At 45.8% G+C, this 110,736-nt stretch overlaps 1 protein-coding gene across 2 annotated transcripts; it reads left to right on the top strand.

The window, feature by feature from the left end:
• Window positions 1–38,224: 38,224 nt before the first annotated feature.
• On the top strand, window positions 38,225–87,304 carry LOC138261025 (metalloproteinase inhibitor 1-like). 2 transcript variants are annotated; one of them, XM_069209635.1, is made up of 6 exons: window positions 38,225–38,325; window positions 53,331–53,498; window positions 60,798–60,886; window positions 64,642–64,756; window positions 81,273–81,394; window positions 86,785–87,304. In XM_069209635.1, exons 2-6 carry the CDS (start codon window positions 53,375–53,377, stop codon window positions 86,938–86,940), a joined length of 606 nt encoding a protein of 201 aa, XP_069065736.1. In that variant the 5' UTR covers window positions 38,225–38,325; window positions 53,331–53,374; the 3' UTR covers window positions 86,941–87,304. The 2 variants fall into 2 exon arrangements, with proteins under 2 accessions (XP_069065736.1, XP_069065737.1); XM_069209636.1 differs by having other exon boundaries at window positions 38,273–38,334.
• The last annotated feature ends 23,432 nt before the right edge of the window (window positions 87,305–110,736 follow it).

The raw sequence follows: 110,736 nt of genomic DNA, 5'->3' as shown, positions 1-110,736 counted from the left end.
AATTATTTATTGACAGGTTAGTAAAATCCATTACAATACAGAAAAGAAAATACCACAAAATGATCTACATACACACACACACACATACTAAAACCAAACTGATTACTTAAAAGTTTGATTTCAGTTGATAAGTAAAAATAGTGCATTATATTTTAGCCCATCAATTCTAAAAGTCTGTTTTTTTTCAGAAATTATTTCTTCCAGATAGGCCATTTAAGCCATCGTAATACTTTCAGGGTGGACAATAACAATATAGAACAAGCACTGCTTCCACATCCCTCTTAAAACCTCCCCAGCGCAAGCATTAATTTGTGAGGTTGGAATCAGCAGGCTGTTGGAAAATAGACCAAATAATTTGCAGATCTAGTGCAGCACAGGAACAAGGTTGTGGGTAAACTTGTGCTCAGACAAAACAATTCCTGGCTTGACTAAAGTTTTGAAGGATGTTGTAGAGGTATTCAAAATGAGGCCATCCAACTATAACCTAGACAATTCAGGCAATAGAGATTTTTGGTCGATTTATTCAATTAAGCTATTGCTAAGTCCAGAAACTTTGGAAGTCAGAAGCTGCACATCTGTTCCTTGTAAACATTCATCGAGGGCTGATCTGGTTGATCTAACCCTAAACCATCGAAGCAGGGGTAGAAGAATTTCCTTCTAAGAACTAGAAATGGACATACACCTATTATGTGCAGTAATGATTCAAATGTATTCCCACGCATTCTGCAGCATGAGCAGGCATCTTTGAACTTCCATGGCTGAGTGGTCTTTGAGGGTCATAAAAGGAATCTGCATCTGATGTATTCAATATGTGTTAAGTGTTTCGGATTGATCTGTAAAGAATGGCAATAAACGATGTGGTATTTGTAGATTTCTAAAGGCCTCCAAATTTGGTTAGAAACTTGAGCTCCTGACAGCTATTTTCTCCATTATCTTAGCATGGTTGTAGTTCTGACTGGACTCCCACAAATCCCAAAGCTTATAATTATTGAATATATCTTCAAGTTGTCACAGCCAATTGACTTGGTGGATGTTAGGAATAGTTGCCAGTTCGTTCCTGGTCAAACTTTTTAGGGAATCGTCAGGTGCCATTCTCAGCCTCCGACGGGTAATTCAAAAAGCTGAAGTCAGCTAGTACAGTATTATCCATTAGACCAAACTCAAGCCTTAGCTGACTGGAAAAGCGTGCTTTTTGGCAGTGCAAAGATAGCCCTGATTGCTCCCAAATGAAACATCTCAAGGCTCTTATGCAACAATGACACCCAAATCGGAGGTCCATATAAAAGAGCAGGAATTACTTCAGTTCTAAATGTTTCCAAGATGAATGTGCCTTTCGGGCATTTTAATTGGCTAGAGATGTGCCTCAGTTGACATTGTGAAAAAGAACATCAGGCCGACAGAACTTTTTATTGGTAGTCAAATTTACATTTTTCATTAATCCATACCCCCATATAGAGTTAGGCCTCAGTTGTTGAAATTATTTGAGTTTTAAAACTCAGTGAAGATTTAGAGCCTGATTTAGAGTTTGGCGAATGGATTACTCTGTTATAAATGTAACGGAAATCCCGTCCGCTGTATTATGATTCCGATTCGATATAATGGGATTATAATACGGCGGATGGGATATCCATTACTTTTGTGACAGAGTAACCCCATCTACCAAACTGTAAATCAGGCCCCTAGTCTTCCAGCTGCCAAATTTCACAATTTCTGCTTTGGCCAGATTCATTTTTAATTTATTTCTAAGACTGTATATGCCAAGACCATTTAGAGTCCTTTGAAGACCGATTGGTGTCTGACGGAGCAACACAGTATCATCAGAATATTGTAAAAGTGGCACATATTGACTGCTTAGTTTTGGTGGGTAGGTCCTCAAATTAGCAAGTGATATGTTTATATTAGATGTATAAAAGTTAAAAAGTATAGGGGTTAGTGTGCAGCCTGGCTTTAGATCCCAGTTAGTTGGAATTTTCTTAGAGCGCATGGGCCCTGTGCCCAACTTGATCCAAACCCGTGTCTATATGCAGCAGTCTTAATGCCTTTAATAGAGGTCTGGAATACCCTATGTTTCCAGTTTGGCCCACAAGGTTCATTTTATAAAATGCCACACTTCAATCTAAAAAGTAGGCATATAAGGAGGAAGTTTCTTTTAAGGTTTTATTTGCAAGGAGGCTGATTGCATTGATGCTACCAAGGGTTTTACAGCGTTTGCTAAACCCGGTCTGGGTTTTTGGGAGAATGTTTTGATTAGAAGCCAAATCTTTTAGCTCCTATAGTGATATCCTAATGATGGCTTTTGCCTAGACATCCAGTAGGGCTAAAGTTCTATGATTCTGTGGCTAATTTCTTGGGCCCTTCTTGTGGATGAGTTGGAGAACTGAGCAGTAGCAGCCGGTGACCCTTAACAGTGGACGTTCTTTGAGCCACAGTCCAGTGACAGACAAGATAAAAAGAGCACAATGCCTTTGGGCTCAAATTCCAAAGCTCTTCATCATGGCTCGTTATTATAATGGGCTATGACTGAGAGCCCAGGAATTAAAGCTGAAGGCGACGCAGGTTGCTCACAGTGCCTGTCAGTGGGCCAAAAAAAGAAAAATGTACTTACCCAATCTTCTGCTTCTTGACCTCGTCCAGTCAGTGCAGCAGCAATTCCTGGAGCCTCAGGCAGCTCCACTTTACAAATTGCAGCACTGCTTTCATGCTGCAGATGAGCAGCATGAAAGCAGCGCTAGGATTGGCTGGAACGGGCTGCCTCGGCGCTCCAGAAGGTACAGGGGCCTGTGCATGCTCTCCACCTAGCTGTCTAAGACTGCTAAGTGGAGAGGTTTACACTGTGCATGTCAGGCTGGCCAGCTCGAGACAGCCAGCCAAATTGCCATGCACAGTGTAAACTGGGGAGAGAGCACCACTCCCCTGCTGCCAGTCAGCAGCAATGCCCCACCCCCTTACACTTGGGCTAGGAGCAGTGAGAAATAAAATGGTAATTAATTTTATTACTATTTTATTTTTCTTGTTTGCTGCACTGGCAGCAGGGGGCAACGCTCCTTTGCCGTAGTGTGGGGTTCGCCTCTTCAACTGAGCCTTGCCCATTGTCTGGAATTATATTATTAGATAATATATGTGTCTAAAGAATCAGGAGTGGGATGGCCACGGGGATGTATTTAGCATGAAGATTGCCATGTGGACACTATTTTGACTGGAAACTCTGTTTGTATACCACTCCATGAACACTTTAGTCACTTTATTGATTGTCAAGGCATAGTTCAGGAGTTTGAAGCTTCGACTGCTTGGTAATCATCCAGGTTCTGTCAGAGCTATCCAATCCTTAGCCTGGTTTGGCAGTTGCAGGCAAACGTTCTTCATTGATTAGTGTAAAAGGCCATTTATTAGGACAGTGTTGGAAAATGGGTTATTGGTAGGGCAGGTAGGTACCTACACCTAGCAACAAGCCACTAACCTCCACATAGGTACAGTTAGGTCTCAGTAAATTAATCCCAGCTCAACCCTTGGTAGCTTGGCAACGAGCGTCAAGGCTTAACTTAGGAGACAAAGTGTAAAGCATTCAAATATCACAAAACAGTAATTAAATAAAACACAGGAAACAGTTTAAAAATCCAAAACCAATTTATAAAAATAGTTTATATTTTTATCTTTAAAATGACACAAAAACGATTAAAATCGTTTCAGGGGAACCGGAGATATGAATTTTTAAAGAATTATTACTTTTCTAGCGCTTAGAAACAAAAAGCGCCAATCGGGTCATCTGGTTGCACCTCGACCGGGGCAAAGTCAAACTTTCAGGCCGACCGCGATGGAGCCCTGCTCGGCTACAGGTCGCGGGAGGCCTCGGTTAAAAAGTTACCTTCTGACTTAGTCTTTATTTTGAAGTTTTTCTTCACCGGGACGAACCTGCCAGTTGAATCCGACCTCCTGGAGCCCTTGTCCGGATACGCGATGGGGGTTTCCTCGGTGGAGTCTTTTACCTTCGGACTTAGTCGTTTTTTCGAGATGAAAATCCTTCGACCGGGGTAAACCTGGATCTTGATCCGACGTCCATGGAGCCCTTCTCGGATACGATGGCTGAGAGGTCCCGGTCAACTTTTTACGTTCGGACTTAGTCTCTTTTTTGGATGTTTTTCTTTACCGGGACGAACCACGAAGTCAGGCCGGGTCGCGGTTGAGGCAAGCCGGCTAGAATTTCCGCGGCGGGTCGGTCCCTCTCTGGAGCTTTTTTCCAAAAATTCTCAAATCTTTTCCAAACTTCTGGGGCTTCACCCAGATGTTCTTTTAAGGTTCTTTTGGGGTCCACAGCTCACCCCAAGGGTCCAGAAGTTCTGTGATGGTCCTTGGGGGGTGCGGACTTCAACTCCCAGAATGCACCTGGCGCAAACTCCTTTTTGGCCACTGGACAGTGGTCAGCTGGTCGCTTTCTTCAGGAGTTGGTGCAGGGGACTCTGGTTTAGCAATTTTTCACCTGTAGCAAACAGGGAGTCCCTCCTTGAACCAGTTGAAGCCAGGCAAAGTCCTTCTTGTGGTGAAGCCCAAGTGTGCAGCTGGTGCAGTCCTTCTGAGTGCAGGTTCCAGGTGCAGGCCAGGGGTCCAGCAGGGCAGTCCTTCTTCTTCTTTAGTTCCTTTCTTGTTGAATTCTGGAGGGGATCTGAGGTGTGGGTGCAGGTCTGCCAGTTTTATCCTTGCTCCTGGGTGAAAAGCAGGGGGGCCCTGGTTCTCCAATCAGGGACAGGGTCGTCCCCCTGTGATGACCACTTCCTGGGAAGTGTGGCAAAAATCCATCCCAGAAGGCAACAGTCTCTAAAAATCCAACATGGATGAATCTGATTTTTGGAGGTTACATCTGGCTGAGCCCACCCACTGGTGTGGCTAAAAATCATAAACACACCCCTCTCCTGCCCTCTCCTAATCTAATCAAGGGGGCACCTAATTGTCTGGGGTTGCAGGATGTGGGGGTGTTGCTGGGTGCTGCAAATGTCCTTCTCTGCCTTACCATCTGCTGAGGGGAGATTCTCTCCCCCAAGCACATTCCTTTGTGTGAAGCCTGGCCACTTCACACCTCATCAAGGCAGCCTGGCAGAAGCTGCTGCAGGCTGGCCAATCAGAGCACAGCAGCAAAAACAATGCAGAGCTGAAATTGGCAACTTTTTAGGTAAAGTCTAAACTTTTTACCTGAACAAGTTATATTAAATCCAACAACTGGAAGTTGTGGGATTTATTACAACAATTAATTTGATACCAAATTCTTGGTATGTAACATTTAAGGAGACTTTAAAATTTAAAATAAAGTCTGCCCATTCTAGCCTATGAAGGCCATTTACTTCAATGAGGGAAAAACGAATTTGGCTGTTTTTACCTCACCAGGGCTTATAAATCTATTTTTATAAAGTCCCTGCTTATAGTTACATGGCACCCAGCCCTAGGGGCACATAGGGCATACCTTAGGGGTGACTTATATGTAAAAATAAGGTAGTTTAAGACTTTGGAAGTACCTTTAATTCCAAAGTCGAATTTGCATATAACTTTAATTTAAAAGCAGCCAGCAAGGAAGGCTTGCTTTTAAAATGACACTGGGCACCTCAGCAGTGCACCTAGGTGTGCACCACCTATGCTGTGGTCCCTAAACCTACATGACCTACCATATACTAGGGACTTATAGGTAGGTTAACTTAGCCAATTATAATTAGCCTAATTTGCATATCCATTTTACACAGAGCACAGGCCCTGGGACTGGTTAGCAGTACCCAGGGCACCATCAAAGTCAGGAAAACACCAGCAAAAAGAGGAAAATGGGGGCAAAAAGTTATGGGGCCTCTGCAATCAGCCTTGTTTTCTCACACAACCCCCCCCATCCCACACGCCCAGGAGACTCAGCCCAACCCTGGGAGAGTCTTCCTGGCTTGTTAGGCGAGGAAGACAGTGAAGAAAACTGGCTGTCCCTTTGCAGGGCCTACTCTGCCTTATATCCTCCTGTCAGGGTCACTCCCTATGGGTAGTGAAGCCATCCCAACAGTAAGAGGACCAAACTCAAACTGAAACTTTCCTCTAGGGGGGTCTTCCTCCTTTCTCTCTGCCAACTTGGGTAGTGAGGTGCCCACCTCCCCTACTCCAAACTTTGCTAGGGCAACACCTAGCTTACCCAAAGAGGTCACCCAACACTTGAGCAACCCCACCATGACCAATAGGGTCAGGGGGCCTACTTTGCTATTGGCCCTGGGGTCTGCCTCCCAGGCCAAGTACAGTGCTGCCAGGAAGGCTAGCACCCAGCAGAGGCTACTGACAGCTGTCAGTACCCAGAACCACACCTTAAGCTCTCCACTGACAGGTGGCTGAGCTGCTTTAGGGGCATCTTTGGAGTCCTGGCACCCCTCTTGCTGTCTAGAGTGGGGGGCTACCACCTCCTGTGGCAGACACCCTCCTTCCACTCTCCCTTCTGTCAGTGCAGGGGCAACACCTTGCATCTGGACAGCTGCCTGACTACTCAGGACTTCCTTGGGGTCAGGTGAGGCCTCACCAGTGCCAACTCTGGGCTCCCCCCTTACTGGGGCAGAAGGCCCTTGGCTCCCTGGAACTCTCTTTAAGAGTGGCCTACCCTTCCTTTTCTTCTTTCCTTTTCTTGGGGACCCCTGTCTCCTAACTGTAGGGACTGACTCCCCAGGACTTTGGGTGGGGGGGGCGCCCTGGGCGACCACCCCATCTGTGACCAGACATACCTCTGGGAGGTCATTGCCCAGGATACAATCTAGGGGAAGGTCAGCACTGACTACCACCCTAATCCAGTCAAGGATACCCTCCCTCTCCAGGGGCACTATGGCTACAGGTTTGGAGGTGACCTCCCCTGTGGCTATCCTGACTTTCTTTGTCTTTCCTGGGACATACATGTCTGGCGTCACTAACCGGTCACTCACTATAGTATGACTGGCACAGGTGTCTCTCAGGCCAGTGGTAGGGATCCCATTCACTTGAATGTGGTGGAAGTGTTTACTCCCACCCTCAGGGATCACCAGCTTACCATCTGGTCCTGTCTCCCAGCTCAATGCTAGGAGGACTTCATCATCTGAGGAATCCTCCTCTATGGCTACACTGGACAGCCCAGTGCTAACCACCTTCTTTGGACAGGCTGCATCTCCTCTGAAGTGACCTGTCTGCTGACAGTCAAAGCAAGCCCTACTGTCCAAGAGCTTTTTTAACCCTGGGTCTAACTGTCTCTGCTGGTCAGAGTGGGATTTACTCTCCTCCTTCTTAGGGTTCTGGGGTACAGAGGGAGTCTCTGTGGTGGGCTTACCACCTCCCTCCTTAGGTTTTTGGGGACCTGTCCCCCCCCTTCTTGGAGTCTCCCCCCTGGGACTTGACAACCACCCTGGTTCTCAACCACTCATCAGCTGCCTCCCCTAGCTCTCTAGGGTTGGTCTGCTTAGAGTCCACTAGATGCTGGCGTAACCTTTCTTGGATACAATTGGTCAAGATGTGCTCTCTCATGATCAGATTGTATAACCCCTCATAAGTATCTACTTTGTTACCAATAATCCAGCCCTCTAGTGCCTTTAGTGAAATGTCCACAAAGTCAACCCAAGACTGGGTAGTGACCTTCTGGGTGTCCCTGAACTTCATTCTATATTGCTCTGGGGTCAGACCAAACTTCTTGGCTAAGCACCTCTTCATACTAGGGTATGAATCTGCCTCCTCCCCCCTTAAGGTCAGAAGCCTATCCCTCCCTGAGTTGGGGACCAACTCCCACAAAAGGGAACCCCAGTATTGAGGCCTAACCCTTCTCATTTGGAGTGCCCTCTCAAAGGCCCCCAGCCACTTATCTATGTCATCGCCCTCTACATAAGCAGGAACCACCCCCTTGGGTAATCTGAGGCAAACTCCCCCACCCATGGACACCTCAGCTTCTTTATCGCTGCTTCCATCTCTTTTCTCTTTGTATGCCCACTTTTTCTTTTCTAGGGCCAGCTTCTCTGCTTCCAAAGCTATGTATGCTAGCTGGGCCTCCAGCTCTCTTTCTCTGATGGATGGGTTCTCTCCTCCTGAAAGGACCCCCTTCCCACCACTAGCTTTGGATCTGCCCCTAGTGACTGTGTTTACTGAGGACCGTTCTTCCTCATCCTCACTTAGGCTCAGATGCCTTCCCTCCCCTGAGTGGTTAGAGCTTGCATCCTCCCTTCTTTCTCCCTCCTCTGGAGCTTCTTCCTCCACCTCTTGGGCCTCAGCCCATGCTGTCAGGGATGTGATCAGGATTTGCTTCCTGAGATCAGTGGTTGCAGGCAACCCTCTTTCAATACACAACCCCCTAAGCTGGACTACTGTCAGTGTGGGTAGGCTAGCCAGATCAAGCTCCATGGTTCCCTAGTTTTGTGTCAACAAAAACTTTTTGCAAAAATTGGAAACAAGAATTTAGAAAAATGTAAAAAATTCAATAATTGAAATTAATCCAAATGAAAAATTAAAATCAATTTTTGCACTAGGACAATTTAAAGGATTTTAAATTTGTTTTACCTAAAACTGTAACGTGATATTGAACACAAGTACAGGATCCCGTCGCTGCTTCCAATTATGTTGGAAAATGGATTATTGGTAGGGCAGGTAGGTACCTACACCTAGCAACAAGCCACTAACCTCCACATAGGTACAGTTAGGTCTCAGTAAATTAATCCCAGCTCAACCCTTGGTAGCTTGGCAACGAGCGTCAAGGCTTAACTTAGGAGACAATGGTGGTCATTCTGACCTCGGCGGTAAAAGGCGCCTACCGCCGGTCAGAAATCCTCCATAATCCCGCCGCGGTCGCGGAAACCCGCCACGGTCATTCTGACCCGCAGAAGGCAAACCTCCGAAAATCCGACCGCCACAACAGACCGCCAGACCAGCGGTCGGCGGAAAGGTGGAGGTGACCAAACCTCCACCGCCACGCCAACAGAAATACGCCCATGCCATTACGACCCACGAATCCACGCGGCGGTCATTCAAACGCGGTATTCCATTGGCGGGACACACCGGCGCGGTCAGAATACACACAAACGAACAAAACTCACCCACATTGGACGATTTGAATCCCACACACCTGATACACATACCCACACCACTCCCACACACACAATACAATATAAAACACCCACCCACATCACCCACAAACCCCTACGCTTAAAAATTTGTAAAGAAGGCAAGAGCGAGACACCAGCATCCAAAACATAACAGCCACAGCCACTCAACACCATCACCCACACACTATCCACACACAAAACAACACACACCACCACACTCAACTCACTTAAATACACATACTCCACCCCACACATCATACACACCACCCCATGGCACCCCAAAGACAACCCCGCTTCACAGACGAAGAACTCAGGGTTATGGTGGAGGAAATCGTTCGTGTAGAGCCCCAGCTGTTCGGCACACAGATACAATACACCAGCATTGCCCGGAGGACGGAGCTATGGCAGAGGATTGTCGACAGGGTGAACGCAGTGGGACAGCACCCCAGAAATCGGGAAGACATCAGGAAGCGATGGAACGACCTACGGGGGAAGGTGCGTTCCATGGTATCCAGGCACAACATCGCCGTGCAGAAGACTGGCGGAGGACCCCCACCTCAACCCCCACAATTCACATCATGGGAGGAGGAAGTCTTGAACATCCTGCATCCTGACGGCCTCGCAGGAGTCGGCGGAGGAATGGATACTGGTAAGTTGAAGCTTCAATACTGCTTCCCCCCCACCTGCATGCCAAATCAGACCCCAACCCTCACCCCCATCCTCGAACCCCACCCTCACCCCCACCCCCACCCTCACCCCCACCCTCACCCCCACCACCATCCTCACCCCCACCACCATCCTCACCCCCACCCCCAGCACACCTATTCCCCGCCAATGTCTCACCATCACAACCCACACATCCCAAAACCTAGGCCTGCATGCGTCCACTAAGCATGGACACCCATCACCAAAGCATGCCCAATGCATATACACATCCCCCCCACAAGCCACCCTCACCAAAGCCCCCACACACGAATGCCAGCACTTGGGGACACGGGAACCCACAGATACACCCATATGCCACACATTGAAACTATAACCATACCTCTATACCCCTGCAGGACCCGACCGTCAACACACCGCGGCGGAGGGGCCAGAATTATCCACACCCCCCACCCAAGAGGCCGTCAGCGATGACAGCAGCTCTGTCGATCTGGACACCGATGACCAGCCCGGACCATCGGGGACCTCTGGACAGTCGGTTCCCCTCACACAGGCACAGGCCACTATAGACCCTAACCCCTCTGGGAACACCAGCACAGCTCCCACCCAGCGGGCCCATGCCTCTGTCTCCAGGGCGCGTCAATCTGCGGTGTGTCTACCACTACAGGGCACCCAGGATAACCCACCACCCCAACAACAACAAGGACCTGGGGGCAGTGGTAGTGGGCACACCGGCCAGGGGGCAGAGGCCCAGGGAAACAGGGCAACTCGGCGGGCAGCTGTGCGACAGGGGGGGGAGGAGAGGCCCAGGGAACCCACTCTCCACGAGGTCCTCACCACCATCATGGGAGCATACAACCGCTCCCAGGAGACGATGGCGACGGTACTGGCCCGGTTCCAGGAGATCCAGGTGCTGCAGGAGGAACACTATCGGGGGTACAGGGAGGACATCCGAGCCATCAACACCACCCTGGTTACCATGGTAGGGCTGCTGCAGGACCTCGTAAACAGCAGGGCGGACACTGAACAACACCCAAGGGCCCCTGCCACTAGCCGGGACCAAGAACAGCCATCCACCTCCGCCGGCGCTAGTGGACAGGAGGCCCCCGCACAGCAGCAGCCCACCAGACCCCCACCTCCTGCAGGAGAAGAACCACCCCGCAAGAGGGCCCTGAGATCTCGCAAGAAGACAGAGTAGGATGTCAAGACCCCCGCCAGCAATGGATACCACCTGATGTCATCCCACTGTCCCACATTGTCACCCTGTCCATCCTCGAACTGCCCATGCTCCATCTCTCCACAGGCCTCTGGACAATGCACCTGTGTGACTGTTACTCTGGACTCTGCCATTGACATTCCTTCACCATAGCCCCCACCCACTTGAAACCACCCATCCCATTTTGAGCACTTCAATAAACACCTATTTTGCACCAAAATATCAGGAGTCTGGCTGTGATTTCAATAGATTGTAATTGACATGACAGTGCAAATATGTCCTTGTACATGGTGAAGTCAACAAACAGCTGCCACAAAGCTGTAGTCCATGGGGAAACGAAGCACAGGACTCGTAGTGGGGACCCCAGATCTGAAATAGGGAGGGAAAAGCCAAAACTCAGTCATCATACACTGGGTCAAATAGACAGGCAGCAGAGATGCTGCAGAGTAGTTAACATTTACTAAATTATCTTTGAAATGTTACCTGTGTCCTATTGGAAGTACTGTTCAATGATTCTGTCCCTGTTGTCTGTTTCAGCCCCGTCGTCTTCCTCCTCGTCACTCTCCTCAGGTTCCACCGCTGCCACAACACCACCGTCTCGACCATCCTCCTGCAGGAAAGGCACCTGGCGGCGCAAAGCCAGGTTGTGAAGCATGCAGCAGGCCACGATGATGTGACACACCTTCTTAGGTGAGTACATTAGGGATCCACCGGTCATATGCAGGCAGCGAAACCTGGCCTTTAGGAGGCCAAAGGTGCGTTCGATCACCCTCCTAGTACGCCCATGGGCCTCATTGTACCGTTCCTCTGCCCTGGTCCGGGGATTCCTTACTGGGGTCAGTAGCCACGACAGGTTGGGGTACCCAGAGTCCCCCACTAGCCATACACGGTGTCTCTGTAGCTGTTCCATCACGTAAGGGATGCTGCTATTCCTCAGGATGTAGGCGTCATGCACTGACCCTGGGAATTTGGCATTTACATGCGAGATGTACTGGTCAGCCAAACACACCACCTGGATGTTCATTGAATGGTAACTTTTTCTGTTCCTGTACACCTGCTCCCTGTCTCTTGGGGGAACCAAAGCCACATGGGTCCCATCAATGGCACCAATTACGTTGGGAATATGTCCAAGGGCGTAGAAATCACCCTTCACTGTAGCCACTTCGCCCACCTCAGGGAAAATGATGTAGTTCCTCACGGATTTCATCAGGGCAGACAACACTCTGGATAACACCTTTGAAAACATGGGCTGAGACATCCCGGAAGCAATTCCCACGGTTGTCTGAAATGACCCACTTGCCAAGAAATGGAGTACTGACATGACCTGCACCAGAGGGGGAATCCCTGTGGGTTGGCGGATGGGGGACATCAGGTCGGGCTCCAGCCGGGCACACAGTTCATGGATAGTGGCACGGTTAAGACGGTAGGTCAGGATAATGTGGCGTTCTTCCATTGTCGACAGGTCCACCAGCGGTCGGTACACGGGAGGATTCATCCGTCTCCTCGCCCAACCCAGCGGACGGTGCCTAGGAAGGACAACATGGAGCACACAGTCAGGCAACCCACAGGTACGTACTCACAGCTAGCACAGTATACGATTCTCTATGCAGTGAATGGCGTGTCTGAGTGGCTATGCAAGGCCTAGGCCTGTGTGACGCAGTTGAAATTGAGCCATGTGGGCCCTGGAAATGGCGGCTGCCTGACCTGTGAAGTGTGACAATGGGATGTGAGGTCAATGCGCTGGCGTGGCACACCGCGGCGGGCGGCGGGCGAAGACCGCGGCGCGAAGCCTCATTGGTTAACATTGAAGCCTATGGGTTTCAGGAGCCAATGGCGAAGGGCGCCGGCGGTGGCGGGACGCACCGCCGCGGTATGCACCGCCGCGGACGTGACCGCCATTTTCTATCTACTTATCCACTTGCGACTTGAACTTTCACAGGAGAGGACCTATACTGCAAGTGTTGCTGTGACCTCGGTCTGGAAGGGACAATGGCTGCTGCGACTGGGGAAAGGGCCCCTGCCTTCACTGGAGAGGAGTTGGAGAAACTTGTGGATGGGGTCCTCCCCCAGTATGCGCTACTCTACGGTCCTCCAGACCAACAAGTGAGTTTAATTCTATCTGGATTTGGGGCCACTGGCTGGCTTGGGCGCCTGGCGGGGATGGGGGGCATGTTGGGCATGGCGGGGGGCCTGGCGGGGATGAGGGGCATGTTGGGCCTGGCGGGGGGCCTGGCGGGGATGGGGGGCATGTTGGGCCTGGCGGGGGGCCTGGCGGGGATGGGGGGCATGTTGGGCATGGCGGGGGGCCTGGCGGGGGGCCTGGCGGGGATGGGGGGCATGTTGGGCCTGGCGGGGATGGGGGGCGTTGGGCCACTGGAAAGGAAAATGCTGAGTAACTTGAACGTGGTATTTCTCCCTCCCTGTACGTGTCACTTAGGTCCGCGCCCATGAGAAGATCGGGATTTGGCGTGCCATCGCCAAGGAAGTCTGGGCCCTGGGGGTCCACCATCGACGGGGCACCCACTGCCGCAAGAGGTGGGAGGACATCCGCCGCGGGACCAAGAAGACCGCCGAGTCTCTGCTGGGGATGGCCTCCCAACGTAGGCGGGGTGCCTGCCGTCAACTGAGCCCCCTGATGTTCCGGATCCTGGCGGTGGCCTACCCTGATTTGGATGGGCGCGTGAGGGCAGCACAGCAGACACAAGGGGGTGAGTCCAAGCATTATCTACTCTGTTGTTGCGCAGTGGAGGTGTCTGGGTGGGGGAGGAGGGCTGTGGGTCCCCCTAGGCCAGGGCGATATCTGTAGGCTGGGCACCCCCGTAAGCCCCTGTGTCCCCAGCCACCACCCTCAGTAGTGTGTCAGTACAGCCATCCCTGGGCCGTGTCATCCATGGGTGCAGTTGTCAACTCTAGGCGTGTAGGGCATGTTCCACGGAATGCGTAGCGGACCCCAAGTGCGCAACTTAGTGCAGGGGGCATCTGTGTCTGTCATGTCCGCTAACTGTACCGGAGATCCATGTAATCAATATCCCTTTATTTCTCTCTCCCCTCCCTTTTTGTTTGTCTTTCTGTGCTTGTGTGCATCAGCATCATCAGGCGGAGGAGAAGTGGCATCGGGGCAGGAGGGAGCTGCATCTCACATGGCCCAGGAGGGCCATGCCACAGAGTCAGACTGGACCAGTGAGACGGAGGGCGAGGGGAGCTCCACGACGGGGACGACTGGAGCCTGCAGCGACACGGACACGTCCTCGGAAGGGGGCTCCCTTGCGGGGGTGGCACCATCCGTGCCCCCCGCCATTACAGGTACAGCCGCCACCCAGCGCACCATCTCCGCCCTCCCAGCAGCCCCTCCGCGTTCGCCCCGTGCCCGCTTTGCCAGGAAGCCGGGCATCTCCTTCGCCCCAGGCACCTCAGGCCCTGCCCCTGTTACCCCCGCTGCCCTCAGTGAGGAGGTCATTGACCTCCTCCGAACGCTCATTGTTGGGCAGACTACCCTTTTGAATGCCATCCAGGGGGTGGAGAGGGAGGTTCATCGCAGCAATGCGTACCTGGAGGGCATTCATTCGGGTCAGGCTGCCCATCAGCGATCGTTCCAGGCTCTGGCCTCAGCACTGACGGCAGCCATTGTCCCTGTCTCCTGCCTGCCTCTACTAACTCCCTCCTCCCAGTCTCCTGTTCCTCTGCCTGTCCCACCCACACCATCAGACCAGCCTGCACACACCTCAACACCCAAGAGAAGCTCATCCAAACATAAGCACCACAGATCACGCAGACATTCACACACGCAACATTCCGATGCAGACATGCCAACAGTCACTACCACCTCTGTGACCCCCACCTCCTCGTCTCCCTCCTCCCTCCCTGTGACGTCTACACTCACACCTCCATTCACCTCACCATCAGCCAGTGTTTCCATCACCAGCACACCCTCCACTCCAGTCCGCACACGTGCAGTCACCACCCCCACTGCCATTTACACGTCCCCTGTGTCCTCTCCCACTGTGTCTGTCACCCCCTCTTCCACACCACACAAACGCAGCCACCCACCCACCCAACAGCCATCCACCTCACGACAGCCTATCCCTCCTGCACCTGCACCCAAAGACAGCAAACGTGACTCACCTACAACCACATCCTCTCCCTCCACTCCCATTCCCACTGTACCTACCACTCTCCATTGTCCCAAGAAGCTCTTCCTCGCCACTACTAACTTCTTTCCTGACCCTGAGCCCCCCCCTCCTTCTCGTCGGGGTAAGAAGAGCACCTCAGCCACCACCAGCCCTGCAGCCCCCTTGACAAGGGTGCAGGGGTATTGGAGCCCGCCAGCCCGCATGTCTGGATCTTCGCCCAGCAGCAAGGGGACAGCCAGCCCACCCCCTGGGAAGAGGAGCAGAAGGCGGAAGGGTCGCCGCAGGAGCCCGCCTTCTACATCCCCCCCGGACACCACCCAGAGACAGTCACCAGCCACAGCTCCAAAGGGAGGGAAGGGCCACAGGCCGACGACTAAGGAGGGCAAGGGCAGCAAGTTGGAGAGGTCAGGCAGCAGGCCTGCTGCCCAGGAGGAGCCCACAACCCCCATAGCCGCTGCCCCGGGAGGAACCGGCACAGCTGCCCCGGGAGAGCCCACCAGCCCCATAGCCGCTGCCCAGGGAGGACCCAGCCCAGCTGGCCAGGAGGGCCCCACCACCCACAGCCCAGGTGGGCAGTGAAGGAGCACCATCCCCGCTGCCCAGGAGGGCACCACCAGGCATTTAGCAGTTGGCCATAGACCGTCCGCCGTCTCAAGAACCGCTGAACTGGGCCCTTCAAGGCAAGAACCGCTGAACTGGGCCCCGCCGTCTCAAGAACCGCTGAACTGGGCCCCGCCGTCTCAAGAACCGCTGAACTGGGCCCTTCAAGGCAAGAACCGCTGAACTGGGCCCTTCAAGGCAAGAACCGCTGAACTGGGCCCCGCCGTCTCAAGAACCGCTGAACTGGGCCCTTCAAGGCAAGAACCGCTGAACTGGGCCCTTCAAGGCAAGAACCGCTGAACTGGGCCCCGCCGTCTCAAGAACCGCTGAACTGGGCCCCGCCGTCTCAAGAACCGCTGAACTGGGCCCTTCAAGGCAAGAACCGCTGAACTGGGCCCTTCAAGGCAAGAACCGCTGAACTGGGCCCCGCCGTCTCAAGAACCGCTGAACTGGGCCCTTCAAGGCAAGAACCGCTGAACTGGGCCCTTCAAGGCAAGAACCGCTGAACTGGGCCCCGCCGTCTCAAGAACCGCTGAACTGGGCCCCGCCGTCTCAAGAACCGCTGAACTGGGCCCTTCAAGGCAAGAACCGCTGAACTGGGCCCCGCCGTCTCAAGAACCGCTGAACTGGGCCCTTCAAGGCAAGAACCGCTGAACTGGGCCCTTCAAGGCAAGAACCGCTGAACTGGGCCCCGCCGTCTCAAGAACCGCTGAACTGGGCCCCGCCGTCTCAAGAACCGCTGAACTGGGCCCTTCAAGGCAAGAACCGCTGAACTGGGCCCTTCAAGGCAAGAACCGCTGAACTGGGCCCCGCCGTCTCAAGAACCGCTGAACTGGGCCCTTCAAGGCAAGAACCGCTGAACTGGGCCCCGCCGTCTCAAGAACCGCTGAACTGGGCCCTTCAAGGCAAGAACCGCTGAACTTGGCCCCGCCGTCTCAAGAACCGCTGAACTGGGCCCCGCCGTCTCAAGAACCGCTGAACTGGGCCCTTCAGGGCAAGAACCGCTGGCCCTTTGGCAGACGTGGCAGGGCAGGATCTATCTCGGGCAGGGCTGCAGGATGTCCTCTGGCCAACTTGCCTCCTCCAGTGGCAGTGGGGTCTGTTATGGACTGTATGGACTGTGGCTTTGCTCTCCCCAGGATGGCCCAGTGGGCAGGCCACCCACTGTATGGACTGTATGGACTGTGGCTTTGCTCTCCCCAGGATGGCCCAGTGGGCAGGCCACCCACTGTATGGACTGTTTGGACTGTGGCTTTGCTCTCCCCAGGATGGCCCAGTGGGCAGGCCACCCACTGTATGGACTGTTTGGACTGTGGCTTTGCTCTCCCCAGGATGGCCCAGTGGGCAGGCCACCCACTGTATGGACTGTATGGACTGTGGCTTTGCTCTCCCCAGGATGGGCCAGTGGGCAGGCCACCCACTGTATGGACTGTTTGGACTGTGGCTTTGCTCTCCCCAGGATGGCCCAGTGGGCAGGCCACCCACTGTATGGACTGTTTGGACTGTGGCTTTGCTCTCCCCAGGATGGCCCAGTGGGCAGGCCACCCACTGTATGGACTGTATGGACTGTGGCTTTGCTCTCCCCAGGATGGCCCAGTGGGCAGGCCACCCACTGTATGGACTGTATGGACTGTATGGACTGTGGCTTTGCTCTCCCCAGGATGGCCCAGTGGGCAGGCCACCCACTGTATGGACTGTTTGGACTGTGGCTTTGCTCTCCCCAGGATGGCCCAGTGGGCAGGCCACCCACTGTATGGACTGTATGGACTGTGGCTTTGCTCTCCCCAGGATGGCCCAGTGGGCAGGCCACCCACTGTATGGACTGTATGGACTGTGGCTTTGCTCTCCCCAGGATGGCCCAGTGGTCATGGAGTCCCCTCGTGGATCTGGCGTCGTGTACTCAAGTGGCTGAGGTGCCCCCCCTTCCCTTCCCCCTGAGGTGCCTGTCCTATTTTCTTTCTGATGCCCCTGCAGTGTTCTCTCCGTGGAGTTCTTGTCGTGGGACTGGGCCTTGCCCCTTTGCACAGGACCCCTGTGATCCACGGACAGTGGTTGGACTACATTTAGTAGCTGTATATATTTTGTACATAGTTTATTTATTTTTTGGGATTAATGGCGTACATATTTCAATATATCTGCCCGTTTATGATCTCTTCTTTTGGTCTTTGCATTATTTCGGAGGGGGGTGGTTTGTGGGTTGTGACAGTGATCTGTGGAAATGCATTGATGTGTGTGTTGTAGTGGGTGTGGGTGGGTGGGTGTGTGCCGGTAATCTTTTCCCTCCCCTGTGTCGTAGGTGCAGTACTCACCGATGTCTTCCGCGCCGCCGGGCGTGCTCCTGGTATATGAGGAGGAATAGGAGTGCGGGGATGACCTGTAACTCTGGCTCCATACTGCCGGAATCTCGCGTGGAGTGCGTAGAGGTGAGCGTTTTCCCGTTCGTAGTCTGTTTCCGCCGTGTTCTTATCGGCGGTGCTCCCGCCCCGGAAAAGGTGGCAGATTGGTGGGTCGTAATAGGGTGGGCGGTACTTTGTCTGCCGCCGGGCTGTTGGCGGGAACCGCCGCGCTGTTTGTTTGTACCGCTGTGGCGGTCGGAGTGTTAAGTTGGCGGGCTGTGTTGGCGGTTCCCGCCAGGGTCAGAATTGCATATTTTAGACCGCCGGCCTGTTGGCGGCTTGGCCGCCGCTTTATCACCGACCGCCAGGGTCAGAATGAGGGCCAATGTGTAAAGCATTCAAATATCACAAAACAGTAATTAAATAAAACACAGGAAACAGTTTAAAAATCCAAAACCAATTTATAAAAATAGTTTATATTTTTATCTTTAAAATGACACAAAAACGATTAAAATCGGTTCAGGGGAACCGGAGATATGAATTTTTAAAGAATTATTACTTTTCTAGCGCTTAGAAACAAAAAGCGCCAATCGGGTCATCTGGTTGCACCTCGACCGGGGCAAAGTCAAACTTTCAGGCCGACCGCGATGGAGCCCTGCTCTGCTACAGGTCGCGGGAGGCCTCGGTTAAAAAGTTACCTTCTGACTTAGGGCCTGATTCTAACTTTGGAGGACGGTGTTAAACCGTCCCAAAAGTGGCGGATATACCACCTACCGTATTACGAGTCCATTATATCCTATGGAACTCGTAATACGGTAGGTGGTATATCCGCCACTTTTGGGACGGTTTAACACCGTCCTCCAAAGTTAGAATCAGGCCCTTAGTCTTTATTTTGAAGTTTTTCTTCACCGAGACGAACCTGCCAGTTGAATCCGACCTCCTGGAGCCCTTGTCCGGATACGCGATGTGGGTTTCCTCGGTGGAGTCTTTTACCTTCGGACTTAGTCGTTTTTTCGAGATGAAAATCCTTCGACCGGGGTAAACCTGGATCTTGATCCGACGTCCATGGAGCCCTTCTCGGATACGATGGCTGGGAGGTCCCGGTCAACTTTTTACGTTCGGACTTAGTCTCTTTTTTGGATGTTTTTCTTTACCGGGACGAACCACGAAGTCAGGCCGGGTCGCGGTTGAGGCAAGCCGGCTAGAATTTCCGCGGTGGGTCTGTCCCTCTCTGGAGCTTTTTTCCAAAAATTCTCAAATCTTTTCCAAACTTCTAGGGCTTCACCCAGATGTTTTAAGGTTCGTTTGGGGTCCACAGCTCACCCCAAGGGTCCAGAAGTTCTGTGATGGTCCTTGGGGGGTGCGGACTTCAACTCCCAGAATGCACCTGGCGCAAACTCCTTTTTGGCCACTGGACAGTGGTCAGCTGGTCGCTTTCTTCAGGAGTTGGTGCAGGGGACTCTGGTTTAGCAATTTTTCACCTGTAGCAAACAGAGAGTCCCTCCTTGAACCAGTTGAAGCCAGGCAAAGTCCTTCTTGTGGTGAAGCCCAAGTGTGCAGCTGGTGCAGTCCTTCTGAGTGCAGGTTCCAGGTGCAGGCCAGGGGTCCAGCAGGGCAGTCCTTCTTCTTCTTTAGTTCCTTTCTTGTTGAATTCTGGAGGGGATCTGAGGTGTGGGTGCAGGTCTGCCAGTTTTATCCTTGCTCCTGGGTGAAAAGCAGGGGGGCCCTGGTTCTCCAATCAGGGACAGGGTTGTCCCCCTGTGATGACCACTTCCTGGGAAGTGTGGCAAAAATCCATCCCAGAAGGCAACAGTCTCTAAAAATCCAACATGGATGAATCTGATTTTTGGAGGTTACATCTGGCTGAGCCCACCCACTGGTGTGGCTAAAAATCATAAACACACCCCTCTCCTGCCCTCTCCTAATCTAATCAAGGGGGCACCTAATTGTCTGGGGTTGCAGGATGTGGGGGTGTTGCTGGGTGCTGCAAATGTCCTTCTCTGCCTTACCATCTGCTGAGGGGAGATTCTCTCCCCCAAGCACATTCCTTTGTGTGAAGCCTGGCCACTTCACAACTCATCAAGGCAGCCTGGCAGAAGCTGCTGCAGGCTGGCCAATCAGAGCACAGCAGCAAAAACAATGCAGAGCTGAAATTGGCAACTTTTTAGGTAAAGTCTAAACTTTTTACCTGAACAAGTTATATTAAATCCAACAACTGGAAGTTGTGGGATTTATTACAACAATTAATTTGATACCAAATTCTTGGTATGTAACATTTAAGGAGACTTTAAAATTTTAAATAAAGTCTGCCCATTCTAGCCTATGAAGGCCATTTACTTCAATGAGGGAAAAACGAATTTGGCTGTTTTTACCTCACCAGGGCTTATAAATCTATTTTTATAAAGTCCCTGCTTATAGTTACATGGCACCCAGCCCTAGGGGCACATAGGGCACACCTTAGGGGTGACTTATATGTAAAAATAAGGTAGTTTAAGACTTTGGAAGTACCTTTAATTCCAAAGTCGAATTTGCATATAACTTTAATTTAAAAGCAGCCAGCAAGGCAGGCTTGCTTTTAAAATGACACTGGGCACCTCAGCAGTGCACCTAGGTGTGCACCACCTATGCTGTGGTCCCTAAACGTACATGCCCTACCATATACTAGGGACTTATAGGTAGGTTAACTTAGCCAATTATAATTAGCCTAATTTGCATATCCATTTTACACAGAGCACAGGCCCTGGGACTGGTTAGCAGTACCCAGGGCACCATCAAAGTCAGGAAAACACCAGCAAAAAGAGGAAAATGGGGGCAAAAAGTTATGGGGCCTCTGCAATCAGCCTTGTTTTCTCACAGACAGGATTGCTCATCAGAATATAACATCAAACATAACTGGAACAGATAAATCCTCAACTTTTCAACCTCACCTTTCGAAAACTCCCCCATATTTCCTTCTCACTTCATTCCCCCACTTTTGCCTTCGTTCACCCAGCCTCTACTTTCATTCCCCATACATCCCTCTTTTCCTTTCGTCTCATGCCTGAATCAGTCATCCCCCAGTCTGTCATCCTTCACCTGCTTCTTTTTCTCCCCTGGAAGGGGGGCCAGGCACGCATCAGACGCTCCACCCTCCCCCATCTACAGTCACCCAGCACAAACCCTTGGCATTTTGCTGCCCCACCAGCGAACCCACTAGAACACTGCATGCCTTTAAGCAGGCTTACTCCACCCCAGCTGTTCACCCCACAAATTTGTCAGCAAAAAAAAGCAGCTCCAACATATAGGGGGTCATTCTGACCTTGGCGGTCTTTTTTGTAGACCGCCGAGGGACCGCCGTACGGAAGACCGCCAGTTCTGGCGGTCTTCCGCACGGGTCATTACGACTGTTGGCAGCGCTCCGCCCGTTTCCGTACGAAGAGCCGCCAACAGCCATACTGGCGGCAGGCGGGGAAGTGGAGGTAGCTCCACCTCCACCGCCACGCCAACAGAACACCGCCCAGCGAATCACGACTTGTGATTCGCTGTGGCGGTGTTCTGTTGGCGTGGCGGTGTCGGCGGAGCTGCCCCCATGGGTCCCGTTCCCTCCCGGAGGATCACCGGAACAGGTAAGGTGATCGTCCGTTAGGGAAAGGGGGTGGGGGGTGTTGTGAGTTGTGTGCGTGCATGGGGGTGTGCGTGTTTGTATGTTGAGAGTGCGTGCATGAATGCGGGGGGGTGTTTGTATGTGCATGAATGCGTGCATGAATGCGGGGGGTGTGTGTATGTGCATGAATGCGTGCATGAATGCAGGGGGTGTGTGTATGTGCATGAATGCGGGGGGTGTGTGTATGTGCATGAATGCGTGCATGAATGCGGGGGTGTGTGTATGTGCATGAATGCATGCATGTATGCGGGGGGTGTGTATGTGTGTGTACATGTTGGGGATCGGGGTGGGGAGGGGGCCCTGCAACCTTTTGGGGGTGGTAGGGGTGGTGGAAGGGGTAGGGGAGGGAGGTGGGGTGGGGGAGAGCCCTATCAGTGCCAGGGAAAGGATTCCCTGGCACTGATAGTGATTACCGCCATGGATTTCATGGCGGTCCCAAACCGCATGAAATCCATGGCGGTAAGCCGGGGTCAGGCGGGTCGGAATACCGCCGGCGGTATGTGACGACCGCCGGGCTGGAGACCCAGGTCTCCAGCCCGGCAGTCGTTACCGTCGTGGCGGGCGGAACGGTGAAGCGGCGGCTGGCCATGGCGGTAACCGCCATGGTCAGAATGTCAGTAAAAAGATCGCCAGCCTGTTGGTGGTCTTACCGGCGCTTCACCACCGACCGCCACGGTCGGAATGACCACCATAATGTGCATTCCCCAATACCGACAGATGTACTCCGTCGTCCCTGAAGAGCACCACTTCTTCCTCCTTGATCCCTCCGTACATCGGCACTTTAATGTCATTTGCCCAACAGAAAACCCTCATAGCCCGATTGAGCTTCCTCTGAGCTCTCTCAATAGCAAACTGCCCCAGCTCATGCCGCTCTTCCCCACCACAACACCTTGTGACGGCTACTCGGAAGTCCCAATTAACGTCCATATACTTGTTTTTCTGTGTATTTTGCTGCCCAGTTGATGAATGTATGCCTAACCAGCCAAGTGACCGCTTTCTCTTTCTCTGGGTCACTCGCCCAACCTGTAAAAAAGAACAATTTTCAGTATGTAAACACAAGCTCCCCCCCGCCACAGTCCCTGTCCTTAGTCCCCCATCCTTCTGCCCTTCACTACTGGGAACTTCCCCCCATCTCAGGCCCTCACATATCGCTCACAGCATTTTGAGTGCCACCTCCCAATATGCTGGATATGAGCCCAGTCCCATTCCAATCGAGCTGCTGCTGTTGCCGCCCCAATCCTGAAAGAATGGGTACCAAAATTACCCGCCTGTCACCCAATATGCCACAAGGTCATTCGCAAAACCGACAACAACTTGAATGCCATAAGTTTCTCGCCATTCCTGTGACAAAAAACACCTCTCTCCATTATCACCCCATGCTTCCTGAAACTTTCCCATTCCAACACTGGACACGCTTCTGCTTCGCCCCACCTTTCCAAACACACCCTCTTCCCTTCGACCCAATTGATCCGTTTTGGACATTCTCAGCCAAATGCCCAAATGCTCCCCTTGCTGGCACGCCTCACCCTCTTTCCCCCCAAAAGACTTCCCCAACCCCAACAACTCAGACACCCAGAAAGCCCCAAAAAACATCCATACCATGCACAAACGAAAGAGAGCCACCTCATGTGCGTCCGCACAACATATCAGCAGTACATGCAACAGCTGAAGAAACAAATCATATGTATCGGCTTCCCTCACCACACTACCAGACCCCAGTCTCTCCTTTCCCCAACCTTTCAACATTTTCCCCAAAATATCATCCTTCTCGGGATCCCAGACAAAAATCTATTTCCATAAAAGAACACCACCTCTGCCAACTTACTCCCAATTGTGGCTTGCGACAAACCTTTTTGAATCAAGAACAATACAAAACGCAACACGCGTGACTCAAGCATTCCCCGCTTCTGTAACCAAAATTGTCCTACAAATTCTTCAAAATCCTGAAATTCCAACCATGCCAGGCAATAACTCCTCCGAGTGGATTCTGCTAGTGACATTTCCACAAGTCTCATGACCATCACGCCCCCCCCTCCCAAATGTCTGCTGGGACCGCGGTCTTGTGCTCCTCCGCGCCTGGTGCAGGGTTGTGAAAACGCTGCCACTGCGAACGAGACAAGGAATCTGCAATAAAACTGTCGAACCCTGGATTATGCACAGCCTTAAATATTATATTCAATGTTAAACATCGAAGCATAAAAATCTGCAGCAGCCACAGCACCCTGAGATCCTTTGCCTTCTGTCTATTCACCAATTCTACCACTGTCATATTGTCCACGTGAAACATTACTGTTCTGATTGCCAGTTCGCCCTCACACACAGACAAGGCCACTAGCAGCAGGAAGAATTCCAAAAAAGCAATGCTCCTGCCCTGCGTCAGCCATTGTTCAGGCCACATCTCTGTGCACCACGGCCCATCCCAGAAAAGGCCAAAACCAGAGGCTTCTGCCGCGTCAGAGAATATCTGCACCTGCCAGACCTTATCTTCCTCCCGAAAGGCCATGAATACCTCATTGAATTGTGTCAAGAACAGTTCCCACACCTTGATGTCTTCTCTCAGACCTACTGTCAACCGAGCTCTGTGATTAGGGAGGGATGCACCTGACATCGCCAGCTCCATGCATCTGCACAATGTCCGCCCCCCTGAACCACCCTGTATGCAAAATTGAGAAACCCCAGCAGTTGTGCCATGCACAGTTCGATCTTTTATCACCACCTGATCTGTCGCAGAAACCCCTTAATGTCCTCAGCTTTCTCGACCAGCAGTCACGCAGTAAGGGCCACTGTGTCAAGCTCGATACCCAAAAAGGTCAGCACACAGCTTGGACCTTCCATCTTCTCTGGAGCTAGAGGCACCCCTGACTCCTATGCCAGCCGTTCAAAACACTACAAGGCGCTGCCACACACCCCAGAACCTGGAGGTCCCACAAAAAGGAAATCGTCCAAGTAGTGGGACACCGTCAGATGCCCACTCACCTAAACGAAGATCCACTGTAAGAATGTACTGAGTGCCTTGAACAATGCACAGGAGACCGCACACCCCATGGGCAGCACTCTGTCCACCTATATAGCCCCATCGAGTTGCATACCCAGCAATAAGAAATCATCAGGGTGGATGGGTAAAAGCTGGAAAGCCGCCTTGATGTCACACATAGCCACCTCTGATCCCCTGCCGCACCTCTGGATGAGCCGAATGGCATCATCCACCGAGGCGTACACTACCCACGTATCCTCAGGGGCGATGAAGTCATTCACCGACGCTCTCTCTGGCTATGACAAATGATGTATGAGTCGAAACTCCCCCTTGCTCATTTTAGGCACCACACCCAATGGTGAAATCATCAGGTCCTCCATAGGCCACACGTAAAGGGGGCACACTATTCTGCCCTCCGCCACTTCCTTGCTCAATTTTGTAGATAACACTTCTGGCATATACCTTGCTGACTGCAAATTATCAGCCCATCTTCGCGTCCACGGCCCCTGGTATCCTACACGAAACCCTTCTTTGAAACCCCATTCCAATTTCCACACAATATCCGTATCTGGGTACTTGCACAGCCAGGGCAGCAACCTGTCCAACCTAATTGGAGTGGGCGCCCTTCAGTCCAGGACTGCCCTGCGCCCGCTGCCCCTGGTAGATCTCCACTGATTTGTAATATAACGGTCAACTTGCCCATTTACTGTTTTGGTCCATGACTGATATGTATTTGCAGGTGTTCTTGATGGACCCTGTGCACATCTCAGAATGCTTAGAGGTTTGCATATTGTCACCTGAGAGGGGCTAACTTTTTCAAGGCTTAATCGCCTGAGGGGTAATGGGTATTTTGCATCAGCCTCTTGCTGAGTATCAATACCACACTCAAGGAATATTGATCGATAAGCCTTGATAAGGGAGGCAATATCTTCCTAATGGCAAGTAATTTTTGTTAAGCATAAGTTCAGGTTTCAAACATTCTTTGGCTCCTCCAAAAAGGCAATCGAACGATGTTGTATGATTTAATCTGCATAAGCATTGGAATGGGAGGAAATAGATGCAGGACCATTCCCTGATTTAGTATATCGTGAGGGCCCTCAATGTTATGTAGAAGCTGGACAAGTTAAGTGTAACTAAGTTCAGTTGCTGTTGGTTATTGCATTTATATAAAAATATTAAAAAATTGAGACCGTGGGCCAAGGTCTGATTGCTGTAGCTGATCTGAGATTTCAGTGCTGAACCTCCTTGTGGCAAGGTCAGAGTCATAATCTAAATTAATTCTGGTAACCAGTGTAATCTTGTTGTTTGGATCTTCATTAGTCATAGCTAGAAGAGGCGCTGCAATACCTGACACAGCTTGCCTGGGAGTGGTGGCAGGTAATACCTTCTCAGTCTTATCGGGAGTTCTGCCAGATAGCTTTAAGCCCTCCCCATTTACTTGTTCTAGGTCACATTGTATTTCTGCATTCATGATTAGCTTTCTCATTGCTTGGGCATGGTTGTTGGGTCTCCCGTCTAGAGGGAGGTCGGCACTGCCTGAGAGATTAAAGCCTATGAGAGGGGCAACATTGCTATTTGAGTTTTCCATTTGTTGGTGATCTATACTCTTGAGGTTTGTTTCTAGATTTTCAGCAGCCGGGTAAGGATTCGCCAGTGAAGGTGCCTGATTAGTAACCAAAAGAGCAGCTGGTGGAAACCCCTCTAGGGTGGTATTAGACTTGATTGTGTGGCTTGGGATTTGGTATGTGGTTTTACTTTCCATTCTAGGTCCCTCATTGTCCTCAGGCAATGTATATCTCCTGGTTATTTTAGCTGCTGAATTGTGGTGTAGAAAAAAGTTGCTATATTACTGTGAGATTTGATCTTGTATTTTTGTAAGTTTGTTAGTATTTTTTTATTATTCTTTGATAAAGTGGCAAAGCTTTTTGTGTGGTAGATCCCATTTCTGAGAGGCAGGTTTATCATCTGAATCTTCTGTTGATTGTAAACTGCTTCTATTTATTAGAGCCAGACTTCTGGTGTGTTTACAGCTATGCCAGCTACAGTGTTGGTTGCTAATTTAGGTTTCAAATTTGTAGAGGGCGTCTATTCCTGTGATTTGGTTGGTGTGCTTAGACACATACCATTAAGTGTGCTAAATAGATTGGCAGAAGATTTATCAGTAAGATTATGATCGGACCCTTGAGAATTTAGGTCATATTTATCAGCCCGATGGTTTAATGGAAGATGAGCCATAGCTTGTAGTCCGATGTCCTTCTTGATTTGCCTGCAGCCTGTGATCATTCCAAGATGATGGGTATTCAACCCAGTTTCTTGATTATATCACCTGCTGCAGGAATTAAGAGAGCCACCCAGCTTGATAAATTATCATCCTCTAGGGAGGATAGCAATTTGAACCTCCATCTTGAGTGACTGCCATTTTAATGCTTCTACAATTGTGGTAAAAAGTGTGGTCATTAAGTTCAAGGATCCTGCTGGGGAGCTTGCGGCTGTCATCCCTGTGAGAGGAGGCTTCTTTTTTTTGCATGGTTAGCCCCCACTTTTTGCCTGATGTTGATGTGTTCTAAAAGTTGGTAGTGCCCAGAGCCCCTGCTAATCAGGTTCCCTGGACCAGAGCTCTTTCCCTAAATCTGTTGTGATGCTTGGCATAATTGGATACACTCTTTAATATCACTGTAAGTCCCTAGTAAATGGGTATACCTGTACCCAGGGCATGGGATATTAGGAGTAGGACTATGAGGGAAGCAGCACTGATTGTGCCACCCTCTAGGGCCCTGCACCCAGATACCCTCAGCACTGCCAGTGCAGGCTGAATGTCCTGTGCAAACCTACAGTACAACCTTGACATGGCTCACCCCCTGTGTGCCCTATCCACCCCACACTGCATATGTTATGCCTCTAGAAGGCCTTACAGCCCTAAGGCAGGGTGCACCATACTATATGTGAGGGAATAATTGCATGAGCAATATGCCTCACTGTGCCCTTGCCAGACCTGGGACATAGTGAGTGAACAGAGCAGACATTTTAAGTACATGTGCTGGACACTGGTCAAACACGGGTTCCTCCGCTACATGATGGCCACTCTGTACCCTGGGTTGTTTGGTATCAAACAACTCAGAATAATACATCCAAACCAGTGTTGGATTTTACCCTAACTGTACCCACGGACCACCTTAGAGGTGTCCCCTGCAAACGCTAACCCTCACTGGCATAGTTGCTGACTGGTTCCATCCAGCCTGCCAATCCAGACGTCCAATATACAAACTTGGGGGAGAGCCATGGCTCTCTGGTTTGTAAGACAATGCCCTTCCTGGGTGGAGGAGCTAACACCCCCTACCTCAGGATCGTGCAACATTCTGGTAGTGAGCTCCAAAAGGCTTCTGCCCCCGGAAACTCGAGCCTCCAGGCCCACTGCTAGCAGCAGATGGCTTCTCCCTTTCGAAACCCCACCACTTTTGATGGGAGCAAAGGTGGGAAACCAAAAGGTTGGAGGAGTGACCTCACTGAGCATGCACCATCCCTAGGGGCTTGTAGGCAATGTGGACCCTCCATCTCATTTTCCTCCATGTTGGATGGTAGGAAAATATCCAATAGAGTTTAGAAAAGTGCCCCTTTCCACTGGAAGTGGTCACTGTAGTGGGTGTAGCCACACAAGGGTAAGTGTCCCATTGGACACTACCAGGTTCCCCCTAAAGCACCCACTAAATTCAGTATTTAGTAAGCTCCACTAGACCAAGAAATTAGATTCATCTAGAAGAAAAGAAGACAGCACCAAAGAACCCGACAGGACAAGAACAGAGGACCTGCTGCACCAGAAAAGGCTCCAAGACCTCTGCTTGCTGCACCAGTGTTCCGACAATCGCTACAGCGGAGGAGCTGACCACTGGACCAACCTCACAAGTCTGAGGGACCCCCAGGCTTCGCAAATAGCCCAAGAAGTCCCTCCCGAGTGGAGGCATCACTCAAGAAATCACAGGAACCTGCAAGGAACCTGCAAACCGGTGAGGGACACTTCACAAAACGGATGATATCTCCACAGCCAGAAGTTGCAGCCGGACCTGATGACACACCAATGACAGTCCAGGTGAGACCTGCAAGCTTGCCAAGTTTTGGTGGCACGGCACCCTCCTGTGGCCGAGTTGTGGCAATACTCCAGGTACTGACCAGTGCATCACCAACAACAGCTCCCCCAGAGGTGCAACTGAACCAGGAGGAAGCCCAGTTAAGAGACTTCAGTGACACCCCAGACCTCTTACCAGAGCGCCCGCGATGCCCTGTGAGACCCCAAGCAGAAGAATCACCTTCGGCTCCAAAGGGTCCCTTTGTGCACAGCATCCAAGACCTCTATAACGCCCTGCACCTGGTCGCCCTGAGCCTTGCATCATGGGATTTGCTGTGTGCCACGGGTTCCCAACGCCTTGCGACCTCAACAGCCCAAGCATCCACCTTAAACTTGAAACCGGCTCCCTTTCCCAAGTGGCCCCTCCAGGTGGCCCTGTGCCAAGAGATCTTCCAACACTGCTCCCACTGGAACCGGGATCCACCCGAGGCTCTCCAGCTGGCACAGTGTGCCTACCAACCACTCCGGCCACCCTACAAGAGAAGAGACTAGTAACTCAACTGTATGATTTTTAATGCATTTTTAATGGTTACTGTGCATTGATTCGAATGGTGTTTAATTATGCACAGAAAGACTAACTTTGCCAAAATTTTGAAAAGCTATAACTTGAAAAGTACTTAACGTATTCTAAAGATCTTGGTCTTAAAATGTATATAAAAGTCAGGAGTATTTTTATAAAATCTGGTCCTGAGTTATTCATTGAGTGTGTGTGGTGCATGATTGGATTTGTGAATTCAGAAAATACTTAACACATCTCCTGGATTAGCCTAACTGCTCACCAGCTACCTTAAACATTGGAGCATTAGGTGGTCTAATTTTTACCTCTGGAAACCAATGTGTGGTTGCCTGAACCCTCTGCATGGTGTGCTTGGTTTTGCACACCACATAGAGGGCCAGCCTCCTACAATCCCAGACATGATTAATGCCTCCACAGTGGGCACACAGTTTTTTTCTGACTAGGTGTTGCTGTTAATAGAGTTGTTTGACTTGATTTCAAATTTTGGTTCAGATAATTCTGGGCTCCCCACCTTTGAGATGACTGACCAATCTTTCTGAGTGTGATTGTTTTGCTCGTAGGTGGATGTTCCCTTTTGGGTGGGTGATGCTTCAGCGTTGACAGTACCGGCCTGGGGCATGCACTATCCTTGTTACAGATGATTAGTTGTTCACCAATTTTCTTAGTTTTTTCCTGGTTGAGAGGCTTGATGGGCGTGGCCCTTTGTTTCAGTTCCTCTTGTCATCTTTTTGGTGATATCGTATCATCAGTTCCCAGAATAGTGCTTGATTGATCTGCGTTGTGCCTACTGTTTTCAGAAACTATTGGGTCCATGTCAGATGACGTTCGAATGAGAAAGCTAAGATTAGGAATTGATTGTGAACTTCATCTGTGTTTCCCAGCTTTGAATATTTTGTAGTTTCCGAACCTAGTTGGAGTTGGCCGATTCTTTACAGGCTCCAGTTGCAAATTGTCAGATGCCTCAGGCTTTGTTTATAATGACGGAACAGTGAGTTATACGTCAACTACATCACCATCACTGTAAAATGCCTTTCTTTATTTTAGGTGGGACTTTAATCCCCTAATTGTGCTGGCTGTACTGTTATATGTTACAGAAGTGCTCTTCCAATAACTTTTTAGTGGTGTTGGGTCTTGAGGACAAGGTCCCTGCTCTTTGAAACTTAGGCCCTTATAACGACTTTGGCAGTATTTTGACAAGACCACCATGCTGGCTGCTTCCAAAATATTGCCAGTGATGGTGGTCTTCTGACCACCATATTCTGAGGCACACACAGGAGACTGCAGAAATTCGGCCACACTATAGCCACTGCCAGGCCGAGGATGGCAAGAGAGAGACGGTCCCACCACCTGCACCACCACGACGTGAAGACTTTGCCCGCCATATTACGAGCCACATTTCAGTATGGCGGTCACTGCACAGTGGTGAACCCTTGGAGGTGTGCACCACCGTGCACCATCCAATGGGAATGCGTTGCTGTCAATATGGGACTGGGGCCCATGACGATCATCGCCAGCAGTGAGGGTCAGGTATGCAGTGGCCATCACCACCGATATCTCCCCCCACCCAGACGACTTCCTCGACGTGGACTGCGTGTGGCCCTGTCAGGTATGTGGGTTGACTATAATGGGGGGGTAGGTGTGTGGCTCACATGCATGTGTGTGGGGCATGCGTGCGTGTGTATCTGTGTGGGAGTGTGCAGGGACATGTAGGTGGGTCAGGAATGATTATTCCTGTCACCGGGTGCGTTACCGCCTGGGTTTTCACAGCGGTCCAACCCTCGTAATATGGCCGGCGATGTGAGGCATGCTGCCGGACTGGAGGAGGCCCCTGCCGGCCTCAGCGGTCCACACCCTGGCGGTGATGTGGCTGTTTGCCATTAGCCACATCGCCTTTTTCCTGATATGGTGGTCTGCACCGCCAGGCCTGCAGCGGTGAGACCACCACCTCCACTGTGGCGGTCCTTGGACTGCAGCGGTCTTAATGAAGGCCTTAGTCTGTAATCTGATTTGTCTCATTCTGATGTATGAGGTAATGTATGTGGAAAGGGGAGCTTAAGTGGACTTGATTTTTTTCCAGTGAGAGGAGTTGAAAAGTAGAGCTGTTGCTTGCCAGCGATTGTGGGTGCTGTTGGCACTGTGAGCACTGTTGGACTGCTTGATTGCTTATTTTCTTATGGGCTTTCTGGTACTATTTCTGATGCTGTCTCTGACTCTATTCTACCCATGATCAGTAGGGTTGTAGAGCCATAAAGAGGACTCTTGAGGGTCTTGAAAGTCTTAAAGTACATGAGGATCCAAAATCAGGGCCTGTCAAATCCATGTTTGTCAAAGTTTAGTTGTGTGAGGTTTCAATTCCTTTAGGGCTCTTGAAGGGGGCTTCGGGTAGGGGGTGGTATGAGGCTGGGACCCACCTGGTTGAGGGATGCAAGCCACACCGGTCCCTAAGTCAGCCACTATTGTGATCACCAGCCTGGGGTACCCAATAAACCCCGGCCTAATGCCTATGGTAAAGGTGCCTCCCACCCCCTTTCAAGCCTTTGATTGCTTGCTCTGTGGCCTCTAAGGACCTTCACCCTTCCTGCCCTGCTGCTCCTCGCCTTCTCACCTCTGGACACTCTGGACGCTCTCAGCTCCTGACCACCTTGTCTGCCCAGTGACTCTCCAAGCCTTGCCAGCTTGCCATATCCCTAACTCTCGAGTAGTAAAAGATTTAGAGACCCAGTTTATGATCACAAAAGCTATAAACATCACTTAATTATAGTCCCTAAATAATGAACAAATCAAACACAAACACAGATATAACTAATGACTTGCTCCGAACACTATTACTTATTACATACACTTAACACCAAAAAGCTTTGCTCACAAAACCTTAAAATGAACTTATAATATCACAAAGATAGTTCAGGTGTCCATTACTAATCTCTGCGCTGTGGATCAGACAGTGTGCATGAAATATCTCTTGGCCTGGAGTAACTGCTTCTTTGAAAAGGAACTCATTTTTTGAGGGAACGCCTTACAACTATTTAAACCTTATCACGGAAAAATGAACTACTCCGGAGTACTACTAACTAACTCTACAAACATTTTGTTATTGCTTTAAAACCTAACTTGTTTGCATTGTTGCTACACATTATGCATTATGAAAACAATAGAAACCATGTTGATGGAATGTGATATAGTCCTGGGGCCTGACTCACAAAAGTAAACTTGCACCTTTGTGTAAATTCACTATTTTTTTTATATTCATATACTCGGATTTAAGTATACAACTGCAGAGACTCCGCAGTCGGGCAGAGATCTCCACACATAAAAAGATAGTAATTTCCTATTTTTTATTAAATGTCCTATGCCTTGTGTTGAGCCTTGAACATTGCTGACAGATTCACTTTTTCTATGAGTGTACAATATATTAAAACTATTTAAATTTCGGTGGGCATCTTGCTCTTACGCCCGCAATATAAAACTACTAGTTATGGGATAAACAGTGGCAAATGTACGGAAATTAGGCAATGCCCTAAACAGAAAGTAAAATCTAGGAAATATAATTTTGATTACATCACCCTGTTGATCTATGTGGCATTCCAGGTCAACTGTAGTCCTGTAATACTAAACTCAACTTGTATAAATTCTGTAGAGGAAGCTTCAGTTTTGTGGACTGAAATTCCTTATAAAGATACATGAAATTGTGTAGCCTATTCCTTGCAAAATACATTAATGTTAGTTATTTTCATCTGTGTGATTTGCCTGGTTGATTATGTCACTACCAGATGTGAGCCAAAAATTTAGTAAGAGAAACCTGTTTACATTTGTGGATTCAACTGTGGTCATAAACACAGAAACACATTTCTTATGTTAGTCTCTCACATTTGCCATTCATCATGAAAAAAGTTCACAAATATCCTGGGATCTATTTTATTGCAGCAATCAATTAAGCAATATTCACCCTTAAGTTATGAGTCTACTATGACTTTTAGGGCCAGATGTAGCATTTTCCGATTTTGCGAATCGGAAATTGCGAGTCTGTGCGACTCTGAATTTCCGATTCACAAAATCGGATGAAGTACGGTGTCTCAGACACCGTCTGTGAGTCGCTATGGGGTCGCAAAGACCCACCTCATCAATATTAATGAGTTGGGTCGCATTTTGCGACCCCATAGCGAGTCCCTACACTCACAGGGATGGTGGCCTGCTGGAGACAGCAGACCTCCATGTCTGTGACTGCTTTTTAAATAAAGCAGTTTTTTTTATTTTTATTTTGCAGCCCGTTTTCCTTAAAGGAAAACGAGTTGCAAAATAAAAAAAAATAACAAAACCATTTGTTTCAGTTTTTCAGAGTAGGCAGTGGTCCATTGGACCACTGCCTGCTCTGAAAAAAACCTTTTTGACAACATTCACAAAGGGGAAGGGGTCCCATGGGGACCCCTTCCCTTTTGCAAATGGGTTACCACCAGTGTGACACTAGTGGTAACTGCGAATTGCTTTGCGACCGCATTTGCGGTCACAAAGCAATTTAGCATAGCGATGTGAGTCGCAAATAGGAAGGGGATACCCCTTCCTATTTGCGAGTCGCATTCACAATTTGCGAGTCAGCACCGACTCGCAAATTGTGAATGAGCATCGCAAACGGCATTTTGCATGGCGCAGACTGCGATTTTCGCAGTTTGCACCATGCAAAATGCTTGCTACATCTGGCCCTTAGTTTTTTAATTGTTCATCAATTTTCCAAGGAAATGATTAGCTGCAAGAGGATCAAAGCTTGCAGTGCATAGTGTGTGGGATAACCAAAACGCACTGTACTATGGCATTCCAATTATTGTTATGCATACACATTGACAATTCAGAAATCACAATTCGAATGATTGTTTAGTCAATTAACAACAACATAGGTGAACTTGAAATAGAGTTTGCTTATGTTTCTGTTAATATAAGAGTCAGGGCCGTATTGTGGAAAATTAATGGACTTTTTAACAGTCCTGTATAGTTCACATGCCTGTAGGTTGATTCTCCATATTTTTTGCCATATATTGTTCGACTGGCGAATCTTTGACAGGTTTCAACTCTGTAGCAGAGCAAAAAGATTTTCCTCAGGAGGATGAAATTGAAAGCCTGCCTTGGAAAATTATCTTAATTGAAAAAAATCTTTAATGACCCTTCGTACGGACAGAATTGCCTGATATTGGCTTTCTGGTTAAGACTTTATATGATCTTATATCATGCAAAAAAGATTACTTGCACTTTTGGATTCTCTTAGAAATATAATGTGTTTGATTACTGTCAAAAAGGAAAGATCCCTTTAGTCTCAAGAGTATTTTTTAAATACTTCAAATATTGGAACTCTAGCCCCCCCCCAAGTCGAACGCGACTTACATTGGATGCACTGGAGTAGGAATCTCCCCTTAATTTTTTAATCTGCTTCTCTACTCTCTCAAGGAGTTTACTGGATCGCCTCACTATTCTTAATACTGACTTCTAGTTTCTTCAGTGTTCTTCTTGCTGAATTGCATGTCAGTTTCTATTTTCACCACAGTCACTGCTATATTTTGTTTTCCAGGCTTATTAGTTTTCTCTTTCACACTGTTTTATTGCTGTAGCCTTGGCTGTGGGACACAAAAATAGGAGGAGTGTCCCACAATATCAGATGTCTTCTTGTTTATCTTTGTTTCTAACATAGGATGTGGACAGTAGGATTTTTTTCCCTTTTTTATAGGAAACTGTTTTTTTTAATTTTTTTTATGTAAGTTGGGATTTTCATTAAACAATGTGTATGTTTTCTGCTCACAAAATCATGGCTACAAGGTTGTAATTTATTTTAAAATTACAATTTTATCACAACTCCTTTTTCAGTTTTGATTAATTTTTCCATGCCTCTGGTTGCTTTTCAGCACTCCCTAGATTTGGACTCCTCTTTGGTGTCCCCCATGACTGAGAGATGTGTTTTTCAGAGTTCAAATATTTTGATTTTCTTATACATCATGATTTTCAAGATGGTGGATAAAAACTAAGACATTTCTGTCATTAAATCACATTTGATTAAAGATTATGTGATTGTTTAGATTTCTGTTTTTCTGAATTACTGTTGTAAATGACAGAGATAGATAAAAGTGTGAATCCCTTCAACCCCTTTAAGCTCACCACGCACTACTTATTGTAATGCCTATCAGACAGGCATTACTAAAACTTATAGGACTCGCCTTTGGGACCTACTGGTTGTCCAATGTCATTTGGTGATGCTGTACAGTATCACAATGTTGTGCAGCATGGCTAAAAAAAAGGAAAGAAGAAATAGACATAGTGACATGGCTGCCTCATTTGCTGCGGTGAGCACGTGCACATTCATATGCCCTCTAAAAGATACAAGAGCCTCAAAGTTGTGGCAAAGCGTATTTTAGAAAATTATCCAATAGAAGTGCGGGGAGGGGGAACGAACATGGCAGCAGGAGAACACAACACAGAGGGAGAACAATATGGCAGCAAAGGGAGAAGCACAAGGGCTAGACTGAGCAACACAAGTGTGGTGAAGGGGAGAAGCACACAGGTGAGGGCAACACAAGCACAAAATTAAATGAAATGTGTAGATTTATATAGCGCGGCTTATCGCCCGTGAGGGTATCCAGGTGCTGTCCATGGGCACAGAGAGATTAAGTGATTTGCCTAGAATCACAAGATGTTGCGCTAACACCGAGCCTCCAACCCGGATCCCCCGCTCCTGGGGCAGTCGCTCTGAGCGCTTCGCTAGCCTCTCCCCTCCGCACGAGTGGGGTTAGATGCACATGTACAAGCAGGGAGCAGAGAAGGACACTGGTGAGAGACAGCAACGTGGTGCATGGGAGGAGAGAATCACATGAGGCGGACAACTGGAGAGAGAGTGGGAGAGAGAGTATGTCCGTGAGAGAGAGAAGTGTAATATGATATCTATTACATTTTTGTGTGTTTCACTCCCTTTTCCCTCCCAAAATGATGGTGTTAAACAGAAAATTACACTATGCACCTCCGCATTTATGGTTTATTTCATGACACTTTATCATTCGTACATGTTTGAAAACATATTTAATCCAAATCAAATGCAAGGGTTAAGATTTGTGCAATAAGGTAAAATCACACTGAAGAGGCCACTTGAGTATAAGGAGGGTTGTTTCCCTGGGTAAAATAATTGTAACCACCATTATGTGTTTTCATATGTCAATTTTACTGCACTGAAATAATAAATGTGAATTTACCCTTTGAACTCTAGTAATACATTGGTGCAAGTATGTGTTTTAGTAGAGTTGCTGTAAATAACGCGTTCTTGGATCACACTTCCACTCCCTGATATGGCATGAATATGTTTATGGCAGCAATCACTTTCGAAGTAGAATTGGAACTCTTCTGTGACATAATTCCGCAGATTTTTTTTTTTTTTTTTATGTAAACGGCCAATAAAAAATGGGATCCTTTTTTGGGTTGAATTCTGCATTGTTAACGAATGTGTTTATATATACCATTTCATGCGCACATTCTAAGACCTTTAAATATTGAGGTTTTATCTCCAAGGCCCTAAGAAAATGGAAGGCTGAATCAGGCTTGTGACCAGCAGATTAAAGGAGATGTCAGCATCCAGCATTTAACTCTGAGACATCTTGACAGCTACACCGATATTTTCACTGTCTGTTAAAGATTATGAGGCTTCGAGGACTCTGATCCCAAAGGTGACAGAAACACTAATCTGGGACCCTGCCACAGATAATAATTCAGGGTAAGACCTTAGCCTTTTTGCTGAGGGGTCTGTATGACAGAATATCACGGGCAAACAATATTCAGCACAAATATCACAACCAAAACATCCACTGCCACAATATTGTGAAGGTCAGTATAGATAGCTTATCTCCAGATCCACCTATCCTGGGTGTCTCATTAAAACTCTTACAAAATTATTTTTTAAATTATATTTATCTGAAGCGCTTTCTAAACCGGGAATATGTTTTATTTTCAGGATGTTAATGAAGGTGTATGTCATAACGCAAATAGGGCCTGGAAATACTTCAGGACATGCAATAAATCAAGATGAAGTTGTTATGTGAGTTAGAGGAGACAGAGACTGTGACACTTTTTGTTTGCTATTTAAATTGAATGCCAAGGGCATGAGATGACATAATGTAGATCTAATCTTCTGTACACTGCAGGAGATTACAAAAGCATCTGAGAAATCTTCCATCTGTGGGCAGAATTGCCCTCAAGATACTGCAGGATGCCTGGCAATTTTTTCAGCGGTAATTCCATTGGAGGTAATCAAGACAATAGTGAATTATGCTGGTTCTCCAGAAGAAATATGATGTTATCTCACTACCCCTGCAATTAGGCTATAAATCACAGTAGATGTTGTGGATCTATAAATTATGTGTAGCTTGCAAATTGGATACTGGAAACGTAAGCAATTGCCCAGCTCCCTTCACAAGCCCTATAGAGCCACTATAGTACATGTTGAAGTTTCTATAAAGGATCTCTCCCTAAATACTCAAACACGTTTTAAGTAGTTTTCGTAATTTTTAAATGTATTAGGAATTTATTAGGAAGAACAGCAACATTACATGACACAAAAAACCCATATGAAGAATTTTACTGACTCTTACTTACCGCCATGCACCTTAAACGTTCGCCCAAACTTGCACTGAGACAATATAACTGATTTGCTTGCATCTGTTTGTTTGTTTCTAATTTCCTTTTTTCTTTATTTTCACCATTTTAATTTCGTGTTCTTTCAAACTCAATTTCTCCATGTCTTGGTCATTCTTTGACATGTGTATCTCTTTATACGGAAATGCTAATCACCTCTTTCTACACTTCTGTTTGTCTCACTGTTTCACGCTTTACCTTGGTGATGTGTCACAAGGGTGGAGTACCATCTTTTTCTCTTCCCGATACTTATTTCTTCCTAGTGCTTCGCTTCCCGGCAGCCTCGCCCACAGAAAGACATTTACTCAACCTGCTCATTACTATGTGTCCTATAAAAGGACACGAGCAGTCTTTAAATCCCAAGAAGACTTGGAAGGACACACACACACTGTTGCAGGTCCAGGAACTGAGTTTGAAGCCACAGGTAAGGGAGGTCTGTAAAGATTTGCTTTCAGTGGAATCTATAGTTCTGAGCTTTTCCTGAGGATTTCTGAGGATTAATTGCCTAGAGTCATCATGAGCCTGACTAATAAAGACCTTTGCACCCGTAGATCTGAATTATATGCACAAACTGACAGCTCTCTCACGGGTAGTGGCCATTGTAATGAGCATTGAGTGTATAAACACCACGATGGTAATAGGAAAAGAGATTTTAAACAGTGACAAAGACCTTTGTTTAGCCATATTCTGGCTTTGTCTCAATTGGTATTAAAGGTTGGGCTATATTTTGCTGTCACGACCTTAAGAAATGCAGCCATAGATGGGCAGCAGACACCCAGTTTTCTTCCTAGTTCATGTTTGGGTGAGGGCCATTTTGCCTTGATACATTAAAATTAGCTTTGTGGCTTGTAATAGTTGAGGCAAACCTAGTGGTGGCTGGTAATTATGTCAGGGAGAGGGGCTGGCTGGCCACACATGCACACATATACACTCACTCACACCCTTGCATTCACAAATGTGCATATACACACCCACTCACAACACTCATTCACAACAAACATACATTTATACATCCAAAAATGCAAGCACCAAACATTCAAAAACATAAAACTTACCTGCCCTGCAGCTTCCAGAGAGCAAAGCATTGGCGGTCGCACGAGGGTTGGGACTTCTTCCTTCTCTCATTGGCTGACTTTAAGTCAACAAAAGGTCAGTCAATGATGGGAAGCAGCAATCCTTCACTTGTCACAGAGTGAGATGGGGTCAGTGAGAGTGCTGACCCCACCCCACTCAGTCATGAGGTGTCACTGATTGCCACATGGCCGTGTGGTACTTCTGGGCTTAAAACTGAAGCGCCAGGACCTTGAGGCATTTTTGCCAGGCTGAGGAGGTCACACCCACATTTGCTGAGAAATCATCAGCCTGGCAAAATTTAGCATAGGCAGCCACAAGGAGCCTGCACATTTAGCACATGTCTAGCTCCTGGCTACCTGACCTGAACAAGAAGAGTGTCTGTCTGACCTTTGCTTAGCACGACAGGCTCTCTTTTTCTCTGGGAAAAGTTGAGAGGGTGTGACTGCTTCGCCCGTATGGATCGACCACTGGTGGCAACCCCCTCAGATAATTATAAAATTGAACCATATCAGCTGTTGCTCCCTCAATATTACACTGAAACTGCAATTTTTCTGGCTACATGTGAGGATTTTATTTTCCTCCCTATTGAATAAAAGATGATTTTAACAGTTATAAATTTCTAAAGAGAGCTCTCACCCCACTGCAATCCTACTGGTTCTGTCGTGGGTGACAACTTCATCATCATATTGGAGAGTGCATATGTTTTGTTTGATCAAATTAGGAGAGAGAATCCAGAACTTTTACATATTTTTCGTCAGGCCCCTCAGCATACAAGGGAGATGAAATCCCAAATCGTATCAACAGGTGCACTTCCATCGCAGAGGTCCCAGCCAGGGGGATGAGGATGGGTACATGTGGTGGTCATTTCTCTACCCGGGTAGCGGAAGCTCGGGCATCCAGAGATCAGGCAGGCAGTCCATATGCCAGTGACTCATTTAACTCATTTAAGTTCTTTAGGTAACAGTTTCTTTTGGTTCTTTACCTTAATCATAGATCACTTGCTAAATAGACCTCTCTCTAATTTTCTTACATGTTTCTTGACCTGCTTCAACACCTGCCCAATAGTGGAAGTCTTCCGTTTTTTTGAGCTTCTCCTCCTATGACAACTCCATTTCGATGGTACGATGGGACATACTAATGACATCTTAAGCAATTCTTTTTTTCACAAAGCTCATCCTGTTGCAATGTTCAAAGGGTACTTTGAAAGTGAATGACGATCAGGTGCTAGAACCATCAGTGTCATCTTAATGATTTGGGGGGGGAGCCTAGGCGAGAAATATTTTGTGGGCCTCTGGAATAAGTTTGCATTTTGTTTCTGATGTTGTGCTATTTCAAGCCCCTTGTTGCCTAACAATATTTAATTATACATCAAAGTTTAAGGGCCTGATTTAGAACTCTAAATCCCATTCAATCCTATGGGATTTAGATTTTAGCACATGGAGTATCCGTCACCGTTGTGATGGAGTAACCCGTCCGCTGAGTTCCAAATCAGACCCTAAGATACGAAATTACACAGAAGTGTACTAGAGAGAAATTTCACTTCCTCAGGAGGCACATGGGTGGTGGAGGTTCTGAGCAATAGCCTGCTCTGCTCATGCCTTAAAATGTCTCTGACAACCATTGAGGGGTTCGACCTCAAGCACTACTCATTCCACAGCACACCTCAACCCCAGAATGTCTGTCTGTGACTCCACTGCTTCAGCAGCTGTACTATTCAATCTGGCATCCACTGAAACAAAGTGGACTGATTTTGATTACGTTGGAAGTCAAATTCTTATTCACATTTTCTGTGACTGTTATCCCATTCTTGACTCCTGGTGGTAACAAGGCTTGGATTAGGATCAGTAGCATGGCTCCTGGATGCATTTAGACATTCAATAAGTGAATGTTATATGCTGCAGATGACTATTCTCTCTAATGGCTGGAGGTTATCTCCTGTGGTTGTTTTGTTTACTCTGTGAACATCATATTAGCAACTGCTGAAGATAGCAAGCCAAGCCAAAGGCCACCCTTTGATAGGAATATGTTTAGCAAATATTTCTGGCAATTGAAACTGAAAGGTTAAGTCTTTTGAGTGGCCAAGGTCTACACTATACTTGTCATGTCTAGGCTATAATAAACTCTCAAACATCATAGTGTTCAAGGATGCACTAGAATTTCACAAGATTTCAAGATGCTAACACAATGGTGTTCCCCTCTGTTTAATACCTGGTTAAGTTTGTTTTATTTTTTTCCTGGTAGTACGACATCTAATTGCAATAACTGGACACCAGCATCAGCAAACAAAGCTGAGTCTTCCTTCTTTTAGTCTTTGATATTCTCATTGAATATGGCACTGTGGGGAATCTGTACTCTTTACCTATTGTGGGGCACCTAGGTTCTTTACCTATTATGGGAAACGATGGCCCATATTTATAATTTTTTGCATCGCATTCGCGTCATTTTGTGATGCAAAAGCAGCACAAACTTACAAAATATAATTGTATTTTGTAAGTTTGCGCCGCTCTTGCAAATGTGGCACAAAAAAAGTATAAATATGGGCCTATATTCTTTACATATCGTGCACCAGGTGCGTTCTTTACCTGTTGTGGGGCAGATTCATTTTTACCTTTTGTGTGCCAGCTGCGTTCTTTATGTATTGTGCAGTAGCTGCGTGCTTTAGCTATTGTGGGGCAGTTGAGTTCTTTACCTTTTGTGGGGAAACTTCCATATTTATACTTTTTTAGCGCCGCATTTGCGTAATTTTTTTACGCAAAAGCAGCGCAAACTTCCAAAATACAATTGTATTTTGTAAGTGTGCGCCGATTTTGCGTCAAAAAGCGACGCAAATGCGGAGCTAAAAAACGTATAAATATGGGCCTCTGTTCTTTACATATGGTGCATCAGGTGCCTTCTTTACCTATTGTGGGGCAGCCGCGTTCTTTACGTATTGTGCAGCAGCCGTGGTCTTTACCTATTGTGGGGCAGCATGTTCTTTACCTACTGCTTTCTTTACCTATTATGCAGCAGATGCGTCCTTTACTGATCGTGGGATAGTTGCGTCCTTTACTTATTATGGGGCAGCTGCATTCTTTACTTATTGTGCAGACGCTGCAGTCTTTAGGTATTGTGGGACTGCTGCTTTCTTTACCTATTGAGCAGCAGCTGCGTTCTTTACCTATTGCGGGGCTGCATCTTTGGTCTTTACATATTGTGGGGCAGCTGAATTTGTTACCTATTGTCGGGCAGTTGCGGTCTTTACCTATTGTGCTAAAGGTGCGCTCTTGTTGTGCAGCAACTGCGTTCTTTACCTGTTGTTATGAAGATGCATTCTTTGCCTGTTGTGCAACATCTGCATGCTTTACCTATTGTGAGGCAGCTGCCTTCTTTACCTATTGTGGGGCAGATGTGTTCTTTACCTATTGTGGGGCAGCTGCTTTATTTACTCATTAAGTTTCAGCTATGTTCTTTAACAAGACATAAGTATACTTTTAGCAATTCATATTTTTCACCAATTTTAAAGTCTGAACCTTGTGGATTTTTCAAAAGTGTGCATACGTTTTTTTTGTGCCACTCTTTTGTGAGCTTTGTCCGCCACTTAAGATTTGACATCTGAGACCCGCAGTTCTGGGCATGGGTGAACTTTTTCTCTGCAACCCCAATTCCCCTGGTAAGACAAAAAACCCTGCAAGAAAAGACCCGACTCTATAGTTCAGCTGAAATTCACCTTATGCTGGTGGACTCCTTCTGAAGATGCTCGATCTTGTAGGATTATAAACACAATTCAACTGAACAGAGATCAATCGAAAATAAATTGTAACACATCAAGTTCAAGGTTGTATTTCTATAGAGAATGGCATGATTCCTCTTAACATGTTGCTAAAGTTAGGTTAATGCCAAAATCATTATCATTGTGATGATTCAAGTGATTGCCTGATGAGGCCTTGCCATCGGTAGTTATATCTTTGTACAAGAATGCATGGACCATTGGTTAGTATGTTTTCAGGTATGAGTTGTGCTCATCACATCAGGAGTAGAAATAAGGACAAAAATGTTAAAGCATAGTATATATGTTTATAGGTAATACATATGAATATAGATAAGTAGACACATACTTCTAAAGGAAAAGTGTAAACTACAAGTCCCAGCATGAACTCTGTTGCTATGGCGTCTTGCTTAAGTTAAACATGAAGATGAGGCACCTTCCTCTGGGCATGTTGGCTAGGGTGGTTGTTTACCTATCCATCACGGTAAGTGCATCTAAAGAAGCAAGTGTCTAAAGGCTGGAGGCAGAATGAGGCGGGTGCCAAATCTAATGGAACAGCTGCAGAGGGCAAGGGCACATCTGGAAACATTATTGCAGCTAAAGTTTATAATTAACCTGGCATGCTCTGATGCGAAGACAGATGCTTTAGATAGGAAACTCTTGTGAGTCACTCTGTTATTAATGCATACGTTTCCGTAAGTTTTATCCTCTTAATAGCATGTGGGAACCTCCCCAAAAGAGCCATTTCAAAATATATATTTATGTAAGCAAGATATATATTTAACGTACATTGGAAACTGCACTAATATGTTTACCTAAAATCATTCCTCTTTGTAAGGCATGTGCGTCTCCCCATTTGCAGCCACTTATCATATTACTATGTAAACTGTTCTTATTGCAGGATTATTTTTAAGTTCAGGACCAGGAAATACGAACACTGAGAAAGTAGTTCATAAACGTGTATGACTGAAAAGGCCGGCGGCCTAGTTTCCAGTGCGATACCACTTCCGGTGTGCACGGTCACCAGACAGAAAAGAGCCGGGGAAAACAAAGCTGGGTAACAGGACTGGTGACGTGACAGCGCAGGTCCCAATCAGCCCCTGTGACGCAAGGGGGCTTCCAACCATCCAAGGGGCCCGAGCCCTCAGGCGGGCCCCTACTTACCTGCAGGCCAATGAATATCTGTAAGACATAGGAGACTCAGAGCTGCAACGTGGGCTCCTACTTGTGTGTCATGCACTGGCCCCATCAGTAGTGGTGTGATCAGAAAAGAAGAACCAATTAAGAATACCGGGCAAGCCAATGATCTGTTGTCATCTTTAAGAGTGGATCGAACAGTGTGCAATACAAAGTGTAAGCAAACTTCACCTGGATTATTTTTCTATAAATAGTCGGAGGGATGGAGTAAGAGGAATTAATAAAATGCAAAGTGGAAACCTGACAGAAATTTGCATTCACAATGGTGACAGGCTGAGAGGAGGAAGAGGATGGGGCGAATTCGGGGAAAATGGAAACCGGCTTAGTCCTCCAAACTCCCCTTGACATCAGTACACAAAATAATGTGAGATTGACTGGTACTAGTAGTAGCAACCCAAGAAATGCTGATCCGCCTGCAAGTACCACAGGAAACATAACACAAAAAAAAAAAGAAATATTAAGTGATAATGTAAATAGTTTATGGGTATTTGTGGAACCTGACCAAGAGAGCAAGAGTGGCAAAAAGTGTAGAAAATTAAATCCCCTCAATAGCTCTAGGTTGCTCCTGACATAATTGAAATGCATTCGTTGCTACCTCATCTCATCTGCAGCAAGTAGGGTGTTTGGGAAGTAAAATGAGTGTAGAGATGACAAAGATTTTACTATTTTCTGTGATAGAATCGATAACTAAAAACCCAATGAATACAATTCTTATTAAAAGAGGAGGTTGAACACAATGAAACTCCAGGAGTGGGCTTTTTGCAATGCTGTGGTGGTCTTCAGGAAATCAAGCTAGAGTGGACTACCACAGTGCTCAGCAAAACACTACGTACATATTATTAAATGATATAGAAGGTACCTTGAGGATTACTTTACCACATGGAGGACTTGGTGATGAGGGGCAGTACACATTAAGCTCACACAAGTATGCCTGTCTGAGGTGGGAAGCAGAAAATAAAGAGGGTAGGCCTGATTTCAGCAATATTGAGTAGGGATGGTGTACAATGTACAGAATAACACATATTCTGGAAACCTCATGGACTCAAAAATGTATTGAAGCAGCAACTCTTTAAACAGATAACAGAGCTGTATGAGAACTTGTGTTTCCAGGAAACATGGTTGTGCATGTAGGATCCCCCAATAGATGGTTTCTTGCAAAACTCACAGAGAGCAATACATAACTCCTAAAGACGCTCCACAGGGTGAGGGGGTATTCTAACATTAACTTCAACAAAGATTTGCTCTAGGTTATGGGAAATGAATACCCAAGGCAATTGAATGTTTGCTTGTGGCTTACAATTATGAAATGCTAAAACTGGGTTAGATTCCATTATTGTATTAATTTTATGTGCAAGTGTAGAGCTCATCCGTTTACGATGATGAGATGGAAATGGTCAAGGAGGACATGATTACAATCTACTCAATGTACCTTCAGCATTTGCTTTTATTGTGAGGTGATTTGAATTCTAGATTAGCCCCTTGCACAATTGATGTTATATATGAAGAAATGTTTTTTACATTTAACAGAAGCCTAGGTAGTTTTTCTGAAGTTGTTGTAGCAGCAAGAGACACATCCCTACTAAATGTCCTTGCATCAAATGGTTTAGTTAGTCTAAGTGGATGTGTACCTAAGGATATTCTGGCAAGGAAAATCTCTCTGTGCGGTAATCAGAATTACCCAGTTGATTATGTCTATGTACATCCTTGGGCCTACAGCTATGTCAAGCAGTTTGAGGTATTACAGATGGAAGGGAGTGATCACTATCCTTTACTTTCAACAATAAATATGGGAGCCCTCTGTAAAAGAAAGCACATGCTCCTTAAAATATGCGTTCTGTGATGCTTATGTACAAGCATAACACAAAAGCACCCAAAGATGTTAAAACAGTTCAGTAAGAGCATAAAGAGATCATAGGAGAATAGATACCCTTGAACTGTGCATCTTTAAAGGTCAATCTAAAGCCATTCAATAATAAGATAAACAGAAAAACATCTGAGTAAAAAATAGAACCCTTTGGTGGGATGATGAACGTAGGCATCTAACACTAGAAAAGCATATAGGGTTTTTATCGAATAAAGAGGATAAAAATCAACTCATTGAATTAAGACAGGAGCTTAAGAGGTCGATAGCTAGCAAGAAAGAGGCTTACCATGAGAAAAGCTGGACAATCATGTAGAAACTATCAAGACAACAATATTAAAATATTGCAGGAGCTGGTACAAAACGGCCTAGGGAAGAATGAGGGAAAACTGAGATGCCTGTGGGAGAGGAAGCACGGTTGTACACATGGAAGAAATGTATTATAAAGGAATACTAAGTATCCAGCGGCCTGCCACATTTCACATAAATGAGGAAATAAGGGAGAGGTTCTCCCAAGGAATAATCAAAAAGGCCACTTACAAGAGCAGCCAGTAAAGATGGTCTATCTTGTTTTACCTGCTCTTTCAAAAACTCCTAACAACCAGAATTGTTATGGACAGTTGCCAGGGTGGGGATTAAACCCATTTATAAAAAAGAAGATGCATCTGCTACTGAAAACCATAGACAAATAAATGTGTTGGACATGGCTGGGAAATCTTCGAAAATCCTCTGTGGGGTATTGAAAGAATGGGCAGAAACAATTTTGATAATGTCCATATAGCAGGGTGGTTTTAAGGGGGGCACTCTACAGCAGGTGATTGCGTTCGCTTGTGGGCCATAGCTAAAAGATAGATAGAGCTTTGAAGGGGGCTGTATTGTTGCTTTGTGGGCATCCATTTGGCATTCAATACTGTTGATCGGGCCCTGCTGTGGGAAGGCCCGCACAATTATTAATTAACTTGTGGCTTACTCTCGATTCTACAAGAAGTACATAGAGAAAATTGCACAAGTTGAATTTGATACTGATGGGTTTCTTTCACAGAAAAACTATTTATTACGAGCAGCCTGAGGCAAGGCTGTGTTCTGTACCCTTGTTGTTCTCCATATTTTTAGCCCAGCTGTCAAAAATCTTAGGCATACATAACAACCTTAGCCCCAGAATGAATGGTTCACATGTACGCTGCCTTCTTTATGCAGACAACATAGTTATCATGGATTTAATGGAAATCGGGCTGCAGAGAAAGCTAGATGTCTCCTCAAATTGTTGTAAAAACGTAAGGAGAAAACTAATGTGCTTCCATTTGGGAAAAAGAATGTAAAGTGTAAATGGTCCCTAAATAATGCTAAAATTGAGATAGTTAATAGATGCAAGTATTTGGGGATGTGGTGTGGGAAGAATTTGTCATGGAAATAGCACATTCATCAGTGGGAGGAGTTAAGAAATTTGATGATGTGTATGGAGGGCCCTCTCTAAGACTCGAATTGGCAGCGTTTCGAGGAATGATTCAGCCACAGTTCCAATATGGAGTGGAGGTACTTGTTATAAAAGGAAACACAAATTGGGATCGGCAAGAAGGTAGATATTTCAAAAGACGACTGTCCTTGCTGCCCTCTACTACAGTCCAGGCCACCAGGATGAAGACTGGCCTAATGCACGGAGCTATTTAGCATTTGCAGAGACAATAAAAGTCTGGGTGAGAATAGACAAGGCTGATTTCCTCAAAATATTTACGCTATTTAAAAAGAAATTATGAACAGTGCATTAAATTGGGTAAGAACTGTTAGGGCAAGGATTGATTCTTTATGTAATAAACTAACAATAAGACATAACATTCCAGATACAATAAACATTTGCAAAGCCGATCTCTGAAAGTTGACAAAAAGCACAGCCAGGGAAGATCACTTGAGATACCTAAGAACGAAAAAATCTTATCTCGTTTGTCAACCTCATGTTTGGAGGAGGAATCATTCCCCTACTTACTTACCGAAAGAATGTTTAATATTGTGATCCTTGAAATTTAGATACAGGGTCAACCTGGTTTTAACTTTCCAAGTTTCGGAATCCCTTCTGGATGAGCATAATATTTTGAATGTGTTTTAAAGATGAAAGGTGAGTCAGTGCACACTATATTGGATTGCCTTTGGTTTGTAGTACAGCAGAAGGCATTATTGAGGCCAGTTTTAAAAAATACGATATCAAGTAAAGGCAGCAGGCAGCAATTTTATTACTGGATATGCAGTTTCCTGACATAGCTGTGCTTTGGGGCAATTTATATTAACTTTGAATTAGGTTTTAACAACGTTTTAAGTATTTTACTGCAATATATGTCAGGGGACACTTAAAATGATCTGCTTGTGGATGTTCTGGGTTGGTCTTATCTTGAAATGGTTTTACAAATTGTACAAAGAAGACAGTACAAATGTTATATAATATTTATTCAGTGGTTTTGTTGTGAGTATGTTTTCAAGACCAAGGTCTAAAAAAACTCACTTATGACAGTCTGGCTAGTGGGAGTTTGAAATCTATCTATAAATGGCTGTCAATGACAACACAACACACCTTTAAGAAGGAAAATGCACCACTACTGGCTTGTAATAATTTGTTACAAATGAGTGTTGACGTCATAGTTTCAGGACATTTTACCCTCTCTATAACCTCAAAACTCCCCCCACTGGAGGAGTGAGCCCTGTAACAATTACCAGCAGTAGCAACTCTCTTGTCTGAACTCACTTGTATGAACTGACAGACATTTTGTGAGCACATCCTACTGCCTAGCCGTCTGCTGCCTATAATCTAAAGAGGAGGTATGTGCAGGCCACGGGAGCTGATAGCCACTTGCCAGGCTGCACACTCTCGCCCGCGGTCCCTTTCTCTTACAAAGTGCCTGTCCCTCACACAACCTTGAAGCACTTGAAGGATTACATCCCTCTGTTTCCACAATAATCATCAAAGATGTCTGGTTGAGGACTAAAGTGGGAAACCCTCTTTTACTCCTGCTCCCCAGTCACCTAGCTACACATAGCTTCTAATTGTTAAACCTGGGCGTTTTGACTTCTCCCCTTACCCTCAAGTTACTGTAGCTATAGGAGTGATTTGTTAGTTCGGATGCATTTTTTTTGCATCCCTGATTTTACTGTTGTACATTTACAAAACAATGGACTAGATGTACAAAATGACATTGTGATTGCAAACCCTGTAATTCACAAAATCACTACTTTTGCGAGGGAGAAGTCCATCACTGTAATGCACAACTGATCTTTATTCGATCCATAACAAATGGAAGGGTCAGGTGTCCCTTCCAAAATGTGATTCAGTTTATGTTTCATTGACTTGCAATGGCAATTCTGTTGCAAATCATTGGAAACCGGTAACTTATTTGCAAAGGGGAAGAGCACCCATTGGGACCCCTTAGCCTGTGGCAATCAGCAGTAGTATCACCAGTAGTAGGCAGTGGCCCAGAGGACCACTAAGGGTAAGATTTGGAAGCTTATATTGGTTTATATTTACACTTTCACTCATAGATCAGGGGTAGGAATGTCATTCTGTAGTCCACCAGTCATGAATAGTCTAGGTCTAGGTATGCATTGTAGGCATAGCGCATTGATGTCTCTGGCTTGCATTCTACTTTCATCTGCAACAGGCTTGCAAAGGGCAAGACTGCTGTAGTGGAAGAAGAGGTGCACTAGGTGCAGTTTCCACCATCATCTGCATGTGTGAGGGATGCTCTCTGCCTCTACTACATCTTTGAGGCAGTATTTTATATAAACATTGACATGCACCAACCCCTTCAGGTCCATAAATGTCAGGTGGCTGCTTACATTGGTAACTTATGTATGCAGCTAGGCTTTCCTAACATCACCAGTCCCCTATCACCGTGTCCACGTTGTTTATTTCAGGCAATGCATAAGAGAGCACTGAGCGCAAACTTCTTTGGTACGGATGTAGGCCAGGAATGTGAGAGCAGCATCAGCATTTGCTCAGCTGCCTGCATCCTGCACATATGCCCCGTTATTGAATTGGGCTCTGCTGGGTTGAAAACGCTGCTATACATTTATAATGGACAAAATACCCTTTGCAAATGTACAGTCTCAGCTCAGTCATTTAGGGATTTGCTACGCCTATCCGCATCTCTTTCTTCTATGATTTACACACCATCCTTGGAGATATACCTCATCCTGGGCAGCCTATTGTGTCATTAAGCTGCTGTCCAAAAGAAGCACCTGTTTTGAAGACTTCAAATGCGTGTGAGAATCTGAACGCTTCGAGTAACTCTCCATGCCACATAAAGTCAGAAACTTTTAGGGGCACATAACTAAACCTCACCTAGATAGAAGTCAGGCTCTTAGTGCTTTGGTGAGGCCTAATGGCATCTTTATCTGTGTTACCAGCATCACGTTTAAAAAATACATACAATGAGTGACTTTAAAGAACTCTTTTTATACTTTGGGTTTTACAAATGTCACTCAAATTATGCTTCCTCCCACTACGGTACACATTATATGACAAAGGGTCATCCCACTTCAGCTTTTGGCTGCCTTTATTTGGAACAATTTCTTTTGCTTGTGGAGATGTATAAATTCATCAGAAACAATATATCGTTCCACAAGGTTCAGACTTGCACTTCTATTTTCCAGTGGCATCTAGTACTGATGTTTAGTAGGCTGTAATCACACACATCCAAAGCAATCAACAAATTATTGACAACTTCAATATTGAGTCATCATCATAAACCAGATTTGGCCTAATCATCTACCTTATAGAAAACAAGCACATATCATTAAATTAGTAGCAATGTATTTACTCATTTGTATATTGAAGACACCCCCCTCATCTTTGAAGGACATGACAGTATGTGTGTATGGTATTTTCATATTGCAAAACTAGCTAAAATGCAGCAGCGAAAAATCAACTAAATCTGCTTGAGAGGGACATCTGAAAATACCTTCAGGTATTGCAGCTTTTGAAAGAATAAGGGTCAGATGTTCTCAGAATTCAAGCAACGCAGGGCAGCAAGGATCGCTGTTGAGCTGCACTAAGTGAATGGGAGGGAGCTGCAAAACACCATATCTACTAAGACATGATGCTCTTCAGCTCTGTCCTTGCTTTGGCGCACTTGAGGCTGTCTAGAACTAATGCAGACCCTTGCACCCTGGCACAAGGGGGCCTGCATTACATGCAGGATTGGTTTTGTGCAGAAAGGGAAGTAATGAGGATAAATAAATATATTTTCCCTTCTTACACCTCTTTAGGGAAGGCGCACCATTTTGGCACAAACCTAAGTCTTTGTAGATCTGGGTTTGCATCAAAAGGCATGAGTGGATGGACAGGAACACCCATGCTCCACCCAGGCAACAACTACCCGAAGCAAAGTAACACAAGGCAGCACGTTGCACTACCTTCCATTACTTTGTATTTATTAAGCCACACAAAGTGGCTTTCCATTGCTTAGTAAATGCCAGTAATGATTCTGCGCCTGGGCTCCGCCACAAAAGTGATGCAACCCACCACACTAAATCATAGGAACTCTGCCCCTCAGTAGGTGGATCTACGTCAAGAGATGCACGTCTAGTACTTGATGTACTGCAACGGACTCAAGTGGAACATTTAGTAACAGTTGGCAGCACTGTTTCTTTGTGTATGTTTTGCCAGCCTCTTTCATAGAGAAGTGTATGTAAAGAAAAAGGCTTTATATTCAAAAGTTGTATTCATTGGTTTTCTTAACTCTGTGATATTTACGGCCTTATCTCTAAAGAATTGGTGTATGGCAGCGCTGCAAGTCATTTTGCTGCGCTGCACTACTCCAAATCGAAAGGGCAGGAATACACCGTATCTACAAAATATGGGGCATCCCTGTCCTTTCAGCCAGTGCACAAATTGCACCCGAGCACCAGTGCAGGCACCCTTGCACCATGGTGCAAGGATTTCTGTGTTGTTGGCATGATTGTATTTGTGCAGGAAGGTGCACCTTTCTTACAAAAAACAATCACAAGAGGTGCTTTCCTCGTGCTATGTGTGCTGCAGAATGCAGAACCCATAAAAAGAGAAAAAAACGAGGAGAAATGTAAAGATTTCTACTCTTTACGCCTGCTCTGGCGAAGCATACGTTTTTGGTGCTGCCACAGATTCATGCAATGTTGTAAATCTGGGGCAGTGTCAAAAATCAAGGGTGTTGGGTGGGAGCATCCACAGCAATGCCCATGGCACACCTCCTAGGTACTGAGAGAAGCAACGCAGCGACTTGCGCTGAGTTCCCTTACACCATTATCTAGAAGGCCATGTAAAGCCCTGCAGGGTGGCTTTGCATGGCCTTGTAGATATGAGTCTGCCCTGTGTGCTACAGGAGTGTCAAAATATGTGCCGCTCTGGTGGCCCACGAGGACTTGTAAATAAGACTCTTTGGGGGTCATTCCGACCCTGGCGGACGGCGGGCGCCGCCCGCCGGGCGGAGACCGCCAGAAGACCGCACTGCGGTCAAATGACCGCGGCGGTCTTTCTGACTTTCCCGCTGGGCGGGCGACCGCCAAAAGGCCGCCCGCCCGCCCAGCGGGAAAGCCCCAGCAAAGATGGAGCCGGCTCCGAATGGAGCTGGCGGAGTTGCTGGTGTGCGACGGGTGCAGTGGCACCCGTCGCGATTTTCAGTGTCTGCTAGGCAGACACTGAAAATCATTATGGGGCCCCACGACACCCGTTCCCGCCATCCTGTTCCAGGATGGCGGGAAGGGGGTCGGAATCCCCATGGCGGTGCTGCGAGCAGCGCCGCCATGGAGGATTCTTTGGAGCAGGGGTAAACCGGCGGGAAACCACCGGTTGCCCTTTTCTGACCGCGGCTTTACAGCTGCGGTCAGAATTGCCCATGAAGCACCGCCAGCCTGTTGGCGGTGCTTCCGCGGCACTCTGCCCTGGCGGTTTTCAAACGCCAGGGTCAGAATGACCGCCTTAGTTTTTTCCTATCACATGCTTCTCTATAGATCAGCCATATACTGTGCGTTATAAACAACTGTGGGTTTGATGGCCCATGTTTATGACTTTTTTAAAAGCAGTCAGCTAGGAACAAATTTGAGTCCACTTGAATTTAGCAGTTGCTGCTAGCACCTTTGTATATTTAAGGGTTACTTCACAATGTTGCAGTGTAAGCAAGACAGTCATTACACTTTACAATACTGACACATCACTGTGTACCAGTTTTGGCTTATTTATATAGCCCATAGAAAACAAACGCACATTATTAGAGCAGCTAACCTTGTATATACAATTTGTCATTTTGAATACTCCAATTTGGTGGAAGAGTTCTGAAGCAGTAGCGTCTCACTTCAGTGGGGGATCTAGTAACTTCTTGAGGGGCTGCAGCCTTGCTGAGGACTTCAAACTGCTTCTGATTTTACAGTGACATCCAGTAATCACTTGAAGTGCTTCACTGTGCAAAATACCAGACCTATAGACTTTGCAAATGCTTATTTTTGACTGCCCGCCGCAGAAACCGTGCTAGCATTCCAGCTCCACCCAACTTTTGCTAAAAACCTGAAATGTGGCTCTTAATCTTCTTTTCATTAGAAAACTGCCCCAGCTGAGCTAAATCTTCTGATCTCACAAAAACCATGGACACCAGGAAGTGGATCACCTTAATGGCGGTTGTGCTTTTCCTGGGGGGCTTTTCCCCTACAGAAGCCTGCAGATGTATTCTCAATCACCCACAGCGCTCTTATTGCAAGGACAATGCTGGTAAGTTTCCACATTGCTTCATTTTTACTGATGTACTTTTTTGCTTTGACAACAGAGGGGAATGCAAGGTTTCATCAGGCACTTTTTAATTCATAGAATGACTAAGGGTAATTGACATCAGAAGAAGTAGTCGTATGGTAGGCTGGTCTCTCCCTTCAAATATGGATACAAGAGACTGAGATATGGTTAGTCTTAGCAAGACCCAGGAGGATGGTTATTTTGCAGATACTGTTACTAATATTCGATAGAATGATTGATAACATTTATTTCCATTGTCCTTCGTTCCTGCATTTCACCCTCAAAATATCAACCTTTGCTTCAAAATCTAAAGGCTGGCAATTTCCTTTCTTGCACTAGTTTTCATTACAACCCTGCTAGGCCAGTTTATGGAGGTGCAATCTGGAAGTGCAGTATGTTTTTAGTGCTCACCAAAAAGCTGCAAAACGTGTTTGGTGCGAAGAACAGCATTTTTAGTTAAGGTTGTGCAAAGCTGTGAGTTTCCCCCCTGCCACTTCGGATTTTTAAAAGTCCAGTCTTTGCATTGTCTGAAGCTTGCAGAGTTTTTAAAAAGACTGCCTACGCCTTAGTGGCCATTCACTAAAGTGCCCCCACCCTGTGCAGTTGCCCTTCCATGCTGGTCCCTTCCCTCGAGTTTAAAAAACGTGGCCACCTAAGCTCCTCCAGAATTGTGCCCCCAACAGACTCGCCTGCCCATTGCTGCACCGCATACCTTTTACAGATTTAACACTGTCTGGCAAAAAAACAGTTTCTGTTTTAGTTTTTAGTCTGGCCACAATCTCGTGGTTAAAAATTATATTGAAGAATTTACTTACATAGATAGTAAATATACAGAGGCTGCCCTTGCAATTGCTTTAAAACCTTGGTAGGTGAACAGTTCATATTCTTGTAGGATTTCTTGCTAAACTAAATCCAGCCCCGAGACATTAAAATCTCAGACAGAAAAGGATGATTCCAGGAGAAAAAATATTCAGCTAGGAGCAAGGGAGGGACATGAGCAGTGATCACTCACTTGCTACGTTTTCTAAATAATAGGCAGTTAGCTCCCAAGGACTTTGGTTTCATGTTTGCTTGTTAAAGGACCCAGATTCTGGCAGACTTTTTCCATGAACAGTGGTCACAATGTACAGGCAATCCCCAAGTAGAAGAGTTTAGGTACCTAGGAGGCAGATAGGAACTGGTTTAGGAGGGAGGGGGAGAAAATGGCCCACAAGTCTTACATGTAGCCTGATCAGATGCTATCCATTCATGCATGCAAACTAAGCGGTTACCTATGACTTGAAATTAGGCATGGGCACAAAATTCACGGAAAATACATTTGGAAAAATTAAAATGATAACATTGTGGGGTGTGTCCAAGATGTCGGCTGAGGCAAACATGTCTGCCTGGGTTCCACAAGCGATCTGTCTGATACTACAGACATCTGCAGCCCTCGGGCCTATCTGAGGTGTTGGGGTGCTGCCTCCCCACTGCCCTGGTCTGGATTTGGGGTTGGCACTACAAAGGAGAGCCTGAAACCTCCAGTGCACAGAACAGTGTTTCTGGCTGGACTGCACTGGGAGCCTCCTGTGTGAGTGGTGTCTGAACAAGCCATCAGCATGAGCCAGCTCCTTCAACAGCCAGAGTTCCACAAGTTCTCCTTCCACTCCCCGGTTCATCATGTACACACCTGTTTTGCTTTCCTTCTCTTATCTTATGACCGAGCTTACAAAACTTCTCTGGAATGCACTTCTTAGTTTAAAGAAGACATTTATTACTATTATTACTTCACCACGAGGTTCCTGAAAGACGAAATTAGTAGTTTGGAAGCACAGGTTTAAAAGTAGTCGCAGCAATGAAAGCAAAATATATCAAAGTACTTCTCAGTTGCAATATACACAGCAAATACGTGATTATATTATAGCTTAACTTCAAAGCAAAGCATAAAAGTCAAAATTGCATCACCGTAGGGCCTAACACTCCGCTTCATCTTTCTGAGGTCTGCAAGTTGATGACTTTGGTTCAACTGCGAGAAAGAGATTTTCTACCCAAAAGGGAGACAGGCAACTCACGTCCGTTCCTGTCTGAAGTCAAGATCTTTCTCCCCCTCACTGTTGCCCAGGGCCATCGTTAAAAGCAAACTCAGTGTGAGAACCGAATAAACTTGGAGAGTGACCAATTCTCCAAACTTCACTCGTTCCCAGACTGGATTGAGAGGTAAACACAAAATCTACACTCTCTTATCAGCTAGGTTTTGGTGTGAAAAACACAGCTTGGTCTATCATGTGGAAAAACACAGCTTGGAAAAACACAGCTCATCTGCAAAGTCTCAACTGCAATGTCTAACTCCACGTTAAAGCCAATAGGCAGCTAACCTTACTACCAAATGTAATGTCTAACTCCACGTTGAAGCCAATAGGCAGCTAACCTAAATACCAAATGTAATGTCTAATGCCATGTTAAAGCCAATAGGCAGCTAACCTAAATACCAAATGTAATGTCTAATGGCATGTTAATGCCAATAGGCAGCTAAACTAAATACAACATGTAATGTGCTACTGGTGGACATTGAGCAACTAATATGCGCAGTGGTAAAACACAAAGTCATTGGTCAAACACAATTAATAGCATCACACCCCTCTAATACACCACATGGAATATCTGGTGTGCACGCTATCCGATCACTGCCAGTTGCTAGTAATGGTGACCTGGGGCCACGTTCTACCCTGTATTCCAATGTAGAAGCTGCAGACTGATTGTCTTCTCGACCCTCCACCCCTGAAGACCTAGCTGCGCAGCTGAAATGCTGCTTTGAACATAATGCTGGCTGAGCGACTATCCGGGTGTCAGAATGGGATGCTCACAAAGAGGTGATAAGAAGACATTGCAAGGCTGGTCTGGGAAGGACATTTGCGTCCCATCCCCTATTGGAGCAATAGTGGCAGATGATGGTACGATCTTCAATACCCTGGAGGAAATTAATACCACTGTTGTGAAATTCCATAGCACTTTCTACTTTACTAGGGTTGCCCCCTCCTTGACTGCTCTCCTGGAATTCCGGTGAGAATGCTGCACAATGGGCTGACCTGGATGCACCTCTTCAGATTGAGGAACTATGAGTGGCCATAGCACAGATCACTCATGGCAAGACGCTGGTCTCTGAACGCCTCCCCATGGAGTACTGTGCCAAATACAGTGCAACCTAATGCCTAAGCTACTAGAGGTTTTCAATGAGGCACGTGCTGGCGGGTAACCACCGGACATGCTCCATGAGGCCCTGATAGTGGTGCACCCAAAGCCGGGCCTACACCCACTTGATGTTAGAACCTATTAGTGGCTGTCATCACTGTACCTAGACTACAAAATCCAAGGAAAGGCCCTGAGCAACAGGTTACTTCTTTTGCTTAGTTCCTTGGTACATGTAGATTAGAGTGAATGCATGCCAGGTCACAGTACCTTCCTTAATGTCTGTCGAGTCTGGCGGCTGATGAAGTCTGACCCGGGGATTACAGGATGCAGGATTACAGGATGTTCGCGGTGTTGCTTGGCACTAAGAAAGCATTTGATACACTCAGCAGGGATTACTTATTTGCAACTCTAGAAGTAATGTAGGTGATCTGTGTTACATAAGCTTTCTCCAAGCCCTTTACATGAAACCAGGGGCAAGGGTCAAGATGGGCCAGTATATTTCGGAAAGGTTTGGCATTGGCTGAGGCACCAGGCAGGACTGCCCCTTATCCCCACTAATCTTTACTCTTGCCATGCAGCCATTGGCCTGTCAGCTGCCTGCTCTGGAGGCTGAATGGGGGATTGAGGCTGCTGGTTCCCACCATATGATTTCTTTATATGCAGATGACACCCTAATTTATCTACGTGACATGGACACCTCGATGCCTGTGGTAGTGTCCCTGCTGGACTGTTTTGGGAATATATCAGGGTTTAAAATTAACTGGGTTAAATCTTGCTTCTTTCCTCTCCACCCAATTCCAGAGACAAATAGGTGATCTCTCACTTGGGCCAGACTGCAATGGCAATATGACTCTTTTAAATGTCAGTGTATACAGGTCTACCACTCTGACGCAGACCTGCTTGAAGGAAACATATATGAGCTACTTGGTTCAATGTACAGGTCGATTCCATTCTGGACATCTCTCACCCTGTCCCCGTGGGGTGCGTGGCAATATCCAAGATGCTGGGCGCTCCCACGGATGCTATAATATTTCTTGTCCCTTCCACTTTCGCTCCCTAAAGGCTTCTCGCTTCTTCAAGGAGTCAACCATTATTGGTGGAATTGATCTGGGCCATGGGTAGATGCAGGGTAGCCCTAGACAACCTATACAGCCTATCGCATAAGGGGTGCTGGGGACACACTTTCGAGTAGTATTATTCTGTCACCCAGTTGCTGTGGCTAGGAGTAGCTGCTGATTGGAAAGGAGCCACGGTTCATCGTCTACTGGCTGGGGTCCTCATGTATACTTGGTTGTTGACTCCGGGTCCTAGTGTCCCTGGGGAGTCCCACCAAATTAAAATTGCTATGAGCGGCTGGCAACAATATATAACAGGGCCGGAGAGTCACTCCCCATATCCAGATATGGCAGATGGCTATTCTCCAGGAGACTGTCGGACCCCATGACATGACATCCTGGGAGGAGGATGGTGTGACACAGGTTAGGGACTTCTACACTAACAGCATGTTTCATCCCTTCCCAGAAATTGCCACTGCATTCCACATACCCGATGGACATTTTTTTACTTATGGGGCAGTGCCATGCACACTAGCATGACAATGGGGGCAAGGGCACATGGATCGCAAGGTAGCAATACCTTTATACACAATGCTATCACATGGCGGCACACGTAGAGTCAGTACGGCCCTATATGCAGCCCTCCTGATTCATAAACAGAAGCCAGGCGCAAATCAAGAGAGCGATGTGTGGAGGCTCTCAGATTCCCACTGGCTGATAAACAGTGGGCCCAAGCCCTACAACAGGCTAAGGAGGTCTCACGAAACTGCTGATTAAGTTCACCATATTTAACTACCTACACCAAACATTCCTTACACCTCATTGCATCTCACACATGTTCTCTAATGCCAATTTAGGATGCCCTAGATCCAGGGTATTAGATGCAGGGTTTCTGCACATGGTGTGAAAGTGTTCAGGGGTAACTAGGGAGTGGTAAAAAGTAGCGAGCATTACATCATCCCTGGTTGACAGTATGACCCTACCCAATCCTGAATCCTGCCTACTAGGTATTAGACCCAGACCTAAAGGCAAAAAACATTTGCACAAGTTCCTAGATTTGACATTGGTGCTCTACAAACTGTGAACGGCAATGACATGGAAATCATCAGCACGTCTAGGCACGACACTCTGGCTCAACACCTTGCTCTAAGCAGAAGCAACAGTTTTGTGGGAGGCCTGTGGGGGTGCCACATAGGCTCTCACGATAGGGAACATGTACCTACAGAAATTGTAGATGAAGATCCTCGAGTTGAAAGACGATGGTAGACCTCCATAGTTACCTGACTGTACACTCAGGGTCGAACCAGACATGAAGGTGCAGGTTGGTGACCGAGGCCCACAGTACTAGGTGAAACGTGAAGATGCGGTAGATGTGTGGGGGCTTGATCAGAGCGCCTTGTGTGGACCAGTGGGTTAATAATGTCAACAATCGAGATATTACTCCTTTGGAGCATTAGAACATTTAGGATTACTCTCAAATGTGACTGTGTCTCGTTATATTGGTCATGTTGTATATCGTAAAATGGGGTGAATATATGCTGACAACTGTAACATGATTCCAGCTTACTGTTACTTGTTTTGTTTTTAAAATGTCAATAAAAAGATTAAAAAAATTGTGGTGCACTGATTGCATAGCTAACACCAGCCGCAGGCCATAATTCTAGGGCTGCCTATGTTGTGGGTGTATTAATGTGCAGGGGCGTCCTCCTTTTCTTTCTGGTCAAAGATCAGAGAGAGAAACAGGAAGTGATGTCAGGAAGTGATGACAGGAAGTGTTTAGTTTCCCTGACTAAAAGGGAAAAAGATATATGAGTTTTCGCTGATGAAGTGATGGTTGTGCTTCTTTGCTGAAAGGATATAGCTGATCATACTGCGCATTGAGACCCGTGCTACTGTCTCATGCAACACCAGAACAATCTTCATCATTAAGGGAGTACGACAAACCCAACAGAATAATCATGCCATTGCAATGGGGAGGGCGCTGCATGTTGGGAAAATATGATCTAAACAGGTGAGTCTTCACCTGCCAACTGAAGGGCAACAAGTTGGGGTTTCACTCTCAGCTTGCTAGGAAGAGAAAAGGGGCTTGAGGCCGCTTAAAATGACTGATGTTGATCCTGGCAGCTTTTGAATCGAGGAATTTTAAGGTGTTTGACCATGCTTAGCAGACTTCATTTCCCATCACAGATTAAAGCATCAACTTGCTTATAATACTACAAAAAAATTAACATTTAACAGCGCAAACAGTGCTACCAAGACTATGGGGGTTATTACAACTTTGGAGGAGGTGTTAATCCGTCCCATAAGTGACGGTAAAGTGACGGATATACCACCAGCCGTATTACGAGTCCATTATATCCTATGGAACTCGTAATACGGCTGGTGGTATATCCGTCACTTTACCGTCACTTTTGGGACAGATTAACACCTCCTCCAAAGTTGTAATAACCCCCTATATATATTATTTCCAGAAGTGTAACTTTTGACATTATTACTTGTAATTCAATAATTATTTACAATTAAAATACATTTGTATTTCACAATCAGATATCTTTTTAATTTAATATTTTCTCCCTGTACTTCACTATGTGGAGATCTCCATCCCGGTGATGAAGGCCTCATCCTACTTGTGAACTGCTGCTAGTTGTAACTTTTCACTTGTAAATTCAGTCCTCGACCTCCCACCCCCTGGCTAGAGGGGTGGAGAAATATAAATGTGCCCAAAGTTGAAAATCTACACTCCGAAATGGTGATCATGAAAAAATGTTAACATTTACACCCAAGTGCCGTAGTACATTTACACGTGAGTAAAACTACACATGCATTTGTACCTTTTTGAATCAGGCTCCACTCTATGTGAATACTCTGCATGGGTCCTGCCATTCTGAACCTATGCTGGGCACCTTATGCTACTGCTCCACAGTAAACTGATCAAACAGAGACAGAGCTAGGGGACAGCTCTATTCATTAGCCTCTTGGGGTTGGTTGTTCTTTGAATCAATAACCATTTTCTGTGGTCCTGTCATTTGGTGCTAAGTGTCTGTGTTTTATCGGACAGCCCTGAAAATGAAGTTCCTTGAAGCCACCACGAGGACTGTGCCCGGCTCACAGAACGTGCAGAAGGGTTTCAAAGTTGAAGTGGATATGGTAAATATATTATTTTTCTTTCACAGAATTCATAGTGAGACAGAGGCATCAACATGGTTTTTGGCAGAAGAGCTTTGCTTGGGGGTTTCACAAAAGTAAAGCAGATTTATTTGACATCTCAAGATCTAACAGAGCCAGTGGGTTTTAGTGACCATGTTGCTGCCCGCCCTCCTTCCTGAACGTTGTAATATTCTAAGAATAGGAGACCCCGGTGGTGTTGAATATTTAAAATGCCCAGGAAATCAGAGGTGACATCACAAATCATTTTGCTTCCTTTCACATTACAGAGCTTGCCTCTTGTTCCCACCTTAGGCTCTCAACAACAGCCTCCTGTTTGCTGCCACATTACACTGAATAGCGGCACATTTTTTCCTTATCTCCTTCTACCTGTACAGACTGTGCTTCACTGTTTTAGAATTATGTTGTGTTTTTGGGGTCTCGGCCTCATGGTGCGCCCCAAACCAGCTTGATAGCTGCAAGGAAGGAAATTATTTGTAATGCACTTACAGAAGTTGGAGATGGACCTCTTTACCTGAGCTTCCACTTGTGTGATGACTCTTTCATCTGCTCTTCCAGTGGGATGGCCAGCTGCCGTAGAGACTCATAACTTTATATATCATGATTGGCAGTCTCGACTCCCAAATGCTGTAGTGTGCTCTGAGTCACGCAATGGCTAGCGGGGGTGATCCGTTGCTCTGCTCTCCATCTATTTTGTATTGATGGTATAAGGTCTCGGAGACTCAAAAAAGCCTTCTCTTGCCAGACCTAAAATTGTCACTGTTACTCATGCTCAATTGTGATCAGTTCATCAAGAGTCTGATAGTTCACAAGACAGTCACAGAATAAAGAGCAATCAGTGGCAACCAATATTATAAAGTGTTTACAATAACATTATTTGTAAAATTGTATATAATGGTTTAAATGGGCGCCCAGGAGTGAATGTAAGCGCATATAAGAGAGGGTACGAACGTGATGATATAAAGCATTTATTTAGAGGTTGTGCATGATCAGATGCCTTAAAACCATGATCCACAATATTAAGAACTACAAATAAAATTATAGAATGTTTACAACTGTGGATAGTACAGACCATCTATTTCCAACAGGGGCTAGGAGTTCAGGAGTTGAGGGGCTGGCTGTATGAGTACGACTTATACACTCAAGAGTTTTAGCTGTAAACAGTGCAGCAGGTGGAGTAGCACCAGCACCAAGGGCTTCTAGGTCCCACTGAACCCAAAAATGAGAACAGACGGCAGTCCTCCTCGCTTGCCACAGGGTCCATGGCACCCTTCTTACTCCACTGCATCTGCTAACAATGAGGTCAGCACAGTTTTGCAGCACACAGAACATTGCTACCAGCAGATGCACCATGCATGGTGTACTGACTGGCTCAGGCTTCACAAATTAGAACCGTACCTCTAGAAAACGGATTCATCTTAACATGAATGAAACTTCCTTCATGCTCCCATACACCAATTTACAACAGACACACAAATATGACATACAAATATTTGTGGAATTGATGTTGATAATGGAGGAGAGAAAGCAGTTTCCTGGGTGAGAAAGACCTGAGTCACATCCATCAGAATCACTTACCTGTGTGGTAAAGAATGCAGAGTAAAGGTCCTGTAGGGTAGAGACTGCTGGGTAAAGGTTACATACCTTTCAGATATAGTAGGAACTAACAATGAATCCCAACTTTTGGGGTTTGTTTTCCGTGTGCACATTTAGGCCCTCATAACGACTTTGATGGTCTTCCATGAAGACCAACAAAGCCGCAGGGCCAGGACACCGCCAGTGCTGGCGGTCCCCCGTCCGCCATATCATGGGTACTGCCGGATTTCTACTGATTCCACTACCGATCCCGCCCCGCAAGCAGGACACCGCCTACTATATTATGGGCCATAATATGGCCTGACGGTGTCCTGCTGGAGGGGTGCTGCTGGTGGTGGAAGTGCCCCTTCCTGTTCCCTGCCGGACGACCTTCTTCATTGAACAGTTAAGGTGATCGTCCGACAGCAGAGGCAGTGGGAGAATGGGGGGTGTTGTGTGTGCGTGGGTGAGTGTGTGGTGTCTGCGTTTGTGTATGAATGTGTGTATGTGCGGTTGTATGGGTGTCTGAATGTGAGTGTGCCTGTGAGTGAGAATGCATGTTTGGATGGGTGTGAGTATGCATGCAGGATTGCGTGTATAGATGTAATTGTGAATGTGTGTATGAAGGTAGTTGCGAATGCATGTGTGGATGCGTGTGAGTGGATGCATGTATGTAAGTGTAGGTGAATTGGTGAATGTGTGGTGCGTGTGGGTGTCTGTGTGCATGTATGCGGGGAGGGTGAGTGTGGGGCGGGGGAGGGACGTGCTATGTCAGAAGTGGGGGTGGAGGGTGGGGACACTATGTCAGAAGGGGGAGTGGGGGGTGGGAGGTATGTCAGAAGGGGGAGTGGGGGGTGCTATGTCAGAAGGAGGTGGGGAGGGGGTGCAGTGGCTGGAGGGGGTGTCTAGTGCTTGCTGGGGGGGTGGAGGAGCCATCTACCAGTGACAGGGAAGGAATTCCCTGTTACTGGTAGCCCTTCTGCCATGGTTTTCGCGGCGGTGCTACTGCCACGGAAACCATGTCGAAATGCCAGCTCCAAAAACCGCCGGCGGTCTTCTGTGAACTGCCGGGTTGGAAATAGTCATCTTCGGCCCGGCGGTTGAGACCACCATGGCAGTATCAGTGGAGATGTGGCGGGTTGGCATCTGCCAACCCGCTACACTCAGCCTGTTGGTGGTGGACCGCCACATTTACCCTGGCAGTCTGAAGACCGCCAGAGTCAAAATGACCCCCTTAGTGTCAAAATTTCATCTTGAGTGTTTATCTACTACTAGATGGGGTCTTCCCATGGCTAGAAAGCCAGTTTGGTGGAAAAACCTCTCTTTTAACACATGAGGACCTATGAATTTTGATACTGTTCAACTTCCTTTTGACTGAGGTTTTCCTCATGATGCACAGGAGGATTGAATCGTTCTATTAAACAGTAAATCAGGCCCTGACTACCACATCTAATGGCAGCATTAGATCAGTTAGTAGTGCTGCTTCTAAGTCATGGGGAAGGAATGGCAAAGCTGGACAGTAAATGTTAGCTGGGTATTTTGGATGGTAAGTTTGATCCTAACTTATCAAACAAATCCCTGATTACACCACGTGCATGCTCGATAATCCTGTGAGAAATACCTGAGCTCCAGATACTGTCACCATACATCTGCAAGCCGAGGAGGAGACAAGGCGATCTGTGCTCTATGATTAGTAGCACATTGATTTTCTGTATTTAATTCACACTCTAAGTAGGTTCTACTCAAAGAGGCCTCAAAAACCTGGAAAGGATTGGTAATGTAGTGTGCAAGGGTGGAAAAATGAATTTGTTAAAAAAGGAAATACAAATTAATTTCTGTTTGTTAGGACAAGGGCTGATTGGATGGAGCTGGAAGTCTTTATTTACTGTTAAATTCAAAGAATTCATGATTTATTACTATTTAAAACCTTCCACCATTGATAGTCTCAAGTGCATAGAGTATTATTGATCTGTCACCAGCAGCTTGGCAGACATTGGCTTTTTTCCCAAGAGACCTTTACTTGTTCACCTGTCTCTATAATCCCAGTTTAAGAAGGAGACAAGATAAAGGACTGGGAGGTCAGTTTAGAGCTCAAGAGGTAATACCTTATTTCATCTTGATGACTTCTCATGATCAACATTGTTTTTCACTCCTTATGCCAGGTACTGAAAGGCAATGAGGCACTGAAGTCAGTGACGTTCATCAGTACACTAACTGGGACCTCCTGTGAATATACTCACCCTTCTAATGAATTCCATAAGGATTACTTTATCACAGGTAAGGCACCCATGGGGATGTTTTTGGAGAAGCCATCTTTATGCTGTTCATGTGGGGGATATTGTGTGTTCATCATTATTTCGTATCACTGTGATCTATAGACAACCACTGTGATATCTGTAGAGACACTACTTGAGCCCACCTCACTTCCTACAAATATGTACATTACTACTTAATTCCCTGCCCTCAGTCCTTCAATTTTCATAGACACCACTTGAGCACCCATCCCATTTTCTTCAAATCTGTACATGCATTATGTGAGCCCCCTGACCCAATTCCCCCATGGCATGCACTCTCCTTTGAAAAAACACTTGGTTGTTGATAATCATAAGGGATATATTACACTATGCTCACTTTCAACAAGGTATTGAGGCATGTAAAACAACAAAGTTCAAAGCTATCTAATTTAAAGACAACAGATGCATAAACTGGAGACACCAGGATTCTGGGATTTTGAGCAGTACATATGTTGTTTGTACTAGAGGGGACAGCTATACGACGTGTCTCTCTGTTATTAATGTGAATATTTTTGTCCTCGGCCACAAAGACGGGGAAATACATGTACAATGCTGCTATATACCTGTATTTAACAACCAGCATTGGGTCTTAATAATTCATGTACAGACCTATGCTGCTTCTTTGATGAAGTTAGCTCGTTAAAAATACCATATACCTTTATACATACAATATTCTGAAACGACTGTATAGTCCTTTACGAAATTGAGAAATTTGTCAGGATTTGAGATGTTTGGATAGTAATGTATTCACCTCTGCAGCTGTTCCTCTGTCCTTGAAGGCAGGTTCACTAAAGCTTGTAAAATAAGTACAAGACTAGATCCGTGCCTTCACATCGTGCACAAACACTAATTCTTGTGGGTTGATTTTGGAGATTTTCTTGCGAATCTTGTAAATTCTCAGCTACCTTGACACAGCTGACTCACCTTCCCGTCTGCTTGACAATGATTGGCCTTCTACCACTAAGATCCTCCCAGGTTTGTCTTACCCGGTGCAGTGCCACATTTCTTGCACCCTTTAGTGCCCCCCTAATGCCACCAAGTGTGCGTCGTATCTAAGATTAGCATCAAAATTGAAGATTAGAGTTCGGAGCTTTGCTGACGCTAATCCTGCAAAGCCTATTGAGGCCCGTTGTAAACAACAGTGTGGGTCCTTTTAACCCCTGCTCTGAGCAGGCATTAAAAGTGCTGAATAAAATGATGCAAAAGAAATCTCTTAGATTTCTTTGCACCATTTTATGTCCCCCCCCTAATAGGGGAATGCCCCCTTTGCATACATTATGCCTGGCACAGGCATAATGTGGCGCAAGGGGTTACAAAGTGGTGCAATGCATGCATTGCTCCACTTTGTAAATTTGGCACCGTGATTTTGTCCTCGTTGGGCCACATTAGTTAAAACAAAATTACGGAAGTGCAGCTCTTAAATCTGCCCCAGGTGCTCACAAAGTAGACACATTCAGAGGGTGTGACAATGGCACACTGGGAGCATGCCAAAGGTGCCCCTTTATTGGCTTTTGTAGTGGATGATCAATTCCCCAAGTTCAATCATTAATTCTATCCCTAACTCAAACAAAAATGCTCAAGAAGAAAAAAGGCTTTTGTGGTAACTATTTAGCTTTTCCTTCATGATCCCCGAAAGAGTCCCGGAAAATAGTTAAGGAACCCTGAACTTGTTGATTACAACAAATCATCCAAAAGCAAATCCCTGACTTATTATACCTAAAATAGGTCAAATATATGCTTTAATTAATGTGAACTGTGGCATACTCAAAACCGTTGACCTTTCTTCTTACAAAGTGATTGGAAGGCCAACATTTTCTCAGTGATCCGTTATTTTCATGCAGACAGGACTGTAAACTCACATGGTGTCCCCTTGATTGCTGCCTTTCTAGAACATTTAAGGCAATCCTCTTGTTCCTGCACATACTTCTCTTTTTAGTGTGACAAATAACCATTTAATATGGGTAGGAAATGTTCACCTTCATCTGAAGCGAGTCACTATCACCTCTGATACAGAAAAATTGTCAAATTACAAGCCGGTTTCTAGTTTGCAATATTTGAATAAGGTTCTATGGTAAGGAGCAAGACTTAAGTTTCAGACCCTTATCAAGGCTCATAAAAATCACACTGAATATTAGGCAGATTTTTGGTTCTCTTCTTAGCACTGAAGTTAACGCCACAGCAATAATGAAGAGCCTTCGCTTACTGGTAGATACTGACAACATCCACCCTGCTTTCTGGTGCTGTGGTTGCGATTTGTCAAGTTTCAATTTATTTTCCTTGCCCAAGTACCTCCTTATTTTCTTAGCATCCTGGGCATGTCCTGTGCCTTGACAATACCCACCCCACCCACTTCCTGGCAGGTGGTAGTGACCTACATCACACTGCTGTAAATGCAGCTGCACTGAGTGTGCAGCCCGGCTTCTCGTGCACCTGAGGCTATGATGATATTTTTGACAGAACCCTGCAATTATGCACATAGCTCCTGTTCCAGAGATGAACGCTTGTCTTCCAGTAATGTACCAAAGGGTGTGTTATTGTCCCCTTCTGACACCAGTCCCTTGTATTCCTGCAACCCCATGACTCATACTTCACATCACCAAGGAATGTATGCTAAAATGTCTTCTATAACTTTCTAAGCTGTGCATGATAAAATACTCATCCCTTAAGTATATGTAAAGTCAAGGTGTATATCTGACTTTGATGACGGCTTGGATATTATGCCTTTTAAGAGACCTGGCACTGCAATATTTCGGTCCCTCAGTAAACTGTGGTTTCAGTCTCTAATCTCAAGAAAAACAAAAAACTATAACTGAAATGTGTTGCCAGTACAGTGACCTGGATGTCCAAATGGCAATTTACCTAATAAATTCTACCACAGTTAGGACCTCAAAGGTTTGGTTAAATCCATAATGTGATGCGTATCAAATGTTTCTACTAGGCAGATACTAGAGACCTTTCCTTAAAATTAAAACAACGATATACACTATTTAGCCCTGAAGAGGTTCCACGCTGTAGAAACAAGAATCATATATACAAAACCTTTTTTGAGGTTTCAAACTGCTTGATTTGCAGAATCAGGCTGCTTGTGACTACAAAAAAAGTTTTTCAAATGTACAAAAGCCAAATTGTGATTCTGTAATCTGTTACCAAACCGTAATTTAAGTTTGAGAAGCAGTATTTTAAAGGGGCATGTTTAGGGCATCCCTTCCTAATAGAGATTTGCAGAGGTCTGTATGAATGTTTTGCGCTTAAATTACGGTCTCAAAATATTTATTTTTCACCACCACCTCAAGAGTGGTGGTAACCATTCGCAAATGGGAAGGGTTCCCAGGGGACACCTTTCTCTTTTGTGAATGTAGATACAAATATTTGTTAGGAGCAGGCAGTGATCCCACTTAAAAATTTAATTTTTTTCTTGTTAAATGCTGCTCGTTTTCCTTTAAGGAAATTTGGATGCATTAAAAAAAAGCAATGCTTTATCAAAATAAATCATGGACATGGTGATCCCCAGTAGGCCACCATCCCTGTGATGGCGGAAATTCCAAATAGGTCACAAATTGTAACCTATCTCATTATTATTCGTGATGTGTGTCTATTACAATCACATTAGGAATCGCTATTACTAACTTGACCATTTTTTATACACAAAGGATTGTGATTTTCTAATTGCGATTCGCAAAGAATCTCAGTTTTGGAACTTGCAATCACTAAATTATGTACATGGCCCAAAAGGCATTGGCCACTACCTTTTTACTTTGATTAAGGATGGAGTAAAGTACCTTTAGTGAAAACAAGCATCTGAACCTTCATTTTTAACCCCTTCGCTGCCAGGCCTTTTCCCCCTCCTGTGCCGGGCCTTTTTTTGCCTATTTGGGGCAGTTCGCGCTTAGGCCCTCATAACTTTTTGTCCACATAAGCTAACCAAGCCAAATTTGCGTCCTTTTTTTCTAACATCCTAGGGATTCTAGAGGTACCCAGACTTTGTGGGTTCCCTTGAAGGAGGCCAAGAAATTGGCCAAAATACAGTGAAAATTTCGTTTTTTTCAAAAAAATTGGAAAAAGTGGCTGCAGAAGAAGGCTTGTGGTTTTTCCCCTGAAAATGGCATCAACAAAGGGTTTGCGGTGCTAAACTCAGCAGCTTCCCAGCTTTCAGGAACAGGCAGACTTGAATCAGAAAACCCAAATTTTTCAACACAATTTTGGCATTTTACTGGGGCATACCCCATTTGTGCAATTTTTTGTGCTTTCAGCCTCCTTCCAGTCAGTGACAGGAATGGTCATGAAACCAATGCTGGATCCCAGAAACCTAAACATTTCTGAAAAGTAGACAAAATTCTGAATTCAGCAAGGGGTCATTTGTGTAGATCCTACAAGGGTTTCCTACAGAAAATAACAGCTGAAAAAGAAAAATATTGAAATTGAGGTGAAAAAACCATCAATTTTTCTCTACGTTTTACTCTGTAACTTTTCCCTGCAATGTCAGATTATCGAAAGCAATATACCGTTACGTCTGCTGGACTCCTCTGGTTGCGGGGATATATAGGGCTTGTAGGTTCATCAAGAACCCGAGGAACCCAGAGCCAATAAATGAGCTGCACCCTGCAGTGCGTTTTCATTCTATACCGGGTATACAGCAATTCATTTGCTGAAATATAAGGAGTAAAAAATTGCTATCAAGAAAACCTTTGCATTTCCAAAAAGGGCACAAGATAAGGTGTTGAGGAGCAGTGGTTATTTGCACATCTCTGAATTCCGGGGTGACCATAGTAGCACGTGAATTACAGGGAATTTCTCAAATAGATGTCTTTTTTACACACACTCCTATATTTGGAAGGAAAAAATGTAGAGAAAGACAAGGGGCAATAGTACTTGTTTTGCTAATCTATGTTCCCCCAAGTCTCCCGATAAAAATGGTACCTCACTTGTGTGGGTAGGCCTAGCACCCGCGACAGGATATGCCCCAAAACACAACATGGACACATCACAGAAAACAGAGCTGTTTTTAGCAAAGTGACTACCTGTAGATTTTGGCCTCTAGCTCAGCCGCCACCTAGGGAAACCTACCAAACCTGTGCATTTCTGAAAACTAGAGACCTAGGGGAATCCAAGGAGGGGTGACTTGCGGGGCTCGGACCAGGTTCTGTTACCCAGAATCCTTTGCAAACCTCAAAATTTGGCTAAAAAAACACATGTTCCTCACATTTCTGTGGCAGAAAGTTCTGGAATCTGAGAGGAGCCACAAATTTCCTTCCACCCAGCGTTCCCCCACGTCTCCCGATAAAAATGATACCTCACTTGTGTGGGTAGGCCTAGCGCCCGCGACAGGATATGCCCCAAAACACAACGTGGACATATCACAGAAAACAGAGCTGTTTTTAGCAAAGTGACTACCTGTAGATTTTGGCCTCTAGCTCAGCCGCCACCTAGGGAAACCTACCAAACCTGTGCATTTCTGAAAACTAGAGACCTAGGGGAATCCAAGGAGGGGTGACTTGTGTGGCTCGGACCAGGTTCTGTTACCCAGAATCCTTTGCAAATCTCAAAATTTGGCTAAAAAAACACATGTTCCTCACATTTCTGTGGCATAAAGTTCTGGAATCTGAGAGGAGCCACAAATTTCCTTCCACCCAGCGTTCCCCCACGTCTCCCGATAAAAATGATACCTCACTTGTGTGGGTAGGCCTAGCGCCCGCGACAGGATATGCCCCAAAACACAACGTGGACATATCACAGAAAACAGAGCTGTTTTTAGCAAAGTGACTACCTGTAGATTTTGGCCTCTAGCTCAGCCGGCACCTAGGGAAACCTACCAAACCTGTACATTTCTGAAAACTAGAGACCTAGGGGAATCCAAGGAGGGGTGACTTGTGTGGCTCGGACCAGGTTCTGTTACCCAGAATCCTTTGCAAACCTCAAAATTTGGCTAAAAAAACACATGTTCCTCACATTTCTGTGGCAGAAAGTTCTGGAATCTGAGAGGAGCCACAAATTTCCTTCCACCCAGCGTTCCCCCACGTCTCCCGATAAAAATGATACCTCACTTGTGTGGGTAGGCCTAGCGCCCGCGACAGGATATGCCCCAAAACACAACGTGGACATATCACAGAAAACAGAGCTGTTTTTAGCAAAGTGACTACCTGTAGATTTTGGCCTCTAGCTCAGCCGCCACCTAGGGAAACCTACCAAACCTGTGCATTTCTGAAAACTAGAGACCTAGAGGAATCCAAGGAGGGGTGACTTGTGTGGCTCGGACCAGGTTCTGTTACCCAGAATCCTTTGCAAACCTCAAAATTTGGCTAAAAAAACACATGTTCCTCACATTTCTGTGGCAGAAAGTTCTGGAATCTGAGAGGAGCCACAAATTTCCTTCCACCCAGCGTTCCCCCACGTCTCCCGATAAAAATGATACCTCACTTGTGTGGGTAGGCCTAGCGCCCGCGACAGGATATGCCCCAAAACACAACGTGGACATATCACAGAAAACAGAGCTGTTTTTAGCAAAGTGACTACCTGTAGATTTTGGCCTCTAGCTCAGCCGGCACCTAGGGAAACCTACCAAACCTGTACATTTCTGAAAACTAGAGACCTAGGGGAATCCAAGGAGGGGTGACTTGTGTGGCTCAGACCAGGTTCTGTTACCCAGAATCCTTTGCAAACCTCAAAATTTGGCTAAAAAAACACATGTTCCTCACATTTCTGTGGCAGAAAGTTCTGGAATCTGAGAGGAGCCACAAATTTCTTTCCACCCAGCTTTCCCCCACGTCTCCCGATAAAAATGATACCTCACTTATGTGGGTAGGCCTAGCGCCCGCGACAGGATATGCCCCAAAACACAACGTGGACACATCACAGAAAACAGAGCTGTTTTTAGCAAAGTGACTACCTGGAGATTTTGGCCTCTAGCTCAGCCGCCACCTAGGGAAACCTACCAAACCTGTACATTTCTGAAAACTAGAGACCTAGGGGAATCCAAGGAGGGGTGACTTGTGTGGCTCGGACCAGGTTCTGTTACCCAGAATCCTTTGCAAACCTCAAAATTTGGCTAAAAAAACACATGTCCCTCACATTTCTGTGGCAGAAAGTTCTGGAATCTGAGAGGAGCTACAAATTTCCTTCCACCCAGCGTTCCCCCAAGTCTCCCAATAAAAATGATACCTCACTTGCGTGGGTAGGCCTAGCGCCGGCGACAGGAAACACCCCAAAGCGCAACGTGGACACATCCTAAATTTTGGAAAAAAACAGAGGTGTTTTTTGCAAAGTGCCTACCTGTAGATTTTGGCCTCTAGCTCAGCCGGCACCTAGGGAAACCTACCAAACCTGTGCCTTTCTGAAAACTAGAGACCTAGGGGAATCCAAGGAGGGGTGACTTGCGGGGCTCGGACCAGGTTCTGTTACCCAGAATCCTTTGCAAACCTCAAAATTTGGCTAAAAATACACATGTTACTCACATTTCTGTGGCAGAAAGTTCTGGAATCTGAGAGGAGCCACAAATTTCCTTCTACCCAGCGTTCCCCCAAGTCTCCCGATAAAAATGATACCTCACTTGTGTGGGTAGGACTAGCGCCCACGAAAGGAAAGGGCCCAAAACACAACGTGGACACATCACATTTTTTTATAAAAAGCAGTGCCTACCTGTGGATTTTGGCCTGTAGCTCAGCCGACACCTGAGGAAACCTAGCAAACCAGTGCATTTTTGAAAACTAGAGACCCAGGGGAATCCAAGATGGGGTGACTTGCGGGGCTCTGACCAGGTTATGTTACCCAGAATCCTTTGCAAACATCAAAATTTGGCCCAAAAAACACTTTTTCCTCTCATTTCGGTGACAGAAAGTTCTGGAATCTGAGAGGAGCCACAAATTTCCTTCCACCCAGCGTTCCCCTAAGTCTCTCGATAAAAATGGTACATCACTTCTGTGGGTAGGCCTAGCGCCCACAAAAGGAAATGGCCCAAAACACAACGTGGACACAACATATTTTTTCACAGAAAACAGAGGTGTTTTTTGCAAGGTGCCTACCTGTGGTGTTTGGCCTGTAGCTCAGCCGGCCCCAGGTGGGGGGGGGCAGAAATGCCCTAAAATAAATTTGCCCCCCCAACCCCCACCCTCCCCCGCCGGGAGCGACCCTTGCCTACGGGGTCGCTCCCCCTGCGTGACATTGGCACCAAAAAACAAATCCCCGGTGCCTAGTGGTTTCTGCCCCCTTGGGGGCAGGTTGACCTAAACTCAGCCAATCTGCCCCCAAGGGGGGCAGAAATGGCCTAAATACAATTTGTCCCCCAGGGGAGCGACTTTTGCCTGATGGGTCGCTCCCCATCTCTAAAAAAAAAAAAGAAAAATTCCCCTGGCGCCTAGAGGTTTCTGCCCCCCCCCCCGGGGGCAGTTCGGCCTAATAATAGGCCGATCTGTCCCCCAGGGGGGCAGAAATGGCCTAAAATAAATTTGCCCCCCCAACCCCCACCACCCCCCCGGGAGCGACCCTTGCCTACGGGGTCGCTCCCCCTGCGTGACATTGGCGCCAAAAAACAAATCCCCGGTGCCTAGTGGTTTCTGCCCCCTTGGGGGCAGATTGACCTAAAATTTGCCAATCTGCCCCCAGGGGGGCAGAAATGGTCTAAATACAATTTGCCCCCCCAGGGGAGCGACCCTTGCCTGATGGGTCGCTCCCCATCTCTAAAAAAAGAAACAAAAAAAAAAAAAAAACACAAAAAAAAAATTGCCCTGGTGCCTAGAGTGTTCTGCCCCCCCCCCAGGGGCAGTTCGGCCTAATAATAGGCCGATCTGTCCCCCGGGGGGGCAGAAATGGCCTAAAATAAATTTGCCCCCCCAACCCCCATCCCCCCCCCGGGAGCGACCCTTGCCTACGGGGTCGCTCCCCCTGCGTGACATTGGCGCAAAAAACAAATCCCCGGTGCCTAGTGGTTTCTGCCCCCTTGGGGGCAGATTGACCTAAATTTGGCCAATCTGCCCCCAGGGGGGCAGAAATGGTCTAAATACAATTTGCCCCCCCAGGGGAGCGACCCTTGCCTGATGGGTCGCTCCCCATCTCTAAAAAAAGAAACAACAAAAAAAAAAACACACAAAAAAAAAATTGCCCTGGTGCCTAGAGTGTTCTGCCCCCCCCCCCCGGGGGCAGTTCGGCCTAATAATAGGCCGATCTGTCCCCCGGGGGGGCAGAAATGGCCTAAAATAAATTTGCCCCCCCCGGGAGCGACCCTTGCCTACGGGGTCGCTCCCCCTGCGTGACATTGGCGCCAAAAAACAAATCCCCGGTGCCTAGTGGTTTCTGCCCCCTTGGGGGCAGATTGACCTAAAATTGGCCAATCTGCCCCCAGGGGGGCAGAAATGGTCTAAATACAATTTGCCCCCCCAGGGGAGCGACCCTTGCCTGATGGGTCGCTCCCCATCTCTAAAAAAAGAAACAACAAAAAAAAAACACACAAAAAAAAAATTGCCCTGGTGCCTAGAGTGTTCTGCCCCCCCCGGGGGGCAGTTCGGCCTAATAATAGGCCGATCTGTCCCCCGGGGGGGCAGAAATGGCCTAAAATAAATTCACCCCCCCAACCCCCACCCCCCCCCCGGGAGCGACCCTTGCCTACGGGGTCGCTCCCCCTGCGTGACATTGGCGCTAAAAAACAAATCCCCGGTGCCTAGTGGTTTCTGCCCCCTTGGGGGCAGATTGACCTAAAATTGGCCAATCTGCCCCCAGGGGGGCAGAAATGGTCTAAATACAATTTGCCCCCCCAGGGGAGCGACCCTTGCCTGATGGGTCGCTCCCCATCTCTAAAAAAAGAAACAACAAAAAAAAAAACACACAAAAAAAAAAATTGCCCTGGTGCCTAGAGTGTTCTGCCCCCCCCGGGGGGCAGTTCCGCCTAATAATAGGCCGATCTGTCCCCCGGGGGGGCAGAAATGGCCTAAAATAAATTTGCCCCCCCAACCCCCATACCCCCCCCCGGGAGCGACCCTTGCCTACGGGGTCGCTCCCCCTGCGTGACATTGGCGCTAAAAAACAAATCCCCGGTGCCTAGTGGTTTCTGCCCCCTTGGGGGCAGATTGACCTAAAATTGGCCAATCTGCCCCCAGGGGGGCAGAAATGGTCTAAATACAATTTGCCCCCCCAGGGGAGCGACCCTTGCCTGATGGGTCGCTCCCCATCTCTAAAAAAAGAAACAACAAAAAAAAAAAACACAAAAAAAAAATTGCCCTGGCGCCTAGAGTGTTCTGCCCCCCCCCCGGGGGCAGTTCGGCCTAATAATAGGCCGATCTGTCCCCCGGGGGGGCAGAAATGGCCTAAAATAAATTTGCCCCCCCAACCCCCACCCCCCCCCCGGGAGCGACCCTTGCCTACGGGGTCGCTCCCCCTGCGTGACATTGGCGCCAAAAAACAAATCCCCGGTGCCTAGTGGTTTCTGCCCCCTTGGGGGCAGATTGACCTAAAATTGGCCAATCTGCCCCCAGGGGGGCAGAAATGGTCTAAATACAATTTGCCCCCCCAGGGGAGCGACCCTTGCCTGATGGGTCGCTCCCCATCTCTAAAAAAAGAAACAACAAAAAAAAAAAACACAAAAACAAAATTGCCCTGGCGCCTAGAGTGTTCTGCCCCCCCCCGGGGGCAGTTCGGCCTAATAATAGGCCGATCTGTCCCCCGGGGGGGCAGAAATGGCCTAAAATAAATTTGCCCCCCAACCTCCACCCCCCCCCGGTAGCGACCCTTGCCTACGGGGTCGCTCCCCCTGCGTGACATTGGCGCCAAAAAACAAATCCCCGGTGCCTAGTGGTTTCTGCCCCCTAGGGGGCAGATTGACCTAAAATTGGCCAATCTGCCCCCAGGGGGGCAGAAATGGTCTAAATACAATTTGCCCCCCCAGGGGAGCGACCCTTGCCTGATGGGTCGCTCCCCATCTCTAAAAAAAGAAACAACAAAAAAAAAAAATACAAAAAAAAAATTGCCCTGGCGCCTAGAGTGTTCTGCCCCCCCCGGGGGCAGTTCGGCCTAAAAATAGGCCGATCTGTCCCCCGGGGGGGCAGAAATGGCCTAAAATAAATTTGCCCCCCCAACCCCCACACCCCCCCCCGGGAGCGACCCTTGCCTACGGGGTCGCTCCCCCTGCGTGACATTGGCGCCAAAAAACAAATCCCCGGTGCCTTGTGGTTTCTGCCCCCTTGGGGGCAGATTGACCCAAAATTGGCCAATCTGCCCCCAGGGGGGCAGAAATGGTCTAAATACAATTTGCCCCCCCAGGGGAGCGACCCTTGCCTGATGGGTCGCTCCCCATCTCTCAAAAAAGAAACAACAAAAAAAAAAAACACAAAAAAAAATTGCCCTTGCGCCTAGAGTGTTCTGCCCCCCCCCGGGGGCAGTTCGGCCTAAAAATAGGCCGATCTGTCCCCCGGGGGGGCAGAAATGGCCTAAAATAAATTTGCCCCCCCAACCGGCACCCCCCCCCCCCGGGAGCGACCCTTGCCTACGGGGTCGCTCCCCCTGCGTGACATTGGCGCCAAAAAACAAATCCCCGGTGCCTTGTGGTTTCTGCCCCCTTGGGGGCAGATTGACCTAAAATTGGCCAATCTGCCCCCAGGGGGGCAGAAATGGTCTAAATACAATTTGCCCCCCCAGGGGAGCGACCCTTGCCTGATGGGTCGCTCCCCATCTCTAAAAAAAGAAACAACAAAAAAAAAAAACACACAAAAAAAATTGCCCTGGCGCCTAGAGTGTTCTGCCCCCCCCCCGGGGGCAGTTCGGCCTAATAATAGGCCGATCTGTCCCCCGGGGGGGCAGAAATGGCCTAAAATAAATTTGCCCCCCCACCTCCCCCCCGGGAGCGACCCTTGCCTACGGGGTCGCTCCCCCTGCGTGACATTGGCGCCAAAAAACAAATCCCCGGTGCCTAGTGGTTTCTGCCCCCTTGGGGGCAGATTGACCTAAAATCGGCCAATCTGCCCCCAGGGGGGCAGAAATGGTCTAAATACAATTTGCCCCCCAGGGGAGCGACCCTTGCCTGATGGGTCGCTCCCCATCTCTAAAAAAAAAAAAAGAACAAAAAAAAAAAACAAAAAAAAAAAATTTGCCCTGGCGCCTAGAGGTTTCTTCCCCCCCTGGGGGCAGATCGGCCTAATAATAGGCCGATCTGCCCCCAGGGGGGGCAGAAAAGGCCTTCCCAAACAATTGCCCCCCCTGGGAGCGACCCTTGCCAAAGGGGTCGCTTTGTTGCGTGACATTCGCGCGCAAAAACAAACTCCCTGGTGTCTAATGGTTTCTGCCCCCCTTGGGGGCAGATTGGCCTTATCAAAATAGGCCAATCTGCCCCCAAGGGGGGCAGAAATGGCCTAAATATATATTGCCCCGTAGGGGAGCGACCCTTGCCTAAGGGATCGCTCCCCACCTAAAAAAAAAGAATTCATCACAAAAAAAAAAAAAAAAAAAAAATGGTCCCTGGTGCCTAGAGGTTTCTGCCCCCCCTGGGTGCAGATCGGCCTAATAATAGGCCAATCTGCCCCCAGGGGGGGCAGAAAAGGCCTTCCTAAAAAAATGCCCCCCTGGGAGCGACCCTTGCCCAAGGGGTCGCTCCCTTTTGCCAATTTCAAGAAAAAAAAAAAAATCCCTGCTATCTAGTGGGGTTTCAAAAGCCGGATTGCAAGCAATCCGGCTTTTGAAACCTGTGAGAGACTTCAAAGGGAAGGAAATACATTTCCTTCCCTTTGAAGCCTCTCGGGGCCTCCCCATGGGATTGAAAAAGAAATGCAAAAGCATTTCCAGCGCGATGGGGGAGACCCTGTGACTAATCAGCGCGCGCTCGCGCGCTGACGTCACAGGGGGGGTTGGGGGGGTCGGGGGTGGGAGGGGAAGGGCTTCCCCTTCCATCCCTGACTTGGGGGGGTAGGGGGGAACCCCACAGAGGGAGCGAGAGCGCTCCCTCTGGGCTGTGTGCCGAGGACGTAGTGGTTACGTCCTCGGCACAGCAGCACTGTGCCGCAGGACGTAACCACTACGTCCGCGGCACAGAAGGGGTTAAGGACTCTTTATAGTTACTTGGAAATATAAATTACTTTGAGCCATATGTACAAAAGCATTTTTGCGGGTGGTAACGGCCCAGTATGCAGAATCTGGCCGTTGATGACTGCAAAAATGTTTTTACAAATGTACAGAGCACAAGATGTGATCCGTCAGCATCTTACCAAATAGGAATTTTTATTTAGTGATTCGGTATTAGGAAGGGTGTGTTTAGGGTGTCTTTTCCTAATACTGAATCGCAGTGTATGTATGAATGTTTTACTACCCTTTGTAAATGCTGAACCACGTATATTTCAAGAGAAGGCAGTGATGGTAACCATTCACAAATGGGAAGGGTTCCCAGAGGATACCTTTCTGTTTGTGAATGTAGATACAAATATTTGTTAGCAGCAGGCAGTGATCCCAATTTTTTTCTTGTTAAATGCTTCTCGTTTTCCTTTAAGGAAATTTGGATGCATTAAAAAAAAGCAATGCTTCATCAAAAGAAATCATGGACATGGTGGTCCCCAGTAGGCCACCATCCCTGTGATAGCGGCAAATCCAAATAGGTCGCAAATTGTGACCTATCTCTTTAATATTCTTGATGTGTGTCTATTGGAATCACATTAGGAATCGCTATTAGTAACTTGACCATTTTTATACACAAAGGATTGTGATTTTCTAATTGCGATTCGCAAAGAATCTCAGTTTTGGAACTTGCAATCACTAAATTATGTACATGGCCCAAAACGCATTGGCCACTAACTTTTTACTTTGATTAAGGATGGAGTAAAGTACCTTTAGTGGAAACAAGCATCTGAACTTTCATTGTCAAGGACTCTTTATAGTTACTTGGAAATATACATTACTTTGAGCCATATGTACAAAAGCATTTTTGCGGGTGGTAACCGCCCAGTATGAAGAATCAGGGCATTGATGACTGCAGAAATGTTTTTACAAATGTACAGAGCACAAGATGTGATCCGTCAGCATCTTACCAAATAGGAATTTTTATTTAGTGATTCCGTATTAGGAAGGGTGTGTTTAGGGTGTCTTTTCCTAATACTGAATCGCAGTGTATGTATGAATGTTTTACTACCCTTTGTAAATGCTGAACCACATATATTTCAAGAGAAGGCAGTGGTCCAGGGGGCCACTGCGTTCTCTTAAAGAATGAGACTTCAAAGTTTCATTTTTTCTATTTAAATGCATCCTAATTTCCTTTAAGGAAATGGGCTGCACTTAACAAAAAGACATCTGCCTTACCGAAAAGCACTCACAGACATGGTTGTCTTGTGACCCCAGCAGGCCACCATCCCAGTGATGGCCGCGACTCCTAATGGGTTGCAAATTGCAACCTACCTGATAAATTTTCATGAGGTAGGTTGATTGCAAACCCATTAGAAATCACTACATTAAACTCAATAGGTTTCATATATTAGAAATTGGGATTTCCTAATTGTGATTCTCAAAGAATTTGAAATGAGGAAATCACAACTCCTAAAATGTATACATATGGTTCTTTGTTTTACCAACTTAGCAACAATTAATTTTCCTCTCCTATTTGTAATTTCTAAATTACTCCTATTTTTGCAGTTCTTGTTGCTCTAAAATACCTCAAGTCAACCCTTGTTCACTATAAGTGAGGTTTCATACATACATTCATTTCTATGGAAATTTAAAACAAAATAAAAACAATACCCTTTGACAAGATTTAGGCAAGGAAGGTACACTCGGTTTATGATGGAGTGCTATTTGTTCACAAACTCACGGTTGAGGTTAGGTTTCTTGTGATCCGACCACCTTTGAGGGACTCCATGAGCGTGAATTCTGACAATGAACTGTTGATGGCACTACAGAGAAGGTTGTGTCAGCTTCATGGCAGTAGGGAGAACATACATAATGGAATTTGTTGTTTGTATGGAATTTATGGGCTTAAATGGTCTTCCTAAGTAAGGGGTTGAAAAGATTCCCATCCTAAGTAGTGTATTGATGTTAATATATAAGTAATTACTGTATTTGCAGGTGTTAGAATGGTTACACAAACCTCGTTTTTGTACCTTTTTAGATGAGTAGCTAAGCTACTGTCTTCAGCTAAAATTGTTTGATATTAAAAATATGAGAACTTCTCAAGGACAAGGTGGTGCTTGCCATATCAGAGAACAGTTAGACTGTAGGATTGTTGGAGTAGCACTTTTTAATTTGTTTTCCACTACATAGATCTTTGCAGCACTGCGGTGGTGCTTTCAAATTTCAGGCTGGACGCTCTTTACTCAATTGTTCCATGTTTTTGGAATTGTTTTAAGTGAGCAGTGTATGTATTCCCCCTAATAGAATCAATGAAATATTGTCACTGTGGGTTGATGGCAACTGAGACGTGATTATTTTTATTTCCGAGACAAGAGTTCCGGGGTTTCTGTTGTTGCTTTTCTTGTTCACTATTTACTATAACAGACTTGTAAAGAAAACATGGACAGAATAAGATTTTGGTCAGGCTTTTCCTACAGTAGAATATTGAAGGCCAAGTGACTGTATGGTTGCACATTTCACTCCCATTATTTATGTGGGATGCAATTTGTTTTAATCTGTAGGTGATGGAGGAAGTGATGGAGGAAGTGATCTAATAATGAATTTTTAGAGAGCTATGCTACATGAGGAGGAAATCAATTAATCTGTGAAACATAGATGATGGCTTGTTACTACATGTTGCCTGTTCATAGAGCTGTAAATGCAATGTTCAACAAGAATTGAACTAATGCCTCAGAAGGAAGCAGGGATTGAGTTGTTGGTGTATTATTATAGAGATATTTGTATCAATGGAAAGGTGACAGAAAGTAGAAGAGATCATTGTTACGGATAAAGTCTTGGGGATTGGTCGGACAGTTGACACCTAACTAAAGAAGTGACTTGTGGACACAAATCAGAGTCATAGGTGCACAAGACCCAGGATAAAGTTGGAAAGCATCTATGAAGTTAAAGGATAAGATGTGGGCTGCATTAGCCTGATGTATTTATCTGTTGTGAACAGGGTTGTTTTTAAAGTACGCAGGGTTTTGTTGTTGTTTGTGTGGTCATTGCCTCTATGAGTGTAGAGTGTAATCTGCCCTTTCCTCCTGTCAGTTTACAGAGTCAGGTCTCATGGAAGCGTTGGTCATCAGTGGAGATTGAGTAGTTACTTTGGATGCACTGCCCATGCACTTGTTTCCCCCACAGTTATTGACTACAGATCTAAGCCAGTCCCTCTGGTACATTCAGAAGCGGCCACCATGAATCTATTTGTCCATCCATGCAGGGAGAGTCTTCCCAGATGATGGAAAAGCCCAGTGCTAATTAGTTTAATAAATATGTTATGGTATTTTCCTTGATTTTGTCTTAATCCACCTAATTACCCCTTGAATCCAATACAAACTGTGGAAAATGAAGGTTTTTTGATGACTCACTATACTACGAGAGGTTACGGTAACAAATACTAATGAAAATGTGTTTCTTTCTCCACTGTTCATGAGCAGCTTCCGTCAATAACAATGATGCCTCTGTGCATGGTTGCAACTACATCGTACCCTGGAACGAGCTGACACTTGAGCAAAGAAAGGGTGTTGAGGGGGCCTACAACAAAGGATGTGCTTGTGAAGTGAGTATGCCTTAGGAGCTTGGGCCTCTTTGTGCTGCTAAAAAAGGAGCAAAAGAGAGGTCAGCCAGGAAGCGGGGTAAACTAGTGGACACAACATGGAGAGGAATTGGAAAATTAATTTACAGCTTTTTGTGAGTGCAGATCTCAAACATCAGGAATTCACAAGTTTTTCCTAGAGTACTGAAACAGTTGCAGGTTTCTTAGAATAGTCCTGGAAAAGCTTCAATAATTCCTAAGTTCCTGTATTCATAGGGCTTTCTGCATGCCTCATTACACATACTGTACAATTGTGCCTTATGAAATTCTGTCACATGTGTAATTGCACCACTTTTAGAATTTGTTTGTAGATACACCCATTTTGCATCTGCTCACTTTCCTATCTTCACTCTGAAAAGGTATTTTTTCCTGGTCTTGACAGAAGTAAGTCTCTATTTTTAGGTTAGCAGAGTGCTAAGTGTAAAGTCTTTGTACCAACACACACAGTAACTTAATGAAAACACTACAAAATGACACAACACCAGTTTAGAAAACTAGGAAGTATTTATCTAAACAAAACAAGACCAAAACGACAAAAATCCAACATACACAAGTCAGGTTATGAATTTTTAAAGATTAAAATCAAAAATAGCGCTTAGAAACAAAAATGCTTTGATGACGTGTTAACACGGCGTCGTGAAGGAGTCGTTCCCAACAAGCCGACACCAGCGGCGCAGGACACGGAGTCATGTAGATCCCCAAGTACAGTACCTTTGGTGAAGTGTGAAAACAAGCCGATGCGCGAAGTCGGGGATCGCGGCGTCTGTGCGAAACGTTGAATCCGCGCACTTCGAGCGGCGTCGGTCACGAGGTGGTGCGGCGACTTCCACAGAGTCACAGACTTCAGCAGGGCTGCAGCGGCTTCGGGCCTGCGAAGAGCGTCGCTTTCCAGCGAAGGTCACGGCGTCGGGTACAGGCGGCGTCACCGGATTCAGCAGCGGCGTCGGTCCGAAGTCGTCCGACGTCGATTTTCTTGGATTTCCACCAGCTTTCCTTTCAAGGGCCCAGGGACTGGATAGGGCACCACTTGTCAGAGCAGGGGTCTCTCCAGAGACTCCAGGTGCTGGCAGAGAGAAGTCTTTGTTGTCCCTGAGACTTCAAACAACAGGAGGCAAGCTCTAAATCAAGCCCTTGGAGATTTCTTCACAAGATGGAAGGCACACAAAGTCCAGTCTTCGCCCTCTTACTCTGACAGAAGCAGCATTGCAGGAAAGCTCCACAAAGCACAGGCAGGGCAGCACTTCTTCGTCAGCTATTCAGCTCTTCTCCAGGGAGAGGTTCCTCTTGGTTCCAGAAGTGTTTCTAAAGTCTGTGGTTTTGGGTGCCCTTCTTATACCCAATTTCTCCTTTGAAGTAGGCCTACTTCAAAGTAAAGTCTCTTTGGAATGTGAAATCCTGCCTTGCCCAGGCCAGGCCCCAGACACTCACCAGGGGGTTGGAGACTGCATTGTGTGAGGGCAGGCACAGCCCTTTCAGGTGCGAGTGACCACTCTTCCCCTTCCTCCTAGCCCAGATGGCTCATCAGGATATGCAGGCTACACCCCAGCTCCTTTTGTGTCACTGTCTAGTGTGAGGTGCAACCAGCCCAACTGTCAAACTGACCCAGACAGGGAATCCACAAAGAGGCAGAGTCACAGAAATGGTATAAGCAAGAAAATGCTCACTTTCCAAAAGTGCCAATTTCAAGCGCACAATCTCAAAATCAACTTTACTAAAAGATGTATTTTTAAATTGTGAGCTTAGAGACCCCAAACTCCACACGTCCATCCGCTCCCAAAGGCAATCTACACTTTAATCAGATTTAAAGGAAGCCCCCATGTTAACCTATGAGGGGGACAGGCCTTGCAACAGTGAAAAACGAATTTAGCAATATTTCACTGTCAGGACATATAAAACACATTACTATGGGGGTCATTACGACCTCGGCGGTCTTTTTGCAAGACCGCCAAGGGACCGCCGTATAGACCGCCTGTGCAGGTGGTTTGCCGCTTGGCGTATTATGACTGTTGGCTGCTCTCCGTCGTTATTCCGACGGAGAGCCGCCAACAGCCATACTTGCGGGCGGCAGGGAATTGGAGGTTGCTCCACCTCCACCGCCACGCCAACAGAACACCGCCCAGCGAATCAAGTCCTGTGATTCGCTGTGGCGGTGTTCTGTTGCCGTGGCGGTGTCGGCGGAGCTGCCCCATGGCTCCCGTCCCCTCCCGGAGGATCGACGGACCAGGTAAGTCGATAGTCCGTTAGGGGAGGGGGCTGGGGGGCGTTGTGTGTTGTGTGCGTGCATGGGGGTGTGCGTGTGTGTATGTAGGGGGGGTGTGTGAGTGCGTGAATGCTTGCGGGGTGTTGTGTGCATGGGAATGAGTGCGTGTATGTCTGTGGGTATGTCTATGGATGTGTGCGTGTATGTTTGAATGTGGGTGTGTGTGTAAGACTGTGTGTGTGGATGTAGGCATGTATGTCGGGGTGTGTGCGTGTGTGTGTTGGTGGTGCCTGCATGCATGTCGGGTGTGTGTCAGTAATGTTATGTTGGGGGTCGGGGTGGGGAGGGGGGCCCTGCCACCTTTGGGGGGTGGCAGGGGTGGTGGGGGTGTAGGGGAGGGAGTCGGGGTGGGGGGTGTTGGAGACCCCTATCAGTGCCAGGGAAGGAATTCCCTGGCACTGATAGTGCTTACCGTCATGGATTTCATGGCGGTTCAAACCGCAGGAAATCCACGGCAGTAAGCTGGGTCCAAATACCGCCGGCGGTATACTGACGGCCGCGGGGCTGGAGACCCAGGTCTCCAGCCCGGCGGACGTTTCCGCCCTGGCGGGCGGTACGGAGAACCGGCGGATGACCGTGGCGGTAACCGCCATGGTCATAATTCACCTAGGTAAGACCGCCAGCCTGTTGGCGGTCTTACCGCCGGTTCTCCGTCATCCGCAAGGGTTGTAATGACCCCCTATATGTCCTACCTTAACCATACACTGCACCCTGCCCTTGGGGCTACCTAGGGCCTACCTTAGGGGTGTCTGACATGTAAGAAAAGGGAAGGTTTAGGCCTGGCAAGTGGGTACACTTGCCAAGTCGAATTTACAGGTAAAACTGCACACACAGACACTGCAATGGCAGGTCTGAGTCATGATTACAGAGCTACTTATGTGGGTGGCACAACCAGTGCTGCAGGCCCACTAGTAGCATTTGATTTACAGGCCCTGGCACCTCTAGTGCACTTTACTAGGGACTTACTCGTAAATCAAATATGCCAATCATGGATAAACCAATCACATACACATTTTGTAAAGGAGCACTTGCACTTTAGCACTGGTTAGCAGTGGTAAAGTGCCCAGAGTAACAAAAACAGTCAATTCAGAGTCCAGCACACATCAACAACCTGGGGAACAGAGGCAAAAGTTAAGGGAGACCACACCACAGATGAAAAGTCTAACACTGGTGTTGCAGGGTTCAGGTAGGGCGTCATCATATAGGTGTGCACTGCGTAGGCACTGTCTCCTAGAAGGAACAGAGAGTAAAATGAGTACTTGTGCCATCTGATGCCACACCGACATCAATGCAACATTGTAAACTGGCAATTTACCTAATAGATAGTCTTCACCAAATTCCCAGCTAGCAGTCTTGTGTGAATCCCGCTGTGGTGAAATATGTACGAATCATGTGTGCTCCCTGGGTACCTGGCGACGAGATCCGTAATGATGTAGGAGCCATTGTATATCACATGTATGCTCATTGAATGTTGGTTTTTACGGTTGCAGTACACATACTCTGTGGCCGATGATGGACAGATTGCAACATGTGTCCCATCTATGGCACCTAGGACATGTGGGAACTGTGCTATCTGGTAGAATGTGATTTTAGTGTGCTGTAATTCCTGTGGGCTGTGGGGGAACCTGATGTACTGGTGTATTCTGCTAAGCATGGCATTGAGAAATGCGTTGAAAAATCTAGAGAGGGCATTCTGTGATACCCCTCCAGTTGCTGCTTTGACCCCTTGATAGCTCCCTGATGCTAGTAGGTGCAAGGAGCATAATACCTGCACATGGGTGGGTATGCTATTGGTCCTGCGTGTTGTGCGCTGCAGCATAGGTTGTAGCTCAGCTATCAGGTCAAGTATCATGGCCGAGCTCAACCTGTACTTCTCATAAATGTCCTCCTCAGTCTGGTCCGAAAGGGTTATGCGCACCCTAAAAGTGCGCTCCTGCCTCCTCCTCCCTTTCCTCAAACCTGCCAAGATCCTCATTCTCCTCGCCATCACGTAGAGTGCAGCCATTGTGGAAAAGAGGCTGAGTCATTCTGGGCCTCTTTTTATAGTTTGCACCTGGTTACCACCTGGTTTCAATTTGTGGTAAATTGCATGTGCAAAACGACATTCTGCGAGTAATCGCAACTTGCGAATATTTGATGCATCGCATTGCGACGTGGTTTTCCGTGTCGCAATCTGCGTTTTGCAAATAGCGTCATGATTTATGGAATCGCTATTTGAGAGTCGCAATTCCAGCTCGCAATTTGCGAGGTGCAAATTGCAATTTGGTATTTCATGTCGTTATTTGTGAAACGCAGATTGCGGCACGCAAAACCACATTGCATTTGCTAAAAATCGCAATTTTTGTGAAACCTTATTTTCACGCTGCGAATGCCTTTGATACATCGCAAAAGACAGTTTTGCATTTGGAACCGGACGATTTTTGCGATTCGTACAGTTTGCGAATTCAAAAACGCTTGATACATCTGGCCCAGTGTGCGCTGGCTCTATCTGTAAAATGTAATGAGCGTCACAAGCATCTGCAGCCTCTTCTGTAATACTACAGTGCCCTGTGGTGCGAAACATAACTCATTACACAGTGATTTGCAGAGGAAACGGTATCCAGGTGAAACAAAGGAGTATTCAATTTACGCTCGTCTCCAAATGGGTGTTGAGAATTGTTGTCTTTTTTGTTACATGCTCACCTGTCTAAATAGTTGAATGAGATGATTTTGGAGTAGACTGCAGCCTTACTTTCCTATGTCATTCCATCAGCTGTAACAGTTGTTTCAGAGAAATTAGCTAAACAGTTTTTCAGGTGCAAAACTTTATGGAATTTAAAATGATTTTTATGCCATAATTTCAGAACCTTTATTGCCTATTGAGCTAATGATTGTAAAGTAATAAAATTATCCTAATTACCTATCATCTCATTTAACAACTGTTCAAAAACTCTAAATAAAATAATATTTTACTTAAATCAATTTTTAAAGTACATTTCTTGCAAGCCTCTGCATCACTTCACCAAAATGTACATTTGAAAACATTAACTTATTTGGAAGCTATTTTCGTACCTTTTTGGTAAACAGCTTATTTTGTTTTTAATTTTCTCTTAAGATCATATCCTGCACTTCTCAGCCTTGTTCCACGCCAGAGAAGACATGCGTAATAGAAGAATATAATGGTGGCGACTCTGAAGATCAGCTGAAGAACCAGGTCTGTGTCCTCATCAACCCCAACACCTGCGAGTGGAAGGACATTGTGGAGGACTAATGTACTATAGAGGCAGCCTCACTGTTCAAGAACCGGTAGATGGATGACCACCCCGTGGATGGGAATTAGTACCCCAACAAAGTAGAACAGCCTGTAAAAAACACAGGGAGAATTACTGCTCCAGAAAAACACGGGATCATGCCTCTGTTCTTTGCAGAATCTTCCTCTGTTTCTGATCCCTTCTATATTTGTACACTTCTTATCCTCAGTTCACGTGCCTACGTGCTTCTGTATCCTTAATTGTTGGCAATGCATCCTGTTGCTAAGTACAGCATTTCGGAGCTCTGTTTGCACTTTATTATTACGAAAAATAAAGCAAAAAATTCTGGTTTTAAGAATTACTTAATAAAACGAATCAGTGCAAGGCCTTTTTCCTCTGCGAACTATGTTATCTTGGTTCTGATAATGCTAAATGACCTTCGTCTAATATTTGTTTCACCTCTGGAAAGCCAGTGGCTCATTGATCCCCTTTTTTTCATCCTAAAGAAGGCCCTTCTAAGTTCTTTATTACTGTGTCAACACACTTAATTCACATAACTATGGATCTGACAGAAAAATAGAAAAATTCACACATAGAAAATGTAATAATACTGCCTTTTAGTCTACTTGATGTATATATGATTGTTATCATACTTTTGTATAAAAAAAGTTATTATAACATAAACCTGGGATGACAAATATGTGGGAAATACGTATATTTCGTTTGAAAACTCAAATATATGCAAACTTTTTAAGTTGTGGAAATTATGTTCAGTGTGAGGAGGGTGCCGTGAAACGTATCTGTGACTTTGGCCTGATTCTTAATTTCTCTGGAACGTCTACCTGTAAGAGAAAAGCCACTTTCAAGTACCTTTTGACTACCATCTAAGGCACTGCTACTCTTGTATTTAATAAACAGACTAAAAGATCATAGGGACCGTTTGAGCTGCAAGGTCATTACTGCTGCTTAATTTTTATATCAAATCATTTTTTTCCAATGTATTTGAATTTTATACCCAAAACAGATGTGTCACATATTTTTTATGATCTACATCTTGTTTTTTTTTTATTATGAAATTCCTATAATTTCATCTTAGGGTGCTAACTAGATAGTGGATTCAGTCATAGAAACAGCATCCTAAAACGTATTTTGTCATACCTAAGTCTCGAGTCGTATAAAGTTTTGATGACCTCGTTTTTTAAGATCAATTCTTATATGAACAGTAATCTACCACATAGAATGCATACCACCAAAACTTGTATTCTCTTTATTCAAAATGAACTCAATTATAGCATCTAACAAATGTACAAATCAAATACAAACACAGATCTTACCAATGATCTGCTCAGAACTCGACCCATTACATACACTTAAAACTTTGTTCTCAATACTAATCAATGGATAAAGACGGTTCAGGTATCCATTACTAATCTCTATGATGTAGGGACAGACAGTACTTGTAGTAGCCTATGTTCAGAATCTCTCATAACCTGCAATAACTGCTACACTAGAAAAGAAACTCATTTACAACGATTCAAAACCTACCAGAGAAAAATAATCTGGGCCCTGGAGTTCTCCTAACTTACTCTACAAAAATTGTATCACTGATTCAACACCTAATTTATTACTACTGCTGCCCCACACTATGCAACATGCAGGAACCCATGTTCATATACTGTGATCCAGGCCCAGCTTTTATCTAAAGAAGAAGAACCCAAAACTAATTATTGAATATAACCAACCAATCACTCATCTGAAAGGAGATGCAAAGATTTATGAAAAGATGTTAACAGCATTGCCTAACTTTCCACTATACGAGTTTCAATACAAATTTATGACTAGTAGACAACAGAAACAAAATGGTCACTCTTTGTAGTCATGCCACTACCAACAATGAGAATCTGAAAGTGAGATTTTAGACAGGGAGTCCCAGATTTAGGAAAATTAAGAGACACCTTTGCTCCATGTTCCTTGATGCAAAAGCGTTGCTAACCAAGTGCCATATTTAGATATTGTCGCTAGAGCAGTCTAGCGACAAATTTCCAGACTTTGCGTAATTTTTTAGGAGCGCCACCTCACCTTGCGTAGTTTAATGACAATGATATGCAAGGTAGGCGTTCCTTCCCAAAAAATGATGCTAGCCTGCTAGCACCATGTCTACAAGCCCAAGGAAAAACAATGTACGCAAAGGACAGGGTCCAAAAAATGACGCTAATTCTGATTAGCGTCAAAATTGTAATGCCTGGTCAGACCAGGCACTAAAAAGAGGCCAAGCTACAACTACATAAGGAAAACACACCGAAGGATCTGTGGCAAGAAAGGGACAACATATACCTGTTACTCCTATAGCTTGGCACCTGGAGAAGACAACAGCGATGATGCCAAATGCCACCAGCACCACTGCAGCAACCTCAACCACAAAGCCAGCGCAGAAGGAGGGAGAGAATATTTCACCAACACACATCCATCCTTGGTCTCAGGGAAGAAGAGATGATCAGACTCTACGTCTGAAGTGGGAGTCCATTGTACGACTGCTCTACCACATTGCTCCTGACATCACAGCAAGAGTGGAAAGTCACACAACCATACACCCATAAACAGACTCCTGGCTGTCCTCCACATGTGGCCTCTGGATCATTTCAGACCACTGCAGCACAACTGGGTCGTATCTCACAACCATCCCTTTCTGCCTTCCTTCCTATGGTCCTGGACACCGCCATCTGCCTCACACCCCACCACATCTGGTTCCCCAACACCCAGTAACTGCAGCAGCAGACCAAACAAGGATTCTATCAAATAGCTGGGTTTCCGCATGTGCTTGGTTCAATGGACTACACCCATGTCCAATTGTTCCTCCTGCTGCAACAGAACTCCTCTTCAGGAACTGGAAACACACACATTCAATCAACGTGCAGGCCATAGTGGACCATCGTGGAATATTCACCAACATCCTTGCAAATATCCCGGCATCGTCCATGATGCCTACATCTTCAGACACTTAACTATCAATCAACGACTCCAGGATGGATAATATGGCAATGGCCTACTCGTAGGTAAGCCAGCATACAATTCATAACACAGACAACACACCAAACTTGTAGGACAAACAATACATACACTACACTAAACACACATGAACAGGGAAACACAGATGTTTTGACAACAACACATATGCATTCAATGCACTTCACTCTCACATACATCCATATGTACAAATTCTTAGCACCACCTGACTGACATTTCACATGATGGACTGGAGGGGCAATGTCCCCTTTGCATATTAAAACTGCGGTCAAACTACTACATGTGTCCACAGGTTTATTACAAAATACAGATCCTTCACACATAGCACTTAGCATGGAATAGCTTAGCTATATGTAATGCATTGGCCATGTCACAAATCACTTATTGGCAGTGTCCCACACTTACCATGCTGTAGAAACCTGAGGCAGCACTGATAACTAATGCCACCCTAGTGGTGTCATTAACATCTACATATCAGCAAAACATACCTGATATACTAATTGTTTTCAACTTTCCCTTGTGTGGTGCATAGTGCAGCACATATTGAAATACAACATCGCCATCATTGATGGTGGTGTGTCATTTCGATGCAACATCGCTGGGCATGGAAAATCAACGGAAAGCCTGCCTGGACCCGAGGTGCCTGTCTGGATCGGCGCATCGCTCTCTTGCGGGAGAGAAGAAGCGACGCACGCTGACCCGACCAGAGGAGGAACGATACAGGCTCTCGCTTGCGAGTGAAAAGTTGACGCATTGCTGGTCTTTTCCGATGCATGTAAAATTTTGCGGTTTTATTTTGACACTACCCAGGTACTTTTGTACTCTAAAAATGTTCTCACTGTTTTCTAAAGGCTTTAAGATTCTCTTGCTTTTTAAATTGATAACTTGACTTGTGTATGTTGGATTTTTGTCGTTTTGGTCTTGTTTTGTTTAGATTAATATTATCTATTTTTCTAAACCTGTGTTGTGTCATTTTCTAGTCTTTTTACTGAGTTACTGTGTGTTTTGGTACAGATACTTTACACCTCGCTTCTGAAGTTAAGCCTGCCTGCTCGTGCCAAGCTACCAAGGTGTCGAGCAGGGGTTAACTGAGGGTGATTATCCTTTTCCCTGACTTGAGTGAGGGTCCTTGCTTGGACAAGGGGTAACCTGACTGCCAATCAAAGACCCCATTTCTAACACCTGGCACAAGCATAATGTGTTGCAAGGGGTTAGAAAGTAGTGCAATGCATGCGGTCACCACTATGTAACTATGGCACAGAGATTTTGGCCTCATTGGGCCACATTAGCATCAATAAATTTGGGTCTCAGGGTTAAATATAAACAACACCACACATATTCTGCATGGGTGAACTGTCAGACCAGAAATTAATTAACAATCACCAGGTCATTGAGGCACAAGCAATAAAAGGTAAGTGCACCACCACACACCAACACAACCATCCATTCAAGCAGGAACACACACAATACTAGATGCAAGTCTGAATCACTATTGCACTGAAAATAAATATGTGCCATGACACATAGCAAATAACAAATATATATGTCTGACACATTTTCTCACATTCATTTGTAGCGGACCAAGGTTACAGAATCCTGCCATGGGTCATGAGCCATATGTAAATCTGAAAACTGATGTTGAGCGGGCTTACAAAGAAGGTCACAAAAAGACCAGCAATGTGGTGGAGAGGACATTTGACCTACTTAAATCCGGGTTCAGGTTCCTAGCTCTATCAGGCAGAAGCCTGTTATATGCACCACCCCTTGTGTGCAAAATAATACTTGTGTGTGCTGTTTTGGACAACATCTGTGTACGCACCTATGCCCCCTGGGATGAACAGGTAGATGTCCCCAGTGAGGAGGATGAGGACAATTATGCACAACAGGAGGATGGGGAGCAACCAAACTCTGTTGCTGGAGCAGGGAGAAGAGACCAAATTGTGCACAACATTTTCTCTTAGACACTGTACTCCAAGAATCAGTCAGTAAAATATTGCAATATAATCACTTTAACTCTGATTTCTCATGGCGTACTTATTATCACCATCACATACCTTTTTTAACTTGCTCATATCTCAGAGTGCATGACTACACCACATCAGATGTAAATAACTTGGGAACATAGTCAGGAACTAAAAACCAATACAAAGAATGCACTACCACACAGATGTGTGGGTGAAATGCAGGCATAGTCTGTGGCAATATCAATTTACATTGTCACACACATATTACACAAGTGTGTTGGCTTGACATATGCCTGCAGCAATCCTGGAAATACATGTGAAGACTGCTGTACACATGTATGGCCTAGGTGGGAAAAGAGTAGCAATTAACTACAATGGCACATTTGTGTCTGTTAGGTGCCAAACAATGTCTGAATGACGCTATCACACGTGATAACTGAAAACATCATCCTCAGTGTCGCTCACATGTTTGACCAAGACAGAGTGACAGACAGGGACCAAAACACCTAAATGTCTAGGTCTCTCACACTCAATCAAGTTTGGAATGTGCATGTAAGACAAGCAATGTCCAAACAATTCACAGACCTTTGCCACATTTTACATTTGATGAAGGACACAGATAGGCTGAATGTCACATCTTCTCTACTTATCACTGTCATGAGTAATCACACATACTAAATGCACCCATGGTGAATGTGACATAGGTTGTAGAATGCAGACGTGGGTGCATGCCCGTGTTGAATAAATGATGTGGAAGGACAGCTGAGAGACTCCATTACATCACTTCGAGATCCAATATGTGGAGGTCACTCAGACACTAAACAAGTGCTGTGGCTATTTTTCTGTAATATGTGGGGGCCAGTCATGTGACCTAGAAAGGCCTGGAAATGTGAGGGAAAATATTGCTTAGCCTGTATAAGAAGCTGTGTCCATCTACAGAATTCACAAGTCTGACTTAGTATGCTGTGTATGAATGAAGGAACAATATTGATGATGAAGATGGGTACTAAGGGTAATCAGCAGAAATTATGCTATCAATGTTGAACTAGAACCATATCTGACAAAATGTGCCATCAATGTGTGTGAAGCAACAGACATAGACTAATACTCATTGTACAACACAACAATGTTTCCATGTAACACCAGACACATATTCACAGAGATTGTGTAGGCCCGTACATATTCCATTCACATTGGTAATGACTACAGCTATGTGCTTGGCCAGCACAAACAAGTGTGACAGAAGCAAGTGACAAATGACAGTATCTGTACCCTGGGTCTGCAGACATGACTCAGTTCCATAATCTATCAATGACCTAACCAAGCATCATAGGAATAATATCACCTATCTATGCCAAATCATGTCAAACCATAGCAAATGATGAGACGTCCAACACAAACAATCTGTAAGTCCCTAGTATATATTAGGGCAAGCTGACATCAACAACCTCAAAGTTAACAAAAAATACTTGGCCATGGGATCACAAATGTGCAGGTGTATGTCTGCAGGTGACTGTGCATTGCAGTACCGGCTGATTGATCTTGAGGATGGCAGACCCCCACCCCCAAACCCCAGAGGAGGCTACATCGACTTTTGACACAGTCAGGGCCTGCTACCTGTGCACAGTGAACTGAGCTGATGTGACCATAGTCAGCCTGTGTCAATACATGCAACAGTAATTCTAATAGTGATATCTGACTATAAAAAAGGGGTGAGTCATTGTACATTCCAAGTGTATGTGCTAAACATCAACAGGCTGGTGGTACATACTGCCACATTATGACATTGGCCGGTTGGCTTATACCACACGACCGCCATGGCGGTAACAGCCGACGGGCCAGAGATAACAATCTCCAACCCAGCGGCCGCTACTACACCGCTGGCGGCATTATGACCCTGCCTACCACCATGGTTTTCGTGGCGTTATTAATGCCACGAAAACCATGGCAGTAGGCCCTACCAGTGACAGAGAATTCCTGATATGCATACTTGCACTTACATTGTCATGGGTTACCGGATCTTAACCCAGCCTTAGTCAACAGCAACCTTTGCTAAAGGTTTGTCAAGGGTATCATATGCATGAAAATGTTTTGCACATGGCCCATCCTATCTTATGCTGTGTTGTGAAACAGTGGGAATTCTGACATAACAATGTGGTAGACTTACAATATGAGTTCCATCACATATGTACACTCACAGTACACTGATTGTACACATGAGGAAACATATATGTGGAAAAAAGTATTCATACACATGCATACGTGCCAACAGTATCAGTCCTCCCATGCATCCCACACACCTACAAACATATAGAAACATATTCCCATACTACCAGTACACAGTGAAATTCTCATGCATACACATGTTATCCTACCATACAAAAAACAAAGATGCATAGTCCCTGTAACTATGAATGTGAATCTGGGAATCTGGGTGACCTGTCAGCCTTCCCTCTAAAATCCATGCATGCCAGTCCTGCGTCAAAAAAAAAAAATGCTTACGATAGTTCTTCATACATCAGAAATACCAAAAATGCTGACTCAGACCATGTGCGTCTAATCTAAGTCATCATGCCTTGTCAGCCTTCATACAAAAATCCATGCATGGCTGTCATGCATCAAAATAAGATACATTCGGTAGTCTTTCAAATATTGCATTTACCAAAAATGATGCCTTGCAACTGTGAGTCTAATATAAGTCAACATGCCTCGTCAGCCTTCATACAAAATTTCAGGAATGGCCTGCGTGCGTAAAAAAAAAACCCACATATCAGAAAACGTGACGCATATGCCCAGTAAGTGATGTAACAGGTCTTCCCTGCAGCACACATGGAAAAGTGAACTTAGTTTCCCTTTTACTTTACAGTTTTTCAGTCTGGAGAGGTTGTGTGGTGCTTGTGCTGGTGTGAGGAGTTTTGGATTTTGAGCCTTTTGTGCCGTGTCCTGTCTGTGTCTTGTCCATCTTGTAATTATTGTAATTTTATTGAAAATCTTTGTCCTGTTATTATGTAAGTATTGTTAGGTGTCTGTCTTAGGGTAGTTAGGTTTTGTTGGGGTAGTTGTAGTTGCAGAACAGTTTTTTTCTAATTTCTTTGGGGTATTTAGGTTGCAGTGGGGGAACCGAAACATGTCAGGGAAGGGAAGGGCACAGAGGACGACTGAGGATGAGCTGGGAGGGTTCATCTGGTTGGTGTGTAACAACCTCCACAACATGGTGGCTATGGGTGGCCGTGTGATCATGGACTGCTCAACAGAGGTATGGAAGCTGTGCTGTGGCAAGGTGCTGTACCAGCTCAGACACATCTTCTCAGTGTAGTTCACTGACCACCAGTTGAAGCAACAGGGGGCAGACCTCATCGCCCATGAAAGGGATCTCCTGGATCACCTGGTCATTTGGGTAGGCAGAATTGTTGGTATGTACTCCTTATACATAGCAACATCCTTGTTTGCATGTGCATTATAGTAGGACATAAGGGTCACTTCAGCATGTCATAACAAATGTGAGGACAGCAAGTTTTGTGTCTCAGCCAACCTACATTCATTTAAAGGGCAGCAATGCACCGGTTGCAGACAATTTACACATTCCTCTCTTTGTACCTTGTGTATAACATATACATATTGAAGTGCTGAAAACAAAACACACATGTGCAATGGTGCAAGTGTTCATGTTTCCCAGGCACAAATGTTCATGTCCATCATGAGCTTGACAACTGTGGAAATTTGCGAATAATTGTTTAAGTGATGATAAACATGACACTGGAGTATAGGTAGTCATGGACGCCTGTGTTCCTTGTGTCATGTATGTGTAGAGTAACACAACAAGGACACAAATGTAAGAAGGACTTTGTGGCTCCGACTTCAACATTAGTGTCATAGTTCTTTAAAGTAATGTGGCTGTTGGAGGCAGGTATTGCCACACCATATGTCAAAAGTTGTGCAATGCAAGCATTGTGGCAGTTTTAAACCCTGGTGCCACAAAAATGACTGCTTCAGGCATGATGAATGCAAAGGGTGTATTCCCGCCATAGGAGGAACACATAAACTGAGCAGTTAAATCTACTAGGTTCCACTGCGCCATTTTTGGAGTTAACTTGAATGAATGCCTAAGGCAGGTTGATTAAATGACACTCCCATTGTTTTCAATGTGCCTAATTTCACTTCTCAGGTTTGGCACCTTCATGTATGGTGCAAAGCATGCTAAGTGCCACCATAATGTCACAGTTTACAACGTTAGTGTCCTAAAATGTGTGTGGTATGCCATATGTCAAATATGGCACACACATGGTGGAGTTATGTGGTGGTGGTAGACAGCAGAAAAAAATGAGAAACTGAGTGGATGCTCCATTTTCACATAGATTGCCTGCAAGGTACTAAGCTTCTGTCAATTGACAGTGCCCTGGCCCCAAGAAATAGTAACATAAGCATTTGAGACATGTACGTATGGGTGAATCCCATATCTGTACAAGTTTTTGTGGGCTAACAATGTCTGTCTAAAGAAATGTTATAGATGCCCCTTGGTCATTCCTAAAACTAAGTTGACAAGGTTACTCAGATAAACAAGTTGAATGTGTAAGAGTTGTCCATGCTATCCTTTGTTCAACAATCACAAAGCTATGTTTTCCAGTCATGTCTTGCAGGTGGACCTTCAACCTACACCTTTGGCGAGGTTTCACATTTTGAAGATACCAATGCAGCCAGTAAGTGTTACCTTGTATGCCAAATGTGTAGATCTAGGGTTGTGTGTGAGAGTGTGATGTGTGAAATGCCAGGTTCAAATGGCATGTGTGTCAATTAAGATATAATCATCTATTCTTGGGTATCGACATCATGTCTGATGTTATGTTGAAGATATGGAATGAGTTAAATGATGCACAGGTGCCATCATGTGCTGCAATTGATTTGTGAGTCTTTGGAAAAAAGTAAGAACGTGCACAAACACAGTGATGTCAGTCAAGATATGTATGAGAGGTGCTGGCTTTCAAAAATGTATGGATGTTGGCAACATATTTTTCACAGCGCATGTTACTGCATTGTGTGCCACAGGTTGCACAAATTTATTCTGGACATGGTACAATTTATGTATGTGTCGAGGTCTCCAAGGGGCTTATCAATGAGACACTTGTACCACCAATGCTTCACTATTCTTCAGAAATGAAGTGTTGCACCACCGTGCAAGGAGCTTTTTGAGAAGGCCAACAGTTAGTTGAGTACACATTGAGATTTCAGGTCTTCTCCAGATGAATGTGGGACATGTCTACCGATTGCAGCAAACAAGATGTTTGCACATGAACCTACATGATCTACCCATCATGATGAGTGAGAGTGAGCATGGTCACATCACGCGTGTATGAGATGTGCATGGTGAGTGTTTACATGGTACTCAGGATATGTCTCAAGCTTGTGCACAGATAGTGTGCAACATTGGATAGCCATTATCCCTGCAACACGAGCAATATATTGTAGATACTTGGGCGGCAGATTGGTATAGACTTAGGGCTTGGCGTTATTTTAGGAGGTCTGGTAGACAACATGTGTCATCTGAATATACCGTTTCCATTGCATGCTTGTTCTTCCTCTACCCAATGCAGTTTGTGATGACATGTTCTCCTCATGTTTTAGCAGCCTCAATGACTCCAGCACAAAAGCATGCCTTTAAAAAGAGGGCGGAGAGATTCAAGCACATCTGTGAGGTCCAGAGAAGGTACTACAGGATGGCCACACTTTACAGACAGGAAAAATCTTCGGGGTCGTGGCAGGCATTTCCACATGGAGGACCAGCCAAACATCCTTCTACAAGCACCAACAAGAGTTTAACCTCAATGCAGAGGGTCAGGGGTGGGTCTGCAGGTTCCGGCCCCTCAACATCACTAGCCTCTACTACAACAGCATCCCAGCAACAGCCACCACCAGCTTTCACTGCCTCTATATTTGAGACAATATGCACAAGCAAATGGCCGAGATAAAGTTGAGGTTGACCAAACTGGAGGAGGGGAATGAGCAAAATTATAAACTTTAAAGTTCATAAAAAAGAAGCTGAAGAAGCACTATTGGGACGCTTTCTTCTTCCCAGTACCTTCCCTTTCTCTAGTTGTAATGGGCTTTAGATGGGTAGGCAAAGGTTAGGTAGCAGAGAGTAGGTTAGTTTTAAGGCATAGTATAGTTAGGATGGTGGTATTAAGGAATCTTTTTTTTTTTTTTTTTTTGGGTGGTTATGTATAAGGGTATATGTTAAGAAAATAACAAAAAGTAATATAACAAATACCCCAAAATATATATATTTGTTTAGGCAATAGGTTTAGTTAGTCTATGTTTAGCTTTAATTCATGTTGTACTTCTTGTCTATTGTCTCTTAAGGGGGTGGAGGGCCAGTGGTTATTGTGTGGCATTACATGTATAAGATTAGTTTCAATTACGATAGTTAGCTGTATTGATAAGTTAAGATTAGTTGGTATAGTTTAGGTTAGTGGAGGTTAGCGTTTGATAGGTAGTGTTTGTTAGTATCAATAAATCGTGTTGGTTTTCTACAATATGTTGTCCATGATGATTGACTGTGTGGATGTTATCATGTCTGTATTGGCCACATTAGACAAATGCCTTTGGGTGTGCATTCAGTATTAATTCATATGTGTGACTATGTGTATCCCCTATGACCAAGGACCTGCCTGATTAGCAGCGGTAAGACTTCAGCTACTCAATACACTTTTCAGCACAGTCCCTGACACTCTGATTGTGTATGGATATAAATTCTAAGACAGGTAATCAGACAACATCTATTGTTTGTGCTATGTCCTGTAACCTTCTCTCTTGAAAAGTTTAGCACATTTTACTCCACCTCATTTGGGGAATGGATACTGGCACACCGACAGCTGCCCCTCACAGTCCTACAGATGGCTATTGTACTGGCCACATCAATGTTGTACTGGTACAATCATCAGGGATACTTCCAGAAACGTGTGTTCCGAACCAAACATGCCATATATACACTTGCATGGTACCTATTTAATACATGCTTGGAAGACTCAGAAATTGTGTTGTAGTCCACAATACTATCAGTCACCTTAATCATGTTTGAGTCCAAGTTTGTGGCTTTGTGCCTGACAGGAACTTGCATGTCCTTTTGTTCTGTACTCATTGTCATAGCTTCACACAGTGCAAACATTTAAAACAGTTGACGGATCGGTGAAAAAAAACAGAACATATGTGAATAAGGTGATTTATTTACATGTGCACGTTTTGTTTCACTGACCCCATGGGAGATTCCAAGCAATTGAATGTCCAGTCAGAGCCCAAGGATAAGGGACATGTCATGAGATGTGTAGGAGAGGTGAGCATCAGTGAGGAGGTGTCAAAATTGACAATAGGTAGGAATTGAGACTATGAGAGTCCATGAATGATAGAGTGTAGAGGGCACGTTGCCAGCTGTTACTACACAGTCATGCTCTTAAGCACAGAACTAAAGAGATACCATCCATGTCCCACAGACTGCAGCTACTGGGTGGTTTTTCTGGTGAAAGTTATTCCTTCCACATCTTCATCCTCTGATGTGTCTGGTGCCTCCTGTGCTATGGGTGGTGCTGTTGTTAAAGTGGAGGGGGGCACACACACATCAGGGGATAGAGATGTGGAATCAAATGTCCCGGCAGCTGCCATTTGTGGGAAAGCAAAATGCATCATTGCAGCAAGGAGGAACTGCTGATTTTGCAACACAGCAGCTACATCACGGTGGTAGGCAACAATGTTTTCAAGGGGGGAGGCTGCATGGACTCCAGGACATTTTAGATAGCCCCCAGCCTGTTATCAATCATGTTGCTGCTACTTTGGGAGGGCAATTGTTCAAGCCTCTGCCTCAGGACAGCAGCTATGTCGGCCAGAGACTGCTGGAGTCCACGTAGCGGAGAGTGGGTGCCTCTGATGGCAGCAGAGTTGTCCTTATTTGGACTGAGGCACCTCTGCACTCCCTGTAGGCTGTCCATCATGGTCTCCATCCCCACCCACACCTGCTGTGACAGCTCCTGCTGTACTCCTACCGCTGTCTTCTGAAAGGTAATGTCTGGGTCCTCAGAATCCAGGGCTGTGGCTGGGCTGGGCTGGGCGGTGCTGTGTGTAGGTTGTTGGGTGGTTCATGTGAGACCCCCCCAATAGTGTGTGTCCTCCTTGTGATTTAAGATAGTGTCTGGAAGGAACCCAGGACATCCTGGAGAGTGTCAGAATTGATTGTCGCCAGCTCATCTGAAAAATCCAGGGCAGGCAGCTCTGCAGGAGGTATGGCTTTATCCTCTGCAATGGCATGGTGAAAGTTCAGTCTTGGACTGTAGGGGCTGTTGACGTGAGTCATCATTTATTTGCTACTGGTGACTTTGTGACATGGTACTGACTCCCACATCAAGGCACACATTTATGGATCCCTAGTGGCACACTGTGCCACCTGAGCATTATTTCTGTGAAGTCACCATTGGCACAATCTGCAAGTCCACATTTCCCAGTGTTACACACACCTTGATTGACTTATCATGGTCTTCTGCATAGGCACCCTTTTCATTGACTTGACTGTGTACATGTGCAAGCCTTGGGCGTTGCTAAGGGTTTGTGCACACACCACAAATGGAGATGTACAGAAAAATTAGCATTCAGTTTTACAGATATTTGAGTAAGTAACTGACTCATCTGCCGCTCTTCGTGTGCTGTTGGAGTGATGGAAGGGTATTAGCTGTCCACATGCATCTTCCTAGCCACTTTGAGTCATGTATCCAGCATCCTGCATGACCCACTATGAGATTCAAACACCTCATGTGTATGTGTGCAAACAGGACTTTCTCCCTTCCTGCAGAACAACACTCATCCATGCATCACAGGTTTACTTGTTGCATAGCTGCAAGGATGCCAGCATTGATGGACTGAGTGTTGTTTTGCTGGAAGGTAGACCTTCCTGTTTGTACACATACACACAAGGTGGTTCATTGTTGAGTTGTGTGGTGCAGGATGCTGAACACATGACTCAAAGTGGCTAGGATGATGCATATGGGAAGCCCACCCACTTCCAGCACACTTGGGGTGGCAGGCAGACCTGACACATTTTGAGGCTTGCTGCTGTGTGGATGCATCGTGTTGGAACACCACATAAGGGGTGGCACTGTAGTCGTGGTACTAAGGACTGACATTGTTTTAATCCTATTGTGGACTACTTTCAATGTGGGTTGCAATCATCATCAATCATTGTAAGTGGCAGACAGCATTCCTATTAGTTGATATTGCAGGATCTGTACCTTCCTGCACTTGTGCATTAGGACTGGCAAGAGAGGCACCCCTACACTATGCTGATTGTGTGGTAAAGTTGGTATTGTCTGTCATATCTTTTGGCATAACCAAGGTTAGTAGAGAGATGCATTGACCATCTGTGACAACTACACATCCCTGCACATTTGAAATGATGCTACACAGCACAGCAAGCTGAGCTGTTTCACTGCATGTTTCTTCATAAATAGCTAAATGTGTGCCACGATATCCAGACACAGACATCATAGTGCTCCACCCAAGCATATTTTTTTACCTGACACTCAAGTGGTGGATAGTAATAGGTCACAGTTAACATGCCAAGGTAAGGCACCTTGCATATCTTATCCTGGCCTGATTTTCATGTGCTCCTCTCACACCTGACACTGAATGTAGTAGACATTCCATGTGTATATTTGGGATCTTCCTATGCAACATATGTGTGACCCACCCAGCTTTTGATGCCTTTGAAAAGATATGCACATCTGGATTTGGTTCAGTGTAGTCCAAGAACTCAAGGGTGGTGTGGGATTGAGATGTGCATGTGTGACAAGTTTGTATTCCCAAATAATTTAGTTGTTAATTGTGTGTTGCATTGTGCATCACACATAGGGCAAGGTTTCAATGTATGTGGTATACTGATCCCAAACCACCACTTACCTCGCAGTCCCGTTGCCCCAGCCAACATCATCATGGAAGCACATTATTTACATTACTGGTCACCATGATGGACATTTCCACAGTAGTCTCATGAGTTTTGTCACTATAATTGTGCTTTACTGCATTGGCACCATAAATGATGGCACAAGTGAAGCAAAGCACAGGGAGGTCCACTGCTTACAATGCTTGTGTCACATTCACATCTGCCTTTGACAGGCCTCACAAGTGAGGTTAACATATAGCACAGTGCAATCTTTATGGATTGTCAGACCCATTTGTTCTTCCCTCCCTGCGTAAGGAATATTTCCTTGCATACATCATATCTGGCTCAGGCATATTGTGGTGCAAGGATGTACAAAGTGGATCTATGCATGCACTGTGTGACTTTGTTCATGTAGCACAAGTGGAATGGGCAGCTTGAATCCCCATTGGCATCAATCTATATGATGCTAATGTTGCAGTGAGGGCTTGTAAATATGGGCCCTAGTGAAACAGCGAGACCACTTGTAGCTGATGTTATGCATGGTGTCCCTTTGTGCATGACATCAACCATTCCCACTACACAGGCAACCTTGGTACATGGTGACATGGAAGCTACTTGTACAGCAACACAGATGATGATCGCAGACATACCCCATATGTTGTATATGTTCACTTTTGTGCCTATGCCCATGGGTGCATGGAGGAATCTTGCATGGAAATGGTTGGTACATATAGGGGGGAAGGTGTGAGCACATTAGAAGTGTTTGGCCATTATTTGCCCCCAGGCAACCCTTTTGCATGCATTTAATGTGTCCTATGTTCCTCCCCCTGTTTCTATTTGTTAGTTTTGAGATTGCCCCTCACTGCAACTTACCCTGCATTTGTGGTAGGTCTTAGAAGTCTGCACTGTCCTGTCCTGAGACTCCGGTGACAAGCTCCTCCAGGATGACCGCTGCTACCATCTCCTCCAGATAATCCAGGTCCTCTTGTGGTGCCGGACTTACCTTCAGTCTGCAGTGCTGCCTTTTGGACCCTGGACAATTTCTCTTTGGTTCTGCCAGCGCTTCTTACAATCGATAACAGACCTTTTCACCTCTGCCACACTGTTGACTTTATTGACAATTGACTGCCATATGGCCTCTTTCCTACCTATTGTCAATTTGGAGGTAACAACGAGCTGGTGTTGGTGCTCTGTCACCTCTCTGACCAAGATGTTGTTCTCCTCCTCACTGAAGAAAGACTTCCTCTTCCTTTTCCCCTTTAACATCCTGGCTTGTACTGGGCCGATTGGGGTCTATCTGGGGTCTCTCCTGACCTGCATTGTCCATCTTGGGTCCTTTTGGCTTATATGACAATGTTGCAGGCTTTTTTTTTTATGCTGACGCTGCAAAAATGGTGCTAATACGATTAGTGTAAAAAACGTGCCACTAATCATACTAATGCCACTTTTGCAGCATTAGCGTCATTTTACTTTGCAATGTGTCACAATGGTTAGCGTCATTTTTTTACTCTAACCTTTCCATAGCACCATGGTGTGTCATTTTCTAAATAGGGCGCGCATATGGTGCAAAGAAATGTCATTATGCAGCGTTAATTTTTTTGACGCACAACTGCGCTTGCACAGTTGTGCACCATTTTTCTTAAATTTGTGCCAGAATATGCATGGAGAAAACATTTGGCATCTGTAGTCTTTCTGTGGATATTGTTGGCTATAGCTGGCTTATCCTTCTGATTTATCAAATAGAAATAGCAAATGAAGTCCGGTTGCTCATATTATTCTAAAGGGCCTGTTGGTTTGAAATAAGGACTGTGTTTGCCATGTGCGCAAGTCGTTTATTAAGAACAAAGTAGCTAATCAAAGAATTTATGGTCTAAATGAGAGTCAGTGGGAAAGAAACACCACCATCAATTGGCAGTGCTCCCATCCCACCAAACTCCTGGACCCCCACCTCTTTTAGAGTCATTGAACTGCTGGGTTTGGAATGGCAGAATGTCGGCTGAATCCGTTCTGGAATCCCTTGACCCTGCTGCCAATCTGCCATAACGCTCCTAACTCCACCTTGTTTATGGCAGTCTCCTCCCACTGACTATCCCTTCCTTGGTCCAGCATGGCGGACATAGGCAGGGAAAACATTCACTGTCTCCCACGTGCAGGGCGAAAAATTCCTGCAAGTCAGAACCACTGATTTTTTTATTTTCAGAAATAAAACTGTTTTTTTCTGGGCGTGCTGCTGAAAAGGAAAACCAAATGATGAGTACGCTGAAAATACATGATAGTCCTCTCCATATTCTGTTTTGCCCAAACTGCATCTCCCTCATCATAGGTCGAACTTTCAGAAAAAAGATCTCTACCAGGCTGACAAATCTCGCAATTATGATGGTGGCACTTTGCCAGGAGTCACAGGCAGGGCCTCTGCTAAGCTAGAGAGCCTGGCCTGGCACATGCCATGACTTAAATGTTGCCCTAAGTATCCAATTGTCACACAGTATGAATGTACAACTCTACTTTTGCGAGATATGTGGTCATCTGCAAAAATAATTCAGATGCTATTAACCAGCAAGTGATAATACAGTAGAATTGTACTGATAACTTTCACAATGCACTTTCAATATAGGAAAACACTTAATTCACTTTAAATAAATGTATCAACGACACATTCAGAGACCCTCCTGGGGATAAGGACCCTCCATAATTCCGCTGGTCTAGAAGACAGGGGCCAGAAATTCGCAGTTTGCGCCATGCAAAACGTGCATTGCGATGCACATTCCCATTTGCGAGTCAGTACCGCGATGCAGAATTGCTTTGTGCCCTCGAATGCAGTCGCAAAGCAATTCGCAGTTAGCACCCATGTGAAGTGGGTGCTAACTAATTCGCAAAAGGGAAGGGGTCCCCAGGTGACCCCTTCCCTTTGGTGAATGGCGCCAAAAATATTTTTTTCAGAGCAGGCAGTGATCAAATGGACCACTGCCTACTCTGAAAAAATGAAACCAAATGGTTTCATTTTCCCGAGTGTATTGCAGCTTGTTTTCCTTTAAGAAAAACGGGCTGCAATACCAAACAAAAAAACTGCTTTATTGAAAAAGCATTCACAGACATGGTGGTCTGCTCTCTCCAGCAGGCCACCATCCCTGTGAGTCCAGGGAATCGCAAGGGGGTCGCAAATTGCGACACACCTCATTAAAACTAATGAGGTGGGTCTTTGCAACCCCCTTCCTATTCGCAGATGGTGTCAGGGACACCATTCTGCATACGGGTTTGCGAGTCGCAAATTGCACGTGCCAGAGCCAGGACCGGACAAACAGTGGGTATTTCTAGCTCAATGGGACGGCTTATTGTTTGGTCACATTTAGGTAGGTTCCTTTCTTATTCTTCCTTATTGTCTGCTTTCTCCTTTGAAGACACTTTCTAAATGGGTCAAAGGGAAGGTCAATATATACAAAGGAGGGAATATAGTGTGTTGTATGCTTTCCCTAACAAATACTACGCCTATCTCGTCCAGGTTTAACTTATCTTTGCTCATCATTTATTTATTATAACATTTTTAATAAGCAGACACAAAACGTAATTGATCATCTATACAATGTTCTGATAAAATCTGTTACTAGATGTTATCTACAACGTTTAGGGGGGCAGCGCGTGCCAATCTTGAAGCAGAAGAGCGCACCAGGGATACCAGAAGATTTTGGGAGGTTGTGAATAGACCCTTTTTCTGATAATGCAGACACTGGAACTGAAAGTGACATTCCAGCCTATATTTGGAGATCTTATTTTGAAAGGGATTTCAACTCTGGCTTTGAAACTGATGATCCATTTCTCAAAGCAGGTGATTCCTCACACCCTGAGCCAATCAGTTGACATCAATGACGTAACCTTTGCCATTATGAAAAGGCGTCTAGGGAAAGCGCCAAGCTCCAGGGGCATACCTATAGACATGTTTAAAGGTAATTTGCTATTTTGGGTGCCACTCTTTACAATTGTAAGCCCTAAAGAAAAACTATCTCGACACTCCTACCCCTGCCCAAAAACTAAATTATCCTAACCCCTACCCACCCTAAGCGGTAAATCCACCCTGCTAAATACTATCCATCAACCCTGCTCCAACCCACTTTAAGCCCTATATTACAAAAGCAACCGCACCTACCCCGCCCCTTAAAAAAAGAAATACCCCGACCCCCCACCGTAATCCCTTAGAAAAATACCAAATACCCCACCCCTTAAAAAAAACAAAATAGAAATACCCCGATCCCCCACCCTAATCCCTTAAAAAAAATACCCAAACACCCCACCCGAATCCCAGCCCCAGCCCCACTTACCTCACCCCCTCCTCTCCTGAACACCGCATGGCTTTTTCTGTGCCTTAACAACGCATATACGTAGCTCAGCACATGTGCGGTTAAGGCACAGAAAAAGCCATGCATTGTTCAGGCATGCATGGTTACACTTGCGTGGACAACGTCTGCGTCATTCAGGACGCGTTGTTTAGGACGTTTCCCTCTCAGAATACGTTAGGGGTGCATTGTGACTCCCTTTTTGTTTTTATTATGTATAAATGGACTTGAAAGTCAGATAGTCCAAATAGGGACTGATGTACCTCAAGTGGGGAAGCGCCCAGTACCCACTTGGATCAACGCTGATGATACAGTTCTCCTTCTGAGAACAGTGAATGATCGTCAGTTATTGCTGGATGCTTTGACTGTTTTTATGAGTAAATTGGATTTAAAAGGAGTCTTATGAAATCTTTTATTATGATTAGCAGTCATAAAACTGCTAAATCTAAATTGCTCCACATTGGGGGGGGGGGGGGGGGGTGGGCGCAGTGGGTAAGGTCAAAACATTCAACTGTTGAGGTATTGCTACCTCCTTAAAATGAGACCTCCTTCTAAAGAACAGATCTCAACAATTCACTCGTGATTGAGGCAATCTTCCATTTTGCACTTAGGTCTGGTCACAGACCAGTAAATAAACTACTACAGCTATATAGGAGCAAATGCATCCCAGTAGGTGTACATGGGGCTGGCATTTGGGGCCACTAAAGCCGAGGATCTGCAAATAATAGAGAAAAAATCTTAAGTACGCCCCCTTGCTGTTCCAAAAGGCGTCACTACTCACATTTGCCGCACTGAAATGGGGTTGCAATGTGTACAGGACTCTGATAGAATAGCTCCTATGCTTTTATGGCTCAAGTTTTGGCTTACTCTGGAGGCATCTTTCTGTAGGTCTGTTTTGGAAGGTTGCTTACAGCTGGGTAACATGGAGTAGATTCTGTGACCTGAGTACATCAAACAGACCTTCATAAATTTGAGAACACAGTTTACAAAGCCAGAATCTATTACATCAAGCTGCAAGCTGCAAATCGGAAACTATGCAATGAAAGGTCGTGGCTATGTTTAAAATATGCAGTCGTTTTATCAGACTCTCCTTTAATAGCCTCGATACCTATTTGGTTTGTATCTTAAGCCCATTATATAGATTTTATCCTACATGATTTTGCTTAAGCACGTTGCACTTTCTACTCGCTTTCCCAGTGTAGGGTGGATGTTTTGTGAACCTGCCAAACTGTCCTTTTGACAATGTATCTCCAAGGATTACTGTGCACTTTACACTAATTGGCATTTTTTGTAGCTTCTCAGAGCAACCAGCAATTACTTACAATTTTATGTGCTTCTTCTGTCACTAATCATAAGCTAGGTCTATTATACTTACAGCTCCTTGAGTCCCCGGAAAATTGCTTTGCTGTGATCAGTTGTGTTCGTGCAAAAGATATGCAAGTTTATTGTAATCGCTGTTTTAATTGTATTTACTGATAATTTTAGTCTTTATTATTTGTATTAGTGATGTACTATGTGAATTTTTATGTCTCGTTTTAATGCAAATTGATCCAATATTATGACTTTTAATCTTTTGATTTTAATGTTTATGTGTATATTTTGCTGGTCTTCATAAAATGTGTAATTGTATTGTACCTTTATTGCTGCATTGCCGAATAACGTTTATGGTAATGGTTATGATATCCCAATTTAGGTATTGTAGAATTTACACAAATCTCCTCAGAGTTACAAATTCAGTCAATTTTAGCTATATATCTGTGATCCGTCTCTGGACACTATTTCTAAATTATTGGATCTAATGGAGACACTTGGCAGAATTTCTTCGTGTCAATTACAGTGCAGCCTGTTGGACACACATTAAATCCCAGAGGCCAAATTAAGTTTCATAGGGCTTTATTACAGACAAACTCACACTTACATATATGGGTCTCAAGAACATACTATAGAGAATCATCAAAGGAGAATTAAATCGGCACACCACCCTAAATCTAATCAACATATGAAGAACCAATATTTCAATAGCGACAATGCATAAAATAAGGAAAAGAGTATGATGCTTTGAATTCAAGCTCAAATCGTCCTGCCTAACCATTTAGACTAAGGCCCTCATTATGACACTGGCGGACGGGGGAGAAGTGGCGGTAATACCGCCAACAGGCCGACGGGAAAAAAATTTGAATTATGACCATGGCGGTAACCGCCATGGTCATCCGCCACTTCTCCATTCCGACCGCCAGGGCAGAGACAACCGCTGGGCTGGAGACTTTGGTCTCCAGCCCGGCGGCCGTCACAAGACCACCGGCGGTATCACGACCTGCTGACCGCCATGGGTTTTGTGGGGTTGGGAGCCACCATGAAATCAATGGTGGTAGGCACTATCAGTGCCAGGGAATTCTATCCCTGGCACTGATAGGGGTCTCCCCCACTCCCCACCCCAAGTTCTCTTCCCACCCACTCCCAACCGCCTGCCACCCCCCAAAGGTGGCAGGACCCCCCTCCGCACCCCTACCCCCAACATTGGAACACACCCCCACCCTACACGCATACAGACACCAGCAATACACACACCCGCACACATACCAACAAACATGTCAACAGACACACACACAGTCATACACTCACACCTACATGCAATCATACACACACACATACATACAGACATACAAACAGACAGACACACACTCACACACCCCCTCTACATACTCACACGCACACCCCATGCACGAACACAACACACAACACCCCCTCACCCCCCTCCCCTATCGGACGATCAATTTACCTTGTCTGTTGATCCTCCGGGAGGAGACGGGAACCATGGGGGCTGCTCCGCCGCCAGCACCCCGTCACCAGAACACCACCACACCGAATCATGGAACGTGATTCGGTGGGCGGTGTTCTGATGACAGGGCAGTGGAGGTGGAGCAACCTCCACTTCTCCGCCGACCGCCAGTATGGCTGCTGCCGGCTCTCCATCTGAAAAAGGACGGAGGGCTGCCAGCAGTCATAATTCGCTGAGCGGAAAACCGCCTGCACTGGCGGTCTTCAGCACGGCGGTTCCTCTGCAGTCTTTGAAAAAGACCTCCGAGGTCGTAATGACCCCCTAAGTTCCTAACTATTGTAAATACTAAAGGGATTTCAGAGAAAAGTGTCAGCACCACAGAAACCTCAGTAAAGATTCTGTTGAGAGAGGTGAGTAGCGTAAAGTCACTTATGAAAATGGAGTGAGAGGTTTAGACCTCTCATGGGAATGCTTCAGTCAGGAGGCAAGGGGAATCTTAGACTATAACTAACTAAACCACATTTAAATCTTGATTTTTCCAGACGCTGACATCACAGCCAAAAACTTACCATTCAACAACAGTTTTATAAGTCATTCATCTAATTGACAGTTGCATCTTTGAATTAAGACCACTTCAGCCTTGAATAACTCACATGCTTAGGAATTTTAGAGAGGAGTTTAGCTGCCATCTCCACGTTACTCCTCTAACCTTGGTAACACGTCTTCTCAGGCCCCCTTATCTTCATTACACAATGGGATCCTTATTAGCCAGAGACTCATATCCTCACAAAAACAGCTTACAAAAACATGCATCAAAACAAGCTTTATGTTGAAGGTTAAAAACCAAGCTAACATAGACATAAAAGCACATTCGTTTAAATGAATTTCCACACGTTTCACATAAACACAATAAAAATAAAATGATTATAGAAATAATGTTTCTAAAATACAACATAAGCATACTTGCAAAATGATTAAATGCACTTTATATAAAATGTTAATTTCATATGTGTACTTTACTCTCATGCATTTCATTGCACCACATGATACCTACTAATTTCATTTGGGGGAGGCATAAAGGCAATATACTCACAGAAATTCAGAATGATTTAGTATTATGCAGCTGTAATCAGTGTTGGACCTGACATCCTTTGTGTGGTTTTTCCCAACGTTTTGACTTCAATCCTCCTGTTTTGCTGACTTTTTTGTGCTGGCATTAGGATTCTGCATACTTTACCATCTGCTAACCTGTGCTAAAGTAGTTGTGCTCTCTCCCTTCAACATGGTGATATTGGCTTACACTCAATTATCACATTTAATTTACTTGTATGTCCCTAGTAAACTGCTACTAATGGGCCTGCAGCACTGAGTGTGCCACCCACTTAAGTACCCCTTTAAACATGTCTAAAGCCTCAGATTGCTGCCTGTGTGTGCAGTTTTAAACTGCCATTTCAACCTGGCAAATAATCTTTTGCCAGGCCTAAACCTTCTTTTTTAAAATGTGTATGTCACCCCAGGGCATGCCCTAAACAGCCCAGAGGGCATGGTGCAATAGTTTTGTTTAAAAGGTACGGGATGTACTTTTAAGTTTTGCATGTCCTGGTAGTGAAAAACTCTTAACCTCACTTTTCACCACTGTGAGGTATACCTCTCCTATAGGATTGCAATAGGATACCATATTACATTTATTAAGTGATAACTTTCAATTGGGAGGAACTAGGGACTTGAGTTTGGTGTCTAAAGAATTGTAATTTAAACCCTTCTTTGATAATAAAGTTGGATTTTAAGTCACAATTCTGACAGTTCCA

This window comes from Pleurodeles waltl, chromosome 10 (genome assembly GCF_031143425.1).
Source record: "Pleurodeles waltl isolate 20211129_DDA chromosome 10, aPleWal1.hap1.20221129, whole genome shotgun sequence".
Lineage (NCBI taxonomy): Eukaryota > Metazoa > Chordata > Amphibia > Caudata > Salamandridae > Pleurodeles > Pleurodeles waltl.
The sequence above is the reverse complement of the archived record's forward strand: the minus strand, read 5'-3'. Positions and strand labels throughout refer to the sequence as shown.

Coding starts and splice junctions, on each gene's coding strand:
- LOC138261025 (XM_069209635.1), top strand. CDS start 53,375: ATGGACACCAGGAAGTGGATCACCTTAATGGCGGTTGTGCTTTTCCTG. Junction 64,757..81,272: donor TAAGGATTACTTTATCACAG/GTAAGGCACCCA, acceptor GTTCATGAGCAG/CTTCCGTCAATAACAATGAT. Junction 81,395..86,784: donor ACAAAGGATGTGCTTGTGAA/GTGAGTATGCCT, acceptor TTTTCTCTTAAG/ATCATATCCTGCACTTCTCA.